General features: G+C 35.7%; 2 protein-coding genes across 2 annotated transcripts; both read left to right on the top strand.

The window, feature by feature from the left end:
- Positions 1–57,288: 57,288 nt before the first annotated feature.
- LOC145685114 (uncharacterized) lies at positions 57,289–119,674 on the top strand. The gene is made up of 2 exons (XM_081757461.1): positions 57,289–57,427; positions 118,146–119,674. Exons 1-2 carry the CDS (start codon positions 57,289–57,291, stop codon positions 119,672–119,674), a joined length of 1,668 nt encoding a protein of 555 aa, XP_081613587.1.
- A 33-nt stretch (positions 119,675–119,707) lies between these two features.
- LOC145685113 (uncharacterized) lies at positions 119,708–123,384 on the top strand. Its single transcript, XM_081757460.1, has 2 exons — positions 119,708–120,944; positions 123,260–123,384. The coding sequence occupies exons 1-2, from the start codon at positions 119,708–119,710 to the stop codon at positions 123,382–123,384; spliced, it is 1,362 nt and encodes a 453-aa protein (XP_081613586.1).
- The last annotated feature ends 20,795 nt before the right edge of the window (positions 123,385–144,179 follow it).

Genomic DNA, 144,179 nt, shown 5'->3' with positions numbered 1-144,179 from the left:
ATCCTCATTTTATTATCCTAACAAACCAATATGAATATGTTGCCAGTAAAATAGTTTAGATTGATTGATCCCCTGGTGTGATAACCACAGTATTTCGTCCAGACCCCCCCCCTATTGCGAAATCCTGGCTACGTGTCTGCAGATTAGCTGCTCATAATGTTAACGTTAGTGACCCCAGTGGAAGTTGGAAATCTCGGCGCCGCCGATGGAACTGAAGTTATACCTCATCGAGCCTTTCATTAGACGACACTACCTAGATAACAGTATAGCTAATGAGATATATCCTAAAATTATGGTTAAAAGTACTCAGAATTAATTTTTATTTAGTTATGATATAATGCTGAAATAAACACATGTATGAACCAATAGATTGTATTAAACTGAATACAATAAGATGTTTGAGGGTAAATTATAATGCGTAGTCTTCTCAGAAAATCAAGAAAAGAAAACAAATTTTTGTGGCCTTAAAAAGAACGTCGTTTGGTACTAATAATGTAATTCATAGTGTTATTTCTGCTGAAGCGGATTGTTTATTTATTTATTTACTAGCAGCGTTCACCCCGCTTCGCTGCGGTCACCCCGGAACGCAATAAACTTTGTTACTTAGATAATTTTTACTTTTTCGCTTTCAAGTGATATGATAAAAACCATAGTAGATTGCAGTAAATGTTAACATTATATCGCCTGTCATTTATGTTAACCCGCCCCGCTTCGCTGCGGTCACCCCGGAACGCAATAAACTTTGTTACTTAGATAATTTTTACTTTTTCGCTTTCAAATTGCAGTAAATGTTAACATTATAGCGCCTGTCATTTATGTTAACCCGCCGAGTCACACGGTCATGCGGGTTGCATATAAATACGTTTATTTTTACCTATGATGAACTAATAACAAAGGATTTGTACGTATGGACACCTGAATGGTCAATTATCTCAAGACACTGGTAATTGAAAATTAAAGTGATATGATAAAAACCATCTAGGGTCCAAATCCTAACAACCCCCCAAAAATGAAAGAAATTGGTTCAGCCGTATTAGCGTGATGAGCGGACAAAGGATTTTGTACGTTCTCTTTTATATATATATAGATGTAGCGTATATTTAAAAATACACTGTTAATTTAATACAAATTGTGAATATTTTGTTATTTTTCTTCTCTTAGCGATGACATACATACCCCTAACATTAAAACATATACTTCTAACAGTGTCACATGTGCTCCTAACAGTGACGCATATACTCCTAACAGTGACACACCTATTCTCTTAACACTAACAAATATACTACTAACAATGACATACATACTTCTAGCAGTGACACTTACATCCATAACAGTGACGAAAATACTCCAAACAGAGACACACATACTTCTAACAGTATCACATATAGCCCTAACAGTGACACACATAATTCTAAGAGTGTCACACATAATTTTAGCAGTGACATACATATACTCCTTTCAATGACATACATACTTCTAACAATGACACATATACCCCTAACAGTTGCACACATAGTACTAAGAGTGATACAGACTCCTAACAGCGACACATATAGTACTCCTAGCAGTGGCAAAATACTCCTAATAGTGACACATACACCCTTAATAGTGACATACATACTCCTAACAGTGACACATGCCCTAACAGTGACACACATATTTCTAACAGTGATATATATATACCCCTAACAGTGACATACATAATCCTAACAGTGACAAAAATACTCCTAACAGTGACACATATACCCTTAACAGTGGCATATATATTTCTAAGAGTGACACACATAGTCCTAACAGTGACAAAAATACTCTTAATAGTGGCATGTATATTTCTAACAGTGACAAAAATACTCCTAACGGTAATACATATACCCCTAATAGTAACACATATACCCCTAACAGTGACACACATACTCCTAACAGTGACACACACAGCACCCCTAATAGTGACACACAAGATGGTCTAAATAGTGACACACATTTACTATTCATAAGATTTCTTAATACAAGTGAATGAGACAAGAGTAATTTGTTTGCCTCTGTAAGTAATCTGTGATTTTCTATTATTGGTTTAGTGAGGATTGTAACTGTCTCGTAAGTTGACTCCAGATACAAAGAAAAGGACTCATGAAGTAGTTTATTTCATATTATTTAAAAGAGAGAAAGAACTTATTCATTTGTATCTGTCATGAATAACATATAACCATGTTCTCCCATAATTGCTCTCTTGCATTTATTTCCGCTCTATTTTTTTAAACCAAAAGAATACAAGAAAAAGTAGAGAAAGTAAAGCTACCACACATTAGAAGAAAGGGGTAACAACAAGGGAAAAAGCTTAGAGTAGAAAAAAAAGTAAAGTTTTATAAAGATCTATCTTTATGAGACCGTGGGACATTTTACCATTTGTCAACCATACATTTTCCTTACTTCCTACTACAACATTAACTTTAGGAGGGGAAAAAGGGATACTTTTTTTTTAAACTTTTGGTGTAGCTTTATTTTTGGCGATTATGCAAGTTTATTTTACTGTTATGTACAAGAGCACAAACACACACACATACTACTTGCAACTCTTCGCGTAAATTTATGAAGAAAGGTAGAGAGTGGAATAGCCATATTTTCTTGTTACAAGGCTCGAGGCCGAGTTCTGTTTCACGAGAAAATTAACTTCTGGTTCGGAACGGAAGAGAAAAGTTTTAGGTTCAAGCACTTCAGTAAACTAAGATATGTGTGCGTTACACCATATAGTTTTCATTTACATGTGTGGATAATCATCTTCTAATGTAAAGACGACATTAAGTGCATAAGCTTTAGAAGTTGTATTATAAATTCCACTTTCGGGCTTCACAACTATGTTAATATCAATATTTTATTTATATATTTCGACTTGTTTTGCATGCGAATTTAAAACTACAATATAAGGGGATGTATCTAACACCTGAATATGACCAAAAAATCTAAAACATTTCAGTAGAAAAAAATAGTTAATTAAAAGCAAAAATAAATTTTGGTATTCGTTTTGTTTTCTTATATAATCAAGTTACGTAAGACATTCGTTACACGTCACGTACATCCAGTTAAATATAATGGCATTTCCCAACATATATGGTATTAAGGGTTGACCACACATCCCGCTTAATCAAGTGCTTACTGTTCTGAGAACACAAAATATTTTCACCAGTTTGGAGAAGGAATTCCATTATCGACGTTGCCGGGTCCTGATGACTACTTCAGTGTCCATTGTGGTTTCTTATAAACAATACTAAACAGCAATTATTATCATTTTGAAACCAAAGGATCAAAATATGTTTACCTCAAATTTCATTATTATATTGTAACTAATAAAAATATACCAAACAGTGCCCCAAACGCGACTTAGTTGTTAGATACTCTAAGTACCATAGTGTGATGATATGTATCACGATCGTCCCCGGACTTTGTGTCACCACCTAAGCCAATCCGAAACGGGCCGCAATGACGATGACACCAGTGATGTGCGAAATTGAGACGACACGGCTCACTATGGTCGTCAGACCCGTACGCTGTAAACAACTATCCACTATACCATTCGCAAAAAGTTACTTTTTAAGGTGGTACAATATAAGGGAAATTTTTAGATGCCGAAAGACAGCTATTTCTTGCAACAAAAAGTCAACTGTAAAAATCTGTAAGAGTGCCATCTGACGGAAGATCGGTGAAAGTTTGTATACACTTTAAACGAGGCATGGATACATCTGGCCGATTGTGAACAGTTTCGAACAATTTTGTACAGAAGTGTAAATTTAAAAAAGATGAAATAATTTCGTTCGTCAGTGCACCTAACGTTATTCACTTAGCGTGATGGATGTCGCAAGATTTTGTACAGTGGAACATTAAAGCTAAGTCGGTGTTACCTCACATGCATCAGATAGCATTTAACTAGAAGGCAACTTCATTACGCATAACGACCAACAGGTTATCTTATGACTTTATGCAAATATATATAATGATGTAATTCATCTTGTATATATATTACAGACCAGGACAGATATTTGATCATAATTGTAAAATATCAACATGTTTCATACATTTCTAAAAGATCACATAATATCTCAAATTATATTAAAACAAAACTGTAATGTTCTATATAACCTTCCCAACACTCTTCCCGCTGCTATAACCAAGAATTATTTTTTAAAATTAATATCTCCAACATTTGGGTGGTTTCCAAAAACTGTTCCTTAACTGTTCCTTCTCTTTAACAACAACAATGGGCATTGCCCAATTGGGATATTTCATTTTCTGTTAAACACCTAAAGTATAAGTCACCAGTTGCGCACCCCGAACTTTTTGTTGTTAGCGGTCCAAACTTTGAGGGGAGTTCAATACTACTAGCTACTAAGTTTATGTAGTATTGAACGGGTATTATTCTACACCCAAAAATCCGATAAGTAATTCTAAAATACTTCCACCTATATTTTCAAAAAAAGTGAAAGAATTAGATTTTTTTTATAAGGTAAAGAATAGATGAAGTGTAAGATAAAATTTTCATGCTACATCAATCATTTCCCTGTTAATTAAGTATAGTTTTATTTTAGAAAGTGTACAAACGTATGTTGAGTTGAGAAGTTTGGCGGTCTGGACCCGCTGGACCCCCATAGATGTGTCCCTGAAGCTGCTGTAACTCATTTTTGACTGAATATGGTATATCACACGCTTTTCTGAATATTCACTTTTTGTTTAATTGCAATCTACATTTTAGAGGGCACGGTGGCTCAGTGGTAGAGTGTTCACCTCCGGTGCTTGGGGTCTCTGGTTCGATCCCAGCTCGCGCTGTGTGGACTTTGTGGTGGACAAACACCGTGTGAGTGAGTTTTCTCGGGGTTCTCCCGTTTCCTCCCACTTTCTTCATTCCACCATCTCACTCATTTCTCATTATCACCGTCCCCTTTAGCCTAACCGGCATAACCGTGTGACGTAAAACTTAAAGATTTCATTTCATTTCATTTTGCAATCTACACTTTGTACCCTTTCATTGATAAATTAATTGATTGCGAAACCACCGGATGAAACTTGAAACCAGTTGACAATGTTCGAAGAGCATTGCCAGAACGATCTTAAAAAGAATCAGTTTTTTTTCCGAAATTTATATGTAATTGCATATTAAATTCATTTGATTAAATTCAATAGATAATACAGTTACATATTTGGAACCTGCGTATTAGGAGATTAATTGAATTAGCTATATTGGACTGAGAAAAATCAATTATCCGAACAGTGGTATATTGTACAAATATAGGCCTACGGTATCCTTATGTTAACTACAGAAATCAGTACCGGTACGGAGCATGTACTACCCTTTTTTCCTCTTAGATGTTACAACATGTCGTTGCAGGATTTCTGACATCTAACAGTCTTCCATATATTACATATGTATGCATATCTTACATACGTCAGCTATATGTTACATCCGTCCATCTGTATGTGAGATCCTGACCGCCTATATACAATTCTTTCGTTCTTACGGAAAGTACGTTTATTCGGAACACTTATACGAAAAGTACGTATAAAATATACATTTTCAGTTATACGTTTGCTGGGTGTTAAGTCCAAAACTACAGCATTTACACATGTAACCTATGTTTTTGCGTACGCCACATACGAGTTTTTTCTCAGTGTAAGCTGGCACTTTTTATCACTGTATACATACTGAAAATACAGATATAACCAGTGGCCACCGGTTACTATTTAGTACCAAAATGCTTACCATACTCTTAGGTATTGATCAACACCAACATGATCTCCCTATGACTTACGGTTCACGAGATATAGCTCCTTAAATCTTCCGAAATCAGAACCTTTTGACCAATATATCTCGGGGACGGTAAGAGTGATGCAAAAAATTCACTTCTCTATCAAATGATGAGCTCAAAGTTGAAAAATTCGCAAATAACACACACACACACACAGACATAGAGAATTCAGTAACGAACTTTTTAAGTTCATTAAATATGTTGAAGATACATGTTCATTTGTTCATCTTCGCTTATGTGACTCTCTTCCAATGCCACCTGTGGTTGAAAAATCTTACTCATAAAGTTCTTCCATTCTCGTTTATCTAAGAGCTCCCTAGCGTCTAACCTGTTGACATACGCGCATTTGGCGTGGGAGGTCCGGGTTTGATTCTTGGTTGGAGCTATTGTGGTTCGGATCCCACGTTAAGCTATAGGTCCACGTTTCATATAGCCTCGCTGCTGAAAGAGACGTCAAACTTAAAATCAAATCGTTTATCTAATGCTATTAAAAGTAAGATCCACTTCGAACTCCTTAACTGAAAGTTACATTTGACTTGATCGAATGTAACCTGAATATTTGACCTGTGTATATAATCGGGTTCCCATTGCGATTCAACGAAATAAGTTCAGGCTCAACCATCCTCAACTAACATAGAAAACGCAGATTCTTATATATAACTGCACCATTGTTAAACATTCAAAATCCCATATCGTAATCAATTATATTTTGGTATTAAAACAACAACATAATCCTCACATTGTAAGAGAAGACACCGAAAATCATCGTTCACATTCTACAGATGCATGGAAGCAAGATACGGCATTCGTACAATTCCCTTCACCGTCATCTCAGTTAAGACTTCCAATGCAATTCCAATGGACTACTTTGTCTTTGGACTTCTGGAACACTACCTTTCTTGTCGTAAGTTGCGTACAATTTCTGTCTATATAGAACGTTCCAACACAAGTGGAAAAAAATATCCTTTGTACATCCCTAGTGAAAGCAAGCTATTAGGAAATTTTTACGAGTGATGGTCGTCATTTACAGCAATGACATTCAACCGCTGGTCCGCGAAATTAGTTTTTATTGGTATCACTAAGAGTGTAGTGTTTATATATTTTGTATATAGTCTCCTGCATATATATTGCAAGGATCTCCACATCACAATTGACGCACGTGTCAGCCCAACACGCGCTATTATTTATAAACATCCTAGCAGACAGCAAGCCAACACGGAAGACACCGAGGAACACCGAAAGCAGACGGACCTCACGGAAGGACCCGAAGAGGACAAATAAAAGGAGGACCAACGAGGGACCCAGTATCAGTCGACCAACTGATCGCCTAACCTTTACCTTCCTATGTCGCTGTGGACTAGGAACACCTCTTCCTTATCCCATGTCGCACTGGACTAGGGATCCATCTTAAACTTATAATCCAAGTCTAACCTACAACCTGTCAAAGTGTTCCGGAAACCGCCATGAGTGGAAGGGGCACCCGGCAAAACATTAGTATTCCTTCACTTGGTAATTGAGGAAGAGACATTGAATTGGAGATACTTGTATTTATTGTATTATATTTTGTAATAAAACTTGATGAAGGGGAAAATACACCCGGTCTATCATTTGACTCTACCAAACATTACAATATATATTTCCGCCTTTCCGTCTTTTACCGGTCGTTGAGTACCGAAAGATTGAAAACCACTGCTATAGAGCAAAACCGATGGTGGGAAATCGGACTGTCATAGGTGAATGAACAGTTCAACAAATTCTTTTTTACGAAAGCCTCTGTATCCTTGTGTCTGATTAATGAAATAGATAATAATGAGTATAATAACCATATGATTTAAAGATAGAAAAACCTTTAGCTATCGGAAGTACTGCAAAAGTGAATAAGTAAAATTCGAAGCGTAGATAATATGCTTTCCAGCATCTTCAATTTCTAAAATTCATTTAACTTTTTTTTATTATTATTATTAAAATGCTGAAAAGTACTTGTCAGTAATTCAGATCAATATGGCTTGTTATGGGGGTTCACTTTTATCACGTAACTGCCGAAACTCGTACATAACGCAGTTTATCAAATACGTAATGTTACACTGTTAAAAATACTTTCTTAAATCTGAGAAACCGTTTCTTATCTGTGCACCGAGAATATCTTTTCTTAGAAACAAGACTTTGAAACTCTCATTAATGAGAACTGAAGAAAAGTAGATGATATTGTATAAAGAGAAATGAGAAAATATACTGTTATTTTCCTTATGAATGAGAATTGCCAAATCTCATTTCTAAGAAAATATTGTCTCGGTGCACAGATAAGAAACGGTTTCTCAAATTTAAGAAATTATTTTTAACAGTGTATATTTCTTTATATTTTATTCCAGAGGTAAAAAATTTATGAAAGTCTTTACTCGAATTAATTTATGTAAAGCGAAAATCAACCATTATAATGAACTTCTAACAAAAACGTTGCTGTTTATTCAATACGTTGGACTCCCAGCAAAGTTTGTACTTACATGAGTACATGAGGACCTATGTCAAGCTTCCTGCTCAAGAACTACACGAGAGATATCTCAAACACTTGAGGAACCCATATATCTTACCGACTAAAGGAAACTATACAATTCGTACTTCACAACTGACAGCTGCCCTTGCTATAATTTGTCCGTAATTAACTGCAGATTCAATTAATTTTCGAAATACCCATTACCATTATTCGCAGCAGGTACACTTTAAGTCGGGATAGTTAAACGTATATTTCTGTGGGGGATTGCATTGGAGAACTTTTAACGATAAGTCCTTGTTTGAGGAATGGTTGTAGGGATTATATCTTGCGGTCTCTTCTTTCCCTTACCTCCTTCCTCGTACAAGGTTCTGTCTCATTTTGGCGTCGGCCGTTTTTTTGCTCAACAAACGGCCCAATGAGTCGTCTCCTCTTCCTTGTTCTCCCAATATCTCCTTCTGGCTTCCCTTGGTAGCCCTCCCTCCTCCGTAATTCGCCCTCTTCTGCTAATTATTTTGCTGGATTTCCACAGAGTCGAGAAGGGAAGAAAACACCACAATGCCTTAGGGGTTGATTCATGGTCGTGTGCGACAGACGCGTGCGGCTAGTTTTCGATTGTACGTGGGCTGGAGGGTGGCCAATATTATACCATCTTTTACGTTCCTACGCCCACCATTTTCTCAGCCTATATATTTGCGGGATCTGGACTTCGGCCAATCACAACTTTATATATATATATATATATATATATATATATATATATATATATATATATATATATATATATATATATATATGTTATTTCATTACCAAATAATAATAATAAAAAAAGAAGTTTGGAATTAGGAAAGACAAATAGCATCTATATAAATGATTTCTAAATTAAAATAAAAATGTTTTTACTATGGTATGAATTAATGAAATAAATACATACACTAAGTATATATTTCATTGCAATTATTTTGCTATGAATGACAGGTCACTTGCCAGAAACTAAGAAGCTTTCAAATCTGATGGTCACGGCAAATCTATTCATCATGAGATAATAATGTTCTGCTTCAACATCTTCCATCAATTGTCTACTTTTCCCCTCCCTCTTTCTCCCTCCACCGTATCTTGTATGGCTCCCAGCTACAGAAAACAGTTTCTTTTAAGCCAATTTTGCGATCACTTTTTCGTTCTCTTTCTATTTGCATCAAATATTGTCTTTTCCTTCCTACGATTGTTCTTAGTCCTTCTTTAATATGTTGCTAACTTGTTATATTCTTCTCCACTCGCACATTTTGAAGCCGCCAGCCTATTTTGCTTTGGCTTTGCTTGCCTATGTTTCTACCCGTAGAGTACAATAGTCCTCATAACATTTTATGAATCTTTTTTTGCTAAAAGAACAGGGTGATCCAAAATTAATATTACTATTTTCTAAATGCCCTACTGGTGAAAGTATATATTTTAAAGACACAGCGTTACTTGCACCGCGTTACTTGAATTTTTACCCCTGGCACTTCGTTGGATAAATAATTTTGAAATCTGAGGTAAATATTCACAGCATATTTTAATGCAATTATTAGAAGTGTCTTTAGGATAAGTTATAGTAATAGGATTATCATTAGATTTAGACACTGAGAAACAGTATACGATAATAGATTGTTGAAGATGTGAAACGTCTAAAAGTATAGAGTTGCTCGAGAGAAGAGACAGACAGAGTTCTTTCAACAGAGAGAGAGAGAGAGAGAGAGAGACATTATTTGAGATTAGATCAATTTTGTCGACATATTTTCAAGAGAAGACAGCTTGAACTCTGGTTTCGTGATCACCCAACCCTAATTTACCTCACAAACTTACTCACTTTAATTTGTCTTTGATTGCCTGGTGATCTGTATAAAATGAGGCAAGTCGGTCATTTTGTCTTTTTCTTTCTATTTTTCTTTTTTCTTTTCTTTTCTTTTGTGTTCTTGTTTTTAATGTAGAAAAACAGTTTAGCTATGTCTTGACTTTCGGAAATTCGTTAAGCACACTTTTGGGAATTGAGTCCACGAACTCCAGTTAGTTTGTAATTGCTGCAAGTTTAATAAGAAAGAAAAAAGATGATTGTATGGTTGAAATAAATATATAATACTCTACAATGTTATAAAAAAAACATCCAAAGATGATCTCGATCAATAGGTCTCATTGAGCTAAACAAAACAGCCTAAGTTAATGTTCAAACCTCATGCGCAGTTTTCGAGAGAAACGAATTTCTCTTCTAAGCCTAAAAATTTATGCTGCTCAGAACCACGGAATTGTTTAAGGTGAAACTCATACTAAAGCAAATCCTCGTTGATTTCTTCATTATACAAGCGTGTTATTTTGTTATGACTTTCCAAGGTTTACATTTTTACCTTTGCATAAAACTTATAACATTAGGTTGTCATTGTAGCAATTGGCACGATAAAGTTGTAATTTTGTTTTGAGTTATTAAAGCGATGTATTCGATTGTTATTTCTTTATTTATTTCTTTTTTTTATGTATTTATGCAAGAGAATGACTCAATAAATTGTTCGGACTTCCAACTCCGGGGTCACGTCGGTATTTTAGGTGGGTTTACTATTTGGGAAGGTACTTTACCTGGTTTTCTAGGAGGTACCATCTCTGCCTTCGCCTAGTGGGAGTGAAGAAAACTAGGGAAAATCTAGTCAAACCAGTAACAGCATGCAGACGTACCACCATCACAGGATGTCCGTGTTCAACTCTGAGCGACCAAAATGATAATTATTTTATTTGCAATGAGCATGGAGTATTACTACTTGCTTTCTAGTCAAAGGATACCACAATTACCAGGATATATTATGACTCACTGCTGCGTGCGTTGCGGGATTCTGTGAAATCCCAGAGCATGGCATGGTGACAAAAGGAGTCCGCCTCCTGGAAAGCAACGCATCCATTCACTGCTCGAATGTTGGCCAGACAGATGTACGACCCTGGGTATGAAATCCATCATAGTTTTCTATTGACCGCACACCATCTGCGTTCCACCTTTTCCCAACCATGCACTCATTTCCTATGGACAAGTATTTCTGGAATGTTATCACGCTGTTTTCTGAGGTGCAGTAATAGATTTTGGACCACTACACTTTATTTCACTTTCGGACCTATAACACAGCAACGGTACGGCGTTACGAACTGTACATTACCACATGTCCTACATAGGTATTCAAAATTACACATGTAAAATTTCATTACTCTACAATGTGCTGAAGTGGGTTAGGTTGAAAGTTTCTCTCGCACCTCTCGTTAGCCGGCAAACTTCAAAGAAATCACACATGTGCTAATTACTCACAAACTATTGATTTGCGACCCTATGTTCATATAGGTGAAAATGCTCCAAAGTACTTGTAGGATATCCCCTTGCAAGGAATGCATCAAATTACCAGTCACCCTGTATATACTTTATTTGGGAAATATACGTTTATTAAGTAGCAATTTGCATACTGTTTTTTCTTGTTTCTTGTAACAGTGTGCCACATCTTACTTGTAAGATTTTATGTCATATACAGTAAGTGTAAATAAATATGTTTATTACACATCTAAGTGTTTCCCTTCCTTCCGATTCACAGATATATACTTGAAAACTTTTCTGGCTATCCTTCCCTCTCAATATTTCTTCCTTTCGTATATATATATATACACGCATATGCACGTTATTAGTTCTATTTCCTTCTTTCTACGGTTTCTATTCGTTTGTTAGTTTGTTTGTTTGCTTGTTCGTTCCGTTCGTTTTCGTTTTTCGTCGCATCCTAGTCACGCAAATTTTGAGAAGCGAGGAAAGGTTTTTATTGCTAGCTTAAGGCTCGTTTATGGTCTGGCAGATCCTTAAAAAATTATTTACGACACTTGCATTAGAAGCTACAGCAGAGAGATTACTGGGGAGGGGCAGAAGGGGGGAGGATACGGAGAAAAGATGGCCTAGAGACAGTCAGCGTTTTTTCTTTCGTTCTCTCTATCTTCTTTTCCAGAAGAATCTCTTCGTTAGTAAAGCAAGCACAAGATCTCCAGGGGTGACTCTCTAGCTACAAAGCTTTTTCTCTTTACTGTTCATCTTTTCATCTTTTTTTTTTTTTACCCGGTACTTAGGGTAGTGGCTTTACAAATCCCCCCTTGCGACAGTTTGACCTGAAATAGAGAGTTCTTTGACAATTACATACTCACTTCGAATAGTTCTAAGACTTTTTTCTTTTACGTGCCACCAGCAAATCTTTCAACTTATAAATTGTTGCCAGTGTAGTGGGCATAAGATTTATGTCTATCAATATCTCATAAACATAGATATTTCTCTCGTGGGGACCATAAATTGGTCGAAAACTTGCCCTACTTTTTTTCTTTCTTTCCTTATCTTAGTTGTTTTGGTAGGGAATAAACTTTGTCAAGGAATGGAATCCCCATGGAAAAGGATATGTCCAGTGAGGTGTTTCGGTGACGAAACGTTTCCTATAAAGAAGAAATATGATTCTGTATTTGAAGTAAAGAAATTCTGCGTTTAAGCTATCGGAAAACGTATTTTCGTGAAATGATAATAACAGGACGTGTTAAGAGGCTTCATCCCGGCGAAATTAATATATCGCTAATTTTACAGTAATTAAGTGATATCTTCCAATAGATAAAAGATAATTGAAATGTGGAACAAAAGCGCCCTAGCAAATATCATTTTACATGAGATAAAGTTATCACGACTCACTTATTTGCTTTCGATTTCGAGCCATTTGATAATCGGCATTTATTTTCGCGTTTCTAAACGGCTGAAAACAGAAAGCCACTAGGTGACTTGTGATAACGGTACCTCACGCAAAATAATATTGTCTAGGGCGCTCTTGTTTCACATTTCAATTATCTTTTATCTATTTGGGGATATCACTTAATTACTGTAAAATTAGCGGTATTTTAATTTCGCCGGCATGAGGCCTCTTAAGGGTATGTTTATCATTTTTAGGAATTTGTGTTTCACTGTTAGGAGTATTTGTGTCACTGTTTGGAGTATAGATGTCATTGTTTGGAATATGTGTGTGACTGTTAGGAATATGTGTGTCAGTGTTAGGAGTATATGTGTCACTGTTAGGAGTGTTTATGTCACTGTTAGGAGTATGTGTGTCACTGTTATGAGTACTTGTGTCACTGTTTAGAGTATATGTGTCACTGTTGGGAGTATGTGTGCCACTGTTAGGAGTATTTGTGTCACTACTAGGAGAATGTGTGTCACTTTTAGGAATGTGTGTGTCACTGTTAGGAATATGTGTGTCAGTGTTAGGAATGTAAGTGTCACTGTTAGAAGTATTTGTGTTACTGTTAAAAGTACTTGTGTCACTATTAGGAGGATATATGTCACTTTTAGGAGTGTGTGTGTGCCACTGTTAAGAGTATTTTTGTCACTGTTAGAAAAAAGTCAAACAACAATAGAAACAATATCGTACTTAATATTGTATATTTGTTATATATATAGTACAGTAATTAATCTAATCCGCCGAAACGAAAACTACCAATAGCATCAATTGGCCATGAAGGACATATTTTCTAATCCGAAAAAGTTTGATTTTCTCGATTCTTTTTTTCTACTTTCTTTTGACTAATTTTTGATATCTGGGTAGTATTATTAGCGATGATATGAAGTGTGAACGTGAAATTAAAACCAAGATAGGAATGACAAAAGAAGCCTTTAGAAGGAAGAAAAGTTTGTTTTGTGGAACCTTTCTTCGTATGAAATATTGTAGAAACAGGGACATTACGCAAGGTTGATGGAAAACGACTGGACGCTTTCGAATGTTTGTGTGAAGAACGATGGAGAGAATTATTTGGATCGAACGAAAAACGATTGTGAGAGTGTTAGAAATAGTGTGGAAGAAAAGAACAGTTTTAGATATTATTGAGGAGAGGGAGAGAAACTGGCTGGGGCATTAACTAAGAATAAAGCTAAAAGGGACGTGCTAGATCGTATGGTGGCAGGAAAGAGAGGGAGGGGCGAAGAAGGCTACAATTAATGGACAATATCAAAGAGAAATAATACGTGAAAACGAAGAGGTTGGTTGAAGACCGTGGAGCACGGAAGTTTCTTAGTTGCGACAAGAGACCTGTCAATAATGACAGGATACCTATGATGTTGATGATGATTTTTCTTTTGAAAACTACCCATGAAAATTTATACTGAAAGTAGTCATTTTCTTTAGCACAAAATAACTTATCGATTCATATGTCTTATCTTTGAACAACATTATACTAAAAGAAATGAAAACTTGAGAGTTAATGATAATAATTGGTCTACATCTGATTAAGCATACTGCCTACTATCCTACTGTCTACTGTGTTTTCCAGCGTCATCACGAAAAGCTTGATTAATGTGTATACGTTAGATCAGCTTCATTTTAATAAGTTTCGTGTTTATCGTGGAACATTTAAAGTTTGCAACAACAAAAATTTCAATTTTCTTATAAACTATTCATAAGAGTTTACACTTCTCCGTACTATTTTATTTCAGTTTAATGAAATCTACCTACTGCTGTAGTTCTTGCTTTTGGCCATTTTTTTCATTAAATGCTAATATACTATTGCAGAATTTTGTAAGGGGAAAATGAAGCGTTCGATATAAATTTTCCCTCACTAACATTCACATACATTCATGAAAATAGATTCTTCAAAAAAATACTGTTCAATATACGTACGTACATTTTACGAATCGCTTCAGGTACTGAAAATCAAATAAATGTCATCAAATCCCACATAACAAACAGTAACAAGCTAATAAAACGTGGTTTCAGCCAATGCTTACCAAGACACAAACGCTCGGAACGAAACGGTGGAGACTATTATCATTAAATATCTTTCTGTCACCACGAACAAAGAAAGCAACATACTAAGTTTCAGAAAGAAAAAAGGTCAAAAATTTTATTGTTAATTAAAAGTAGCTACAGTATAAGTGAACGCTCAAAAGATAAAATTATATAAATAGTTTGGCTCAACTTTTTTAATTATGAAAATGCTCTTCTACATAGCACAATCTACACGAAGAATGTTTTTTTTTACTCGATCCCATACCTGTACCAGATGTATTCAAGCTCGCAGGAGCAACTTAAAAGAATAATAGAAATGCTATGTCCATGGATTTCAATCGGCTTTGCCTATCACACTAGGAAATTTAAAGATAATGGAAATATCTACAGGATTTCCTTTGGGATGTACTTGCCGCAGTAGAAACTTTACGTATTTCAAAAATAATCATGGTGTTTCCCTTGGATTCAATTAGGTTTGCCTGCACATTAGAAACTTTAAGGATAATGAAAATACAGAATTTCCTTCGGATTTTAATGTGATGTGCCTGTCACATTATAAACTTTAAGGATAATGAAAATATCTACAGAATTTCCTTTAGATTTGAATGTGATGTCCCTGTTACATTAGAAACTTTAAGGATAATGGAAATTTCTACAGAATTTCCTTTGGATTTTAATGTGATGTACCTGTCACATTAGAAACTTTACGGTTTATAAAATTATGCACGGGACTACTCTTTATTTCAATGGCCTTTGGTTATCATACTAGAAACTTTAAGAATAATAGAAATATCTACAGAATTCACTTTGGATTTCAATCGGCTTTTTCTTTCACAGTAGAAACGTTAGGATAATGAACATACTCACAGAATTTCCTTTGAATTTCATTGCCTGTTACAGTAAAAACTTTACAGATTACGAAAATATTCACGTGACTTCCTTTGTTTTCCAATGGATTTGCCTATCACACTAGAAATTTTAAGGATAATGGAAACATCTAGAGAATTTCCCTTGAATTTCAATGGGATATGCTTGTCAGAGTAGAAACTTTACGTATTATGAAAATATCCACGTGATTTTCCTTGTATTTCAATGGGTTTTGCCTGTCACAGTAGAAACAAGAATAATAGAAATATTTACTTGATTTCCGTTAGATTTCAATGGGCTTTCCTTGTCAAAGGGGAACTTTAAGAATCATGGAAATATCTACAGAATTTCCTTTGGATTTCAGTGAAATTTGCCTGTCACAGTAGACACTTTACGGATTATGAAATTATACACGGAATTTCTCATCGATTTCAATGGGATTTGCCTGTCATAGTACAAACTTTAAGGGTAATGTAAATATCTACAGATATCTTTTCGATTTCAATAGGATGTGCCTGTCACAATAGAAACTTTACAGATTATGCAAATATCCATGGAATTTCTCATCGATTTCAATGGGATTTGCCTGTCATAGTACAAACTTTAAGGGTAATGTAAATATCTACAGATGTCTTTTCGATTTCAATGGGATGTGCCTGTCACAATAGAAATTTTACAGATTATGAAAATATCCATGGAATTTCTCATCGATTTCAATGGGATTTGCCTGTCATAGTACAAACTTTAAGGGTAATGTAAATATCTACAGATATCTTTTCGATTTCAATGGGATGTGCCTGTCCCGATGGAAACTTTACGGATTATGAAAATATCCACGGGATTTCTCTTGTATTTTAATGAGCTTTCTCTGTCGCATTAGAAACTTCAAGGGTAATGGAAATATTTGCTGAACTTCTTTTGGATTTGAATGGGATGTGCCTATCAGAGAAGAAACTTTACTGATTATGAAAATATTCACGAGATTTTGGTTAGATTTGCATGCACTTTGCCTGTCACACTACAAACTTTAAGAATAATGGGAATATCTACAGAATTTCTTTTGCATTGGAATGAGATGTACCTGTCACAATAAAAGTTTTACGGATTATGAAAATGTCCACGGGATCTCCCTTGTATTTTAATGGACTTTGCTTGTTAAAGTGAAAACTTGAAGGATAATTAAAATATGTACAGAATTTCTTTTGGATTTGAATTAGATGTGTCTATCACAGTAAAAATAAGGATAATGCAAATATTCAAGGATTTTTTGTTAGATTTCAATTATCTTTGCCTGTCACAGTAGTAATTTCAAGGATAATGAGAATATCTACAGAATTTCCCTGAACTTCTGTTGGATGTGCCAGTCACGGGACAATAGGTATATGTCCAAAAGTCGTCTTATGATTATCCCGCAAGCAACCAAAATTAACCCGCAGGAAGTCAGTTTTTAGTACATAAAGATTTGTTCCAGAGTTATCGAGTGGAAAACGGACGGACGTACTTACATAAAATTGTTATAAGGATTAGGATTAGGAATTAGATTTCTGGGCTTTCGGCATCTATGGCCACGTTAGCCCGTCACGTATTAGAGAGATAACAGCCCTTATCGATCACACTATCTGGGGAAAGGGATGGAAGAGAGGATTGGAGGAAAAAAGGAAGCGGCCTGGAACCTATATGTCAGGTACTATCCCGGCATTTACCTGGTGTGAATGAGGCAAACCGAAGAAAAACCTCATTCAGGATGGCTGGTCTGAGGAAGCATTTTACACTTGTTCGACCGAGTGCCCCCACCGGGAATTGAACCCGGAACCGCTCGCACCGAAGGCGAGAGTGTTATAAGGATCACACAAACGCTTGCCAACAAAATAATAGCATAACACATACAGAAAACATTTCTTAACTAATAAACAAATAAACCGTAGTGTGTTAACCTTACCAAAATCAGTAAAACAAAGGTGTTTTCTCACATAATTTTTAAAAAATGAAAAATAAAATTGCTATTTAAAAAATCGAAACAAACCGTAATACAAAACAAAAGATTCATAGACAACCTTAAAGTTAATTCAAAATTTATGAAAATATCCACATTAAACATATCAAGTAACATAATTTCTCACTGCTGTTATTAGTACAAAACTCCATTAACTCAGTTATAATACATTAAAAGTAATAAAGTAACAGAAAACAGAGTACCACTACTCTGAATCATATATTAGATTATTATTTCTTACACTCAAATTTCAACAAATAAATAAATAAATAAAACGTAGTGTGTTAACCTTGCCAAAATCAGTAAAACAAAGGTGTTTTCTCACATAATTTTAAAAAAATGAAAAATAAAATTGCTATTTAAAAAATCGGAACAAACCGTAATAAAAAACAAAAGATTCATTTACAACCTTAAAGTTAATTTAAAATTTATGAAAATATCAACATCAAACATATCAAGTAACATCATCTCTCACTGCTGTGATTAGTAAAAACCTCCATTACCTCAGTTATAATACATTAAAAGTAACAAAGTTACAGAAAACAGAGTACCACATATATTTCTGAATCATATATTAGGTTGTTATTTCTTACACTCAAATTTCTACCAACGAAAGTACAGCAAAAGTCGCAACATCTATTTGAAAATAACTGTTGATGAAATGTTTCATTATTTTATACATCACAATTACAGTTAAATCTCTATGTCTTACTGTGTTTAATTAAAGTCAGTATTACATCTCTTAAGAAATCTTCCTAACACAACACTTGTACACTTTCTCAATAAAACTAAATTCATTTAACAAGGAAATGCTTGATGTAGCATGGAAATTTAATCTTACACTTCATTTTAGTCTTTCTCTTATAAAAACAATATAGTTTTATCTTTTTTTGTCTGAAAATATAAGTGGAAGTATTTTACAATTACTTATCGTCTTTTTGAGTGCAGAATAATACCCGTTCAATACTACAGAGACATAGTGGCTTGTAGTATTGGATTTCTCTTCCAAAGCTTGGATCTCTCCCAACAAAAATTTCTGGGTACGAACCTGATTAAGTTTCTCATTATTTTTTTTCGAACAGGTTATAAGCGTTCTGAAACAATTTATATGAATATTTCTCCCGAAATCTGCCCTGTACCTCTTAAGAAAAAGCTGTTAGTGAATGTGCGTTTGCAAAGAGTTCATGTATAGCTTACTTTCGCTAACATACACACACATAAAGAGATAGAGAGTTCTCTTGAAAATTACTTGTTTTGCTAATAATGTAAAAATTAATAATTTGTTGATAGAACGTCGGTTCTCACTCTCTTCAGACTGGCAGCCTTGGAAATTACATGCTCTCTCCTTGGTGTAGTACCATTTACATACCTCTGAAAACAGTGATTCTGTTTCATTTTAGATAACTATTCATTAAATAATTTCAAACTCTAATTTTTACTTCACCATAATACAGTCGTTGCAGGTCTTTCACGTTCCCCAGCAGTTATGCATTTTACGAAGAACCACTGAATTCTTTTTTCGAAAAATCAATAATTTCTTCGGATGTTAGGAGGCAGTAAAATACAGGCAAAAAGACGAGATTAAGACGGAAGATGATAGATAGTACTGTGTGTGATTATATTTCTCTGAATTCAAGATTATGTTTAAAAGCTATAAATCTTGAGAACTTTCAAGTTCAGCTGGTTCCAATTTCCAGCGTTTAACAACCCTCGCAAGAGAACAAATTATGTGATTGATCTTGAAAGTTAAAACATTTCCCCGTCTTTTTTAATGTTCTTTCAAAAGTTTGATCTAATGAGGACATTGACTGTGTAAGAGGATATTTCTTAGAATTATCATTTCTTTCTTAGGTTTGAGTCTCATTTTAGACTCACTAAATCCATGTGATTTATGTATGTTTGTCTTTATTTATCTAAAAAAAAAAAAAAAAAAATGCTGGACTAATCCTTATTATAAAGTAGAAAAATTTCTCTGAGTAACGTTAATATGCAACCTTCAAAACATTTAAAACTTTCGGGTTGCATAAACATCTAGGCGAAAATGTTTATATATATTACGAGGAATCCTTATTAATATTACGAGGTATCTTATATAAACATAAAATGCCCGAGACTCTCATGTCAGTCATATTAATTCCCAATAGTTCACTGACAAATTGTTGTCGCCAGCTGGGCTGCCTCGCCTGCCAATATATGTCGCACGGAATTTACAGAGGACTTGAGGAATGGATGGGAAGCAAGTTCTTTTCATTAAATCTTTCACTAATATCTTCACTAGAATCTCAAAATGACATGAAATCTTTCAATTTAACTGTTGTTAGATTAAATTACTTACTCGGAAATCTTTATGTTGTATCTAGATCACTTTGTTGGTATCTAACTTACTACAACAGTAATCTAATCAAAATCAATACTTCGTATATCCTCTTTGATTTATTCACTATCTGTACCTTTATCTTAGCTTCATATAAATCTCTTAAATCACATTTCTCATCATGATCATATCTTCTTGTAATCTTGAAATCCTGAATAATATCTTTCATAACATCAATGATCTAAATCTTCATCATATCTTATTCCGTACTATTTGTACATATTACTCTCTTAACTGCGTAACGGTCTAGTATCATCTTTGTAAGCACTTTGTGGCATTCTCCATTATCCAATATCCAACATTAACGTCCAACGTTTAATTGAATGTTAGTCTAAGAGATACAGATGATTAAGGCAAGCGAATGCTAATGGATGAATTAGTGGAATGAAATTGTGGGAGGAAACGGGAGTACGCCGAGCAAAACCTACGTTCACGATGTTGTAACACTAGAATCTCAGAATGTCATTAGGTGAGTATCAGCTCAATTATGTATGATCAAGGGAACTAACCAGCGATGTAAAAGGTGGAGGAAAGTGTGGAGAAAAATTGCATAACAATAATTTGGTTTTCGTACATTTTTATTGTTCTATTTATTTTACTTATTCACTATCGCTCTTTAATACTTTCTACGAAATGTAAACTACGATTTTCAGAAGTGTAAAAATACTGTGAAAATCTAGGAAAAATCATTTACGGTGAACGTTGAGAAGAAATGGTTTAGAAATTTGCACACCGAATTTCAGGTTATACTTTATTTTACGTACATACAACTCATTTCAATATACATATGTATACATATGAACTGTAAAATTTGTACAGTAATTGTTTCAGGAGCGAGGCTCTATGAAACGTATAACTACAGCTTAATGTATCATCTGAGCAACATGAACTACCATCGGAATCGAATCCGAGTCTCGGGTGCCAAAGGCGAGTACGATATCTATATATCCATTCGGGAGCGCTTGTGTAAACTATACTTGTGTTCCTCAAATATTTCTGCGTTTAAAAGTGTAAAAACTTGAAATTTTATTTCATTTTAGCGCCTCAAGATTATGCCCATTTAGGCTAAGAGAAACGATGATTAATGCAAGTGAATGACGATCAAAGTATTGGTGGAATGCGAATGTGGAAGGAAACTGCAGTACCCCGAGAAAATCCACGGACACGATGTTGTTGACCACAAACTTATTAGTGTGGAAATCAAACCAGTTTAAAAACTTCTGATATTACGACTTACTAGGTATTAATAAATAGTCTGCTACATTCATTAATTCTTTACGTATAAGCTATCAGTTAAATTGCTTGACTCAGAATAGAATCCGATGGAGAAGTTATGTTTATGAAGCGATATATCTTCAAGTTATTTAAACCATTAAAATGTTTAATATCAATGAATAAAATAGATATGGTTGGTACTTTGCTTTTTTTTTTTTTTTTTTTTAGATTATTTTGTTTTGTATCATGGTTATTCTCATTTTCAACCATGCATACTTTATATTTGCCTAAAGTTTTTCACACATAACTACTTTAAGGAATATTAAGTAAATGTTCTTCTCAATCTGGTCAGCTATTCCTTCACCAATTATATTTTGGTACTTATCTTTAAGATATAATCTACTGTTTATTAGTTTTTTTTTTTTTAAATAATTTTATATATTTTTTAAGAAAGCTCACTGTTTCCTGTTTCAGAATTCCTCTTGTAACGCGAGTTTCGATTTTAAAAAACATATAGATCTATAAATAAATAACAAATGGACGTTGATTTTTTATTTATGGCGAAACCAAAGGTATAAGAATGTGATTGTAGATGTAAACACTAACAAAATCGAATATTTGTTTCCAACAGACTACACAAGAAAGGAGGGAAAGATTCAATGTAAGAGTCACTGGCAGAAAATAGTACAATAATCACATAAGTCAGAATGATAACACAAGTGACGCTTGTCATCATGCAATTAAAGACATTGAAGTGGCGGTAGGAAGAAGTGGACCTAGAAAACTTCCTTATACAATTGAAGTGCCGAAATCAAGAAACGCTGACGAATACATGCGAAAATTTACCCAAAATGAAAGGTTATGAAAAAATAATTTTTAAGGAAGAACTTCATCCAGATTGCTTGAAGGGAGAGGTTCTAGTTCACATTTCTTTTCAGCAGTGATGCTATATGAGACGTACACCAGAAGTTGAAGGTGGAATTCAAAGTACGGTAATAGCGGGAATTGAAAACATGAGCTTGTGCAAAAAATCGTATAAATATATATATATATATATATATATATATATATATATATATATATATATATATATATATATATATATATATATATATATATATATATATATATATATATAATATCCTGGAATTACATTATGTAGCGGAGCGGACAATCTTATTAAATGATAAGAATTGTTAGTTTTAGAACTTAATCTTTCTACGCTTGCTAGGGATTTGAACGAAATCGTGGTCTTTCTCGTTGGGGACCCTGGTAACCCCCTAATTATCACAGAGTCATTGTTGATACATCGTTGGAAAGATTATGGATCTCAGATTCCAACAAGGTAATATTTATGCAATTCCCGCTTTATTCGTAGAAGAAGAAACAAAAAAATGTAATTTACGCCCAAAAGCTGAGACATGAAATTGACAAACTTTGCTCCTTTTTCCTTCCCGCATATAAGCAACAATTAAATATATAGGGTATTACCATGTACTTCATTGCTTCACTGACCATTTTTTTAAGAGTGTACCCTCAAGAGGAGGATTGGCCCCCAAAAAAACCTGATGCAGAAAACAATAACACGAACTTTACCTCCTTCCGCTGTGGAAAATTTTCACTTACATGAAATGCACATCAGCGGAACGTTTCATTATTCAAGAATACATTGATACCAAAATTGTCTGCCTAGCTTAATTAGGGACTGAGATAGTGAGGTTTAATTTTAGGACGCAGCAGTTGCGTCAATGGGCGTTTAAATTTAATAAACTCAAAAGGGAGTTAACTCTCTGAAGAATGCAGTTTTTAAAATGGAATTTTCCTTTGGCTGTTTTTTACCACAGGTATGTTTTTATTAGTTTTATGTCCCTTATAATACGTACTCCTTGTTTTCTTTCTGTCTTTCTTGTAAATGTAGAAATTATGAGAAATATTATTCTTTCGAAATTGCACAGACTATCAAAGTAAATTGTTTTCCAAGCAAGAAAGCAATTACAAAAAGAAGAAGAAAAAGAAAAGACGAAAAGATATGAAAAGAAAATAATATATATATTTTTTATCTTGTTGCAATAATAACATCCTTTAGCTTTTAACAGATTGGCATTGTTGTTCTGTTTCTCTTTGGGCTTATATAAGACACTTTAATTGGAAAGATATTGTCAATTTGTGGTACTCCTTATTTTGTACATTTTGTACACACACACTGGAAGACTTGAATACTAAGCAGAGGACATAGGTTTCAATCACCATTATTGTTACGTTTGCATTAGCATGACCACCCGTCCCGATGTCGGAGAAAATGTTCCGCATTCCGATGTGATTCTGTCGGGATTTCAACATGTCTCGACCTTCATGTTTATTGATGAAATTGGTGACTACATTATTATTATTATTATTATTATGATTATTATTATCATTATTATTATTATTATTATTATTTGAATTTATAGTACGGAAGGTATAGCGTCGTTGGCTGCCAGTGAAAAGTTGTAGTGACGTTTATGGGGAGTGGCCAGCTTGGTTACTCATGGTTCGCTGAGCTCAGTAAACGGTTGGTGCTGATTGGCTACTCTCTTGCTCCACCCCCTGTGACGAGCAGGTCCAAGCGCGGGAAGCCAAAGACGTTATATCTTCTGGACTATACCTTCGCATTATTATGCTGAACCTTCAAATTAAGAGAAAACTTCACAACAGCAACCAGCAGACAGATATGTAACATTTAATCTTATACACAGGCGACATACTAATAGGATTAGGATTAGGAATTAGTATATTTCTGGGCTTTCGACACCTATGGTCATATTAGCCCGTCACATATTATGAAGGGTGAGATCCCTCGGCGATCACACTATCAGTGGAAAGAGAAGGAAGCAGACTAGAACCTGTATGCTCGTTAGCATGTTGGCATTTGCGTGGTGTGAATGAGGTAAACCTCACTTAAGAGGCCGGCCTGATAAAGTTTTATTTTCTAATTGTGTCCTCACTGGGAATCGAACCCGGCACTGCTCGTAAATACTATTTAACTTGGCTACCAATTTTATCATATGGTAGTAGAAATGTCCGTTTTTCGCACGGGAAGAATAATGTTTACGCAAAATCTTAAAAAGCAAAGAAATACGTGGAATATAAAACGAGAATTAAGGTCCTTGGTTTTGCCCATACCAATTCTTGGACCAATAACCTGGAACAGTATTACATTATTACAGAAGAAAGCATCAGTGGTGAATTTTATTTTATTTTGCAATTCTGCATCCAATTAGCAAATTTTATTTTGGAAAGATGGTAACCCTACTTTCTATATAGAATCTCACTACTGCATCTTAATTATCTCCACATTTACCTCAGGATTTAGATCAATACAGTGCACTATAAAATCTCACCTGGGTGTGAAGCTGAGACCACGCCCATCAAAGGTTTGATCGCTAACCTTAATGTCATACAATAAAATAGGTAATCAAAACCAAAAGTTATTAACGTGTTTACTCGCGTATAGGTCGCACTTTTTATACCAACTTTTAAGGCGAAAATTCAACTGCTACTATTGAGCGAGGAAACCTGCCATTCAATTATCGCTACGATCAAAATAATTTCTAATTTTAATACATATAGCTTATGTCAATATCAGTAATAAAATGTAGCCTAAATACGGTAAAATATTAACTTGTAAAAATTAAACTTGTAACTTACCGATTGGTGGGAGGGTGGAAGTAGGTTGCCTGATCTCTATTGGCAGATGGAAAACGATATTACGTGTCAGTAAACACGAAAAGTTCTTTTGCTTGGACTCGCGCAACAGAAGCAAATTCGAGGAAAGTCTCGTTTACAAAGACAAAAATTCTATAGACTGCGACTTTAATCTGAGAATTTTTTTGGTGAATGTTTTTACTTCAAACTTAAGGTGCGACTATCACTCCAGGGCGACTATATATATATCCAGTAAACACTATATATATATATATATATATATATATATATATATATATATATATATATATATATATATATATATATATATATATATATATATATATATTGAGAGAGAGAGAGAGAGGGAGATAAAATATCAGCTAAGACTTATATTACCATCAGTCTGAACAAAATATTCTACAATATATTACATTTCAAGAATGCAGGATAAGATTGTGGAATTTACTAGGGAAGTTCCGCAATATGTTTCAAATTATTCAGACACTTATAGTTCATGTCATAGAAACATACACTAAATAGTTAGAAACTAGTAGGAATCGAAATCATTGAAGGTAATGATCATCCATGTTTGATGGACTACCGTCAGTGTTGTTGTGATTAGTGTGTTACCATAATGCTCAGGATGCAATATTACGAATCACTCCGTGTAATCCAACGCTAAAATGAAAGTAAATTACTTCGAACCAAACACCTTCACGTAATATACACTGTGCCACTGTTATTTATCCTTAAAAGGGTTAACATAATTAAACAAAGTAATTGGTGGTAGTTGGAAGAAACTTTAAAAAGGATCGGTATATATATATATATATATATATATATATATATAATGTCAATAATATGTCAATATCGATAAAAGAATAGACATAACTAAACACGGCAGCAAAACAGTATTGGATTAATTTCGTCAATTGTTGATTTCTTAAATATGCATACCTTAAATGTTTACTCATTAAGTTAAAAGTAAATAAAGTAACAAAACATAACTAACTCTATTTGGATTACTAATGGATAATGTTTTGGAGAAGTAAATAACTGAAAAAATAACTGAACAGTGTTATCTCAGTCTGGTATCAGTTTAAAAAAACTTTTTTCTTAGTTTACCGGCCCAAATCTAAGGGAGACGGTGAGTGGCGGGAAACAGGAAAACATCGAAAAATCTACAAACATGGTATTTGTCCACCACAAAGGCGAATTAGGACTAGCTGGTATCGAACCAAAGACCTTACCCAGCAGAGGTGAGTACTCTGCCAGAGAGGCAGGAGGACCCCAAAAACATTTTTATGAATATAACCATTAATGAACAATGCAAAACAAAAAAGAAAAACAATGTTATTTCAATTTCAGTAGTGTCTCGAGTAAAATATGTTTCCAGTGAGTCAAACTGTATGTAAACAGGGAAAAAGAACGTGGCACATCATCACCAAATTGTCTAAAACTTTAGGCCCATACTAGTATAATTAAAATTTTTATTCTAAGGAATGATTATTTAAATAAAAAACTAAGTTCTGAATCATAGGACAAAATAATATACGCAAAGATCTGTAGGAAGATTATAAAGACAAAGTACTACAAAATATTTTCGAAGTTCAATATCACCAGTCAAATAACGCTTATTTGTTGTACGAAGGGTCGATGTTTGACTTCTTCACTTTTATAAAGCTTCTTCTCTGGGTTGTTATTCCAAGCCTTCACTGGCTGTTTATTTATTATTGAAAATAAATTGAAATTAAGTCTTTCAATTTTACGTCCCATGATTATGCCAGTTAGGCTAAAGTTAACGGTGATGATTGGAAATGAATGAAATTATGGAAATGAAGAAAATGACAGGAAACGGGAGAACCAAGAGAGATCACACACACGCTGTATTTGTCCACCACAAAGTTCACTTGGCCCGAGCTGAGATCGACCCAAGAACCCCATACACAAGAGGTGACCTCTCTACCATGGAGCCACCGCGGCCCCCTTATTTATTTTTAGTATGTCTACGTATTTTTGATTTTAAGAAATTCTAACCAAATTATATTAAGCTAGAGATGTTATTGTTCACCTGCCTACTTACAACATTTTTCGTTGCGAGAGCCTTGACTAGGCTTTATTTAAATATACAGTATAGCTAATTACACTCTTTCATTTAAAAATATATGGCAAGTATAATTAAATGATAAAACAACGCTGTTTGAAATCAAATATACAGAATTCGGACATTCACAAATATTTAACAGTTTTTTTCCTTAGGCTAAATAAACTCTGTGAGAGTGTATAGCGGCAGGAAAGAGAGGGACAGGGCGAAGATGACTACAATTAATGGACTACATCAACACAGAAAAATCATGCATGAAAACGAAGAGGTTAGAGGCGGACCATGGACCATGGAAGATTCTCAGATGTGGCAAGTCACTTGCCAATAATGACAGAATACCTATGATTCTGAGAATATCATTACGAAGGTCTAAAGCCAATCTTAAACACCTTCAAATTTTGATAGGAACCACAGGAGTTTAATTTAATTTCTCTTGTAGCATTGTTTTTTTTGGGGGGGATAAGCAGCTTAATGTATAAAAAATGGAGTCTAGGAAAAAATCGGATAATAATACGAAATACAATCAAACCGAAATAGACATTACTAGTGGGAGTAAAAGGAAAAGTTAATTTAGATAGCAGCATTTGATCGTTATTATTGTTGTCTTTAAGAATGATCTTACTGGGAGCTTCAAAGATTGATTGAATGATTACCACAGAAGTTGGAAAGACATCACAAAAGAAGGAGAGAAAGAAGGTAATTGTTGTTGTGAAGAAGGCTCAATTGGCCGCTGGAAATATCTGGAATGACGTAGATGAAGAGAGAGAGAGAGAGAGAGAGAGCACTTTTATTGGATGTCCCAGTTGCCATGGCTGCCGAGGGAAGAGCAGGAGGGTCTCCATCGCAGATCACTCATCGCTAGGAAAATTGTGTTTTCACCGTTAGACAACAAACACCAGAATTCATTTAGTGGACGACAAATAGAACCGCAGCCAATTAGTGGCTGGCCTCCACTCCCAAAAGCCCATCAAAAGGGGTCGAGAATTTAATGTTAAGAGTCGGAGAGAATGCAGGAGCAAGCGACTTGACGCCTGTTGAGCGTCGGTTGACACGAACGATAGCTTCGTTTTTGGCACTTCTATAGAAGTGTTCTTAAGACCACCCAGCAAAACATTATCACTAGAGAAGTATTTACGTTAATTAGCGTAATTGAGCAATAGCCTTTTAAAGTATAAATTATTTATAAGAAGTGAAATATCTATTGTTAACAAAAAGATCTTAAATTTTAGAATATTTGTACTGGTAACTGAACACAATATTATTTACATGTAAGATACTAACCCTAACTACGTATGTGTATTTGAAATCACACGAGTTTATGGTGAATGCATGTAGGTACGAGTTTATTTCTTTATTCTCACATTATAAGAGCCTCAAAAGCTCTAAATTGAATAAGTTTAAACTGCATATCTCATTCTATATAGTCTTTCTTCTTATGAAGAATATAAATACAAATCAGTCAGTCAGTAACTAGTTATTTTGCGATTTCGGAAAACGTTCTTACATTTGGTTCAAGCATCCTAGGTTTGATTCTCAATGTGGACACTCAATCGAAATAGGAAAGGTGTAAGAGCCTTCTCAGTTCGTTTATCTTGGGTGAAGTTTTCCTTGGGTACCCTAATTCATAGCAGGCATATGCCAGGATGATTCCTAACTTATAAGTCCCAGGCTGCTTCATTCCTTCCCCACTTCTCCGCGTAGTGTGATCGAGCCGGGGACGTCATCCCTCATACGTAACGGGCTAAAATGGCCATAGATGCCGAAAACCCTGTAATATAATTTCTAATTTGCTAATTCTGATTATTATTATTAGTGATAATGCGAAGGACGAACATGAAATAAAAAAGAACTATAGAAATGATGGAAGAAGCTCTTTTAATCAAAAGGCTCACAAAATGTTACATGTGAAATGTTGTACTGTAACTGTCACAAACATGAACATTACGCAAGAATGATGAAAAACGACTGGCAGCTTTCCAAAGGTAGGTGTGAAGAAAATTGGAGAGAATTGACAGTTTGGAATGAGAAACGGATGAAAGGATGTCAGAAATGGCGGGGAAGAAAAAAACATTTTAGATATTATTGGAAAGAGGAAGAGAAAAACTAGTCGACGCATTGGCTAAGAAGAAACTGTATTATGAATGATGTGGTAGAGGGTATGGTAGCAGGAAAGAGAGGGAGGGGGTGAAGCAAGCTACTAATTGATGAACGATATCAAAACAGAAAAATTAGTACGTGAAGACGTACAGAGGTTAACTGAAGACCGTGAATCATGAAAATTTCTTAGTTATGGTAAGTGACCTACGAATAGTGGCAGAATATTTATGATGATGATAATTCCGATTGCGTAAAATATCTACCTTTATTAGCTTAAACAGATCTTTACTATACAAGTAAATACATTATTGGAAATATTAAACCTTTTAGCCAAAATTTGACTAAGCTTATATCCCATATTTGATGAACCATCGTACAAAGCACACACACTCTCATTGAAAAATGTTTTATGTGCTAAGTAAGCAAGTAAACTTCTACCTCCTTGATAATAATCTAATTAATTAATATCGGATTAGTCCTGCAGATTACAATTGACATACATATATTCTGTCCTAATTTAATGAAGATTAAATCTCAATCTTCAAGCTCTGTAAGTTCGGAACCAGAGGTCAGCACAGAATAATATTTTACAACGTAATTAAGAAATCAAAATCTACCTGTCAAATCAAATCATATCAAAATCTATCTATCTATGAAACAAAACCAGAATCTGCCTAAAAAGCCAGAATCTGCCAAGTTTCGTCAAGATCAAATCAAACATTTAGATCGCATATAACATATATATATCTATATTGTCTTTATGATTGATTTTTCTGAAGAAAGAAAAAAACACTAAGGACGGAAATTTAATGGCTTCTTTTAATTTGATTTAAAAATATGCCTATAATTCCATTATACTATCTGGAGAACACTGGGTGTATATATATATATATGCCACTACATAAAAGTAAATGTAATAGACGCAGACGGTAAAACCTTTGTGTTGTTAAAACATATATATCAAAGCTGAGAGTAGCTTAGTGTGCGGTAGGTATCAAATGGAACTCGACGTTAGGATTTCGGGAAAAAAAATGTATGGTTTATGACACTTTTTAATACATATACATTGTAAAAGCAATAAGTTAATAAAATCATTCCATTAAACAATTATAAAATATTTGCCAAATATGCTTATGAAACAATAAGAGTTAACACAGCTAGTTTCTATGCTTCCAAATTATGCTTCATAAATACATTAAGTTGGTTATAGAGTGACTAAATTTTCCAGCTTGTCGATCTGCCTGTCAATAGTTATCAAAGCAAAAACTAAATGATAAAAGTAAGATGTAGTATTTTTGATATGTACAGGGAGGGCGAAAAGTACATTTACGTAGAAAAGTATTACGAGTTACAGCCCCTCATAATATCTGACATTAATTTGTTGTGTTGTTATGTTCGTGACATATAAACCACCAAACGCTCCTCAACACACTGAAATCGCTTGTATCCATCATTATGTTACTCTATTGACGTTGCTTCCCTCAGTATCGCTTTCAACGTGGAGATATCTTAACTAAAACAAGACAATTAAAAATTTGTTATATTTTACTATGTAAAATGACTTTTCGCCCACCCTGTTCGAAGTGTTCCAGAATAGACTCCATACCCAAAGAAACCATTTCTGGTTTCAATATTGATTGGCATAGAGCAAAAAAATATGAATTTTGCCCCCAAAAAATATGATCCATTTTCGTCCTTGGAACACTTCCGGTTTTAGTAATGTTCCCTTTGTCGCAGAAACATTTGAAGATAGCGAGAAATTGTTTTTGATATGAATGTGGATGGAAAGTCCTGAAACTAAATGCAATCTTCGATTTGATCTACTTCTTCCACTTTCAATACTAGGTCCGTACAGTGTGGATGTCTACTGCAATTTAATAAGGTGAAACTAAACTAACATTTTTGGATATTAATAATACAGTTTGCTTCTTTACTTTAGCCAGGAAGGAAGCAAACGAGTAGTCCCCCCAAGTTCTTATGTAATTCCGCTTATTATGTGACCAAATTGACACAAGTGAGAAGCTGGTTGCATAAGGTGGGAGGGGATAGATGGGATTTCAGGTTGGAAAGTTTCATGTAGTTCAGCCATTCTCAAGTTCACAAGTCACGATTCATTGTTGGTTGGATCCTGAGGAAACGTTTTATACGTCGCGTAGTTCTTGTGTCACATCCATCTCTTGAAGATTATTGTGCAATTAGGAAGTGTATATCCTGAAATTTGAGTCGAAAGGATTAACTGACTCGTTTCCCTTTGGCCATGGTAGGATGAAAGATTAAGTAGATACAGAATTTGGCCTGATCTACTTTCAGATTGTTTGTACGGGAAAAATAGAAACAGAAACAAGTTCAAAGGTTACACTCTTTCCATAAATATAAAAATGTTCGATTTTCAATTTCAGTATCTGTTTAATTTAGGGATTTCATTTCTATAGAAACGATTTTCTTTATAAAGATTTGATTTCAAAAGTTAAGGATATCAAGAAAAGAAGTGAATAACGCTGTGTACAATTGTTATGTAGTCTCTGAAATATATGTATGTATGTGCGTATGTATGTATGTATGCATGTATTATTATCATTATTATTATTATTATTATTATTATTATTATTATTATTATTATTATTATTATTATTATTATTAACGTAACAATATTATGCTGTGAGGCTAAAGGAGGCAGTGACTATGATAGGGAATGAAAGGTGGAATGAGCAAGTGGAAGGAAACGGGAGAACGCCGAAAAATCCCTCGCACACATTGTTTTTTACCAGAAAACTCACTTGGCGCAAGCTGGGATCGAACTAGAGACTCCACGCAGAAGAGGTGAGACCTCTACCGCTAATTCACCCCGGTATTAAACACATGCACACGAACTAACCATTACAAAGTATCAATACGATCTCTTCATGTAATACTGCGAATTAATATAGTGGTTCTGTATTTCAAATTGCTTCTTTGGTCATTTATATAATTCCTTCATGTCTTATCCTTGATCACGGAAACACCCTGTATATCACTGTAGGTTTTGAAATTTACACATCGCCATTATTATTGTAGACATAAATGAGTAGAAAAAGGGAATTGGATCGAAAAAAATTGAGAAGTTATCGCATATACACTTTCTGAAAATCAAAATTTTTCACAGTAATATTCCTAAATATTATCCAATACTTATTAATTATATCTAATGACTGGAGTTGACATCGGTCTAGGACAATGAGACACACTCAACCATTATCCAACTAAAAACATTACTCCGATCGCTGCTATTGTGTACTGTACAAGTCGTTTAATTATTCACATAAAGCGAACAGATAGCTTGGCATAGTAATGAACTTCATATCTCAATTTGAAATTACTTATGTTACATTCATGCATGAAAAGTGGATTTTACTTCTGCTATTACAAAGCGAAAATATGCATTTTGTAATTTAAAAAACAGCCCCCATTGAAGCAGTTGAATGCAATGAAAACATTTCCAGCAAAAAATGTGAAGACAAGGATTTTATATTCCCTCAATACTGTTTTATTCAGGAAGAGATTTGTATCTGAATCTTGCAGACAATGGCTGAGACAACGTTTTTCCTCCACTGTTCCTCCACGTTCGTTTTCGTGGAAATGAAAGTAATTCATTAAGTGTGTTTCCATAGTGACCGTACTTCGTGAAATCAACAAGTAAATCGTGCAAGTTCTCATTTTTTCTTCAAATATTGTTTAAGAGGATTATACGACCTGGTAGCGCGAAATAGAAAATTCGATTTAGATTTAGTACGCGTATATTGGTCTTTGTAGTTCAAGATATAAATAGAATAAATTTAGAGTTTATAATAAATAATTACGCAGATTGCGCAGGTTATAGATACAGATTAGAGAAATGAAATGTTTTAAACTAGTTGTTTAAGTCCGAATTGGTTAAACTGGAATTTAATGTTCCTTTCAGTATCGAGGCCAAATGAAACATGAAACTACAGTTTAAGGTGGAACACGGAGTTTCACGTCCCGAAGCACGGATTGGTTGAACTAGATTTTAACGTCCTTTTCAGCATCTAGGCAACATAAGACATTAAACCACAGTTGTTTAAGTCCATCCGAAGTGTTTAAGTCCAGATTAATTGAACTGGAGTTTAGCGTCCCTTTCAAGATCGAGGCTATACGAGACTTTAAACTACAGTTTTTAAGGAGGAATCAGAACCATCGTAATGTGTTCAAGTTTTTAAAAGCTACTCTACCGGGAATAGAAACCACGACCTTGTGCATCAAAGGAGCAAGCTATATCCACCAAACCAGGGGACAAGGATTCCACAGTTATGTCCTTTAAGATAAATCAGACCTATGATTAATGTATGTAAATAATTATGGAATAATTGGTGGAAAGATAGTATAAATAGTAAATAGTAAATAGGATACTAAATAGGATAGATAGTATAAATAGTATTCCGAGAAATTATTTGCATATGATGCGGTCCGCACAAATTCATATAGCTTAGAATCGAACAAGGAAATTTTTGATTCAGAGATAAGCGGTTTACCACTCAGCCACCGTACACAAGGAAAAGCAGTTGGTTGGTATAAGTTATGCAATGGCGACTTTCATAAAATCTACAAGACAAGAAGCATTATATGGATCATTACATTCGAGTAGTTTGAACCTTACTTTAATAATAATTTAGATACTTTCTGGACTTTACTGAATCTCACTACGTCAGTGCTGTAGTACTAAATATTGTGCTATATTTATTTCTGGAAGTCCTTATATTTTACTGTTTATTGTTTTCTGTGTAAATTAAACCTTAGAATAAGGACGTTTCAAGTCTCAACATACACAGAACTGGAAACATGTATTTGAAATGTAAGTGATAACTCAGGTATCTAGACCAAGGTCAGTAAATTACAAAGTGATGGGGGTAGATGACTGTAATCTTAGGGGTATTCCTCCACATCGCATTCCTTAATTTTCTGTCTCCGTCGTGTATGCCACCGATATGCCACTTAGAAGTGTTCCGAAAACGGGTTTGGGTTCCGTTTCAGATTGGTTAATTGTTAATTGTTTAAGGCCGAATTTGTCGGTTAATTTCAGAATCCGAATCGTAATTTGGTTTGGTTCGGTTTAAACACAGACACTTTTCAGAATATTCTTGAATGTTTTGAAATGGTTCCGAAAGATTATGATTTCTTTTTATGTTATGCAATTGTAGATCTAGTTTTTCATTTTGAACGAAATTACGATTCCATGTTTTTCTCTTAATATTTTTGGAGTACACGTTAATGATCAATAGAAAATAGAACCTTTTTTTAATTCGGTTTGGTTTCGGTTAACCATTTGAAACCGGTTCATATTACAAACCGAAAGTCTGGTTTACAATTCCTCGAACCGTCCTGTTCTAGTGCCACTGACATGTTACTACTTAATGGAGTGATAATTTTGGGGCACGACAAGTTGGTCTCTTGCAGCTGCACTATACAGCCAAATTTGATGTCTTTAAACTGCATATTAGGTATTGCCTGGCGTAGTTCTGCCATTACAGATATCATACATACAACACACAACAACATTCGCCGCGTTGTCTAACGACCTACAAATTATTAGCATTACCCATTACCTCCTCCCCGCTGGTTTAGTGGCTAGTGTGCGTGTTTTTGGCACATATAGCCCCGGGTTCGAGTCCATATGACAATTAATAAAATTTGAACATACTATGGTCATTTAGATTCCATCTTAAACTGTAGATGAGACTGAAAATATCTTACACAGCATCAGTCCTAGAAACAAACAATGAACTTTAACATATAATGAACGTAGACGATAATCGATTTTATGGCACTGTACAAACACATATTCTATCATGCGAATTCCGAATGAATGGGATGATATCTATGTGTTATTGTAAAATTTTTAATTATTTTAAATTAAAAGTCAAAATACCAAATTTTATATCGCTAAACTTAAGACATTTCGCGATATGGACATATTATAATAATACCATCCTTACCCTTTTCTTTGTACCTCTTCTTTACTTCTAGATCAAATATCAAAAAGCGCTAAACCACGTGTTTAATAATTATCCTTATCTCTAATGAATATATATAAATTTAAATTTGTTTGGTATTAATTGTGTACACAAGTAGTAGTCGCGAATCTAGAAGGTAAAAACTGGGGAGGTCAACCAAAACCCAGACCATGATAGGTATATAATGAGTTTACAGAAATCATTTTAATTCGAAATCCGTTTTTGGTACTTCATTAACAGGAACTAGGAATATAAAATGAATCAACCGTTGCACCAGTTATAGTTAAACATGAAGTACGAATTAGCAATTAATAAATTGTAGACATTTAGAGTTATGGTAACTAAACAGATTGGTCTGGGCATTGTGCTTTGTATGACAACAGAAAATTGTAATTAACATTCAACTTACAAATTGTCGGAGAAAATAAATGCTGAATGTAAATATACAACTCGCCACTATTAATTTCAGTCAAAAGTATGGAATAAAGGATAAAAGAAAGCATAAGCATAACTATAAACTTTTTAAAAATATATAAATAAGAATTTTAATTATTTTTGTCACTCTGAAAACTGACGGGCCTAGCCCACTGGCTCCGGGCAAGATCCACCACTGACTGGTAGGCACTGTTTAAAGATGGACTGGTCACGTTGCTCATATGGGATTTAAGTGCTTGGTTTAAGTAGGAGGAAACTTCTAAGGACAAATCATTAAAATAGGCCTGGATGAAAACAGGAGGATAGTGCAATTGTAGATCCTTCTGAGATGGAAGCAACTCTAATGAACGATTTAACTCGGAACAGAACAGTTATCTAATAAATAAACAAAACTCGAACGATTGATATTGCCCTACATTCTTAGTCAAGTTCCATGATATAAAAGACGAGGCTTAATGTATAACGTATCTTGCCATAATAATTAATGGGTTTCTTTGTTTTTCTGTTACAAGATGGGCACAGTGGCTCATTGATAAAGAGCTTTCTTTTCGTGCACGGGATCCCTGATTCTATTCCCGGGCAAGTAAGCTTGTGGTGGACAACATCGTGTTCGTGATCGTGGATTTTATCGGGGTACTTCCGTTCCCTCCTACACTATCATTCCACCTGTTTCCCCATCCAATATTCTTTTCCATTAATCATTCGTTTCTTTTAGCTCAAAGGACATAAAAGTGGGATTTTCAGTTAATTTCATACAAATTTATTTATTTACAAGTAGAGTGCACGTTACTCTTAAAGATGTGTCTGTGTGTGTGTCACTGTTAAAATTGAGTATGTCACTGTTAGGATTTTGTGTGTCACTATTAGGGGAAATGAAATGACAATAGATAGAACTTGCTAGCTAACAGTGTAAATATCGACCGACTTTGGTGCGAGCGGTCCCAAGTTCGTTTCACGGTGGAAACACTCGGTGAAAAAATGTAAAAAGCTTTTTTCATTCCAACTAAAATGAGTGAGGTTTTCCTGGGCTTTTCTCATTCGCCAGGATGCGTGGATGGTATCTGAACATAATGGCTTCAGGTCGCTTCCTCCCTTCCTTATTCCTTTTATTCTCCCAAATTCCCGGACAGTGTAGTCCCTCATTTGTAAAAAGCTAAGATAGTCATAGATATTGAACGCTTAGAAACCTAATTTCTAATCCTAATCCTAACGATGCGTATTTTCATATGCAGTACATAAGCAGATAAAAGTCTATTCTAGCAGAAAGAAAATGATTGACTATATCAGATTGTCTTTAACGCCATTAAATTTCATGTTTTCTTGATTTTGTCGAAAACAACACGTCAGAATTTATCCTTGTGCTTGTTATTTATTGATTCATGTATGCATGAACTTTATTCAATGTCATAATTAAATGAAAATTAAAGTTAAAAATTAATCATAATGTTTGGGTTGTACTATATCGTTAACGATGCAATATGTACTATGGCCTAGCTAGCTTAATGACAGTGTATATTTTAGTATTCGTTCGCCGTGATTTCGAAAACTACGCATGAGAATGTACAGTCCACATATACAGTGACGTTTGTACTTCTAATTATGATGTCATGGTGGCTCAGTGGTAGAACTTTACTTCCGTAGGTGTGGTCCCTAATTTGATCACCGGTCAAAAAATTTGTGGTGGACAATATCGTATTTGGGTTTTTTCTCAGGGCACTCCCATTCCCCCATACATTTTCTTTCCACTAAATCTTCCCTCATTTTTCAATTGCCTTAAGGCTGATTCACACATACTGTACCATGCCCATGTAGTTCCCATGCCATGCTTCGTCCGCGGAACGGTCGTGACCCTTCACAAGTAAAGTACCATGCTGTCTCTCTACTGCTTTCTACAGAACTTCCCATGATGGATTGCGAGGAGAGACAACTTCGTGTCACTTCGAGTACTCCGAGGAAAGCTGAATGATTGCGTCCGTCTAGTCACGACCAGGGTGATTTCTCTCCAGAAAATGAAAGGAAATGAAATCTTTGAGTTTTATGTCCCACGGTATTGCCGGCTAGGCTAAAGAAGACTGTGATGATGAAAATTGTGGGATGAAGGAAGTGGGAGGAAACGGAAGAACCCCGAGAAAACTCACGCACGCGGTGTTTGTCCACCACAAAGTCCATTTGGAGTGAGCTGGAATCGAACGAGGAATCCCTGCACTAGAGGAGTACGCTCTACCACTGAGCCACCGCAGCCCCGATTTTTCTCCAAAGCGATCTGTCGGGGCAAGGTATGGGAACGACACAAGTACAGCACGACATGTGTGAATGGAAAACAACAACTCTATGAATTCTCAATGTCAAAATCTGAAAAGAAATTTCGTGGACTACGACATGGAAACGGCAAGCTCACGTGTGAATTAACCTTTAATCATCCGATTTCCTTAGCTTAAAAGGGAATAATTGTGGGACGTTTAACTAACAGATTTTGTAATGTTAACATCCATACTCCAAGCAGTGACGCATTATGATTCATGTAAAGATTTTTAAAAGTTTTAAAACAAATACGTTATCCAACTAACCTACTGCAGTATATCTTCAATATCTGTCTACTATCCCACTTTAACTTCCCTTGTTTTAAGTTGTTAGAAGTCACCACGATCAATTTTTGAGACCGCTTGCTCTACGAGAAAGTGTGCACATGGTTTGCCCCGGTGCTTTTAGTGTATTACTGCTTTAATTAGGGAACAGAAATGCTCTGAGAGATGTGAGTTTTGGTTGCTCGCTACCCAGAAGCTTTCAACTACTTTTTTTACGGTCTCAGCAGAGTGGCAACGGGCTAAAAGGTAAATGCAGCATATCTCAGCAATGTTTTCATCTCTGAATTTCGGTTACTAATTGTGGATATTTTAATTACTGATTTGTCGCCTTATAACTTCGCGAGTCTTAACGGAATGACCGAGAGAAAGAGAGAGAGACGAGGGTAAGTCAATAAGTATCTGCAATCAATTTTTATTATTTATTACCACAGGAGTACAATGTTTTTGTTTATATCATTTTTCAACATAGTCACCCTGCTTTTCAATATACCTGATCCACTGTTGCACAAGTTTTCCGATACCTTATGAAAAAAAGACTTTTGGTTGCGCAGTTGCACAAATGCATTGCTTGATTCACCTGTTGATCGGAGCTGAATCGAGGACCTCTGAGAGCATCTTTAAATGGACCAAATAGATAGTAATCGGGGGTTTATATATACGGAGAGCGAGGTCGGGACGGTATATGGGATGCACCAATGTCTTGAAACCCAACGTCTGAAGAGTTTGAGAGGTGTTGGTATGTTCACACGCATTGTCAGGCAACACAAGAATGTCTTCCGACAACCGACTTGTGCGTTTATTACGAATTGCAGGCTCCAACTTGTTTATCAGCATATCACTGTACCTTTTACTGTTTATTGTTGACCCCGTTTCCAGGTAATGCTTTAGGATTGATCCTTGTGAGTCTCAAAACACTGTGAGCATCACTTTCCCTGCAGAAGATTGCCTCTTGAATTTTTTCGTGATGGGAGATCCAGGGTGTTTCCATTCCATGCTCTGCCATTTACTCTCTGGTTCAAAGTGATGAATCCACGCCTCCAGTGATGATTCGCGTGATAACCCAGGAAAATGAAAGGAAAAAATCCATGATTGTCGGGAAAAATTTGAGAAAAGTTGAAGTTTTGCCAGTTGTTGAAGTTGAAGACCCAACTAGGGTTGCAATTTCCCAAAAGTCCCCACCCCTCCCCTTGTGCTTTTCCCTCCACCCCTTTAACATCCAATTTGCAAGGCTTTTTTGATTATATCGATCATATCTCCGTTATTATTAATCCCAACTTCAAATTACTTTTAGTTTTTTTCCCTTGAAACCACAATCTAAAAAGAAAGCAATTCTTCACAATTCGCTAGCTCTAGTGCTTCAAGAGATATTCATAGAAATATGTAAAATTTTACATTTTTATATGTACTTATTTCCGTTTTTTTTATATTTTGTGTGTTCCATGATTTATAAAAACACTTCAAATAAAAGATGTAGAGCACTCCCTTTGCTTTAAAACGGTATGGCAAGGTGTAAAAGGTACCTGAAGACAGTGAAGGGCGTGCTCACCACACACAGTCTGGTGCCAGACAACTGCTCCTTGCGAATTTTTTGTCGACTTTAATATGCCAACATAATAGTGGAGTATTGCGTATAGTTTGCGTCGTAAGTAATGATGTTATGTTATTTTGATCCCGTTTGTGCTCATTAGGACAACCCAATTTTAACTATAATTTTTACTGAAATAGAATTTTTGACAACTACGTATAGATTTTGGATGTAAGAAGAATTCTTGCCGGAAATTAAGTAGTAATATTGCTGTAAAAGACTATAATGAATTGAAAGTTGAGATACATATTTCAGTCTTCACAGCAACAACCATGATTCCCCTAAACTTCATCTGTCTTTCAGGAATGAACGACCGACAAGAACGAAATTGTTTTATGAACATTATTAGTAATAGAAAGGAGAAACTCGACTCAATGTATGTATGTTATGGCTTCAATCAGAAGTTATTGAAGCTTGAAGAAAGGAGTGAAAGGAGAGACGTGCTGGTAGAACAAGAAGTCGTCGCCAAAATTGAAACTGAAAAATTCTTCAGACATAGTATATCGATTCAAGAAACGAAATAAGTCAACTGCTAAATTTAATATTTTAAATGTATTTCTTTTGATGGTTGTTCAATATCGGACTTCCCAAGATTAAACGGATTAAACTTATTGACCGCGGATATGGGGACAATTTCTAGTCACACACACACACACACACACACACACATATATATATATATATATATATATATATATAGGAAAGTTCAGAGAATGTAAAGGAAGTAGTAGTAGTAGAAGAATAAGAAGAGGAAAATGAAATGAAATTTTTGAGGTTTACGTCCCACAGTTATGCCGGTTAGGCTAAAGGAAACGGTGATAATGAGAAATGAGTGAAAATGGTGGAATGAAGAAAGTGGAAGGAAACGGGAGAACCCCGAGAAAACCCACGCACACGGTGTTCGTCCACCACAAAGTTCACTTGGCGGGAGCAGGATTTGAATCCGAGACTCCAAGCGCCAGAGGTGAACGCTCTACCACTGAGCCACCGCGGCCCTCAGAAGAAGAAGAGGGAGAGTGGGAGAGACAGTTAGGAAGGTCTTCTGATGGAAATATATTACGACGAAGATAGTAAAAGAAGAAACAAAATGTTACAGAAAAGGGATATTGGATAGTCCATGGTGAAGATAGAAGAAGATGAAAGAAGGAGGAAAAGAAGAAATAGAAATCACACAAAAAAAGTTCGCGATAAATGTCGAAATACAGTAAAGAAACTTAAATAGGTACCGAAGACTCTTTACATTCCCGTTTTATTTCTCGAGAATCGAGTTTGAACTGTTCATGGTAAGACACATATTCCCTTATACAACTCTGACCTGGCTCCAAGTACTCCACAAGTTGGAGCTACCCTGACCCAGTCCAGAAGTGTTAAATTAACTGTCTTATTCGTCATCTGTGATTATTAAATAATTTTCATCTTGGGCAGTGAACCAAAAACGTGTTTGAGTTAGCTGGGAAAAAATTTAGATGACAAGCATATCTTCCATAAATCGGAATTCTTGAAGTTTTGGACAAAACTGTTATTATCCCTAGTTTCATTCCGCTGCTTCGGCTTGCTTTATACCTAGATAGAGCCGATTCGAATTAATCAGAGATTAGTAACCTTCATGACCTAGGTCATGACTCATATGTAAACACATTTCCAATTAAAATATACACATAACAAAGACCATTAACTTGCACTAAACTTTAGAATTCACTACTTAAAACTAGAATTACCATTCATTCAATCACACATTCATACCATATTTGACAATGTATTAATACAGTTTAATGGGTTAAATATTGTTTTGGAAAGGAAACTATTACCTAACTACAGTTTCATAACATTTATTACATCTACGGATGATACAAACACAAGAAAAATATATTAGTTAGATACAGTTATATGTATATGATCAAAAGTATCCGGACATCTGGCTGAAAATGACTTACAAGTTCGTGGCACCCTCTATCGGTACTGCTGGAATTCAATATGGTGTTGGCCCACCCTTAGCCTTGATGACATCTTCCACTCTCGCAGGCATACTTTCAATCAGGTGCTGGAAGGTTTCTTGGGGAATGGCAGCCCATTATTCATGGACTGGTGAACTGAGGAGAGGTATCGATGTAGGTCGATGAGGCCTGGCATGAAGTCGGCATTCCAAATCATCCCAAAGGTGTTCTATAAGATGCAAGTCAGGACTCTGTGCAGGCCAGTCCATTACAGGGATGTTATGGTTGTGTAACCACTCCGCCACAGGCCGTGCAGTATGAGCAGGTGCTCGATCGTGTTGAAAGGTACAATCGCCATCCACAAATTGCTCTTCAGTGGGAAGCAAGAAGGTGCTTAAAATATCAATGTAGGCCTGCGCTGTGAGAGTGCCACGCAAAACAACAAGGGGTGAAAGCCCCTCCAAGAAAAACACGACGACACCATAACACTACCATCTCCGAATTTTACTGTTGGCACTACACAGGCCGACAGATGACGTTCACCGGGCATTCGCTATACCCACACCCTACCATCGGATCTACACATTGTGTACCGTGATGCGTCACTCCACACAACGATTTTCCACTGTTGAATCGTCCAAAGTTTACGCTCCTTACACCAAATGAGGCGTCCTTTGGCATTTACCTGCGTGATGGCTTATGAGCAGCTGCTCACTCCACACAACGATTTTCCACTGTTCAATCGTCCAAAGTTTACGCTCCTTACACCAAATGAGGCGTCCTTTGGCATTTACCTGCGTGATGGCTTATGAGCAGCTGCTCACTCCACACAACGATTTTCCACTGTTCAATCGTCCAAAGTTTACGCTCCTTACACCAAATGAGGCGTCCTTTGGCATTTACCTGCGTGATGGCTTATGAGCAGCTGCTCGACCATGAAATCCAAGTTTTCTCACCTCACTCCTAACTGTCAAAGTACTTGGAATGGATCCTGATGCAGTTTGGAAGTCCTGTGTGATGGTCTGGATAGATGTCAGCCTATTACACTTTACGACCCTCTTGAACTGTCGGCGGTCTCTGTCAGTCAACAGACGAGGTCGGCCTTTACGCTTTTGTGCTGTGCGTGTCCCTTCACGTTTCCACTTGGACCTAGGGATATTTAGGAGTATGGAAATATCGCGTTCAGACTTCTGACACAAGTGATACCCAATTACCTGACCACGTTCAAAGTCCGTGATTTCCGTGGAGCGCCCCATTCTGCTTTCTCACGATGTCTAATGACTACTGAGGTCGCTGATAATGAGTACCTGGCAGTAGGTGGCAGCATAATGCACCTAATATGAAAAACGTATGTTTTTGGGGCTGTCCGGATACTTTTGATCACATAGTGTATATTGCGTATAGTATATATGTTAGTATACATAAAACGTTAAAACATATCTATCAATATTTAGATTGTCGAATTTAACAGAGGTTACTACAGAATCGAAAATTCGTGACAACAGATCAAATATCCTTCGTTGTAGTAAAAAAAAAAAAAAAAAGGATAAAAGGAGAAGATTTCACTGAACGAGTCTATTTTCTCGTCGTTTTAGATAATATCGCTTATATAGAGTGTCCATATTTCACTTGTTAAGTATCCATACACTCTGTATCCTTTCTCAACATACACATACTGTGATACTTATTTTTTCGAACTAACACATATTAGGTTTGCATCGTTATTAGACTATATTATATTAGCTTTAGAACCACTTAAATTTCTACTATCCAGTTCTGAATAGACTGAACCTTTATTCTCATCACTTAGTTGCGTGCATAGTCAAAATCGAGATCTCTTAAAGATTTCAAAATCAGAGTTACATTATTATAATTTAAAGCACGACGAGTTAATAGGATTATTCATTATGAAAGATGTCCTGGGTTGGACTTGTCACAGAAACTTTAAACTATATTGCGAACATTGCTTATCAGTGCTACGAAGGGATCATGGTCACTTAGATGAATGACACTATTTGATTTTGAAGATTCATCAGTCGCGGAAAGAGAATAAAGATAATTATTATCGAAGAATTTGGTTTCACAATGTTTATGGATACATTCAATGTTAACCGTGAGCTACGATAACCCGCCTCTTTACTACATAAGTACAAGGCGGTATATTCTACATTTAAATTTTATATCTGTCGAATTTATGAAAACTATAGCAACGAAGGTATTCATTATATCGCAACCGATCGGAGAAGGCAACGAAACCCTTCATTTACATCAACACGACGTATCTCAACATCATACTGTACTCTTCAGCATAAAACGTACATCTATCTCATATTTATATTTCAAAATACATATATTTAATCATCTTCTATAATTCGCAGTTAACTACCCCGTTCACTATAATCTCAAGGTTGCGTAAATATATCACATAAAACAAAAAACTCGACAAATCGATGATTAACAACACGAAACAACAAAATAGCATATTTTCATCTTACTTAATCATTAGTGATTCGAAAATCGTAGATACTAAGAGTGGCAGGCAGGTCTGACCACGAAATACAGGGTGAGTCAAAAGTCCTTGGACACCTGCATAAGTTTGAAAATCGACGGGAAAAGTTAAAAAGCGATGATGGGAACAGAGGTTTGATATGGGGCCGCAACGTTTGGAGTGTATGTCATTCGTGGCCGCCATCTTGAAATCCGCCATTTTGGATTCAAGTCATTTTTTTAAATGGGAAGGGGGTGTATGACACATCAAATAACACTAGCTTCAGCTCAGGAATTTAGTGGCGTAATTTGTTTTTTTTTCCTATCTTGTACAGTTTAGAAGTTATTAATGTTCAAATATAGGAAATTACCTTGATACTGAATGCTACAAAACATGTTCTACGTGTTGTCCATCCCGTGCAATGTACAACTGTAGTCGCCACAACCACTCTGACTGCACACAGAGAAGAAGGTCTCTGAAACTTTGTCACAGGCTTGTTGGATGCGTTCCTCCAGGTGTATCAAATCACGGATTGTCTCAGCATACACTATCTGCTTAAGATGTCCCCATAGATAAAAATCAAGGGGCGTTAAGTCAGGGGATCTGGGCGGCCACTCCACGGGACCACGGAGACCAATCCTCTTCCCTGGCAGTTGTTCATCCAACCATTCACGGACACCAAGTCCATAGTGTGGAGGGGATCCATCGTCCTGAAAATAAGATGGGAAAATGACGTCAGCGTTCAGTGTGGCAGGGAACACAAGGTCCTGCAGCAGCATCAGATACTATGGTGCAGTTAAGGTGTTGTAAATGAACAATGGCCCAATAATGCGGATGTCCCATATGCCACACCACAGCATTATCTTCGCTGGATTATGTTCTCGACTCGGGTCAACCCAGCTCGGATTTGCGTCACACCAGTATCGACAATTATATCGATTAACCTCCCCGTTCAAAGTGAAATACGCCTCGTCGCTGAACAGTATGCTCTTGGCAAACGCAGGATCCAGTTCGTGTTGTTCAGTAGCCCACATGCAGAACTCCAACCGGCGATCAGGGTCATCCTCGTTTAGTTTATGTTGCATGTGCAGCTTGCAAGGATGCCACTGATTGGCATGCAATATCCGGACAACGGAGGATTGGCTTATTGCACATGCTAGGGACACACGACGGGTATTTTGTTTAGGACTTTTCACAAACGACGCAACAACCGCCGTTGCAGTTTCCTCATTGGGGCAGTCTTTGGTCGCCCACTACGTGCTCTATCGGTGCTTGGGGTCCCGGGTTCGATCCCAGCCCCCGCCAAGTGAACTTTGTGGTGGACAAACACCGTGTGCGTGGGTTTTCTCGGGGATCTCCCGTTTCCAACCACTTTCTTCATTCCACCATTTCATTCATTACTCATCATCACCGTCTCCTTTAGCCTAACCGGCATAACCGTGGGACGTAAAACTCAAAGATTTCATTTCATTTTTACGTGCTCTATCTTGAACAGAGCCCGTCTCCCGGAATTTGGTGATCACGTGAACCACCGTGCTGTGCGATACCGGTTCTCTGTCTGGTTGCCGTCTGTTGTAGTCAGCTGCTATTGTTCGCTAGTTGCGTTCCCCTGATATAAGGATGATTTCCATCTTCTGTTCCCGTGTCAGACCCATTTTAGATCACCTGGAACAAAGAGAGAACTGGGTCAGTATCAAGGTAATTTCCCACCTTTGAACATTAATAACTTCTAAACTGTACAAGATAGAAAAAGCATATTTCACCACTAAATTCCTGAGCTCAAGCTAGTGTTATTTGATGTGTCATACACCCCCTTCCTATTTAAAAAATGACTTGAATCCAAAATGGCGGATTTCAAGATGGCGGCCATGAATGACATACACTCCAGAAGTTGCGGCCCCTCAACAAACCTCTGTTCCCATCATCACTTTTTACTTTTCCCGTCGATTTTCAAATTTATGCAGGTGTCCAAGGACTTTTGATACACTGTGCAAGATTACATTTTTTTTTCATTTACAGATATATGCAATTTGTTTTCTCACCAATTATGCCTTTTCGTTACAGATATGCAATTTGTTCTTTCACCAATTACGCTTTTATTTATAGGTATGCAATTTGTTTTCTCACCAATTAAGCTTTTTCATTTACAGGTATGCAATTTGTTCTTATATCAATTACACTTTTTCATTTACAAATATGCAATTTATTTTCTCATCAATTACGCTTTTTCATTTATAGCTATGCAATTTATTTTCTCACCAATTATGCTTTTCCATTTACAGATATGCAATTCTTTCCTTCATCGATTACGCTTTTTCATTTAAGGCATGCAATTTGCTTTCTCACTAAATGTGCCTTTTTATTTACAGATATTCAATTTGTTCTTTCACCAGTTACACTTTTTCATATACAAGTTTGCTATCTGCACAATTATCACAAGACTCTGCAATCGTTCGTAGCATTTTTGCAATATATCTACCTGTCTTCAGCTTTAGCATTGAAATATTTATAACGTATAAAACTGATCTCCTCTACTTATTGCTTAAAACTCATGGCGTTTTTATTGATTTGTATGCACATATACGACACTGATTGTGAAACATTAAGTTTCGCTTTTTGGATATCCACAGGCTAGCAATTGCTTGTATATCAGCCGAGTGAAAACGGGCTAAAAAGGTAAATACTGAGCATCTAAGTAATAATTCCCATATTCGAATATCAATCACTAAGTGTGGTTATTGTAAGTAATGTCTTGCTGCCTCACAGTTTGGCGAATCGTTCCAATTCTAATGCATCAACTTAGAAACAAATTACCGTATTAGGCCAAAATATAAGCCATACATTTTATTCAAATTTCAGGTATTTGTCCACCTCAAGGATCATTTGGTGCAAGCTTTATAGCTGTAGGAACCCCATGCACTAGAGAAGGGCGCTCTGAAACTGAGCTATCAGAAAAATAATCTGACTGGGGTAGAGGAAGAATGTGGTCTACTTGCTACTACGAATATTTGTTTGATTGGATGAATTGGAATTTAGTGCCCCGCTCACTACTGCGGACATGAGACATAGACCTACAGCTTAACATTGAATCCGATTCACATGAGCCGAAAGCGCATATGCTAAATATATCCACGAGAATGTTCGCTGCGGATTATTTGTTTGCGTACTAATTGATGTGTGGACAAGAAATGTAAATCCTTAGAATTACAGTCAACGAAACACTGTTTAAGTAAAGTAGAAATAAAATCACCGTACAACTTCCACCAGGAATTGAACGCAGAACAATGCACATTAGTCACTCACCTACAAGGAAAAGTGGATATATATATATATAATTATAAATTTAATTTTAATGTTTTGACATAATGTGGATTATCTACTATTCATCTGTTTCGAACTTACTGCTTTGTGAAGTTGACACCAGCAAAATTTTTCCGAACGTTTCCGAACAAACCGTTTCTCTCCTTGTTAGAATGTACTCTTACTATAATTGTTATCCGAATGTAACCTTTGAAAAATTTCACTAGGTGTTGCCCGAATATATAACATGTATAATTGTCTTGTTTTATTATTATTATTACTATTATCAGTATTATTATTTGCAATGTTTAAAACTTGTTCCTGGTAACTTATTTAGTTATGGGCTAGACAGTAGTTTAACATTACAGATTATCCCCAAATAAACATTTTTAAAGATATACTCGAACATAAATGCGAAAATCAAATATCCACTGATTTTTCATTTTACTCGTTTATACTTTTATATTTTATATTTGTTTATATATTTTTATTTTTTATTTTATTATTGATTTTTTAAAATTTTTTGGCGTGTCTATATTTATGATATTCGTGGGCTCAACGTAAACATGATTCACATTTTATCTTTGTTTTGATATATGAAATCGTACGTTAAAAAGTATAAATAGAAATATTTCAAATTTAAATGTGTATATTTGTTCTTCAGCTATGCTATAAATAAACATGTTCATGTATACAATCTGAAAGAAAGTCTTCTCTTGTATTTAAATAACACATTGACTGTAACACATTACGCGCTCTGGTAGAGAAATGTAAATATTGAAATGTAACTTTTTTCCCCTTCATGTCTAAAAGTAGTGAGTCCTCAAACAAATTTTAATTTTTTGTATGTAGTATGGTCAAATTACATATGAGTGGCTCGGTGAAACATAATGGTATGTCACATGTTCTAACTTCCGACTAAACTGGGAAAGAAGGTTCAACATTTCAATGCAATTTTGTGCAATAATACATAACAAACAAGCTTCCACTGTCTTATACAGTTACATTTTCGAAATTAAACTATCTCTATGATGTTCTAAGGTTCAATTCCAACTCATTCTACCTAAAAGCTCAATTTCACCGGAACTGGAGCTTATCATTATGTTCGCCCGAGCACTTCAGATGAGATTAAGTTATTAGGTGGAATGAGTTGGGACTAAGTATATATAAAGTAAACTGCAGTTCACAATGAAAATCTTTAAGTTTTACGTCCCACGGTTATGCCGGCTAGGCTAAAAAGACGGTGATGACGATAAATGAATGATATAGCGGAATGAAGAAAGTGGGATGAAACGGGAGAACCAGGAGAAAACCCACACACACGGTGTTTGTCCACCACAAAGCTCACTTGGAGCGAGATACGATCGAAACAAGGTCCTCAGGTACCAGAGAGGAACGCTCTACCACTGAGCCACCGTGGACCCTATTGCAGTTCACATTGTTTATGAAGCATGATAACTAAACTACCCATTTCACATAGACAGTTTCCAACATTATTACCATGATTAATTCTGTAAATTGAATTACTAGTATCAGGTGCTATCAGGAATGAATGTACATTGAGCAATGGTAGCTATTTATTAAGTTAATACACTGTAAACGCAATTCCCTGGCGGTCCAGTCATTGAAAGAAAGCTATTCTGATCAATTTTATTGGGTAGGCATAGTTAGCGCTCAGTTTCCGCCAACGTTAATTCTTGCCTTTTATATTGGAATTGAATTTAAACTAGGTTTATAATTGCTACCACTCTATTAACACCCTAAACACGAAAATCCAAACGTTAGAGTAACCACACTACATAAGCATTCGTTAATTCTTTCACAACATGGAATCCAAGTTAACAATGCGTGAAATACTTTAAAATCTCAGTATTGCATACGGATGTAGAACACATACTGTGATGTAAATGGAACTTTTGTATATTAAATTTTATATTTTGTGGTAAAAGTACTATTTTGCATTTGAAAAGAAAAAACAGCCAAACTTGTTTCCTAGAAAGCCAGAAAACAGAAAGTAATAAATAAAAGTAAAAGTATCGAAATAAAATATGAAGATAGGAACACAAGCAGATAAAAACAGAACCGATGTGTGTATATAAACTGTCTTCGACTTAAACAAAAGGTCTTGTCTTGTTCAGAAGATCAGATGATCATTTAGTCTTCCCTCATCTCGCGATAGGCTTGAAATGAGCAAAATGTAATTCAGGTATCAGCGATCAGCATCCTCAATTCTATAAGTATTACCTCTGTCTAATATTATTATGTTAAAATAAGAAGTACCAAGAATGTGGAGATCTTCTGTTGACAGTACTATTCTCTTTATCTAATCTCAAATTCCATAAGTTTCATGTTTACATTTCATACAACTATTGTAATATTACATTAATCCAAATCATGTAGGTTTTATTTATTTATTTTGTATTTGCTGCATGAAAATCCATAAAAGATGCATTTAAATTCGTTTATTTCTCTATTCTACCGTCAATAATAGTTTGTATTTGAATTTTTCATATAGCTCAATTAAATATACATCTAAACACCTCCTTTATATTCATTTATCTTAATATATATCTACCAAGTATTAATCTAATTTAATTAACTTACCACACAATACCGTATAATTTACACTCAAATTAATGGGGAAAGTGTGGGAAATATTAATATAGCTTAGCTTTTTGTCAGATATTAATATAATAATTCTTATAAAAACAAGAACCCTAAGTCTGTCAGTAACACTAATATGCAAACCTCAATACACTTAAGAGTTACAGATTACATAAACATCCAGGTGAAAATATTTAGATCCTCTTAATTCCTTATTAGAAAGACATCTCAGTCTATTAGTCACTCTAATTTCTAGTAGGTTATAATCAGGCTCTAGTTGTCACTATCTAAGTTGCTTGCTACCTGACGCAAAGAAATATCCATAGCGGACATGTAATTATCAGAAAAACCAAAGGTTTGGGGTAATAACTAATAATACAAACCGTTCTCTGTTCATTTTCTTCCAACGTGTCGGTGCCTCTTAAGTATTTTTTTCACTTCCTCAATTTGGCCACTTTATTTACACAATATCAATAATGAACTGACTGACTCACTGATATGAAATTGTGAGTACTTTCAGTGTGAAAGTTGATATTTACCATTCGTGTAGCCTCAGGAGAGAAACCAACAGGATTTTTTTTAACATTTCCAGGAGGTTCATCTTATTTAAATGGATGGTTTTTTTTTTTTTTTTTACATAAAATCTTATGCTTTAGATACCTAGAATTGGAACAAAAATTTGAAATTCGGTATATTTGTAAAAATTTCAAACTTTAGTGGGATATTTATGGGATTTGAGAAATCTTTCCCATGTTATTTTAATAGAACACCTTCTACACCCCACAGTTATCAGGCACTTCTGATAGACAACATGATGATCTTTGGCATATTAGAAATTTCACAGAAAAATGGGCAAAAATGAAAATGTTGAATTTTTAGGGTATCTAAGGCGGAGAAAAATTGTCCGCGTTATTTAAATGAAGTTATTTTTTCAATGAAAAGCTTAAAAATTTAAAATAGTATAAACTAAAAACTTGCCATGTTCGAGGGTTTTCAAAGAAAATCAAACAAGGAAATCGGCAAAAATTAAAGAAAAAATGTTTTGTGGACATTCAATTTAGTTTCTAAAATTCGACCCCATGTATTTTAAATAGGACTATCTTTCACATCACAAAATGCTTACAAGGGAACCTTCCGAAAATGATAGTTGCAGTGAAAGTTGTGACTTATGCCAATTGAAAGAGCTGTAACAGAGATGAGCATTCTCAAAAAATTAGCTGCCCATAGCAATAGGCTCAAGAAATATAAGAGGTGGAAGTTCGGGAAACAGCAAGGTTGGACAAGGGGGAAAAGTGCAAATTCCGCAAAAAAGGGAGGCACGGCAAAACACAATGCTGACAAGTGAGGTATAAAAAGAGACTTGCCACAATAGGGAACAAATGAAGGCCATTAGTGGGATTAACAGTGTTGCCAACTGCAATGAAAAGTACATGTTTTGCAAAGAGCACTATATGCAGTGAGTGCAATATTCAGTGTCAACCTGTCATGTAGAACATAAGATATGACGTGTGTAATCAGTGGTACAATCTAACAAAAGAAAATAGAAAAACAGAAGTACGAAAAATACGGAAAAGACGGAATTGGCCATAATGCGCCACACTTGATCACGGGCTGTGCATATTAGGATGAACAAAACAATAAGCACCGAATATGCACGAAACCGACGTACCTAGAGTCGAAAAGAAAAACGAGTTGGCAACACTGGCCATGTAAATCCAGATAATTCTAATATAGTTAGGCCACTCGCTTCACAAAAAGGAAATTCCGGCAACAGGCATCACTCGGAATGCAACAATGCTGGAGTGATTGAGGCAATGTGAAGTTGGGGAACATGAAATGGTTGGGTTGAGCCAACAACTGATAATAGAAGTAGTGAACATTATGACATGGTTGGGTTGTATGTGGGAATATGCAGGGTACCCCACCAAACTTTGTGACCTGAAAGATTTGCGAAACGAACAAAAATGTGACGGATCCAGTTGTGCAGGAATGTACCAATGTCAGGGGGTGATAAAAGTCTGTGAGAAGCAAGTGCCCCCAGGATCCCCATCATAGGGCCCCATGAGCCAACTTCAAATTTTCAAATGGCAACAGGGACCGAGTGGTACCTCTCTCGATAGATCATGGAATGTGCAACAACATCTATAAGAAACATTTGCTATATGAAGCATGTTTTTCAAAATGGCCGCCACAAATATATGTTGTGTCTTAACATGGCATCGAACATTGTGATCTCAAATTGCTGCGAAGCGAAAAGAGATGTTGCAAATCCAATTGCACAGGAATGTACTCATGTCGAGGGCCAAGAGAACTTTGTAAGAAGCAAGTCCCCCAGGGCCCCCATCATAACGCTCGAGGGGTCAACCGCAACATTTCAAATGGGAACAGGGGGCGGATGATATTTCTCTGGATAGATACAACACCGCCTATAAGAAACATTTGCTATATCAAGCACGGGTTTCAAAATGCACGTTGTTCTTGTCACCGAGCAGATATTTTGGCGGCCATTTTGAAATCCCATATAGTAAATATTTCTGATATGCGTTGTTGCATATTCCAAGATTTATCGAAAGAAATATAACTCGACCGATGGTGCTATTTGAAATTTTGAAGTTGGCCCCTGGAACCCTATGATGGGGGACTTGGGGGCACTTGCGTCTCATAGAAGTTTGTCGCCCGCTGACATGGGTACATTCATGCACAACTGGATGTGTCACATTTTTTTCGCTTTGAAACTATTTCAGTCGCAGAGTTAGGTGGGATACTCTGGATATATCATATAGGCGGTGATAGTATTGCAGACAGCAACACACAGCAGATCAAGCCTTTGATTATGTTTGCTTTCTACAGTTGTGGATATGTGATAGAAAGACCACCAAAGGTTCCGACACCTCTAGAGTACTGTTTCGAGACATTCACAGGAGATCATTGTACCATGTGTGACGGATTGGCAGTATTCCGCTGTGCTCACAGCAAATGTATCTTCTGTTTGGACCATTGTCTCATCAAACAATTGCACATACAATCTTGACGAGCATGCACAAATAATACGAAGGATAATGCCTGTTGCCGGAATTTTCTTTTTGTGAAGCGAGTGGCCTAACTATATTAGAATTGTCTGGATTTTCATGGCCAGTGTTGCCAACATTGTAACTCGATTTTCTTTTTGACTCTAGGTACGTCGGTTTAATGCATAGTTGGTGCTTTCGTGTTTTGTTCATTCTAATATGCATAGCTCGTGATCAAATATGACGAATTATGGCCAACTTCGTCTTTTCCGTATTTTTCGTACTTCTGTTTTTTTTCTATTCTCTTTTGTTAGATTGTACCACTGATTATACACGTCATATCTTATGTTCTACATGACAGGTGGACACTGAATATTGCACCCACTTCATATAGTGCTCTTTGCAAAACATGTACTTTTCCTTGCAGTTGGCAACACTGTTACCCTACTAATGGCCTTCATTTGTTCCCTATTGTGGCAAGTCTCTTTCTATACCTCACTTGTCAGCATTTTATTTTGCCGTGCCCCCCCTTTTTTTTTTTTTTTTTTTTTGCGGAATTTGCACTTTTTCCCCTTGTCCAACCTTGCTGTTTCCCGAACTTCCACCTCTTATATTTCTCGAACCTATTGCTATGGGCAGCTAATTTTTTGGAATGAACATCTCTGTTACAGCTCTTTCAATTGGCATAGGTCACATCTTTCACTGCAACTATCATTTTCGGAAGGTTCCCTTGTTAGATATTTCTAGCAGATGCAGGATTATGAAATTTTATGAGGTTTTAATGATTGTGGTGTAATTAACAAGATAAGTCCACAGTGTTAGATTTTGGTTTATAAGGGAGGTTGGACAATATGTGGCGAATTTTGTTGACAATAGCGTTCCAAATTTGGACAGTATTAAGATGATACATGGAATGTGCATTTGCTTGGTAGAGTATATGGTTTCGTTTTTTGATCAGCTGCATCCTCCATCTTGATTCAAAATGGCGGCCGTTTGAAAATACAAAACTTTCTTGACTCTGTAGATTATTAAAAGTTTTTAAATTTATATAGTGTATTTTCTATAGCGGTCTATTATTTTCTCTATAGCGGTATGGTAGGCAATTTTGTATTAAAGTATTTATTTAAAAGTTTTTTTTTAAATCAAAAAATTTACATTGGACCGCATCAAAAAAATCTTATTTTGCCAAGAAAACATTTAATGCAAAATTTACTTTTTACGATATCTCACATCTCACATATAATTTTTATATATTATTGCACACTTATTACGTTAAAAACCTTTATATAGTATCTTTATTATGTTTTCAATAGTATTGTATGCAATTTTGGATTAAAGTATTTATTTAGATTTTTTAAATTCTTTCCAAAAACTTGACATTGGAAAGCATTAAAAGAAAAAAAATATTTTGTCAAGAAGACATTAATGTAAAATTTACTTTTTACGATAAAAATATGTCATAAGAACTATATTATCTTACAGATTCGTCACATATTGAAAATCTTAGCTTTTTCCAAAATTATGCATCAAAAAATTATATGGGTGGAAATTCACCCATGTTAGTATCTATAGAGTAATAAAACATATTAGTTCACTACGGTTAATATTGATACTAGATGAAAAATAAAAGAGTATTTTCCACTCCTCATAAGGATCTCTGCAACTCTTGCTTCGGCCAAAATGATTATTCTATGTTTAACACTGCAGTATTCAATCATTAAGCAAAACTAAAGTACAGAAACTAAACACAGAATAACTAGTTCTGAATACGAGGCATTCCACGACAGTCGTCCTCATTTCTTTAAGCTTTCTTCCATTTCTTCGATTGTTAAATTCCCTTTGCTCTCTTCTTTCTTTACTTTTAGTTTTGCTCACTTTTATTTGTAGAAGGCGTATATTCTCCTAAATCTTCCTGTTAAAAAAGCGATATTTCCCAAATGTCCAGAACAAAAGTCTTGTTTATGTTACGTAAAGGACATATTTATTTCAGAAGTCCAGTGGCTAAAACGCCAGAAGGATCGATTTGTAGAATCTACTGAGACGTCTGTGGGTGATAAATGTTACAGCGATAACAGATATACTTCATATCCTGTACGCTTCCTGTATACCTCATCCCTCTACAGGGTTGCCAACACATACACATAGTTCACTGCTGAAAATTCAAGAGTATGATACATAGCGAGACAGAGGCAGAAATCTAGGTTATCGTGAGAGTCAATCTTTCGTTGTACAGCGGTGGACACTTCTAAATGGTACAGCCATATGGAGATTTACGGCTAAGGTGTACCATTTAGAAGTGTCCCCCGCTGTACCAAAATGGCTATTATGGGTAGTATTGTAATGTTACTTACATTGACAGATAGTTATCATACAGAATGTTATTTCTGTGACTTCCTATTTGTTACAGTCGATTTAATATGGAAAGTATGGTTAGAGATCACGATTCAATCCAAACATACAACAGACGCTCATAAAGAAACAGAACTAAAAAGAAAACATATAAACGCCCTTAAAATGCTAGCATTATGGCATAACTGGAAAGAGCTTTATATACGGACCTCCCATAAGCGCTAGTTCAAACAGGTATTATGCAGTTGGTCTGTGTTACTCTGCGAAAGATGTAAGTAGTGTGAACTGTGAATAAAATAGAACAATCAGTGGCGCATCTAGCCTAGGGCTGAGGGCTTAGATCCCCCCCCCCAGTTTTTTGAGTGACAAAAATAATTTAAGCTATTATTTATATATTTTTGAAAGTTTATAGTATACTTATAATATATCTATCATAGCCTAGATTCTTGCTGGCCCCCCAGGTTTTAGCTTCTAGATCCGCCACTGAGAACAATGTAGAAACATCTAGTCACAATTAGATAAAACTTTTCCCGAAACGTTGTAGATGATATTGTTCATTGAATGGTGACGCAGCACAACTGTTTCAAATGTGAAAGAAAAAAAATTGCGAACGATCCAAGAAAATGTGGAGAAACTTTGTACAGTGCTGGAAATTGGTATAAAGGCAGAGGGACATTTGATAATAGAAGGAGGCAAGGATGCCGAGGATGAATAAAGATGATATATTTACAAAGTAATATTGTAGACTGTACAAAATCAAAAGCATATAGTTTGCTAATATGTCACTGGCACGCATATTTACACAACAAGCGAAATGAGACGATTGTCGGGTGGAAATTGGTATAAAGGCACCCACGGTTACTTGTTGTTTGGCGCCCTCTACACGTTCAGCATTACTCTGATGTCACTTTGAGAATCAGCTGACATAGTGCGATAAGAGAAGTGCGGGTGCGAACGTCTTTGAACTGTTTTGTGGGCCATGCCTCGTGGAAAATTGTTGTCGAGTGAGGAACAAGCACGTGTCTGTGCGTACAAGGACATGGGCCTGTCAAATCGGCAAATTGCAAAACAGCTAAATCGTTCAAGTTGTGTAATTGATAATTACGTTCGATTGGGCTCACAATACGGAAAGAACGGGAAGTATGGTAGAACAAGAAAACTTTCGGAGGCTGCGAAACGATTAATTGTGCGCAAGGCAAGGGCCGGAAATATGTCATCTTCCCAAATTGTTGCTCCTTGCAACTTACCTGTCACATCCAGAAGAGTGCGTCAAATTTTGAATCAAGATCCACATCTTATATTCAAGAAACGGAAGTGTAACCCCCCCCCCTTAGTGCGACGCATAAGCAGGCGCGACTCCAGTTTGCGGAAACACATATGTCGTGGACATCCGAATGGAATCGCATTGTGTTTAGTGATTAGAAGAAGTTCAATTTAGATGGTCCGGATGGCTTTCAATACTATTGACATGACCTTAAGAAAGAGGAGCAAGTGCAAATGAGCAGAAATTTTGGCGGAGGAAGTGTTATGATTTGGGCAGCGTTTTGTGTTAAAGGTACATCCAACATTGCATGGCTCAACAGCAAAATGAATTCATCTACGTACATAAAGATGTTAGAAATAGAATTGGTGCGAATGTATGAGGAGTTAGACGATCAGAACCTGATTCTCCAGCAGGACAACGCTGCTATCCACAGGGCAGCAGCAACCCGACTGTGGTTTGAAGGTAAGGGCATCAAGGTTATGGAGTGGCCAGCGAGAAGCCCGGATCTTAACCCGATAGAAAACCTCTGGGGAATCCTTGCGCGCAATGTTTATCGCAATGGTGGGCAATTTGGGACGGTTGCTGAGTTGAAAAACGCGATACAAGAAGAGTGGTTGCTATTCCACTGCAACAAATAAGATATCTCATAAACACAATGCCAAAGCGTATATTCCAACTCATTCAGAAGAAAGGAGGGTCAATCAAGTACTGAACACCTATTTTCCTTTCTGTAACGTACACTGTATTTTTATTTTTTGCCAAAGACAATGGGTGCCTTTATATTAATTTCCAACCGAAAATGGTCTAATTTATATTTTTGTATAAACTACGCGTGGCAGTGACGTATTAGCAAACGATATGCCTTTGATTTTGTGCAGTCTACAATGTTACTTTGTAAATATATAATCTTTATCCATCCTCGGCAATCTTGCCTTCTTCTATTTTCAAATATCCCTCTGCCTTTATAGCAATTTCCAGCACTGTACACTGGCAAGAGCTGACAGACATGAAAATACACAGAAACTGTGAGCCATTAACAAGACTTATTAAATACTGGTTTTATCCCTTTTTCCCGAGTTCAAGATAACAATGAAAGCGAAGTTTGTAAAGCGTCAAAAGAACTAAATCAAATAACACTCGTATTCTCCGAATACTTACTGTCAATGACCATTAACAGTGTTTGAAAAACTTGCACAAATGCTGGACAAAATATGTTGCTTTTTCTGGTGATTATCTGAAAGAATATAAATTCATTTGAAGGTAAATACTGGTCTGCTTTCGAATAAAAGTAAGTTCGATTTCTTTATGGGAGCATCTTGTAGTCAGAACACAATTAATATAAACTTACGGAGTTATGCAAATATGTTCTTAACTTGGATTCCTATCACCATGGCATGCACATCCGCAGGTTGCTGATCAACGATAAGGTCTCTACATATAGAGGTTAGCTGCGAATATATTGAATAAGCATTCTCGAATAGACGACAAAAGATCACTGTACAACCTGGTGGTATGGTGCAAGGCTAACAATCTTATCCTGTTTAAAAGATACTTGTTCAGAAACATTTACAGAAGCCTTACACCAGGACTGATAACTTGACACAATCTCAACACAGTAAAATGAGCATGAGATCCTGAACGTGGAGTATAAGAAGTGTTTCTAGATCAGGCACATTCAAATCCGTCACGAATGAGTTAGAAAAATGTAGGATGGGCCTTATAGGAGTCCAGGAAGTTAAATAGGAGAAGTGGGTGCGTTGCAGTCTTTCTATGTGAAAGGAAATAAAAATCACCAATTATGAACATGATTCTTCATTCACAAACGAATAATATCAGCAATGTGTTGAATTTGTTAATGATGGACTTTCTTTCATTAGTCTTTTGGGTTGATAGTGAGATGTTGTTAAGATTTTAAAAGTCCCAACAGAAGATAAGAAATGACGATATAAAGGACAGTGTTTACGTAGAAGCAGAACGTGAATTGGACCAACGCCCTTGATACAATATGAAAATTCTGTTACGGGATTTCAATGCGATGGTAGGACGAGGGGATATTTTCAATCTGATTATAGTGAACGAAAGTCTGCAGAAGGAATGTAATGACAACGGCGTTACACTGGTAAACTCTACAATATCCAAAAACCATATCACGAGGAGTAATAAATTCCCATATCGTGATATTCATAAGTATAATTGCATCTCATCGGATGGAAAAGTATATAATATAATTTATCACGTTTTAGTAGATAGTAGAGAACAGTCGGGCATAATTCATATTTATTTGGTCCTTTAGAGACGCTGACTTTAAAACTAACCACTACATCGTAACGGTCATTAAGAGAAATATTATATTTGAAAAAAATGAAATATTCAACATTTGAAAACGAAGAGGATTAATTTAAAGAAATTAGAGGAGAATCATGCGAGAGATAAATACCAGATTGAAGTGTCGAATAGATTCTTGGTTCTAGAAGATTCGAAATGCACTAGCATTGAAGATACTTGGGCTGAAATTAGGGATAGCATAAGCATTTCAGCAAAAAAAAAAGAAAAAAAAAGAATTTGGAGCATGCAGAAATACATAGGAATAAACAATGGTTCTACCAATAAAGTACTATAGTAGCAGAGAAGAGGAAACAAGTGAAGCTGCGTTTACTACAAAGTCCGAACGATAGAAAAGCACAAGATGTTGTTGATATCCATTAGGCGAGAGACTTTCAACACTTTTAGAGTAAAAAACTAAGAAATGTTGTTTTTTGAAAGCTAAACTTACTGAACTTGAACATAATACATAGTAAAAGCAAAATTCTTCGGAACATGTAAAAGAGTATAAACAAAAAAAAAATTCTTTAACATCAAAAAATCTTCAAATTTTCTTCGTGAATTTTGTCAAAGAATTTGATGCTTAAAATATATAGAACGATAATTGTGCCTATTGTACTATACAGTTGCCAAAAATAATCGATTACCTTGAAGGGAAAGAAAGGCAAACTGAAAATATTTAAAAATAGAATCCTGAGGCAAATATTCGGACCTAACAGTGGCAGGAATGGTGAAAACTTCATAACGAGGAACTGCATAATTTATACCATTTACCTAAAATTGTTAATATCATTAAGCCTATTAGGCTTAGGTGGGGAGACCATGTAGCCAGAATGGAAAAAAAATAGGAACACTTTCAAAATTTTAACTGGAAAATCTACCGGGAAAAGACCACAGAAAGAAACTAGGCGCAGAAGGGAGGATAATAATGTTTCGTCTATTTAAAAAATATTAATTTGGTTTAACTTACAAATTATATGTTAAATGAAAAGGTTGAATACCTGTTAGGTAACATTTTGCTTAATAATCATTATTTATGCTACATTGAGGTACAGCTAGGCAAATTCTTTGTATAACTTTTTACATTGGTACAAAGGGAAATATGCATTCCTAATGCAATTATGTGCTTTTGAGTATTTCAACAGAAATCTGATTCTATTTTTTTTTTTTTTTTACAATAAATTCATATCAAAACAATTAAAGAACAAATACACTTATCATAAACTAAAAGAGCCAATAAGATTGTAACTATGAAGCAAGTGAAGAATTTCGGTAGTGTTAGTGGTGTATCTACATCAATGATTAACAAAACAACACCATTCAATTATTTTGCCTATCGGAGAGACCAATACATTCTAATATAGCTATTAGGGGGCGCGGTGGCTCAGCGGTAGAGCGTTCACCTCTGTTGCTTGTGGTCCCGGGTCCAAACCCTGCTCCCGCCAAGTGAACTTTGTGGTGGACAAAGACGTGGGTGCTCGTGGGTTTTCTCGGAGTTCTCCTGTTTCCTCCCACTTTCTTTATTCCACCATTCCACTCAACTCTCATCATCACTGTCTCATCATTAACCTAACCGGCATAACCGTGGGACGTAAAACTTAAAGATTTCATTTTCTAATATAGCTATTGTCATCTTAACAAGTATTTGTACTTTAAAGGAAAACTTACGTATCCGGGAGGGTGCTCTGCCATCGATAAAAGCCTTGCTGTTCAAAACGCAGACAGGATGCCAACTTGTGGGAAAACCCCATTTCGTGGGATTTTTGACATTAATTATTCAGAATGGGATAAAGGGAATTTTCGTCGAAATTGACAACATATATGGGATTTTTCACATGTATAATCAAGTAAAAAAAAAAATACCTACGAGCGAGAACCTAGAATAATGAGCCATCAATGAGCATGTTAATGTTGTCAACTTTTAGTTTGAAGCTTTTTTCTTTGTTATCGGCAAAGTCCATAGTAGTGAGGAGTGACTTCTTAAAAAATCAAGTATCAAGAAACGATATTTTTGCTCTGGTATTTGTAGAAAGAAGAAAACAAGACAATGAACTAATGAAACAAAACAATGAACGTATGGTGTCACTGCTGTCGATAATAAAACGTAAATTGGATCATAATTATTGTTCACGTTTAACTCCAATAGAATTTATGGATGCTATGCATTTTGAGTCAAATGATCCTCTCCCTCATTAATTTCAACCAAAACTATTGAAGTAAGTCTCTAATCTCAGGCAAAACATCCACAATATTGTATAAACATCTGAGGATGTTTAATAAATATCCAAGAAAATGTGTTATATAAAATTACGGAGAAAGCGTAACCTCATTATTGGTATATTTCAATTGCAAGCAGTGGGTCTTCACTACAGCGAAATTAAACTACCGATAATTTTAGAATTTTTGTGTAATATCTTCAAAACAAATAAAAAATATTCGAAAATGAAATCTATCTGTTTTTGGTACGCCGCTAAAAACACTCTAAATCTATCTACATTTGCAAATCGAAAGCAGATATATGAGTAGTGATAACGATATCACATACAAAATCGTATTGTCTAGTTCACTACGTTTCTGATTTTCGAATATTTTTATTTCATTTTATGCAGTTTAATTTTGCTGTAGGGAGACCCTTTAGTGAGTTCTGATATTCGATTAACTTCAAGTGCAAGAACGTGAATAATGTGCAAATCTCAAACACACATATATCTTATTGTGTTAAAATTGAATAATATTTATGTAAGTTATCATAAAACATTTTTAAACTTGAAGGGGTGCGGAGGCGAGGCTCACTCTCTAGTCCTCGATTGATTTAAAGTCCAAGTAGTGAGAATGATTGTAAAGCCTCAAAAGGCATACAACGTAATCCATGAAAATCTAATATCTTTACGAAGATCCCTTAACATGTTTTTTGATCTAAGCGGGGATAATTCATCATTCTTGAATTATTTTAATCCCAAGCACAGGGGATTACCTACAAGAATCAAAGGAAACTACATATTATATAAAAATGGATTGAATTTTTTATAAGTTACCGTGAAACTCTTACAAAAATCGAGGTAAGGGGAAAACCACTACTTAATTCTCTACTTATTTCAAATCCATGCAGGTTGAATGGTTGTAAAACTTTGTAGAAAATGTACGATATATTACACCAAATTGGAACAGTTGTAACAAAAATTATTGTTGAACTTTTTTTTAAAATGTGGAGTGTAGTCCATCCAACATGAGGGATTACACTTACCGCTAAATCTTGGGTGTTTTCAATTCCAAATACTTGAGATTACGGAAAAGTATAAAAGTAAATGTACACTCATGTCCAAAATTATTCTCGCAATCTATAACTGTCTTCTTGTAAGAATATAATTTGATATTGATTTTGCAGGGTACTTTTAATACTGATATTACGTGTATAATCGGAAAATTTATATTTGTGGTAAATTTCATAAGAAAAGAATTATAAATACGAAAATTAGAATGAGCAAACCAAAATGTTGCTAACACCTCTGGTGCTTGGGGTCCCGGGGTCATAATCGAAAAATATTACATGGTTTATATTGGACAGTTGTCTGGAATGTGCATTTGTAAACTTGTAACATGGGATGGGTTTCATACTCTTTTACTCCCTTATGTTTGATGGATTGCAACACCAAACGATATGGTTATTTTTGCAAATTGAAGGAAGGCATATGCCAAGATTCATCAAAATCGAATACGTTTTATGAGAGTATTCGTAGATCAAACGAACATATATATAGGTACACATTTTTATCTTCAATTAATATACAGAGTGTTTGAAAAATAACTCCCTAGTTTTAAGTATAAATTTAATTGGGAAATGAATGAAAACTTACATCAATGAGTACATACCATGAAAGAGAAATCCTTCTAGTTTTGTTTAATGTTGGTAGACTTCAACGTGGGATCCATTTGTGGCCCTCCACACGTCGAGACGATATTCCACTTGAAAGAATTATTTCCTTGAAAGGCTTTAGCCAATGGCGGATAGTTTTTGAAAATTACGTTGCACTGTTATAACTGACTCAGTTTTCACAAACCAAATAACACACTGCGCATTTTGTTACGGAGTACACATTGTTGCTGAGTTGCTCTGCACTGCACGCCTACCTGGACTGAACTAAGGAAACAGGAAAAAAACAGCACTGGTGTCGTCTCAAGGTCAAGCAGACCTGCTAACTTCGAAAGTTGATGAATCAAACACCACAAACTAGAATAGTGTATGTCACTTTGTACAGATTCTAGGACACATTAAAACTAGGGAGTTCTTTTTCAAACACACTGTATATTAAAATGATGCAACACATAGCAAGGGTGATAAAAGATCAGAAGACACTTTAAACCTCTCTCACAAAAGTTTCTGCAACCTCTCTTCCCCGTCTGCTTTTTCTTATGAGTTTCTCGGTCAGTCTTTATGATAACTCTGGCCTCTTGTATAATTTGGATAATGTAGTTTAATATGAATGCATTTTCTGAATTTTTATCAAATATTATTTAGTTATACTTCTTCCACTTATTTGCTTCTATAACTGTCATTAGTGCAAATACCGATAAACGATAACAATCCATGTTTATCATTGAATGGAGTTGAAATTATTTCTAAACACAAATGCCAACGCTCTGCGGTCTAAATGCCCACACTACCACAAGAATTCGAGATATTGTTAGCAATCGTTACAGTGTTTGTGACTGAGGTCTGGTAAAGTATTTCATGCAATGTTTGCTCTCATATGTATGCCAAGTGGAAGCAAAAGACGGAGGGAAACTAAACAAGTATTATATATAATGGCTTGTTTCTCATACCTGTTAGTAATACTTGTTAGGAAATATTCAATTATTAATATGAGTAAGTTAACACAGTGTAATTTATTTCTCAATATTGTTATATGTCAGCTTGTTTTATTTTGAAATAAATAGTTTTAAAGTTATAAAGTTATTATCTATTTAATTAATGTTACTCTTAACATAAAGGAAATAATTATGCTGTCTTTTGTTACAGAATAAAATTCAACCCTTCCCATGTAGAAAAGGATCGTTGAGAGACGCCTGTGCACCATTTTAAAATGAATTATTATTATTATTATTATTATTATTATTATTATTATTATTATTATTATTATTATTATTATTATTATTATTATTATTATTATTATTTTTGATAATATCATTCCATAAATATAGTTTCTAAAAGAAATCCATAAACGGCAAAATTTTATATTTTGGATACAGCTCTTGGGGCCATAGATTAAAATAAATTCACAGGTTAATACTCTAAAGGAAAATAAAAAAAATACTACATATTATTAGCTATAACTTAGTTTAATTGACATAGGTTAGTAGTTAACGAAGATTTTTCTTTGGAACCAGGGATAACATACCTTTAGGAGGCAGGGAGACTAAGAGAGGTTGAAAGGTCATTCATATTTTCGTGTGTGAATGGTAGTGCAAAATCGTTTGAGTAAAATATGTAGCTTGATTAATACTTACAACGCAATTAAATACAAATTAATGATCATTAATCATTCTCGACCATCATATGATTCAAGAATATTAAAAGATAATGAAAGTTCAGGAACAACTACCAAAGTCATATTAAAACCAGAAAAGGAAAGTGAAAAATTGGGAAGATTCTTTTTTTCATGTGAGACCAATGTACACAAATGAATCATACCAGCATTCACTTTTCACTACTGAGAAAGATCTTGGAAAACTCGATATGGGATGTAACAACAATGATTATAATTTGTACGTTCTCGATTACGATGAAACATTGTTAGCGGTTCTAATAAAGTAATCACAACATTAGTGCTTTTCAAAATTAATTTTTGCATAATTCAATTAAACACAAAAATGATCTAGAATGAACTCTGCACCACAATCAACTTTTCCTAGAAAATTAATTTGTTCTATCTACATTACAACTGAATTAAAAAAAAAGTTCACCATACCAACGCAAATGTGTGTGCTTAATTTCAAAATTGCAATTTATATTTTACCATTATTGTCTATTACGCACTGTATATGTTATTAGCTTAAAGCACTGAGTAGAGCTCTTGACATCTGTGGACTCCAGCGTTACGATAATTACTTCCCTATTTCCAGTACAAATTGGCAACTGACCCATGGCATCCATCACGGACCTCTGTACTTTGTCACTGACTCGAATACCAAACTTGTAGGAATAGTTAGTTATTTGTAGTGTGCCTCAGGAAAATCATGCTTGAACGTGGTATCTGACAAACTAACAGTCAATTTGCAGATCCCTTCAAATACCTAAAATTCCTCCTTGGTAATTGTCAGCAAATGGAGAGCATAATGAACACAATTCAGAAGATAGTATTATTTTAAACTTTGAAAAAGGATACTATAACGGATTTTATATAGAAAGTAAAATTTAATCATGTTTATTGATGTTTTTAATCTTATTTATTCAATTTAGGCTTTCTTTAAAAGGAAAATTGCAATATTTTGTATTATTTTTTCCCCTCTACAATATTACTTTAGTGCAATGTAGCAAACGAAATGTGGGCAATGCTCCCCCTACTCTACAAGCTCTGACTTTAAAGACAAATGTGAGGGCAACGGTAGCTCAGTGGTAGAGTGCTTACCATTGCTGCGTGGATCCTTTGTTTGATCCCCGAACAAGTAAGTTTGTGGTGGGCAACATCGTATCCGTGGGATTTCTCGGGGTATTCATGTTTCCTCCCACATTCTCATTCCACCCATTCTCCCATCATCATTCACTTGCCTTAAACATCCGCCTCCCTTAGCCTAAAGGATATAGAGGGACGTTAAACTGAAAGATTTCAAGATTTCATTTCAAAGAGAGATAAGGACTTCCTTCAAAAGACCCGGGTTTAATTCTTAGTAGGAGTGCAAGTGGTAAAAAAAATGAAAATGAAATCTTTAAGTTTCACGTACCACGTATACAACCAGTTAGGCTAAAGGAGGCGGTGATGATGAGAGATGAGTGAAATAGTGGAATGAAGAAAGTGGGAGGAAACGGGAGAACCCCAAGGAAACCCACGAGCACGGTGTTTGTCCACCACAAAGTCCACACGACGCGAGCTGGGATCGAACCAGGGACCCCAAGCACCGGAGGTGAACGCTCTACCACTGAGTCATCGCACCCCAAGTGCAAGTGGTAGTCTTTCGATTTATTACCGTACAATAACGTTCTGTAAATTTCACACTCAAAACATTGGCGTCAGAAAGGAAGGAATATAGGGGTATGCCGGGCAACTACCGTGGAGTTAAAGAGGAAACATATGTATTATACTTTAAAGTCACTGTAAAAGAAATAAACAAAAACATTAACTTCTTTTTAAGAAAACAACCTAGCTTAGTTGATGTACTGGTTCGAGTAACTCAGAAGACAGAAGTCAGCAAGCTGCATTTGATCAGTATCTGGATTGACAACTTTTCGTTATATTCAGATCATGTTGGCTGTATTCGTTCAGTGTACTGAGCACTACTGAGGAGTTACTTAATTCAAAGAGATAGCATACCCGATCCAAGAAACTAGCAGTAACAGTGTAACAATATCCGTCAAGACTCTGGAACTCCACTAAAGAAATAATTAACACTTCTGCCCAGAGAATATACACTTATTTATTAAAACTAAAATATAGTGTAACGGTTTCGATAACTTAACGTTATCTTCATCAGATAGAGTTAGCAACCTTTCTTTTAATCGATTCAGTGCCTGAAAAAGAAAATTTATATTTCATTCACATTTCTACTAAAAAGGGGAACTGAAAAGAAGTTACTACACTTTCCGATTTCAAGATTGATCTCCATAAACCAAAAATGGTAAGAAATAGCGACAATTGATTTTCTGGAATCGATTCAGCATCCCAAGAATAGGCTCCATCTCCTCTGTAATCTATTCAATCCGGAAGTGGTAGAAATTAATATTTCCGGTTTCAGTGTTAATCGCCATAAAACAGAAACTGTAATAGATAGTGATAAGCGGCTTCTTGGAGTCGATTCAGAATTGGACATATATGTTTCATCTTTGAATTTCTTCTACTATTCCAACCGGAAGTTGAGAAATCTAGTACCACTTCCGGTTTGAATATTAATCTTCATATTAATACAGTGACAGATAGCAAAAATGGCTTTTCTTAATTTGGCTTCAGCGGCTAAAGAATAAGTTACCATCTCTTATCTTATTTCGGTATTGGAACTTGAAGTTATATATCTACTACAACCAGTTTCTGTATTTACATTCAGTTACTTATTTGCCTTGTACAATATGTCTTAAAAGTATCCGCTATCAAAACCAAGTGTTAGTTTGTCGCAATTACGGAGCGAAAATTCTCAAGCTCTAGGTTGTTCAAAAACTAATGATCATTACATTCTTATATATGCTGATCTGGCTATAGAAAATTTGTTACATATCCTGTAGATTGACCAAAGATAAGATGCGGGGCCACGGTGGCTCAGTGGTAGAGCGTTCACCCTTGGTGCGCGGTGTCCCTTGTTCCATCCCATCCTGCGCCATGTGGACTTTGTGGTGGACAAACACCGTATGTGTGGGTTTTCTCTTGAATTCTTCCATTTCCCTATCATGTTTCTCAAGAGAAAAATTGTGAGGGAACCCGGAATTTTTCTGAATTTTTCCTTTTAAAATTTTGATCCCCTCTGGGCCCATCCTGTGTTAACGCACAAATCTCAAGATCGCCTAGAAATATTAATTGGTATACTAAACGTGTGTACAAAATTTGAAGGTAAGGAAAGAAAAAAATATTTATCAATGAGAACCACAATACCCCAGTCTTAAAGACCCGGATGTAGTATAAAAATTTTCTGAGACATTCCTATTTATTCTAGGATCATGGTTCGTACATTATTCTCTTCAGAATAGAAAAGACTTTCAAGCGGTACCATTCACTTATCTCCATAATGTATCTGAGGCGGGAAAATCGCAAAAAATGGATTTTTTGTTAAAAAAATATCACTTTTGTATTTTGCCCCTCAGGACCCCCTTGTTTCAACGCAGAGATCCGAAAAAAATCCAAAACATAGTAAGGGTTTCATTGAATGTGTGTGCAAAATTTCAATCTTCTAGCTGCAAAAGTAAGCCCACCAAAAATAATATTCCCACAATACTCCAGAGTCCCTTATAAAACAGGATCTCAGGTAAAAGTTTCCTGAGACATTCCGATTTATCCTAGGATCATGGTTCGTACATTATAACAACCTTTCAAACGGTACCATTCTGTCTCATCATGTAGTATATCCGAAGCGGGGAAATAACGAAAAAGGATTTTTTTTGTTTAAAATATCCCATTTCTTTTGTCTTTTTCCCCTCTGGACCCTCCTGTATTAACGCAGAGATCTGAAACAAATCTGAAAAATACTACAAAGTATGCTGAACGTGTTGGAAAAATTTCAATCTTTTAAGTGCAAAAATAAGCCCGCCAAAAATTATAAAAATAGACCTAACAATTTTTTCGTAAGTTATGACGTCATTACCTCCTATGTCTCGACGCAGAAAGGCGTGAAACTATACGTAACGTACTCTACAATGCCTCCATTTTTAAAAAAACGAAGTAAAATGCTTTATGGGTTCTCCTTTAATCGAATAATGAAGAGACTACCGAATATATTAAAAATAGTATATACACCTATCATTTAAATCTCTCTTTTATAATTTTTGTGTATCATTTATAAATACATAAATAAATAAAAAAAATAGGTGTATCATTTAAAAGGGTTAAATTAAAGTAGACCTGAGGCCCCAATAAATTGCTCATACTTCATAGTTCAATACAATTGTGACAGAAAATCGTGGAATAAGGTAAAGAACATAAACAGTTATATTGAAGATGTTATTAGATGTAATCTACATCTTACAATAGAAGAACTGAACCTCAGACGTTTCTGAGCTCATGAAGGTTTCCTTGGAACTGAAAGAGGTGTTGCAAGAAGTAATAGAGGTGATAGTTGCAAAGGTGATAATTTCAGGTAAATATTGGCATCATTTTGACTTTAGGAGTAAAAAACAGAGCTCTAAGAAGAAATTCTGCCATCATCATACGAAACAAGTCAGGAGTGGAAACTTTTGCAGGGAATGTTATGGTTATCATATTCTTTTAATATATTCAGAGTGCTGTATCCATATATGCATATTACTATAACTGAGCAATATTAAACTGATATACTGAAAACCTTAGAAGACCGTATTAGGTGAGAAAAATCATATCACCATGCAAGAACGTGGATGCCGGGCCATGATAACGCAAACTGCACATAGTTAGTGTGACTAATATTTCCCGAAAGAAACGTGAAATTTGTTCACAGCTCTTCCTATGTCCCAGACTTGGTCTTGTAAAACATTTCTCTATTTTCACTTTGTAGAACCACCTTTATGATAAACATTTTTCGTCATCAGAACAAGAGGTCAAGACTTCGGAGAGGGTACTTAAGAACTTTTTAAATACTACAATTATGTTTTTCGGTATTTTAAAAAAAAAATCATTGTGACAAGTACTTCCATCGAATGGGTATTACTTCGAGAAAAGCCGTTGTAGATGAAAATATTTCTAAATGTAAATAGCAGTAACATCACATATGTGTACAGATCATCATGCATGTAAAGATGTATGAGTGAGACACTGGAAATGTAAAAAATGTACAGATATTGTTATATGGCTACAGTGAAATCCCTATGTGAGGCCCATGAATTTATTATCTTTGGGCAATTCGTAAAAGTCAAAGAGGTTGAAAACGAGTCCTGTTACTTGACAATATTCGCGAAAGAATGAGGCCAAGCGAAGAAGCAATTGATATAGAAATGTTCACCAAAGTGCAGACTGAGTTCAATTATTGATTGGACGTCTATGGTGCCTAAATATAAACTTACATAAATGTGCTTCATACATTTATGCTAAATTTAGTTAAAATCCTTACAGTTCTTAACAGACACATTATACCACTTATTTTAATAGTAATGATCAAGTATTCAAGTAGTCAGTAAGTATCGGGTGCCCCACTCAAAGGTATCCCTAATAATATTCATTTGCAGTTGTAAAGCAACTTCTACATTTTTACAGAATGATAGTTAGTCTGTGAAAAAGTAGAGGCGACAACACGCAAAGGGACCTGGGTAAGCTTGCTTTCACGTTGTACTGAAGGTGTACCCATATTCTGTGACAGACCGGATGTTCACTGTGAAAAGCTATTGGATACGGCTCCATTAAAAATTATCATCTGAGTTTTTCGTATGGTGGTTATCTAAAAAGGTTTGTGAAAATGAGTCTAAAATGGTATAACTCCATGAACAAATCACGCACACTGGATAAGACACAGGAGAACATCCAGTACGTGAACCAGGCAGTGACCAGAAGTTTTAGCAGCCACCTTCAAATACATACAACGTTGTGTTCAGTTGTAAATGGACCCTCAGGGAGAAAATTTAGACCACTTCCTGTAATAATTTAATTTCTTATATAGATAGATATGATACACAAATGTCTTGCTTTATTTCCTCTTTATCTTTCCAAAGAAAAACAAACTAGGCTACCATCAATGAGACACCCTGTATATGTACCATTTGTTCTTTTTACTCTCCAAGGTATAGCAGCCCTAGCTTAATTGCTGTTTCATAGTGAATAATATCTTAACTTCCTAGAAACGTCTAGTGTGATCATCAAACTTACATAGTATAACATTTACTTCTTAGAAAGAGAGTTGAGTTGAGTTGATTTAGAATTTAACGCCCCTTTTAGCAGCGAGGCTGTATGAGACGGGACCTACTGATTAACGAGGAATCCGAACCATATGATCTGCAGACGGAATCCTACCCAGATCTCCCACGCTAAAGGCGTGTACGCTAACCGCTTAGCCGCGAAAGAGATCTATTAGAAAGAGAAATCATTACAATAACAAACCACTATAAAGATTCACGGAAGAAGTAAACACTATACTTCGAAGCTGCTACACTCAATTAATTTAGAATCCAAGAAAGCAAGAAGACGGCACAAACACTATAATTGTCTCTATAGAGCAAATGGAGGAATATAATAAGGATATGACTTGGCCATTTCTCGGCAGAAGATAAGATGGAGTGATTAATTTGGCAGGAAGTCTCGAACGAGAAAGGCGGCCATCAATGTAGTGTTATGATGATGGTGACACAAGAGGATCATTTAGGTCACAATATGACGTCATAACAAGCTTGCCACGAAAGGGAGTTGAAATGGTAGGGAATTTTGTAATGCAAAGGCTGACAATGTGTTGTTTTCCTCTGTGTTCTGCACGCTTTTCTTCTAGCTTTCATGTTGCTATCCAGAAAACAGAAGGTTTGTCTTCATTACTTCTTTATGTTATATTCTTATTTTTTCTTCAGTATGATGTGCAAAATGAGTTTTAAGAAGCATCTAAAAGAAGAAAGGTATGAACACCAAATGTATATTGATAAATATACATTTATATACACGCGGTGGCTCAGTGGTAGAGCGTTCACCTCCGGTGCTTGGGGTCTCTGGTTCGATCCCAGCTCGCGCCGTGTGGAATTTGTGATGTACAAACACCGTGCTCGTGGGTTTTCTCGGGGTCCTCCCGTTTCCTCCCACTCTCTTCATTTCACTCATCTCTCACCGTCTCCTTTAGCCTAACTGGCATAACCGTGAGACGTAAAACTTAAAAGATTTCATTTCATTTTCAAACCTAGGGTCCATAGTAGAAAGAGAAAAACTGATTAATTTCCCATCCACCCAATTTTAATTTAAAATTAGAAATAATTGCATCCCAAAGAAAATAACGAACTCCGTTCGTCAATGTATGACAAAATGTTTTCCACTGACCTTTCCTATGTACTTTTCCATTGGCTAAACTACTACCATATTAACTATGTATGTAATGAATGACTAAGAAAATTTACTCCCTTAATTTCCTAAAGAATCAAGTCATTTCCTTTCCCCTCTGTCATTGCTCGTAACTTGACAATCGTTTGGTACTCCTCTTAAGAACAAAATTACAGCTAGTTTAGGACATAACTGTCAAATAACATCATAAGTATAAAATTACTCTGTAATTTTCTTTGTTATACTGAAAACACTTTGAAAGAATAAATATACGAACTTCCGCCGAAACCATTACAATAGAACACACTTCTTTGAAAGCATAAATGCAAGAATAGAACGAGAAATGATCTCATTGTTTATTTATTAGGTTCATTTATTAAGTAGAACTGCAAATTCTTGAGCAAATGAGTAGAATTAATAGTAACGTTAGCAAGATTTTCAATTTACCTTTTTTTAATTTTTTAAAAAGTAATCTAATTTAAGAATTTACAACATATAAAATATCAACAAACAATAATAATTACATACAATAATGTAAAGTGCAATAATTTCAATATAATCAGTAAGATAGCAGAAAAATGTTCGTTACGTCGAAGAACGTTACCGGTAGAAATAAAATCTATTTCTTGTGAATGAACAAACCACAAACAATACAACACCTCAAGGACAATATTCGTGCAGAAATATGAGCACTCGAACCAGAAGTGTTGACCCCTGTCATGAATCTTGTGCTACACATGACCCATGCCTGTGAGACCCATAATGGCAGGCACCTATCTGAGATTATATTCTACATCTATTGTAAACAATCTCTCACGTCTTTAAGTCGATGAAATATCAAGGGAAACTATTGGTAAACAAAAGTTATTCACCACTTCGTGACTTTTTACCCACCCTGTGGAAGGTGATATGAGAAACTTCATAATTGTATAGAGATCAGATAGAGCGCTTTAATTATGACGGTTTCTAAGACGAATATCACTTGGTGTAGAGCTGCAACTTATTTGTCCTATTTCACTTCTAGATTATTATTATTATTATTATTATTATTATTATTATTATTATTATTATTATTATTATTATTATTATTATTATTATTATTATTATTATTATTATACTTAATTTGTTGTATGTTAAAAATATATTGTAAAGTTCTAGGTAAAGTATAGATCAATTACGCACGTAAATCGTTTTCTCCCACTACCAATGTTATTAGAAAACTTTCACGTATAACACAGTATGATACAATTTCATTAAATAAGTATAAAAGTTCTCTAATGATTAAGATAAATAGATGTCCCAAGACCAAATGGCCAAGGAAAGGATTCCTCACAAAGCAAGCTAAGAGAGGTTAGAGTCCCGTAAAGCTCCACGACAAGTTAGTCTGGAAAGGAAAACCACAGAGCACCATTGCAAGCTAGGACAGAGGATTTGACTCACGTTCTGTCGTCTGCATCCCATGGTGGCTTGTAGTAAATGAACGTAGTGTTGTTTGTAAATAAAAAGACGCGTTAATGTTTACAAATAGAACCATGTGTGGGATATTACAATATATTCTCAGTAAAAGTGCTCTTGAAGTCCATTCACAATATTATCTAAAAATACCGGTAATGGAAATCAAACTTTAGTAAGATCAATTCAAAATAATGTTTCATGATTAAAGACACAATGTTAGTTCATAAATTTGTCAATACGAACTGAAAAAAAAATGAATAATGTAATATCATAGCCAGTGGATCGGAAATAGTTGAAAAAAAAATGTGATACACCTAAAGGTATCCTTAATGATGCAAATTTAGAGGAAACTAAATAGTTCCAGTTTCTTCAGTGAAAAAAAAAATAAAAAAAATAAATGCATTCTTTGAGTTTTACGCTCCATGGTTATGCCGGCTAGGCTAAAGGAGACGGTGGTGGTGAGAAATGGGACGAAATGGTGGAATGAAGAAAGATGGAGGAAACGGGAAGAACCCCGAGGAAACCCATGCACATGCTGTTGGTCTACCACAAAATTTACTTGGCACAAAATGGGATCAAACCAGGGAGTCCATGCACCATAGGTGAACTCTTTACCTCTGAGCCACTGCGGTCATTTTCCTTCAGTGAAGTCCATAATTTTGTGAAAATATTGTGAAGTGAAAAAAAAAAAATCATTTCTTGCTACCCGAGTATCTGGCGAAAAGATACCTATTCCGTGAAAAGAAAATAAAACGTTCTTAGATTTACAATAACACATAATAAGTAGTAAGGTTGAAATAGGTTCGAAGAAAATTAATTATTTAAAATTCTTGACTATTTGTGTTTAGAAGTGTTGTTGATTAAATAACGATTAGTCATACGGAGAGAAGCTGATTGCGTTATTGAGCAAATCGGAGGTCGCGTATTCAGATTCGGATTAAAATTCTGCTACCAGACATCTTGAATGAATTTTCCTGTCGCTCACTTTACGAATGTCAACATCCAACAACATAAAACACATTACAACAACTCACGAGAAAGAAAATAACCAAAACGAAATAATTGAAGACCTAAATGAAACAGAGAAATGCATAGAAACGTCACTGAGTAGCAAGAGATAAATGTGTAAAAAATATATACGTAGCATGAAACAGGGCATAAAATTTGTCCAGAAAATAAACTTCAAAATAAGGTGAAGGCAACCCCATTACACAATAGTTAAGTTTTATTTATAAACTTATGAAAAGGAATAAAGAAGAAGGTCAAGGCTATAGTGTTATCAAAGAGAGAAACTGGACTCAAGTTTAACATTTTCTTTAACAGTAGTACCACCTCATACAACCTTGTTGCTTAAAAATGATGTTAAACTCCAATTAAACGGTCAACCATTGTTATAGTATATTATAGTGAACACAGTCTTATATTAAAAGGGAAAATGTTTACCTTCCATTAAATATGAGAATTTAATGTAACAAACTTCGAGAGGTGATTCCTGACAGCGAAATATTTTAAAAAAAAAAAAAAGAAAGAAAGAAAGAAAGTCCTACGAACGTATAGCATAATGGCCATATTGGCAGAGTTAGCAGGGTTTGTTCAATGATTTTTTTTTTCATATCTTGGCGTCAGGAATTGTTTCCCGGCATTTGTTCATTTATTAAGTTACTCTCTATATAGAACATTAAATACAATATGTGGAACCACGCAGCGTAATTCTGTACTCTCTTGTCTTTAGCTCAAGCGGTCCCGAGTTAGATTCCCAGTGCGGACACTCGGTCCAAAATGTGTAAAAGCCTTTCCAGGCCGAGTGAGGTTTTCCTCATTCATATCAGGCAAATGCCGGGATGGTATATCATATAATGATCCCAGGTCGCTTCCTTCTTTCCCAATCCCCCAAGCAGAGTGACTTTGATGGACGTCATCTTTAATACATGGCAGACTCACATCGCCATGGATGCCGGAAGCTCAGAAATTTGATTCCTAATTTTAATCCTGATGACGTAAAATATAATTGTTTTTCAGAGAAAACACTAAATCTCCCCTTTCTCTTCCCGTGCATCCTGGGATTAATCTCTGGTCTAAAAAAGGGTGTTCAAATTTCAATGTTGGTTTTAATTTATTGAATAAATGCACAAACGAATTGAAGAACTTTACTATTGGAAGAAGAAGAAGAATGCGTGTTCCTGTTAACAATGGAAGATGATGTCAAACAAGTGTCCCCACTGTGGAATTTTACCAAGCAAGCAATGTTTTGTTAAAGTGCTTAAACGCACATCAATTGCTGCGGTAACAATGATAATACTGTTGTAAGGTCCAGAATTATTTGTGGGTTGTTGCCATAAACTTTGTTTTTTTAAATAACCGCCCCCAGAAAAAATCTAAAGGTATGCCAATAACCCATAAATAATTCAGGCAGGACTTTAAGGACAGAATTATTGCTGCTACCGCAGCAATTGATGTACACTCATGTCCAAAATTATTGTCGCATATCTATAACTGTCTTCTTTTAAGAATATAATTTGATAACGATTTTGCAGGGTACTTTTAATACTGATACTATGTGTATAATCGGGAAACATATATTTGTGGCAGTAGCGTAGCCAGGATGTGTGTTTTGGGGGGGCAAGTGCTGTTATAGGTACATATAGAAAAATTACAAACAAAAAAAATATATAATCATAAAAATATATAAAACATTGCAAACATCAAAGTACCAAAGTACATTGTCGGACCTCTTTGGGGGGGGGGCCGGCCCCTCCGGGACCCCTTCCCTACGCCACTGATTTGTGGTAACTTTCATAGAGAAAGAATTATAAAATGTTGCTAAATGGACAATAAAGGTTTTATTTTCGTTTTATTGTTCTTGTTTACTGCTCTTTTGACATGAAATTTGCCACATGCATGTCTTTGTCGATTATACACATACTAACATTGTAAGAAAAACAGGGCGAATTCGTTATCAAATTATATTTCTAAACAACATATTTATAGACATGCTACAATAATTTTGGACATGAGTGTACATTTAAGCGCAAATATCATTGAAAATTTTAACAGAAAACTGATTGCTTGTCGTAATTCCAGAGGAAACCGTTTGTCTGACATCATCTTCCATTGTTAACTGGAGCATGTTCTTTTCATTCTAATATTAGTTTTCACTTTTTCATTTTTCATTTTCTTTTTTCAAATTAAAAGTAACACTGAATTTTAAGCATCTTTTCAGAGAGCTTGCGAAGAGAAATATGTATTAATAGAATCGAGATTCTTCTGATGACTGTAGGTTCTGCAGATTTTAAAATACATAGTACTAATCCTCTAGAATTACATAATGATTCAAACAAGATGAAGGAAGCAATTTTATTTAATAAGCTCGAGAATAACGTTGAATACAAAATAAACTAACAAACTCTTCAAATCAGACTCTATCAGAGAAAAATTGCTTTCCTTCGTGTCCACGTTCCTTTAAAATACTACCCAAGTAGCACTTAAACAGAATTATACTTTTCGATATTATTAAGTTAATTGGATTATATGAAGTCTCATGTTAAACGTTTTTTTTTTAAATAAAGGAATTAGGTAGAAATATTATTCCCACAAGCAGATCTACAATGGAATGATACATGTTATGCACTGATCAGTACATAATTCAATACTGTCTTACAAGAGGAGAATGTATCCATATAATTGCACATTCAATTGAAGAGTGCTTAAAAATAGTATACACATAAGGAGAAAAAGAAAACGGTTATAGGACAACAGAGTTTATTTGAGTACATACCTAATGAATACTTGAGGACTCCATTTTAGATTTTCCAACTGTGTTAAGCGTATGGAAAGAATCGTGCTGTTCTGCCCATCCACCTGTCGACAGGCGTCAAAGCAAAAGTAGTAAATTATAGCTACAAATACTTTATGTTTTATGAATATTGTAAAGTTACAGGAGTATGTAGAAAATGAATTTTTTAGTTTTACGTCCCACGGTTATGCCGGCTAGGTTAAAGGAGACAGTGATGATGAGAAATGAATGAAATGGTGGAATGAAAAAAGTGGAAAGAAACGGGAGAACCTCGAGGAAACCCATGCACACGGTTTTTGCCCACCACAAAGTTCACTTTGTGAGGGCTGAGATCAAGCTAGGTGGAGTGAGTTAGAAATCTTCAATGCTCCGAAGCAAGCAGAGAGGGTTAAAAAGCTACTGAACTCCAAAGCAAGTTAGTTGACTGAGATTAGGAATCCCGACAGAGTTCCGAAGCAAGCTAAGCGGGAGGACGGAAAATCGAGGGTTCCGAAGCAAACTAGAGGCTTGGGTTGGGTATCTCCTAGAGCTTCGAGCAAGCTAAAGGAGAGGTAAACAATCGCAAACTGTGAGCTGTCCAGATAATTTTCTCGGTCATATAAGCGCTCCAGAGAAGGCTATTAAAACTGCTGTTGCCTTGTTATCATGTGGCTGATATCTCCTTCGCCTCCAATTATAGTGCTCCATATAGTAAAATGCACTTATTTTTTGTTTATAAATAGGAACACACGTGTAGAATGTTTGTAGACACAAGCACATGTTGGGTGTTGGTAAATACAAGCACGCGGTACATATATATTAACAAGTTCCATCTCGGCCCATTAGAGGGATTAAATCACAAACGGACGATTTTATAAATGATTAGCATCGCGGTAAGTGTATTTACTAACGCGTGATTATATTTCCGTTCTGGACAACATTTTGACTATCTTATCTACAACTTATATCAAAAGCACAAAACAACCTGTGCTAAGTGACCACTAAAAAGCACGAATGCTATCTAATCGAGTCAAGATAGAGTGAAACTGGTGGGCCCGTGCGGTAGCGCGTCAGCGATGGTGCATATACATAAGCGAGGACAGTGAAAAAGGAGTAGATTTTGGCAAATATGCTAGTTTCAATAGCACTTGTCATGGCTTTACAATAACGTTCCAGGGGGCCGCAGGGGCTCAGTGCTTGAGCGTTCACCATTGGTGCTTGGAGTCCCGGGTTCGATCCCAGCCCCCGCCAAGTGAACTTTGTGGTGGACAAACACCATGTGCGTTGGTTTTCTCGGGGTTCTCCCGTTTCCTCCCACTTTCTTCATTCCACCATTTCATTCATTACTCATCATCACCGTCTCCTTTAGCCTAACCGGCAAAAACGTGGGACGTAAAACTCAAAGATTTCATTTCATTACATTTTAGTAACGTTCTACTTGTAAACATAAAATACAGCTTCTGTACACTGTGCAGAAATACACCGCCGGCGGAAAATAACATGTAATAGAGTCATCTTTCATATGCACTCATTTATTTTATCGACCGTGAAGCACTTGTAATGATTTTACAATTGTAACCCTACACTTGTAAACCTGAAATACAGCTGTATTACTTTGTATAAAATTTTGTCGCCTGCAGAAATATGTTCCTTATGAATATATCTTTCATTCAAAGTATTCATCTGTAAATATTCCAAAATGTGGTGCGTCAAAACTACACCAGCACCTATGATTTTGCATTATGTATGGTTGACAATATAGTGTAGAACAACTACAAACATCGCCTTCAGGAAATAACATATTATGAAGTTTAGATTTTATTTATCAAAGGAAAGTCTTGAAACAAATTGAACTTTTATAACAAATATACAGTTAATTATCTATTTTAGACCTGTGCAATTTACGATTACTTACATTTACGTGGTTAGGCTAAACTAGGCATTATGAACGATCGATTCTATACATAATACAAGTAGCAATGTCACATGTAGAGGAAATTTGTTTTTGTTATAATGTGATATTTTCTTAATCATTATTGTAATCGGAAATGGTAGCATATTTCTACTACTTAAAGTTTTAGCATAGATATTAGAATCAGAGGTGCCAACCGTCCCGATTCTGTCGGGACTGTACCGATATCTGACTTATTTGTCCCGCGTCCCGACCAAACATTCGTCGGGACGCATATTGTCCCGATTTATCGATTTTCAAAGTTAATTAATATTTTACTGGGCTATTTTTACAAAGATATAACTTATTCTTTTACGCTCACAATTTTTTGTATAGAATCGATTTAAGAAATTTATTATTTGGCTCATGAAAAACTAGATATCAGCTCGTCTTTAATTTATAGTTATTCCCTAATGTTTTGAGTTAATATTCCAGCCGATTATGATAATAGTATATTCCATGCAGTGCTAGAAATATTCTTTTTGCAACCTCTACATAAAAGCGACTTCTATCTCAGTGGCAATAATACTAGTGCTCACTTCAGCGAACTCGATTCCTAACTTCTGACCTTTTACATTCACTAAAAAAAAAAAAAAAAAAAAAAAAAAAAACAGAAACTAGTTTTAGACACAATAAGATATTGTACACATTACCAACACTCTTTGAACACCTCCAAGATTGACGCATATTCTTGTAGATACTGTGTTGTCCAAGTATGTCTCAGATGAATGTACAAAATGTGCAAAATGTATGTCATCACTTTGTTTTCGAACTGTTTGCCGAGAAGAAGTGTTTTAAATATGTCATATTAGATACTGTTTTCTTAGAATGAACGGTTTTGAACACGCGAAGCATACTTTACAAACACATACTTGATATATTTCCCCCCTCAATATCTGTACTAAAAGTGTTTAAATGCTGTTTTGTCTTTTTACATTGTTCTCGCCAAATTTAGTGATGATAATTCAGTAGATAGTTCTGGAAAATTTGTTGTCTCCCAGTCGGATGGACAGAGAGTATATATATATATATATATATATATATATATATATATATATATATATATATATATATATATATGAAGGAAATTAAATTCCTTAACAAAGTATTTCTGTCTGTCTCTTACGCTTCTAATGATTCACATTCAAGCTAATAGTTATCATAGTTATCATCAGATGTGCTGGTTCCACACTGAAAACTTATTACAAATGTGTTGAGCACTCCATTCCTACCCGTACAGAAGACAGGTGAGGATCATGCGCTATTCGGCGCTTCGTGACTATTGTTCTGCCAAAATGTCTTGAGCCGTGGCAAAAATGCGAACTAAAGCTCACACTTTTACACACCCACGCGTTGAGCCAATAAGGGTTCAGCTGTTGCTAAGCGAGAGAAAGCGAGTGGAATTCCTTCAGCCGATACCAGCGCTTGCAACGGAAGACTAGGGATCAAGTCAATGTGGTATATTAAATACCAACCATAAAGATAACAAATGAAAATCGTGTAACGTTCAGTGCTGCCAACTTACAAGAACAGAAATGGCGGGGATTTCAAAACTTTTGTTCTTTATGGAACACTCCATACAACAAGTTTCTTGGAACGCAGCAATCCATCTGTATCTGTAATGGTACAGTATGTTTTAAGTAACGTTGAATAAAAAATGGCACCTAATGCATTTTGTTTCTATAGGAATGCAATATTATGTTCTATTATTGTAGAATACAGAATATGTCATATCACTACTTAAATAAATGCAGTTTGTTTCTATAAGAAAGGATATTTTTTTCTATTGTTGCATAAAGAACGTTAATGTCAATGTTTTGCACTTAAATAAATAAATTTTATCGCCATCTTTCTTTCAATCTTTTTGAATACCTTTTCAGTAATGTTCTGTACCTTTTTCCAATAATTTGCACCTTAAAATCCCATCCTGATTAATAACATAAGTTGATTTCATCTGTAATTTGTTAAGATTCTTCGTAGTTTGACAACGTAAAATCACACTTATATGGCTTTGATTACGCCTTCATGTAATTAATTTATTGAAACTTTTAGAAGGTTCAATGTTGTAGAAGTACACACAACTGTATTGAGTTGTCAAAAAAAAAAAAAAAACTTAAGTTTCAGATAATTTACATACTTTTAAACTTCAAGCTAGACTTGAATAAATGTTATATTTTCTCTGAATGTAAACAGCAATGTAAAATATAATGAAAATTAAGTTTTTATAGGTGGATGAAAAATTGGATTGAAAAGATTCGAGTAAAACAAAAGAAGTACGTTATTTAAAATCGTGTGAAAGTCTTGTTTTTTTTTTTTTTTTTTTAATGTGCGTACAATGAGCAAACTCTTCATTTTCTGCTAACCGCTTTGTACGCTCCGACAATGTCATTTACAATATATATATATATATATATATATATATATATATATATATATATATATATATATATATATATATATATATATATATATATATATATAAGAAAAATGTTGCAGCAATATGACGCTTCAACACACACTTGTTCATTTTCTGCCTTTACCCGTTGTCTCTCACCATGTTATTCTTCGTCATTTTTTTCTTCCTCGACACAGCTGACACTTGCAAAAAACGAAAATAAAAAAAACAAACATGAAAGACAACGCTTTAAAAAGAAACACGATGCTAGAATAGCCATAGAGAAATCGTTGAACGATTGTCACTGTTACCTTTTTTTTTTTTTTAATGTTTATTCATTTTGTAGAATAGCTTTAGTCTTCACACAAGGAAGTTCACTTCCTTGCTTGCTAAATATTTGTTGTGGTCCTTTTGTTTTCACTCACTCTTTGATAAACTCTTCTTCCGCTTTGCACAAGGAAAATCGCAGAGAAAAATTATGATCACCTAGCTCAAAGAAAGCGTAAAAACATATACTTCAGAAACAAGTTGCGGAAAGTAGCATTGTTTTATCTAACTTGTAGGCTAAAACGGAAATTTCAAACTTGTGTGGAAATTTTCTCTTAACATAGGATAGTATCAATGTCTTAACGTAGATTTATAGACTAGTGAGAGTACAATAGATACATATAAGACTGAAAACCAGAAAGTGTGTTTATAGGGTCTATATAAATAGTACTGTTAAGTTAATTTGACATTACTGCTCTGCTATTTGGTGAATCGTAAGCAAAAATTAATTTGTTGAGTTTCACCTGTAATATATTTCATCTCTAGGATTTGCATATTTGTGTCAACTTATTCTAAACATGTGCGACTTCTTTAACCCTTTTGCTGCGGAATTAAATTTTCGGATGATTCCTGAGAAAAGACGAAAAAATGGAAATTCCAGCAAAAAATGAAAATTCTTGATCACTTTCATCTATTGACAGATCTGAATCAGAATCTAACCAAAATTACGCAATCTGAGTGTATTACTTTTTTTTACGGTGTTGTTTTCTGCTCTAATTACCTTGCGTCAAATCCGAAAACACACGAATCAACAGAATGTACCAAGGATTCCGTAATCATTTGGTTTTTTCTGCTTTAGTTCAAAGAATTTGCAGCCAGTTGGCAACATGATCAAATGTATTATTATTATTATTATTATTATTATTAAATATTCTGTCTGTTTTCAGTTTCTGAGACTAATGAGTTTTTTTTAACGCATTATCACTATCAAATGTTCTACCTCCAATGAGTGAATTAAGACGAGTATCACAGCGAAGTACAGAGCGTACAAAAAGTCTCTATACACCTGAATCGTGGCAATTCAAAGTCACATGAAATAAAATTTTATGCGAGGGTTTGTAACACTGCTATATTATCGCCTTGCGTGAAGTTCCTTTCTTAGATTCCAGTCGGCAAAGTGACGTTGAAGTGATTGTTGCATCTAGTTAGCGGTCTCTGAAACAATGGTGTTAACTTTCGAACAACGAATATTCCTCGTTGAACATGTGTTCCGTGAACAAGGTGAGTACAAACAGACAGTCAAAGATAAGTTTGCAGCTAGGTTTCCGGATACACCTCTTCCGAATCGTCACACTGTAAGGTCACTGATCGATAAATTTAGAGACATTGGAACGGTAATGGACTATGATCGAAGTGGTAGACCGTCAGTGCTCGATGAAGAAAAAATGCTACACATATCGGATGCATTGCAACGTAGCTCCCATAAACCACTTCGAAAACTCACCCAGGAAAAAGCAAAAAGTGTTGATACGGTACAAAAGGCGGTTCGTAAGAAACTGCGTCTTATCCCTTATAAGGTGAGAGCGGTGCAGCAGTTACTTCCTCCCGACAGTGTAAAACGAGTGCAGTATTATGAATGGTTTACACGGTTTGTTATGGAAAAGTCTGACGATGTTTTGGATAATGTTTTTTTTTTTAACTGATGAGGTCTGGTTCCATTTATCAGGTTACATCAATGCCCAGAACTCACGTTTGTGGTGTGCAGAAAACCCACATGTCATACATGAAGTTCCTCTGCGTGACCAGAAGGTAGGGATGTGAATTGCAATATCCAGAAAAAGAATAGTCGGTCCCATATTTTTCAGACAAACAATAGATTCAACTCGTTATTGTGAAATTATTCACCAGTACATGGGAGAACTAACGGAAGACGAAATTCGCAATGCTTGGATACAACAAGATGACGCTACAGCACATACAGCTCGCCAATCCATGAGATTACTGCAAGAGGTTTTTGGAGATCGAATAATTTCAAAGGGATTGTGGCCACCTCGGTCTCCCGACTTGTCTCCTCCGGATTTTTACTTCTGGGGTTATGCAAAGAATTCTGTTTATAAAGGGAACCCCCACACGTTACAAGAACTCGAAACAGCTATTCGAGATTTTGCTCATAGCATTCCACATGAGCAACTTGTGAGAGTATTTGAGAACAAGGAGAAACGTGTCCAAGCATGTTTGGAGGCTCATGGGGGACATTTCCAACATTTGCTGTGAAAATGTGTTTTAAAATGTGTGTGTATAATGCTACGCCCTGTACATAGTGCTTTTATGCCATAAAATATAATAAATTTTGAGGAAATTAACTTTTTCGTTGCTTTGAATATGTGACAATTCAGGTGTATAGAGACATTTTTCATACCTCTAAGATTTGCAAATTTCTGCCAACTAAAGTTAAATTGTGCGAACTTTTTAAACAAAACGTTCCATAGACCTAATAACTCTTTACTTTCACTATTTTCAATGAACACTTTCATTCCTCTAAGATTTGAAAATTTATGGCAACTTATTGTTAATTTGTGCGAGTTCTTCAAACTCTTGATAATAACTCTTTACTTTCACTATTTTCAACGAAGAACACTTCTATACTTCTAAGATTTGCAAATTCATGCCAATTTATTGTTAATTGTGCTAATTTTTTAAACAAAACATTTGATAATAGCTCTTTACTTCCACTATCTTCAATGAAGAACATTCCATACTTCTAAGATTTGCAAATTTTTGCCAACTTATTCTTAAATTGTGCGAATTCTTTAAATAAAGTATATGATAAAAACCTATTATTTGTAATGTCTTCAATGAAGAACATTTCAATAGGCATTCACTTTCATTTAACATCAGCAATCTTTAGTTTAGAGCAGTGGTAGGTGTAGAATACTCGATAGCGCCTGTATTAGTTTGTTGAATTCATACTGTTAGCCTGTATTAGTTTGTTGAATAAAGATAAATTTAAAAATGCTTCTAATCCCCGGTTATAACAACTTGTGTATTTTTTCGCTCACTAGCTTCACTTTTGTCATGACTCATACGTAAGGTTATCGTACTGTATTCTGTGCGCATGTGTGCGCAGAGTTAGTACGATTGCGGTATGCGAAATTTAGTCTCGATTGCATCATTTACCTTCCGGCTATTACAGTATAAAGATATCCGCTCCACTATCAGTTTGCACCAAGGACGAAGAACAAACAGTGATTCGATTTTTCTGATCGAAGGTAATAGTAGACTTTTATCACAGTATGTGAACACTATTTTGTCACGTAAAATTGATTTTTCGTGGATCAAGAAGTTTCAAACCGATCAGAAGACTCATTGCGCACTTAGAAAGAGTCGAACGCCCGTGAACTGCACCACAGACAAGTTTCAGCAAGATCAAGAGATAATTCTGAAGAACAGGTAAGTTACCATCGATAAGATAGCGTCTTCTTCGAACATCAGTTATGTTCTTCCCACAAACTTAGAACGAAGGAAGCGGTGCAAAAATGGTTTCGGAATCAATTGAAAGCTATCTTTTTGGAAGGAGTACGCAAACAACCGGTGAGTCAAGTGGATTGACAAGGAAGGTGACCATGTAAAAAAAAATGATATTCATTTTGAACTCTACTTTCGTGTACAGAAATTGAAGATCTAAAACTGAAGGTCATTTTTGGCCCATCCTTGTATATACTACAATTATCATTTATTTCATCAATAGTATCTACATACAAATCGTATGAATTGGGTTCGAATACTGGTGGAGATCGAATTTGTCTTCCAATTTACACTTGTTCCCAAACGACTCAGGAGCTCTACGATTCTTTACAGAACGGGCAAATGGAAAAATTTGGGAATAAGGCCTGTCAGAGAAGGCTCTTTACGCTAAATAGTGCGGATGATTAATGAAATTCTTATAAAACATTTGGTGGAATGAGAATGTTGGAGGAAACGGGATAGTCTAAAGCCCTAAGAAAATCCACTGACACGTTGGCGTCCACAACAAACATATAGTCCTGATTCGAACCAAGAACCCGTCTTGAATTTGTGGTGACCACTTTGCCACTAAGCCATTGTGCCACACTGAAACTAAAATTCTTTCACCTATATGATACTGAACGTATCTTCGGAGATTATTCTTGATTTCAAATGTTGGATTTATTAAAGATCGAAGATAAGCACTTAAAATTAAAAAAAAAAAAAAAGAAAAAAACAGGCACTACACCTTAACTCAAGGCTAACCAATGTAGGTATGCATTCAACGACATACTAAGACAAAAAAATAAATCGTGAATACTGTTCATCTAGAAATATCTTGATCATTGTGTGCACAAAGCAGCTATTTAAGAAAGAAATATAACTTTCTTCAATGTTCATCTAATTACTAAATTATTTATGAACATACGATCACCACACAGTCGTCCAAAGTTTTACAGTATTTTACATATATAAGAAAGAAATCAGTGTTGGCTTTGAAAATAGTATATAAACTATTAAATACAGAGTGTTTGGAAACAAAAAATAAACCAGCTTTAATGCACGAATGTGTCATTTCGGAGTACTAGCGTACCGAAAATTAGTCGAAACGATAAAATATGAAGGGTCATAACTCGAGAATGAAGGTCTGGTGAAAGAACACAATTCTGCTTTCGAGCCTAGACTCCATTACAGTATAATTGGCGCTGACATCGTCAGCCTCGAAGCATAGGAGGAGTTTCATGACGTCTGCTAGAAACACATATATATAGACCTGGAACTGGAACGGGTACACATTCCATATCCATGATACATGAATGGAATCTAGGCAAAAATTTAATGTTACATTCTTTTACTTGGGCATTATTCGACATTTTGTTCGTCAATTCAAAAATAACTTTATTTTATCCTATAACCAATTTTCTCCGTGTTATAAATCCTAAATAATGCTGATGTGCTCATGTTGCCCTATATTTTTGCTTATGTTTTCGTGTGAAGATTGATTTCCAAAAGTTTTTTGCTGTTGTTTCTGAACACATTGTAAATTTTAATGTAATACACTTTTACAGTCTGTCTCATTGGATTGTTAACTGAGATCCTGTCATATAACAAAATATTTCTTCAAATTATCAATGACAAAGTATGTTTTCCTTTGGTACTATAACAGCCCTCCTCGCTAGTCTAGTGGCTAGCACATGTGCCTTTGGTGCACGTCGTCCCGGGTTCGGTTTCCGGTTGGAGAGGACGAAAAATTAATCTCACAATCATTCACTTACATAGATCATCCGTCTCCTTTAGCCTAAAGAGCATATCCGCTAGATATTAAACTATAATATTTAATTTCATTTTTGGTACTACAACACATCGTATTATTATTAAGTATTCTCCCTGCTAGCAGGTCCTTGGTCTAATGAGAATTTTCTTTTTTTTTTTAATTTTAAGTTTGGTCCTCAAAATGTTTCTTCTCAATCTCCAGCTTCCTCTTTTAACTTCAGTATTTTCTTATATTTTTCAAATCATCAACCAATTGTGCTCTTCTTCCTCCTATTTCCTGATTTACTTCCATCTTTCCTTCTATGGCGGTATGACGAAGACAATTTCTTAGCAAGATATGTTCAATCCAATTAGCCTTCTTATTTAGGACGCTGGCTGAAAACGTTCTCTTCTCTCCTATCCGTTTTAAAACATTTTTGTTTCTTACTCTCTCTCTCTCTCTGTTCATGTTATCCTCTCTATTTCCCTCCAACATCATATTTCAAAGCTCTCTAAATATTTCTTCTTTAACTTCTGTAATGTCCAAGTCTGAACCATACAGTTCAATACACAACATACAGCACTTGACCAACTTCTTATTTAGTGCAATATGAAGCCTGCTAGTTAAGAGTGATTTTTTCTTGTTAAATGCTTCTTTGGCTATTTCAATTCTTGACCTGATCTCTTTGGTGCAGTACGCGTCTTCCGTCAAAATACTTCCCAGATACTTGAAATTATCCACCTCTTCAAGTTCTCTTTCTTCTACTCTGACCCGTAAGGGCGTGTTTTCAAGAGATATTCTCATGACAAATCTATTATGAATATCATATAACAGATCTAAACATTTTTTTTTATTTCCATAATTGTAAAAGGACATATTGAAAGCACACAAGACCATATTGATCAAATTCATTCCGTATATTTTTGATCTTTTGGTACTCTCCAATTGTCTTTAGTTTGTCTTTCCATATATAAGTATTGAACTTAACCTTGACTTCGACAAAAGTTTTTCTTTTTCTAATTCTTAGGTCTTTGAATTCTAATTTTCTAATTAAATGTATGAGCTGACAGAAATATTTCTCGAAATGAGAAATGTATGGTTATTCAAATCAATTTTGAAGAAAATGTAATTAATAGGATTTTGGACATATAACCAAAAATTTAGAGAATATAGAACAAAATAGACAAAATACATTTTACTGAAAATAAAGCAAATTTCTCCCTCTCCTCCAAATGAACTCTAACGAATTTATTTTTATCATATCTTTAACATTAAAAAATAAATAATGTGACTAATATCCTAGCTCTAATTATTTTAGTTTATAATATCAATAGAAATAGAGCAAACACACACCTTGCAAAATATTAAAGGTTTAAATGTGATTAAACACTCGAATAAAATAAGTAAAGTATAGAAATGCTAACTTTCTCGTAAATTGGAAAGAAAGTTCAACATTCCCATGCAATGCTATTACACATACTAAGCAAGCTTCCCAGAGGCGGATCAAGGCAAAATTTTCATTCGTGCAAAGTGGCCTTTTGGCGACCCCTCCCTAGTCCTAGCTTATATTTTACATTTTATTACAGTGATTTTAATATTTAGAACCCTTTTTCATGAAGAAAAATTAATACTCAAATACATGATATAGGTATATTTAGTACTTTAAAATATACATACGTATCAATTACATTGTATTTATTATTATTTATGTACCGATATGTATAAACAAAAACAATATCAAACAGCATTTATTGAATACTACTAAGAGTGACATGATTACTGCTATATGGTAAATTGTTTTGATGTATCAATAACATCAGGAGGCATTCTACCACATATCCGACTATATAACAATCTATTCTAATAACGTGAAATACCAATAAGTATATTTCACATATGTTGAATGTGTTTTACGCACAGCAATATAAACAATCCTTTTTATGTAGGTCCTAGTAGTTGAAGTTCATGGCATTCATAAAACGTATCTCATGAATTTGTACAAAAGCTGAACACTTTTACAAGAATAAAGCTTAATAATAGGTTTTTATCAAGTATTAGAAATCCTCTAAGTTCTGAAAATTTGGTAAGTAAGTAAATCATATCGAAGTCAATTTAGGAAATTTTGTGACAAACCGTCCATATCTTTTTCTTCCATGAAAACAGTACCTTAATATCTAGAAATATTTACACAAATCGGTTTCCTAATTTGCAACCTTTGGCTACAGGCGTGATAATTAATAGCAAAACAAAACTTAAGAGAAACTAAATTCCACTATTACTGAAAATTAGCAACAAATTAAACAATTTTAAATACATTTGTTTTCAGCACCTCGCAACAACTCAAAACCTTCTGAGCTTTTTTGTCTGAAAAATCTCTGACAATGAGATCTGTGTCAATGTCTTGAAGGATGTCGAACTCAATCGACATTATGACGACTTCCACGAGGCGCTCCTCGCACACTGTAGATCTCAAATAATTTTTAATTAATTTTAATTTTGAGAAGTTCCTTTCGCCTGGAGCCACGCTGACAGAAAGAGTGAGGGTAATTCTGACTGCAGTTGATACATTCGGGAAATTTTCAGTCAGCTGGTTACTCGTCAATTATTTTAATAACTACTTCAAGGGGGCTTTTAGTATTTTTATCTGGTAGTAGAGAAAATAAAACTAACAGTTCCTGTTGAAGTTAGAAACCCTCAATATCACAATGCTCTTCATCTTTTAAAGCCACCTGAAGGTCAGCACATTTCTTCATCAGGGAATCCTTGTCTTCATTTTTTATCCTGTTATAAAAACACAAATAGATCATGATGGGGGTTTAGTTGAGGAGGCTGTTCTTCTAGTAAGCTTATGGCATGATGCAAAATATAAAAATAAAAGCTACTTTTAAAGAAATTTTGGGGTCAGCAATACGCTCATCAGGGACCTCATATTCAAATTGACGTTTGACTTTCCGTGGTCGTAATTGTAACTCGCTTTGGAAATAGTGGATCGGTTTCGCAATTTCTCTTGCATCCACTAGTAGCTCTTCAAACTCTCTATCGGTTTGGATTGATTCAAAATGACTTTTCACTTTTGCGATCACTTCAACTGCTTTCAAAATGTCCATTTCTTCTTTTTGAAGAATCCAGTTATAAAAACACAAATAGATCATGATGGGGGTTTAGTTGAGGAGGCTGTTCTTCTAGTAAGTTTATGGCATGATGCAAAATATAAAAATAAAAGCTACTTTTAAAGAAATTTTGGGGTCAGCAATACGCTCATCAGGGACCTCATATTCAAATTGACGTTTGACTTTCCGTGGTCGTAATTGTAACTCGCTTTGGAAATAGTGGATCGGTTTCGCAATTTCTCTTGCATCCACTAGTAGCTCTTCAAACTCTCTATCGGTTTGGATTGATTCAAAATGACTTTTCACTTTTGCGATCACTTCAACTGCTTTCAAAATGTCCATTTCTTCTTTTTGAAGAATTTTGCTTACAAGATTGATTCTGAATAGAACTATATGCCAAAGTACGAGACTGCAAATGAACTAGAAACTTAATCTTGTGATCTAGACTATTAGCTTTACTGTTTCCAAACGTATTACTTCTGGGATCAATACACAGTGCATATAATGCATCGTATATTTTCCCGCTTGATACCGAATAGCAGTCACTGTATCAATATGACTTTCCCACCGAGTTTCACTTAAAAGTTTCACCGTTAGAGAACTGACATATACTGTATCCTCTCCACTCTTTCTTCTACAATGAAATGTCTCCATTTGTCGATAGAGCCCCCGTAGTACTATGAAACTCTTTTCTTCCATGGTGGAATGGAGAAAGATTATGCAATTGACGCTACTTTACAAGAATATAAACCAAAAAAGTAAGTAGAAAATACGTTATAAAATTTACTTTTAGAGGCTCGTTTTGGCGCCCGCTCGACTGTGGCACCCCGGGCAGTTGCCCGGGTTGCCATGCCTCTGAAGCTTCCTCTTCCGTACAGGTGCAATTCCGAACTTAAACTGCTCACATATTGTTCTGTGATCTGATCCCTGATAACTCAATTTCGCTGGAACTGGCGGATACCATTGACTTTCTCCGAGTCTCACAGACATACATATATACTCAAACACACACACACACACACACACACACACATATATATATATATATATATATATATATATATATATATATATATATATATATATAAAGTGTTTTAGAAACGGTGGCCACGGACTACAAAGCACTATTCTACAACTCAAAATAAACCGATAATTGAGGAGTTTGATGTAATAAGGGCGTAAGTGAGATATTACATTGTTTTATGCAAGAAAAAACACTTCTTAAATTTACAACAACGTTTTTCTCCTACTGCATACTTCAGACTTACGCCCTTAATGTATCAAACTCCTCAATTGTATACCTGTCGGGTTCTCGTCTGGAGACGCAAATTACACACTATGTGGCAACGTCGCAGACAAAGAACCACGTATAGTAGATCAACCAATCCATCAAATAGTAACATTGATTATTTCCACATGGCAGTGAAATTCGATAAACATTGGCACTAGCACCACTTATTAGTATAACGAGTAGTGTAATGGCTTAATAGATTTATAGAACAATGCTAACGGTTCCAAGTTAGTATGTGACGTTGCCAGATAATGACACTTCGATTCGCTTTATTTTGACCTGAAGAATAGCGCTATGTTTTCTTGGGTGCCATTTGTAGAACTCTCTCTCTCTCTCTCTATCTATCTATCTATCTATCTATCTATCTATCTATATATATATATATATATATATATATATATATATATATATATATATATATATATATATATATATATCCTACATAACATGTACATAAACAGAACAATCCTAAAGCAAATCACATAGTAGAGATAACTTTATATAAAAATCAAATGTCTTCTTCTTCTAGCATAAATAAAATCAGATAACATAAAGAAAGGTGTTTTAAAGAACAAAAATCTCCTTTAGCTCTTTACCTGGTAGTATGGTTTCTAATATAGAGGTTACATTACCTCTTTGCACTGCCATACTTATTCTCTGAATTAGGTGTGTACGAACAGTTTGTATGTGGAACTGTTTTCTTCAAGCGTAAATATTGTGTGAAAAATGAGATGGATTTGGAAGGTAATCTAGAAATTCCAAAGTGGAAACACATACACACACACTACACAAGCAAAAAATCGAGAACAAGAAAGAGATTGTGTGTGAGGTAAATATCTCCAATAAACCTCAAGAACCAATTGAACCATAAAAGAAAGAATCTTTCTGTCAGATATAAACATTATTGACTGCCTTTTATATACATTCTTATAGGCGAAGACGATGAAGAAATAAGTTTGTTGTACGCCACACAAAAAGCTATCAGACATCTCATGTACAACTTTTCACACATACATGCATACCACTAGAACAACTTATGTCTTTTTCCCACGGTAATCAATGAAACTTGGAGGGTGACTAAAATATGTTTCTTCTGTGTCGTAATGTGCCACTATCTTCTTAATGACAAATACGAGTTTGTCATTAAGAAAACTGTTCATAAAACTTAACCTTAAAATTTATTAGTTCACGTTCTATAGTATATTGAAATTACATTTTAACGCAACTGTAACAACGACTTCCTACTTATTATTACTAAAAAATCAATACTATTCGAACTTCGGTATATTCTTGTAAACATCTCTCTTGCAATACATGACATTATGTTAACTGTCAAACAAACCTATTTCCAGTTTTCCAACTGTTCCCAAGTTACTACATTAAGTACTATTTACTCCATAAAAAGAATAGAGGTGTCTTCTTTCATATTTGAAAATTGACAAATAGTTAGGGACTTAATCAATGGTATTGTGTCACAGTTTAGAGTATATGCTTAATAGTAAGGATTATGTGTGTCATTCTTAGAACTATTTGTGTCACTGTTATGACCATAAGTATCACTGTTAGAACTAGCTGTGTCATGTTACTGTTAGAAATACTTATATCACTTTCAGGAATATGTGTTACTGTTAGAACTATATGTATCATTGTTAGAAATATGCGTGAAACTGTAAGGACTGTAAACTATGTCACTGCCAGGACTATACTGTCACGAATATGTCACTGTCAGGAGAATGTGTATTACTGTTAGAACTGTGTGTTACTGTATGTCATTCTTAGAGCTATGAGCGTCACTGTCAGGAGTATGTGTGTCACTGTTTTGACCATAAGTGCCACTGTTAAGATTAGAAGTGTCACGTTACTGTTACAAGTATATATGTCACTCAGCACTGTGTATGCCACTGTTAGAATTATATGTGTTACTATTAGAAGTATGTATGACATTGTTAGGACTATATATGTCACTGCCAGAACAATTTATGTCACTGTTAGAAGTATGTGTGTCACTGTTAAGATTATATATGTTACTGTCAGAATATGTCACTGTTAGGAGCATGTGTATCATTGTCAGAAGTATGTGTGACTGTTTGTTTTGGACTGTTTGTGTGACTATTATGACTATATGTGTCACTGTTAGAACTATCTATGTCACTGTCAGGACTATGTGTCACTATTAGGAATATGTGTGTCATTGATAGGACTATGTGTGTCACTGCTTGGAATATGTGCATCACTGTTAGGACTGTGAGTGTCCCCTGGCAGAGTATGTGTGTCACTATTAGAAGTATCTGTGTCACTGCTAGAACTATATGTATCAATGTCAGGGGTATGTGTATCACTGTTAGGGCTATGTATTACTGTTAGGAATATGTGCATCACTGATAGTATTGCAGCGGTATGGGACTTTCAATTTAAACTTAAACTTTTTTTTTTATTTTTCACAAATCTATGTTGAAGTTTAAATGAAGGTTGACACCTGATAATATCAAGAGCTCAAGATAGGTGAAAGTATTATCAACATATTAATCGAGGAAGAAAAGTATATTACGATACTTAGGATCTAGTTTGAAGACTTTCATCTTAGATTAGGAATGGAAAAGCAACAGGCATCGATACTATACCAATCGAATTAGTTAAGAATGCGGGGAATAAGGGTAAGAAAGAATTGTTCCTACTCTGTAACGAAACGGAGTAATTGAAGACGATGATGATACCGTTGATTAAGAGATCGAACTGAGAGACACATACATGAGACTACACAGCGATTAGTCTCTTATACCTGATGCAGCAAAATACTGCTTTCAAAACTAAAGAAAAGTAAGTATGAAAGAACAAGTGAGGAAGCTGAGAAGAGACAGTTTGAATTTAGGAATGGAAAGGTTACTATGTATGTTACATGCCTCTTAAGAATAATCGGCCGAAGGATTACACGACAAGGAAATTAAGTATAAGAGGTTTATTGCGAAGATTTAAATGTATATTTGTCAAATTTTGATACGGGTTGATTGTCAAATTATGGAAAGAGAACTCAAATTTGGATGAAACAATTCTATTTTAGATAAACAACCTAGAAATTGTGACAAATATGAACGTAAATGGCATGAAAGGAAGCAATATTGGAGGAAGAAAAGTACGTATGTCAAAATTTGGAAAAGGTTGAAATATTTTTCCTGCACCATACACTCCTAGAAAACCAATAATATGTATTCCTATCAAATTTCAGTGGGGTAAAAAGAAGTGATTCTCAAACTGGGCCTCTTTCAAATTTCAGAGGGTCATGTGGATCAATTGCATAATTTGGAGTTACTCGATGTTATTTGTGAAAGGGTGAGTCAATTATACAAACTCTCTCATCCACAAATAAGAATTATTTTCACTTATTATTATTATATGTGAATTAACTAAGCAAAACTACCAATTCAACCTCTCAACAAAAATTACGTGCAATTTCAACTTCAAAAAATATTATAGTAGTAGTAATGTCAAACTGAACTATGGCAGCCAATTCTCACGCCTACAAGTATAGTTTATACAAGTCATTCCTTTTTCCCTTAGAAAATGCAGTTTCAAGATAAATGGACATTTATTTTGGTCATTAAGAATGCATTTCCAGGAAACGAGCCTATACATATCGTGTTCGCGCTTACTACTCGGAACGCTTTAAATGTTCCGTAACTCATTTCTAATCAGAACACAATACAACCAAATTCACTGCCATTTTCCTTTGTATCTTCCACAAAAAGAATTATTTCCATTATTTCGTCTTAATTCTGTGCGAAAGCTAATCTCTATAATCAAAATACAATACATTGTTTTCACACGTCATTGCTACTACATGTTGCATCTTTTTCTCTCGTCCACAAACAAGAATTATCTTCACTACGTCTTTTATCTTTGTACTATTGCTCATTTATAGTGAGAGAACTATACAGCCATTGGTTCCACATTGTATTACCGGACCATAATCTAATTCAGAATAACGTGGTTTAACCGTATTGCCTTAGATACCAGTTCGTCACATAAATTTTACTTATTCTTACTATCCATATCTAATTTCTTAAGAGCGCTCAATTTCGTACAGTGGACGACCAAGTATTCTAAATCCATTAATTTCATCGCGCAAAAATATCTGTGAAACTAGTAGTTAATTAAACCCATCAATTTTTATTGTTTCCCGTCTTCTATTTCTTATGTCCACAAAACGTAGTTACATGTTATATATCTTTAAAGATTCGTGCCGTACATCACAGTTTATTGAAGAGAGTGTTCAAGATTCTAATCTTCAATATGGCGTATATTTGTATCTGTATGGTCTACAAGAGTAGTTCTCAACCTAATTCCTATCACGATCCCCACTTTATCACATCCTCTTGCCAGCGACCACCTTATAATTTCTGGTTTGCAATAAGTTTGTGTGGGATATTTAATGTACCTATTGAGAAGATGTCACGATATCCATCTATTTCTATATCCATGGGTAGATACAGAATCCATGTCTTGTATAAAGTGGAAACAGTAATTTCTCCACAAGCGAATGGGTTAAAACCAAATTTTGTTAGTTCATTCATATTACAAATATCGAAACTGATCCGTCATACTGCTTCAAAATGGAGGCCGTTTGAAAATTTTTAAAATTCATAACTCCCTTAATTTTGTGTCATATGATAAAAAAATAAAGTGATTTCTAATTTTGTTTTTAAAAAATTTGCACGGTTGTTAAGAAAGTTATCGAGTATTTTAAATGACTTGATAATGTGCATCACGAAGATTAAACCGGACATTGCATCACTAGTAAAATCACAAAATGCTCAGGTATCTAATTAGCTTTCAATTTTAATTGTATTTCAATATGTAGGTTTGTTACATTTGCATTTTCCTGGTATTCAATATGCAGTTCTCATTAGTTTAATCTCGTTCCTCTTTCATTTAAATTTAGACAACTTTGAACCTATTGAAAACGTTTAGTAGACCTATTTTTTGTTGTTCTTAACAGTATGTATAAAAAGAGAAATATGCATAGCCCTTATCACAACAAATTTCAAAATGATATTTTAAAGTATTTTCCGGTATTAGATTATAATTATATTTATCTCTTTCGCTTATCTTCGCGGCCCCCAGGTTGAGAAACCCTGCTCTACAATAACCTTGGTAAACATTTATCCGATTTAAATAAAATGGTTAGTATATGCCTTCTCGTAGCCTACTCAGATAGAGTATTTATGGGTTGGAGTCGGTTAAGAATAAGGGTATTTTGAACTTATTTCATCCCTAAAAGAAGTATGTTTTTCAATAAATATTCAGATCATCAATCTTCATGTAACGAAGTGTCCCTTTTTCAAAACATTCGCTGAAATCAGTAATGGTTTCGGGCTGAAATTCTCTCAATCACTAAAAATTATGCGATTTTAATAAAAGTAGGTAAGTTCATGATTTGGGGTTGGAGTCGTTTAAGAATTCTGTATTGAAAATTCTCAACTTCTTTTGGTCGACGATTTCAAGTTATATTCTAAATATAAGTTAGTTCAACTGGTAACTGTGTGAAATTTCAACATGATCTACAGAGAATTCGAATCTTATATAAAAGAAACTGGCGTTAAACGTATCCAAAAGTAAATCCGTATCATTCACGAGAAAAAAAAATCTTATTAAATTTATCTACACAATAAATAAAATTTCTTGTCTAAATTAGATACCACCAAAACCCTAGAAATTACTTTTAACAGCAGACTAGCCTTCACTGAACATGTTAATTAACGAATTAGAAATCTAGGCTTTATTTATAGGACTGGACAAGATATCCATAAAAAAAATTTACAATCATAATATTATTTTTCTCATATGTGAGGTTAAAATTACAATATTGATGTACGGTTTGGGCACCAAATGTCACTCAATACTCTGAAGGAATATAAAAGATCCAGATTAAATTCTTCGAAAATTCTTGCATATAAGAAAACTGTTTTCTACCTAAAATATATCCTATAATTATGTAGGCTTAGTAACCAATCTTAATTTTTTTACATGTGAAAAATGGAAATGGTTATTAGATATGTTGTCGTATTACATACTCGTAAATTATTGAATAGTAAAGTTGGCTGTCCAGAATTAGTTGCTCCCACATCCTAATTCCACTAATTCTTCCATCATCATTCACTTGCCTTAATCATCGTCTCCTTTAGCCTAAAGGGCACACATGTAGGACATTAAACTAAAAAAAATTCATTTGAGAATTAGTTTCAAAATTCTTTCCGCGGGTGTAACTAGAAGACCAAACATTAACATTCTACTGCAAAAGAGCAAGAACTAACGTATCACATAAGCCTCCTTTGTGGAGAATGTGTGATTCATACAACGAAAGAATTTCATGTTACATATATATATATATATATATATATATATATATATATATATATACAAAATCAGTATATCGGAAAAGAGGTTTAAATCAATTGTTAAAAAAGAATTTCAGCACACTTACAGAATTAGATGTTTGTTATTTATGCTCACAACCAGGGCCGGATCCAGGATTGTCTGAGAGGGGTGCACCAATAACTACCAAAATAACCAATCACAATGATACTCTTCAAAGTGACATGTGACAATATTCTTTACACCTGATAACGCTGATACATAGAACGGGGCCAGGGGAGTATTTTAAAGAGGGTCACAAGTGTTATGCAGGTTAAAAAAAAAGTTTCTCTTTTCTTCCCTACTTGACAAATGCAATATTGTTTTGCTTGGTGAATCCATTTCCTTCAACCTTTTGGAAATCAACTTACACTATTGTTTTTGCAAAGCTCTGTTTTCTTTCAAGCACTTGCACCTTTGCACACACACCTTCCTAAATCCGGCCCTGCTCACAACACTATAACTGATCATTAAGTTTGCTGTGTTATCCCATATGAAATAAATTTCTGGCTTCTTAACTACTATGAACATAATTCGCAGTAATACGCTTGCATCCTTAACATATATATATATATATATATATAATAAGCGTGATTTCTCTAGTTCTCCAGAAGAGATACAAGTAATCCCTTCACTTTCTGGGCTGAAGTAAGATGAAGTATAAGATCAAATTTTCATGATACATCAATCATTTCCCTGTTAAACAAATATGATTTTATTGAGAAAGTGTACAAATGTATGTTCAGATACGAAGTTTTTAGGGGGAGGCGGACCCGGTGGATTCCCCGTGGGTGCGGTCCTCGGTATAATCCTCGACGTGTCCTTAAACGAAGGACTTCTACGTCACAATTAAGATAATATGAAAGCCCTCCATTCGTATTTTATAGGCATCGGTCCAAGAGACGTATTTTTCTCTCTCTAACCAAAATTACCAAAGAGGAACCTTCGTGGCAGGAAAACAAGAACTTTTCTATCCTTTCCTTCCTACAAACTATATTTGAAAAGTATAAGGTTTTTTAAAAGTCGAAATAGCTACAAGAATGAAGGAGAAATTTTTCATTAATACAATTAAATGTACTAAGTGAAGTCTAGAATATACAAAAATACAATTAAAATATACACAACACAACAATAGTAAATTATATACATGTATAACCACAAATTAAATATTACGAATTAAACTGTATCCAGGCCTGGAATTTACCTTTAATTTATAGTAATTGACATGTATATATTTAACAATTATTATATTATATTACAAGCAGATGGCACAAAATGTCACTTTTAAAATGTAAATAAATTTCCAATATTCTTAAGTTTATTATTTTCCATTGATGTTCATTATTCAGATGTTTCACTGTATCATTTTCAATTAAAAATTATGTACTTCTTATATATGTTAAAATAATCCAAATCTGTATATTTATGTCCTTTCTTGATATAAAATATCTTTAGTAAATTAATAAATAGTAACAGTATGAATTTATTTCATTTCCAGAATAAGTATATTTCTCGATAAATTTCATAGAAGTTCTAGGATTTTCATTACACGTAGTGTTCTTTTTTCGAGACTTATTATTACCTCTTTCGCTGAAATCAGTAAAATGATTAAAGGGGAAAATTCACTATATCTTGTAAACATGTTTAGTAGTATAGTTTTCTAACATATTACATGTACCCAACGGAGTCTATTGTTTGAGTTGATTCAGTCAGGGAGAGAGAGAAACAAATGACTCCATCTTTAAACTATTTGACAATAACTTCCTGAAATATTGAGAGCAATTTTCATTTAAGCCTTTCATTGGGTGAATTGACTTTATGTCGACTGAAGAAAATTTCCCTAGTCAGCGCATGTTGACTTTAGTCCATGTAGGTTTTCCGTTTTACCCTGTATCTTAGGTTTGTCAAGAAATATCGTCCAATTTGCCACTAACCTAGCCTGAGATGGGCAAAAAGCTTTAGAAAAATGGAGTATGAGATGGGTTCAATTCATAATAGACAAAAAATTACATTAATTAGCATTTTTATTTTTCATTTTTTTGGGGGAAAGTTTGCAATTCATAAGCTAATTTGTGTCAGATCAAATATGAAGCGAAAGGGTTAATTTATACTTTTGTATTCTTCTATTACCACAATAAAGTGGATCTAACTAAGTAACTCTATGTTCTGTGGAACCCGAAGGTTCAACGCTGCACTTACAAAATTTATCCTTTGACTTTTGTCCTTAGCCAACAAAATCCAGTTTTTACTTGTACTTTGCATCCCTATTTCTGGGAGATTCATCTTACTGTTGCCCTCTCATCTGCGTCTAGATCTTCCTAGTAGTCTCTTTTTTTTTTTCGATTAGGTGTGAAGTTAAAATTTGAAAGCGTTTTTACTTTATTTCGTTTTTGGCTACGTGAACTGCCCGCCTGAGCCTCCTAGGTTTAACGACTCTATAACAATGTTGGATAAATGGTATACATTATGAAGTTTCTGCTATTCCCCATTCCCGTTCCTCTTGGATCTGAGTACGTGTTTCAGGATTTCATTCTCCAATACTTTCAGTCTGTGTTCTTCCCTCAAAGTAAGGGGCCAGCTTTCGCAGCTATACAAAAGAATAAGCATACTAAAAATTATCGCTTTATATGAACTTTAACAATTCTTCGACACGGTTCCCATTTATTTGTTACTGTAAGACTCTCGGGCTTTCCAACGGAATTTTTGGCTTCGACTTGAAATTGGTCAAAATGAAAAGGAGAAAACATTCTTCTTAAATTAAGAAAATTACTTCAAGTGTTCACAATATCACTACACAAAATTTATTTATTTCTTTTTGGACAAATGACTAACAACAGTTAGAAAGGCAATAAAAGTAAAGCGGAAAGACTTTCATTTAAAAGTTCCGTCTTTATACTCGTCTGGCGTGGAACAAAGGAAAACTTCCAAGAATCTCAATCAGATTGATATGTCTCTAGAGTTTGAAACAATAGTCTCTCCCGTCAATTTCTTCATTTGGAGGAAAAGTTTAGACATAATCCTCAATCCCAAATGAATTGAAATTTCTTGAATTATACGTAATGTGTTAGATAAGTAATAAGACTGGGAATATTGTGAACAACAACAAACCGACAACACTGTTGCATCCATGTTCACACGGTAAGTAAGTTAACCCTTACTGTTAACTCAGTACAAATTTGAACTTGCTCCAGTTGCTACATGATTTTTGAGAGCATCTGAAGCCAAGTTGTGTTTGTGAGGTGCATTACAAAAACAGGACATCAATGGAGTTCGAGCAGCATTTTGTCATCGAATTTTGTTTAATGCTTGGCGAATCCGCAACCGTGATGTATGCAAAGTTACAGAGAGCTTGTGGAGAGCATTCCGTACCCAGAGCACAAGTATTGAGATGGCACAAATCCATATTATAAGATCTTGAACAAGCGAAGACAAACCTTGTTAACCTCAAAAACGGATGGCAAGGTGGAAAGAGTAAAAGTCTTCTGAGAGGTCAGATCGTTGATTGACGGTGTGAATGACCAGTAGTGAGTTAAATTTGAATGTGTTTGTTTATCGTCCACTACAATTTGAACATGAGAAAAGTGTGCTCCAAGATTATTACAAAAAGCCGTATCACACACAAGTCTCCATCAATGATTTTTTGGCAAAAAGGAAGTGTTTATGTAGTCCCTCTATCTCGTATTCGCCAGACCTCAGTCCCTGTGACTTTTCTGTTTCCCTTGCTATTAAAACCAACTGAAAGGGTGCCATTTTGGTACCTTGAATAATATTCAAAAGAGCGTAGATAACTAGCTGAAAGATATTCCAGCACTGGTACAAAGAATAGAAATAACGCCACCCTGAGTATGTAGGTACCTATGGGGACTATTTTAAAAATTTTAATCCTGATTTGTACAAATATTAAAATTCATCGTTTAAAGAAAATCAGACTCATTTATTTCCTAACAAACCTCTTTCAAACTTTATTTCTTTCTCTTGATTAAAGAAAATCAACAAATCAACTTGGCTATAAAAACGAATAAATCAAATAACTATCATTTATTCCTATCAAACGTCATTTTATTCGAAAAGAGTTCTTCGACAAATTAATACAAAGACGTCAACATGATAAATGAAAACTCAGACATACGTAGTGCTCATAAAAAAAATAAAAAGTTAAGAAAAAACGAAGAGCAAAGTTTAAGAACTTACTTCATTAACTTATTACTTTCAAATGATGTTTTACAACCTAGGTTTTTTTTTTTTTAAAAAAAGATAAGACCCTAAAACGAAAAAAACAGTATGATTAGGGATTTTTTTTATTATTCCTCTGAAGAAGAAGTTGGATTTCTATTAATTTTAATAGGCTCATAACGGAACAATTATTATATCTTGACTTAGAATTCTCATTTCTTCTCAGAATAAAAAAAAGAAGAAAAGTCGATATTCAATTCCGTCTGTCGTACTGTGTAATATTTTTTTCTTTCTTCGTTTCCATAATCAGATTTGTTTGTTTTTTTATCTAGTTTTTTTTTTCCCTAGTTTCCTTTTCTTCTTGCTGTTTGTGAAACAAAAGTCGCATGACCCGGAGAAGTTGTTGAATCCACGGAAGCGAAAACTTAGTACAAGAGCGGGAGACAAAGGGAGGATGGTTGAAAAAGACTTTCTTTTCCAAAAAGGGGGAGGGGGAGGGGGAGGGAAGATTTTTGCTTGGGACTAAATTGAGAATGGAACAGGGGGAGGATTAAGAATGAAAGAGAGAGAGAGGAGGAAAGGGAAGCCCTATTCTGCGGTCATTCAATGTAATTACGACTCTGTGCTCATTCTTCCCTTAAGAAAGAGAGACAGACACCAGCACAAAACCAAACTTGAGTTCTCGATACGCCATTGTTCCATCTTATGCATCTTGATGTTGGTAGATAAGTTTCTTTGTTTTAGTTTTTAAGCCCCATGAGTTGATTTTGAGCTTAACGTCCCTTTCAGCAGCGAGGCTATATGAGACCTGACCTAGTGATTAACTGAACTCCCTTGGAAAATCCAGGGGTTGGATGACTGTCCTCTTGCCCCACTCTGCAGATAACAATATTTGTACTTGTATTTATTGAAATAGAAATACAACATATTTTATGCCCAATTATTGCACTTACCTTTCAAAACATAATATATGTAAAATTTCACTTTTAAATTCTCTATCTTTGAAAAAAAATAAAATCTTTGAATTTTACGCCCCACGATTATGCCGCCTAAGCTAAATGAGATGGTAATGATGAGAAACGAATGCAATGGTGGAACGTCGAGAAAACCCATCAACATGGTGCTTGTCCACCACAAAAATCACTTGACGCGAGCTGGGATTGAACCCGGAGGGCCCCCACACACTAAACATGAACGCTCTACTACTGAGCCACCTTACCCGCCAGCAGTACTCTAACCTCTTATCTGATCTCACCTAAAATAATATATCTTGTAGGAAATATTTTGAGAACACGTATCTCAGCAATTGTCTACAGTGAGAAAAAAAAATGTAGGTGGCGTACATCAAAAGATAGGTTACATGCGTAATTCCTGTAGTTTTTCAACTTAACTTACAGCAGACGTATAACTGAAAACTCATGTTTTATAATACTTTCTGTATAAGTTTTCCATCTATACTTTCCGCATGAAACAATATAGACGGACAGGATCTCACATACAAATGGACGTATATAACATATAGTTGACGAACGTAACATAAGTATATGCATGTGATATACTGAAAACTGTTAGATGTCAGACATCCTAGAACGGCATGATGTAACATCTAAGGGCAGTGCGTATGTAGCATATGGATAACATATGATCCGTACTGATTTCTATAGAAGCAAGAGGATACCGTATATTTGTACAATATACCGCTGTCTGGAGAACGGATTTTTCTCTGTGTATATAGATAGATAGTAAAGTTAAAGTTTTAGGAACTTTGGGGATTTTTATTACGCTAGTCATTTTGATTTTCGTTTCTTAATTGAACCTCAAATACGAAACTAAAGTGGTATCATAACAATATTCAATTCAAAATCAATGGTACGATAAGAGAAAGTTATTCGTGATATAGTAAATTTATAAGGGAAATACTCATGAAATATATAAGATAGGAGCCCTCCTCGCTGATCTAATGGCTAACGCGCTTTCCTTTGGTGCATGTTTTCCGGGTTCATTCTCAGTGGAGAAGGATTGAACTTATTACAATAGCTTGGATTCCACCTTAAACGGTCCACATTGCATAGAGTTTCAATTTTGGTGAACCCGCTAAACTTCAATAAATAACAACATCAATTACTGTAAAGGCAAATTCTTTAAGTTTTATGTAACAATAGTCTAGAACTTGTCACTGCTAAAATTATCCACTGGTATGCAAAATGGCAGCATCAGCTACAGAGACGGCTTACGATGTGCTTCAATGCTTATCAATTCGTGTTACACCTAATGACATCTATACTATTATATTCCTACCTGCCTTCAGTCGTTATGATGCTTGACAACGCATGCTGGCAGATTGCACCCATTGCAATAGTATCGAATGAGTATGGGGTTCCCAGAGGTGAAAACGGAACCTGTCTCAAAACAAGACTGTGCATTTCTTGAAGCACAAATTATGGCCTGAAGCTTCCATTGTGCCATAAGGTGTTATAGTTCTGAGTAAATGAAATATGAAGGGTGTGAGGCAAGAACCTTTCCCACCCTTCTATGCCTCGCGCTAAAGCGTGAATGATTCCATGTCAGAATGGCTAAGTAAAAGAGGCGAGGACAAAAAGGCTAAAGTCAAAAACGGGCCCGTGTCAAAAGGACCCCGCGAGAAAAGGCCCAAGTCCAAAGGATACCTCAACAAAAGAGCCCGAATCGAAAGACCCCGACGTCAAAAGAGCTCGGCGTCAGAAAAGCCCGGGTCAAAAGGGCCCCGCGAAAAAAAGGTTCCAAGCCAAGAGGACCATGCGACTAAAGAGCTCGAGTCAAACGGCCTCGGGTCCAAAACAATCCGTACCATAATGCTTCGGAGAAAAAGGGGTCCGTAAAACGGACCCACGGACTAGAAGGTTGAAATCAAAGCAAAAGTAGAAATGAGAAGGACTTCATAGTAAGCTCAATGTTTGTCCGAAAGAAGAAAGACTATTAGTGGTCATTGGTAACAAATGGGAGACTTGAATGGTGATCTTGATTTTGTTCGGTTGTTCTTTGTTCTGTAACAAACGCTGTCTCTTACGTCTGTTCCCCATGAGAACTTCCTTGCACCCCATCCCCCTGGGTTTGTATTCTCGTGACGTAGTCCGCTCAGATTATATCTATTAACGACTGTCTCCTTTATTCTGGAAGTTCATTTTCAGCCCTGGATTAAAGTATAAAAGTGCTTATTAGTATGAAAAATGTTCTGGGGGGAACACCTGTTTAATTTTGTTATAAGAATATATGTATATGTGGATCTGTATATACGGTTAGTCAAAAGTATTGGTGCAGGCCAGTAATATTCATTAGGTGTGAACGGAGGAAAAAAATGAAATGAAATCTTTTAGTTTTTCGTCCCACGGTTATGCCGGCTAGGCTAAAGGAGACGATGATGATGAGAAATGAATGCAATGGTAAAATGAGGAAAGTAGGAGAAAACAGGAAAATCTAGAGAAAACCCATGCCCAAGGTGTTTGTCCAGCACGAAGGTGGGGACGGAGGAAAAGCAAATGTTGGTTGGTATTGGTTCGAAAACTGCATTGACTGGGAGTGAGCCATCATGGAAGCTATCTTGAAATCCGCCATAATGCATATCTCGTTTTTTCTTTTTTTCTTAATGGAAAGGGATATGTCTTTACACTTCATTATAGACGAATATTTCCACAAAAGAGAATGTAGACTCATTTTTTATCTATCGCCATTAATTTATCAAATAGAATATGATATGTTTGACATTTGCAACTAATAGAAAAAAGTGCCAGGACAGGACAGTAACAAGGATACACGTGGACAGAGGAAAAGCTAATGTTGCAGGTTAGTATTAGTGCAAAAACTGCGTTGAAAGCTTGTGCGTATATCGTGGCAGCCATCTTGAATTCCGCATATTGGATGTCACGTATTTTTTTGTAAAAAAAAAAAAAAAAAAAAAATAGGAAGATGTATGTGTCACACCAATTTAGACTAGAATTTTCCTACAAACGAGAATCTGAAGTGATTTTTGACTCATTGCCATTCATTTACGAGATAGCGTGTGCTGCGTTTGACGTTTGTTTCTAGTAGTAAAATTAGACGTGTTCATCACGTTCCTGTTGGTGTGCTTGCGTTTGTAAAATATTGCAGAATGAGTTACCGACACCAACGTATTTTAATAGTAAATATATTTGTTGTTATTTATGGTTACTTTACGAGGGTAAGTCAACTGAAAACCATAAAAGTAGAAATAAAAATCCGCATATGGCGCCAGTGAGCTGTAAGTTGACAAGCCTGTTTACGATAGTATGCCGGATGTCTCCTAGGTGGCAGCAGCCGGCAGATGCACAAACACCGGCGCAACAACAGTTCCAAAATGGCAGCCCCACTAGCCACATGCTCCAGCGAGGAGCAGCGTTCTGTGATTAGGTTTTTGCGAAGTGAAGGTGTGAATCCGATTGACATTTTTAGGCGAATGAAGGTTCAGTATGAAGATGCGTGTTTGTCACAGCCACAAATCTATGAATGGTGCCGGAAATTTGCAAATGGTGTTACGTCTGTGGCCGATGCTCCACTCCCCGGCCAGGCTCGGCGCGTAGTGACTCCAGAGACCATTGCAGCCGTTGAAGCCATCGTTTTGGAAAACCGCCGTGTGACAATAGACGAAATTGCAGCATGTGTACACATGAGTCATGGATCGACACATCATATTGTGAATGATGTTCTCCAGTTTCATAAGGTGTCTGCAAGATGGGTGCCCCGACAACTGACGCTTGAACTGAAACAGCGACGTGTTGATGCGTCCGAAGACCTTTTGTGGCGAGCTGAACGTGACGGTAATGCCTTCCTGTCACGAATCGTCACTGGTGACGAAACATGGGTGCATTACCATCAGCCTGAAACAAAGCGAGCGAGCAAGGAGTGGCGCCACTCCTCATCACCGAAACCCAAAAAGTTTCGGACACAGCCGGCTGCAGGGAAGGTTATGCTGACCCTCTTTTGGGACGAAAAGGGCATCATCTTGGAACACTACACGCCACGAGGAACCTCTGTGACGAGTGCTACGTACTCGGACCTCCTAAAAGATCATCTCCGGCCTGCCATCAAAACGAAACGACGTGGATTGCTGTCAGCCGGTGTGCTGCTGCAACACGAAAATGCACGGCCTTATACGGCGCGTGCAACGGTTGCGACCATCACAGACCTGAAATTTGAATGCCTCCCATATCCCCCTTACTCGCCAGACCTCGCACCGAGCGATTTCCATCTGTTTGGTCCGCTCAAAGAAGCAATGGGCGGCAGGAAGTTCCACTCCGATGAAGAGGTACGCAACGCGGTGCACGAGTGGTTGCGCCGTCGCCCAAAAGACTTTTTTTCTGCAGGTATTCAGGCTGTTCCGAAGCGCTGGCGGACTGCATTGAACGAGGAGGGGACTATGTTGAAGAGTGATTTACTTCTGTATCCTGTGTGACCAACAAATAATATTTTAAAAAATAATTATGGTTTTCATTTGACTCCCCCTCGTACAATAAATTAATAGAATATTCTTAACGTGTAAAGTTTCGAACATTAAATAGAGTTCAACGAATTTGTTTAAATAGTAGTGGAGGTAACGTTTAGTCTGGTCAGTGTATTGTGCTGTGTTGGGTTAATATGGGAAGGGTATAATAATAGAATAGCTAGAAAGAAACCAGATATTATCCAAATTTAAAAACATAAGATAATTAAATTTACTAGAGCTTTTGAAGATAAGCCTAAATATTGGAGAGAATATATATTATGTCCAGATGAATCTAAATTTGAATAATACAGAACAAAATATCAAGAACCTACTGTAAAACATGGAGAAGGAAGTGTAATAGTTTGGGTTATATATGCTCGTCAGGTGTTGAGAGTTACTGTATGTTGACAAGATTATGACAAAAGAAATATATTTTAACGTTCTTAGGAGAAATCTTCACCAAAATACAGAGAATTGGAAATGAGGGGGAGTTCTAATTTTACCCCACCTCAAAGTTTGAACTAACTTCAATGTAAGGTCAAGAAGTATGAGTTACGATGAAATAAGATTTGAAAAAAGTATTATGCACAGTGTGGAATGATTTTCCGCACGCTACACGAAGAAAATTTACAACAACTATGTCGGAACACTTAATGAGAGTTATAAATCATTTTGTCCAACGTAAGGTTACGTGGACAAAATCTATTTCATCATAAAGGGTCTTATGAATAAAGTTGAGCAAGGTGAGTTTACTCCAATTTTGGAGAATTTACTCCTTTCAGTATGAATAAAGATGAGAAAGATGAGCAAGATCTTCGAGAGGTCACTCAGCGTCTGAGAAAGGAGTCACCACTATTGAGATAGCTCAAATTTCGTAAGAATAAAACTGAGATCTCTCTTACATTTCGGAGTGCTCTCTCCAAAAACCTTGAGTCATATTATTTGCTGACTCAAGCCGGGAAGTGAAGACGTTTTGTGGAAATGACTGCATTCATGAATTTACGACAGCGACAGAAAATATACAAGGAGCACAGAGACACCTTCGAAGTTGACTATAACACTCTGTACTGCCTTGATAAAGAAGACATGGAGTGGTTAACTAATTATCTCCTAGGGGAATGAAACGAAACTAGAGCTGGTACTAGGGAACAGAGAATGCGACTTTTTATTTATTTATTTATTTATTTATTTATTTTAGATATTTAAGTGTGGACCAGACTACTGTTTCTGTCACATTTTCAAAGCTTCTATGGAAAACAGTAGAGAAGGCCCTCCTGTGGATAAAATTCTCATCAATTCTTGCTGAACAGCAGGCAGCAATAAATAAGTGGCACCAGCAATATATTTTTCCGTTCGTTATAGGAGCCATCGATTACACACATGTGGAAGTTAAATGGCCTTATGAAAAAGGGGATAAGTACATAAATCGTAAAGGACGTTACACCTTGAATGTTCAATCCACTTGTAATTGTGACGAGGAATTCACGAGTGTGGATGCTTCCTGGTCAGATTCTGTGCACGATTCGCGAATATGGATGAACTCAGCTGTTCGCATGGTTATGACAGAAAACAGAAGCCTTGCTTCTGGGAGACTCTGGATACACTATTGCTTCTTGTCTCATGACTTCTTTCCGCAATCCAGTTACGACAGCAGAAAGAAAATTGAACAACTTCTTCACCAGGGAACGAGTTGTGATAGAAAGATACTTCAAGCAATGATACTTCAAGAAATTTACTATTAAAATGAGGTGTCACATGCTATGGTTTTCATTTTTTAAACTTCACTTTAATTCAAACTGGCGGATTTCAAGATGGCTGCCGTCAAGGATACCCTTGCCGTATCACTTCCCTCTAGGTATAAGGTGTATTATCGAATCTTTTATCCACTCATTACACTAGTTAACAAATTTAAACTTTTTGTTTGTTACATGAGAAAAATCACCTGATCTTAAAGGAACTTTTTGCGCTGAATTCGAATATGCACTCGGTTTCTCTCCATCACGTACAGTTTTCCCGTAACAGAGGGATTTTCGGGAAATTCCCTCAAAAATTTCCCTTTTTCAGATATTTTATTCCCCTAGCTCCTGTCCCCTTACATATAGTAACATAGAAATTATACATAAGTAGGGCTATACCTTGATATATATTTAATAAACCCTAAAAGTTTCGTAAAAATCGCTTTGTTCTTTCTAGAGAAATAAATATATTTTTAGGTATACTGTGTGCACTGTTTATTGCACCTGATAGTAATGCTTTCAGATCTCCTGAGTTGGGGTAAAAACGATTTGCTTTATTACTACAAACACAGACATAAAAATGAATATTTACAATAGTCAACAACACACTTGTATTGCTCTCTGTAAATTAGAAACGTGTATAAAAATAGAATGTACTTCCAACGTATATTTTTTTGAAACGTACAGTATATGTATATCTTAATACATATATATACAATTCTCCAAGTTTTTTCGTTTTGTTCATGAAATGGTTATCAATATTTGTTATCAAATGTAACAGAATGCAAAAGAAAGAAAGAATGGAATACAGACTCATTGTTGACAACAATGAACTAATGCAGTCTGAATTTTCCACTACGGTATCGTTTCCCCCCTCCCCCCGCGCATTTCTTTCTTTCTTGTGTTCTTGACACCTGGTGAGGGAGTTTTGTACATTTTTATATTGACGTGTGGTTTAACACTACTTCACTTTCAAAGTTGTCTTTGCTGCTAAGAGTGCTTTCATGTTTGATCTTAACGGCATTATACCCAACTAAGACCAGAAGTTTAGTTTGTGATCAGTACAATGGCGTCAAGAGGACGGCGTTCATGTGTTAACTCACCAAATAGTTTTTGTTACGTGTGTGGCCAGTTTGTAGTTAAAGGACAGTGTAGATCCATTACGCCATCGGTGAAACTAGCATATTATATATATTTCGGATGTCGTGTGGGAGATCAGGACAAAACTTGGGCACCCAACATAATTTGTGCGTCGTGCTACGTCACTTTACTTGCATGGGCCAAAGGGAAACGGAGGTTCATGAAATTTTCTGTACCAATGGTGTGGAGAGAACCCACCAACCATCTGGATGATTGTTATTTTTGTCTCACAGTAGTTAAGGGACATTCTAAAAAAAAGCAAATACACAATAAGTTATCCCAACGTTAAATCCGCAATTAGACCTATTCCGCACGGGGATGAACTTCCACTTCCCGAGCCCCCTACCAACTGGGAAGAGATATGGCCAAAAGACTCTGATGATGATCATGACCTTGATGAAACATCGACATCAATATGTACATCCAAGGATCCAACGTTCATCCCTGACTGTGTTCGCGAGCCACATTTCATCCGGCAATGTGAACTTAATGACCTAGTCCGTGATTTGCACCTGACAAAACAAGAGGCGGAACTTCTGGGATCAAGGCTCCAGCAGTGGAACTTACTGGATGCAGAAACGAACATATCAGTGTACAGGAAAAGGCATGTTCAATTTTCAAGCTATTTCTCAATGCAAGATAATGTGTGCGTATGTACGGATATAAATGGGTTGATGGCGGAGCTAGGAATTCCTTACGTTCCAGAAGAATGGAGGTTATTTATCGACGCGTCAAAGGTCAGCCTTAAAGCTGTCCTTTTACATAATGGAAATAAAAAGCCTTCTATGCCACTTGCGCACTCAGTGAAGATTAAGGAATCCTATGACACCATGTCAACTTTGCTAAATCTTATAAATTACAAGGACCATTGTTGGCAAATATGTTGTGATCTCAAGGTAGTTGGTATTTTATTAGGACTGCAGTGCGGTTACACGAAGTACCAATGTTTTTTATGTTTATGGGATAGCCGAGCTGATGACAAACATTATGAAGTGAAGGAATGGGAACCTAGAGTGAATTACGTACCTGGAGAATGCAACGTCAAATACGCTCCTTTGGTAGATCCTAATAAGATATTACTACCGCCACTTCATATCAAGTTAGGACTTATGAAAAACTTTGTCAAAGCCATGGACACATCTGGTGAAGGTTTCAAGTATTTGCAAGATAAGTTCCCTAACCTGAGTGATGCTAAGATTTCAGCTCGAGTGTTTATTGGTCCCCAAATTAGGAAATTAATGCTTGATGATAGCTTTGACAGCAAGTTAAACAGTGCTGAGCTAGCTGCCTGGACAGCATTTAAGTGTGTTGTGCGCAACTTTCTGGGCAATAACAAAGCTGAGAGTTACACAGAAATTGTACAGGACATGATACAGAAATACAAAGAGTTGGGTTGTAGGATGTCTTTAAAAATCCACTTTTTGCACTCCCACCTCAGCTTCTTTCCTGCTAACCTAGGTACTCTCAGCGACGAACAGGGGGAAAGATTCCACCAAGATATAATGGCAATGGAGAAAAGGTACCAGGGACGATGGGATCCTTCAATGATGGGAGACTATTGTTGGGGTCTTGTTAGAGAATGCAACATTTCTTACAAAAGAAGGAAGTAGTGTACGTTTTTGTAACCCAATGGAAGTTTCATATATTGTGATAGTTTTGATTGTCTTTTCATGACCTTTTGGTACATTTGTATTATTGTTTATTGTAAATTGTCACACTTGTAAATTATATTGTATTATATTTTATATATGTGTTTGTGGTAATAAAGCAAAACGTTTTACCTCAACTTAAGAGATCTGAAAGCATTACTATAAAATGCAATAAACAGTACACACAGTATACACACAAACATATTTATTTCTCTAGAAAGAATAAAGCGATTATTACGAAACTTGGAGGGTTTGTTAAATATGAATCAAAGTATACTTAGGTATAATTTCTATGTTAGTATATGCAAGGGGACAAGATCTTGGGTTGTAAAATAAACGAAAACTGAAATTTTTGAGGGATTTTCCCGAAAATCCCTCTGTTACGGGAAAATCGTACGTGATGGAGAAAAACCGAGTGCATATTCGAATTCAGCGCAAAAAGTTCCTTTAAGAACAGGTATTTCCTTTTATGTAACAAAACCTTTGTTAACTAGTGTTATCATTAATACGCGGGTTAGAAGCGGAGGTAAGGGACTTTCGCACGTAGTAAGTGAACAATTAAATGCCTGTTACTTTTCCCTAAATGGTTGTATATCAAAACTAGCTTCACCATTGTCTTCCTGATTAAATTCTAGCCCAAAGTTATGTATCATATTACCATATTCCCATTTAAAAAGCTTGACCTTAATTCAAAATGGCGGATTTCAATATGGCTGCAGTCAAGGTCATACCTACCATACAACTTCCCCGTAGGGCTTATATGTATTTACATGATTGTTCTTTCATTAACGCTCCGTTTACGAATTTTAGTAAGGGACTTCTGCAGTAATCTCTAATAACCACATCTCAACTCTTAAAAATTATATAAAAAAATAGAAAGCATGCACCATGGCAAAAATTTCTGTCACCACAATTAATACATACATGTCCTCTACCAGCTAGAGAAAAATCATTGAAATGGGAGCCGGATAATTGGGTGATCTCCCTTGTAAGTATAAAACCTTTACGTACCCTAGTACAGAAAATCTTGTGTGTGATATAGAATCCAGCTAAATTTTACCTCTGCGGATTTTCTTGACCAAAAATCAGCTTTTTCTCAGTATACCTGTACAAGAAATAATGTACTTTTAATAGATAAAATAAATAAATCTCGTGATTTAATAAAACTTTTCAGTGAATGTTATATTCTTGGTTGATTGGATACAGAGATGTACACAGCGGGTAACTTTTCTGTAAAGGACACTGTTAGTATTTTCTTATTTCCCTTCCAAATAGTGTGTTTTCTTGGCCCAAAGATGGCACTGGAATGTATTTTTTGTAAATAGTCCCAGTTTCCAACTTTCACCCCAAAGACACAAAAATCAGTCTTCAGATCATGGCGCATCAAGAGCAAATACACACACACAAATAAAGTTGCCCGCGATTGAGATTCCTCACTTTGGCGGGGATTCCCTATGAAAACACATTCAGATCACTCATACACAATAATAAAGATATTGCCGCTATTCAAAAACTGCAGTATTTGAGATCATCTTTGAAAGGGGAAGCGCTAAAATTGGTACAAAATCTGCCCATCACAGAAGCAAATTACACTGTAGTATGGAAATTACTGTCAGACAGGTACTCAAATAAACCACTAATAGCTGTATCGTACATTGAAGAGATCCTTAACATTCGTCATGTGCAAAAAGAAAACGCAGCAGAACACAGGGAGTTTATAAACACCGCGGCAAGCAACATGAACGCATTACAAGCACTCAAAACAGATGGTCAACTATTAGACATCATTCTTATCCAATATTTTGTGTCACGATTAGACAGTAGCAGTAGAAAAGCATGCGAACTACGCAAAACGGAAACGCCATTTCCCACGCTTGACGAATTCCTGTCCTTTTTGGAGAAAAGATGCCAAGGGTTGGAAACAATGAATGCGAACACAAGTGAAGTAAAGGGGGCAAGAATACATCAATCGCAAACAAAGGGTGTTAAGGGCAATCATACGAAGGCGTATATGTCCACGCCAGTTTTGCATGCAGTTTTTCTAGTGCATGCCAGTTTTGCAAGGAAGCTCATCCTATATTTGCATGCCAATCATCATTAACCCACCGTGTAACGTGGGTTCCTATCACCACAGCATGGCGCGTCCTCAGGTTGCGGATCGAGGAGAAGGCCTCTAGATATAGAGGTTAGCTGCGAATATACTGAATAAGCAGTCGCGGACAGCCGACTAGGAGTGGTCCTCCAGCTTGGGGGTTTGGGTAGGGCTAACAACCTTATCCTGTAAAAAAAAGCACTTGTTCAGAAATATTCACAAAAGCCTCGGACAAGGACTGATAACTTGGCACGACCTCAGCAAAAGAAAATGGACATGAGATTTGGAACATGGAATATTAGGAGTCTTTATAGGGTAGGCGCGTTAAAATCCGTAACGAGGGAGTTAGAGAAATACAGGATGGACGTAGTAGGAGTTCAGGAAGTTAGGTGGGAAGGAAATGGATCTGAGAATTCCGGAAATTTTACGTTCTTTTACGGGGAAGGAAATAAAAATCACCAGTTAGGAACAGGGTTTTTCGTTCATAAACGTATATTACCAGCAATTAAACGGGTTGAATTTGTTACTGACAGACTTTCTTTTATTACTCTTAAGGGACGGTGGTGTGATATTATTGTTTTAAATGTACATGCCCCAACAGAAGATAAGGATGACGATATAAAAGACAGTTTTTACGAAGAAGTGGAACGGATATTTGACCAACTCCCGCGATACCATATGAAAATTCTATTAGGGGATTTCAATGCGAAGGTAGGACGAGAGGATATTTTCAAACCGATTATAGGGAACGAAAGTCTGCATAAGGAAAGTAATGACAACGGTGTTAGACTCGTGAACTTTGCAACATCCAAAAACCTAATCGTGAAGAGTACAAAATTCCCACATCGCGACGTTCATAAATACACTTGGACATCACCAGACGGGAAAACACATAATCAAATTGATCACGTTTTAGTAGATAGAAGAAGGCAATCTAGCATAATTGATGTCCGGTCATTTAGAGGGGCTGATTGTGACACTGACCACTACCTGGTAGCAGCGATAATACGAGAGAGGTTATCGTTGAATAAAGGTAATATTCATTGTCCGAAAACGGAGAGATTCAATTTAAAGAAATTAGAAGAGAGCCAGGTAAGAGAGGAATATCAGAGTGAAGTTTCGAATACATTTTCGGCTTTAGAAGATTCGGAGTGCACTAGTGTTGAGGATAACTGGATTGAAATTAGAGATAGCATTAAAATTTCAGCAAAAGAAAAATTGGGACACGCGGAAATACGTAGGAACAAACCATGGTTCGACCAGGAATGCATAAAACTAGCAGAGAAGAGAAAACAGGCAAAATTACGCTGGCTACAAAATCCGAATGAAATGACTACACAAAATTTCGCAGATATCAGGCGGGAAACTTCCAAAACTTTTAGAACAAAGAAACGCGATTTTCTGAAAGCTAAAATTAAGGAACTTGAAGATAATAGTAAAAATAAAAACATACGGGACATGTATAAGGGAATCAACGAATTTAAGAAAGGCTATCAACCTCGTGCTTATATATTAAAGAAATCTGACGGTACAGTTCTCACTGACACGGATAGCATCTTAAATAGATGGAAAGATTTCTTTGACGATTTGCTTAACACGCAACCAAAAACTAGTGTTCGTGGAGAAAAGGAGATACACACCGCAGAACCGTATATTCCAGAACCCAACCGAATAGAAGTAGAAACCGCTATAAAGAAATTAAAGAAACACAAATCTCCGGGTGTAGATGAAATTCCGGCTGAGTTAATTTTAGCTGGAGGCGAAAAATTGTGGAACAAGATACACAAACTCATTCTCCTTATCTGGAACAAGGAAGAATTGCCACAAGAGTGGAAAGAATCAATCATTGTTCCAATCCACAAGAAAGGCGACAAAACTGACTGTAATAATTATCGAGGCATTTCTCTTCTGTCAACATCCTATAAAATCCTTTCAAATATTCTGTTAGCAAGACTGACCCCATATGCAGATGAAATTATTGGAGATTATCAGTGCGGATTTAGACGAAATCGATCAACTATCGACCAAATATTTACCATTCGCCAAATACTCGAAAAAAAGTGGGAATACAATACCCCGGTACATCAACTATTTATTGATTTTAGAAAGGCGTACGACTCGGTTAGGAGAGAAACATTATACAACGTTCTTGCAGAACTTGGAATACCGAGAAAGCTAATTAGATTAATTAAGATATGTTTAAATGAATCCCAAAGTAAAGTCCGGGTAGGAAATTTTCTGTCCACGAGCTTTCACGTCGAAAATGGCCTGAAACAAGGAGATGCGTTGTCGCCATTATTATTTAACTTCGTTTTGGAATACGCTATAAGGAAAATCAAAGATAGCAAACAGGGCTTACAGTTGAACGGTATTCACCAGGTTATGGCATATGCTGATGATGTAAATTTAATAGGAGATGATAGGAGAACAATAGAAAGAAATGCAGAGATCTTATTAAACGCTTGCAGGGACATGGGTTTAGAAGTAAATGCAGAGAAAACTAAATACATGGAAGTGCGTCGGGACCGGAATACAGCAAATTATGGATGCGTTAAACTACTAAATAATACTTTTGATAAAGTGGATACTTTCAAATATCTAGGATCAATATTAACAGAGGAAAATCATATTCACGGAGAAATTAAATGTCGACTAAAAGCAGGGAATTCGTGTTACTATTCGGTTCAAAATCTCTTGTCGTCGCGAATTCTGTCGAGGAATTTGAAACTTAAAATATACAAAACGATAATCATGCCTGTTGTTCTGTATGGCTGCGAAACATGGTCACTTACTCTGAGGGAAGAACATAGACTGAAAGTATTTGAGAACAAGATCCTGAGACGAATATTCGGACCCAAGAGGAACGGGAATGGGGAATGGCGGAAACTTCATAACGAGGAACTACATAATTTATATGGTTTACCCAACATTGTTAGGGTCGTCAAGTCTAGGAGGCTTAGATGGGCGGGTCATGTAGCTAGAATGGAAGAAAGTAGAGACGCTTTCAAAGTTTTGATTGGAAGACCAATCGGAAAACGACCATTAGGAAGACCTAGGCGCAGATGGGAGGACAATATTAAGATGGATCTCGCAGAGATTGGAATACAGAGTAGAAACTGGATGCAGTTAGCTAAGGATAGAAGTCAGTGGAGAGCTTTTGTGAACGCGGCATTGAACCTCCGGGTTCCATAGGCCATAGAGTTAGTTAGTTTTTAGTTATCATTTATTAAAGCGGGTGACAAACAAAAGAATGAGTGCGTTTGCAAGAATAATCTCTGTATTAACTGTCTGCGGGAAAATCATCGAGCAAGCGAATGCAAATCAAGTTCATGCAAAAAATGCGGCAAGAAGCATAATACATTGTTGCATTATAATAAACAATCAAGCGAGTCGTCGTCTTCAGAGGGAAGAAAGAGAGAGAATAACAGAAGCAGCAACACGCCCAATGGATCCCAAGAGGAGCAAGATAATGTCCAGGGTTCATATTGTACACTAAAAGGGTTGCATACGTCACAGGTGTTACTCTCCACGGCCATGGTGAAGGTGAAGGACAGCAATGGACAATGGATTACATGTCGGGGCCTTCTGGACAGCGCATCCCAAAGCCACTTCATTTCAGAAACATTGGTCCAGCGTCTGCGTCTCAAGAAGCACAGAAGACATAAACGATGCTGCGTCAGAAGCACGGTTTTGTGTTGACATCGTACTACAGTCATTGGTGACGTCATATCAGGCAAACATCAGTTGTTCAGTGTTGCCACGCATCACTGGAAATTTACCGGCGGAAAGAGTGGACTGTAAAAATTGGAAATCCCGAAGAATATAGCACTGGCGGATCCCACTTTCAACGTTCCAGGGAAGATCGACTTGTTGTTGGGTGCGGAAGTATGCTTCAGGATACTCAAAGCGGAACGGAAGTTGCTGGGAGAAGAGCTTCCGGTACTACAAGACACACAGCTGGGTTGTGTCATCGCAGGAAGCATCCCATCAGCATGCCACAGAAACAGTCCAGTGACGTCATTCTTCACCAGAACCGAAGAAAATCTTCACGATCAACTTCGTCGTTTTTGGGAGCTGGAAGAAGTGTTCACCAACCCTCGGACCGCCGAAGAGTCAGCATGTGAAACGCATTTCCAGAAAAATTTTGTGCGAGACGAGACAGGCAAATTTATGGTTCGTTTACCATTACGTGAAGACAGATCTGTACTTGGTGACTCATTTCAACAAGCAACAGTTAGACTACAACAACTGGAGCGGAAACTGAAGTGTCAACCAGAGCTACAAACGTCATATGTAAATTTTCTTGAGGAATATGAGCAATTGGGACACATGAAAGAAATTCAAGAATTGCAGTTAAGAGAAGAAAACAAAGGAGCAGCCTTTTACCTACCGCACCACGCTGTGTTCAAACCCAGCAGTACCACAACGAAGGTCCGTGTAGTGTTCGATGCATCAGCTAAATCTACAAGTAGCAAGTCACTAAATGATATTCTCATGGTGAGGCCTACGTTGCAGCAAGATCTGTTCTCCATCATATTGCGATTTCGTGCCCATCCTATAGTGTTTACGGCTGACGTAGAGAAAATGTATCGCGCCATTAGAGTACATAACGATGACACATCATTGCAACGTAGTCTATGGAGAAGATCACCTGAAGAACCAATTCGAACATTCGAGCTTCAGACCGTAACCTATGGCATGGCTTCATCATCATTCTTAGCCACAAAATGCTTACAACAGCTGACGGAAGAGAAATCACATCTGTTCCCTCAGGCATCGAAACTATTAAAAGATTTTTTCATGGACGATCTCGCAAGTGGTGCGAGCAGCATAGAGAAGGCCTTAAGGCTACAAGCAGAACTCATTTCTTTGCTTCAAGGGGGAGGATTCAACTTACGAAAATGGTGTTCAAATAGTGCAGCTTTGTTGGAAGCCATTCCGCCAGAAAATCGAGAAATTGAATTTCCCATCCATTTTCAAGATGTGGAGGGCGTCAACACATTAGGTCTATCCTGGCATCCAGGCAAGGACAAATTTTTCATTAAACATCGGCCAGCAGACATCATTGCAAATTCAAGTAGCATCACCAAGCGACAGGTGGCATCTGTGGTAGCGACTATCTTTGATCCACTAGGCTTGATAAGCCCAGTAGTAATCACATACAAGTGTTTTCTGCAAAGATTGTGGTTAGAACCAATCACATGGGATGATGAACTACCGCCGGGACTTCACGCAAGATGGCAACACTTACAGCAGCAATTAGCATTCATTAAAGATATTCAAGTAGATCGTTTCGTTTTAGTGGAAGGAGAACCAGATAGTATTGAACTATGTGGGTTTGCGGACAGCAGCGAAGCAGCTTATGGAGCATGTATCTACGTATGATCAACGAATCAAAATGTTCAAACAAAAACACAAATGCTGTGTGCGAAATCACGAGTAGCACCGCTAAAGAAAATCACATTAGCCCGTCTAGAGTTGTGTGCAGAATTGGTACTCGCAACTTTACTTCACAAAATTCTACCTGTTCTACAGTTCAAGATAGACAACATTTATTTGTGGTCTGATTCCCAAATTGTGCTTGCTTGGTTATCGTCACCGCCCACAAGATGGAAACCATTTGTTGCGAACAGAGTTGCCCAAATACAGGACATGACTCAAATCAGCGACTGGCTACATTGCAGATCAGCAGACAACCCTGCGGATATGATCTCTCGTGGTGTCGAACCTGCTTCCTTTCAGGACCGAAAGATCTGGTGGGAGGGGCCTCCATGGTTGTCACAGCCCAAAGACACATGGCCTTCTTCAAGAAAGGAATCCAGCATTCAGGACGTTCCCGAAGCAAGAGAAAAAACAGTTTTAGCGTTGACTACACAAGAACCTCAGGATGACGTCATCAGCAAGTTTTCTGGACTAACGAAGCTAGTACGAGTGATAGCTTATTGTCGCCGTTTCATGCACAATGCAAGAAGAGGAAGCGAGCGAAAGAGAGGCAGTCTATCAACGAGTGAACTAAACAATTCGCTACAGCTGTGTATCAGATTAGTGCAACAAAAGGAGTATAAACAAGAAATCAAGGATATCAGTGCAGGTCGTCAAATCTCAGAACGTAGCCCTCTCAAAAATTTGTGCCCTCTACTGGATAAGAACCAAGTGCTACGAGTGGGTGGAATGTTAGAGAAAAGTAATCTTCCCTATGAAGGAAAGCATCCAGCCATTATTCCTTCAAATTCGCATCTGGCACCAATCATTTGGGAAAATGAGTATAAAAGGCATCTTCACGCTGGGTTACAATTATTAGTATTCGCTGTACGTCAACGATACTGGATCCCTAAGTGTCGTCAATTAGCAAAGAAAATTATTCACCATTGTGTGACATGTGTTCTTCTCAAGGCATCACCTATAACTCAACAAATGGGACAATTGCCATCTCATAGAGTACGGCCAGCACCAGCGTTTTCAAATTGTGCGATCGATTATGCAGGGCCCATAAACATCAAATCAACTCTCAGAGGCAAATCGCTCAAAAAATGTTATATAGCAGTATTTGTTTGTATGTCTACAAGAGCCATACATTTGGAAGCGGTCAGCGACCTCACAACCGAATCTTTCCTTGCAGCCATGAGAAGATTCATAGCAAGAAGAGGCAAATGCAGTAATATTTACAGCGATAATGGCAAAACATTTGTAGGTGCAAATAATGCGCTTAAAGAACTTTTTTTTTTTTTTTTTTATTTTTGGCTCAGGCCCGTCTTTCAGATCCGGCATCTGAAACTTTTGACCGGAACGGGTTATCATCATTGCCATTTATTTATTTTCTTATCTTTATTGGGTATCCATGTTTGAAAGAAAAAAGGTGAAAAGGAAAAGGGAAAAAGGAAAGAACAAAAAAAAACACAGCACAAGAACAAAACAAACAAAAAACAAAGAACAACAAGAATAAACTATGGCTAAAAAAATAACAACAATTTTCTTGCAAAGTGCTACTCAGTTTAAATCTATCTGCACCTATCCTGAACTATACTACTTAGTATTTCAATTCCTGATCCAACAACTGTAATAGTATGGAATACGATATAAAATACTTAAATAATACATTCTATTGTTATTAATTCTTATCTACTTATCTATCTATATTATCTAACTAATCTACTCTTCTATTTTGCTGTTATTTGTTTATTTTTATATATTATTTCCCTATAGTTCTTAACCATTTAATTCCTACTGATTGATTTATTTTCTTAATTATTAAGATTTTTTTTAAAGATTATAGTCTTATTATGTTTTTTAGTTACCTAGTTTCTAATTTTTATTTTAAAAAAATGTAATTATGGTTTCCTATTCTTGTTTAATGGTTTATTATATTATTTATTATCATGTATTAATACATTTATTAATTAGGCTACTATTTATCCTTTTTCCCTCTTGTTATTCCACATGAGTGTTTAATGATGTTGATTAATTAATTTTATATTTATTTTATTAATTATTTAATTTTTTATATTATTTAGTTAAGTTTTATTTAATAATATGTTGCTTCATCTTCTTTCTTCGGTTTTCACCGTATGACAATGGTTCCTCTCCCGTATGCTGTATGATTATTTATCAAACTGCACTCCTCTTCACTTTTCACAGCAAAACAGATCACTATGGTTTTTCACTGTATGATTGGTTCTCTCCTGTGGTCACGGAACACATTTACACTAACATTTCACTTCACTAATAACTTCCACTCTTATATGACATAAATTTAATAGTTATTCATGTAGTGTTCTGTGAGTGTTCTCAGTTTCGTGTCCATGCCATATCACAGTCCTGTATGTGCTGACTTGAGGTCCAGGACCCACTCAGAGCACTTAGTGTGGATCCTGGTCCGTTGTGTCCTTCCGCCCTCATACCCAGGCTGGGACCGTCATTTCGGCCGAGATCGACTGAAGCGGTCACTAAGTTCACTATCTCTGAGACACTCCTCTTCACTTATCGTCCATGACGCAATGAGGTACACCCAAAAACCCGAAAACCGAAAACCCGGAGACCACGAACACAAAAGCACACATGCGACGCACACACACAAGACCATACGCGTCCGGAGTTCCATCCGGTGTAAACCGGGGATGCGATGATCCACTCGCTCCTCTCCACTCGCTCCTTGCCAAGAAGATCTATTAGCTTTTCGTTTTCTTTCTTTTTTAGCCAGTAGAATGCTGCTCTTTGTAGTATTACCAGATGTAGTGGTTTTATATATAGTAGTATACATAATGCTTCATTTGGCACTGTGTTAAAGGCTCCACTTAGTCTTATAAGTAAATTTCTTTGAGGTCTATTTATGGAATCTCTAATTTTTTTGTTCTCGAAAATTCGATGTACCCATAGACTTGAAGCGTATGCCATAGTCGCACATAGTATTGTATCATGGTATAGCTTTAATATTTTATTTGGTAACTTGTATGTATTTTTGCCAGTTGTCATTAGTTTGTTGGCAATTTTATTACTTTTTTCAACTATATATTGTACATGTTTCTCAAAGTTTAAATTTTCATCTATTGTTACGCCTAAGTATTTAAATTCTGGTACTCTTTTTATTTTTTGATTTAATATTTTTATTTGTGGTTCCCTAGTTAATTTGGTTCCAAAAAGCATAAACTTAGTTTTTTTCGCTGATAGCTTTAATTTATTTTCAGAGCACCAGTTATATAGACTTTCCACTACTTGGTTAGTTTTTGTTTCTATTTCTCTTCTGGAATTTGCCGAGGTTATTATTACAATATCATCAGCAAAGGCTATGATTTTATCTATTGACTCATTCTTTGCCATTTTCTCCAGGCAAGGCTGTAGTTGTATATCCCACATCAGGGGTCCCAAGATTGAACCTTGTGGACAGCCCTTTTCATTTTGTATTTCTTTATCTCCCATTTCTGTTTGTATAACTATTTTTCTGTGTTGGAAATAATCTTTTATTACGTTTTGCAGATATTGTGGAAGCCTTAAAGAACTATACAAGAACTATACAAGAACAAGAACTATACAAGATGTTACGAGAGGACACATTTCGTAAAGGGGTGGAGGAGTTCACATCTTCGGAAGGTATACAATAGCATTTCATCCCGGCGCAATCTCCGCACTTCGGGGGATTGTGGGAGGCAGGAGTGAAATCTATGAAGCATCATCTCGTCAGAACTACAAAGGGCTCGACATTGACCTTTGAAGAACTTTGTTCGCTCTTAGCGCAAATTGAGGCGTGTCTCAACTCTCGTCCTATAACAAAAATGAACGACGACCCAAGCGATACAAACATTTTAATCCCCGGTCATTTCCTAATAGGCCAACCCCTCACCTCTATCCCTGAGCCAGACATAACTGACCTCCCTAAAAACAGACTAGACCGTTGGCAGCAAACACAAAAATATTTTCAAGTGATCTGGAAGCGGTGGTCGAAGGAATACCTGAACGGACTCCAGCAGAGAAACAAGTGGTATTTCCAAAAGAACAATATAACCCCAGGTACTATCGTGTTGTTGAAGGAAGCAAACATTCCTCCTTTGTCATGGCGCCTAGGTGTAATTGAAGAAGTGCATCTGGGTAAAGACTCGCTAGTGAGAGCTGTTACTGTACGAACTGCAAGCGGCATTTACAAACGTGCAGTGAATAAGCTGGTTCCATTACCTTCCCCAGTTTCTTTCCATCAGTGACAATTATGTGTGAAAGTGTCTCATTGTTTGTTGGTCGCTATCCGACCAAGAAGGGGGAGTATGAAAGCATTTTCTTATTTCCCTTCCAAATAGTGTTTTTTCTTGGCCCAAAGATGGCATTGGAATGCATTTTTTTGTAAATAGTCCCAGTTTCCAACTTTCACCCCAAAGACAACCGTTAAGAAAGGGAGAAGGGGGAAGAAGTGCCCTCGCCGAACGAAGAGGGTTCGTCGCGAGGAACAGAAGTGAGCAAAGATGGACAGTGCGCGGGTGTAGTGCGTAAACTTAGCATTTTAACATAAACAATCCAATTTCTCATAAAACACATTGCAATACAACAATTATGTATCAAGAACAATCAGCGTATATGCACAGTAATCAAGTGCAGTGGTACAAGACAATGTGTTTTTATCACGTCTATTTCGGGTTTCGTTTATAAATGAACAAAAATAATCGATCAAGTGAAACAATAGATGCAATTATATATTGGTTTAACTTTATTAATCTACAATAATATATTTCTTTAATTGATTTATATCTTTATTTAACTATATATATATATGATAAATTAAATTGCTATTGAATGCAAATGCAATCATTATTCAACTCGCGTATCCGTGGATGAACCTCCTATGGAAATACAGTTCTGTTTATAAAATAACAGTGGTACTCCAACTATTGCGCATCAATCACACATAACAAACATAACAAACAGACACTGTATAAAAAGCATTGCGTTTCCTCGTCTGTCCGATTTGGGTGATTTTAAAATATGTTGTAGCTGAGGAGCCCCCGGTCAATTGTTTATATGGGGCCAATTCCCTATAGCCAACCTTGTGACCTCTAGAGGTGACCAACAGCCACATCGTTCAAAAAGCATTGCATTTCTTTGTCTATCCGATTTTTGTGATTTTTGGATATGTTCTAGTACCCTCTGGTCAATTGTTTATATGGGGCCAACTCCCTATGAACAACCATGTGACCTCCAGAGGTCACGAAAAGTCACACCGTTACGTGGACTATCCTCATTTGCCGTAGCCCAGTATAATACATAACTATTTTTTGTATTCCAAGTTTGAAACAGCTCTACCAACACCTGTTGTGTGACCTTTGGTGACCTCTGGAGGGCACAGAGTTGGTCATGGGAAGTTGGCCCCATATAAACAATTTCCCGGAAGGTCCTCAGCTACAACATATCCAAAAATCTTCCAAATCGGACAGACGAGGAAATGCAATGCTGTTTGTACGGTGACCTTTTGGTGACCTCTGGAGGTCACACGATTGGGAATTGGTCCCATATAAACAATTGACCAGGGGGTCCTCAGCTACAGCATATCCAAAAATCACCAAAATCGGACAGACGAAGAAACGCAATGCTTTTTGAAATAGATTCCTGTGTACATTCCTGATTGAATAAATTAATGAAAAGTTGATACTTCTTCCTAATTGATTCTCAGCAATGTTGAGTAATATTGAATGACTGGTCAAAATCATTTATTTTACGACATATGATACTTTAATTGAATTCGTTCATCCGAAAAGGGTCTCAGTCACCAACTGGCAAAATTGAGTTAACATGGGATTTTTGTTCCAATTGGATATACCTATGTTTCTAGGAATAAATACTTTCAGTTTCATTGGCCTATCATTTTACAAAGAGATGTCAACTTCGACTATTCTAGGTAGCATGGGCTTCCGTCGATGAACATGGAGAATTATATTTGTCTTATATGTTAAAGGCAATAGCTATTTATTTCGTCCCATTCAGTTAGTAAACTTGCAAAAAAAAAAAAAAAAAAAAAAAGTCTTAACACAGTTTTGTATTTTAAAAAGAGCAAAAAATAATAATTAAATAAAATTACATGCATGTAGGGCTTTGTCTATAAAGAGAATGAACATAAAAATGGTTATCCTATACAGTTTTCGATTAATGTCATTTGTATTTACATAAAAAATGGTTCATTTTTTATTTTATATTTTCAAAACTGCAATGTTTTCTGATTTTTCTCAAAACTAAGTTTGTTTGACTGAAGTTCCTCTCGCATCAACTAATTCAATTAAGTGACTAAGTTGTGTCAATTTTGTTACATGATCAATAACCAACTTTAATATAACGAAAAAGCTATATATATACCATGCTTCGTGCAATGCATTATGGATGAAAATACACAATTTTCCAACTTTTAGCAAGGACAGATTATCAATTATATATAATCTTCCCTCTACAGCCTCCCCTCTCAATTCCTGTTTCATATCAAGTTTACTTTCACTTGTATTACGTTCGGTTTAGTGTGTTACAAATACATATGAAAAACATATTATTAACTTCACACATCACTGAAACCGAAAACAAAGGAATTCTCGTAAAATTACCTTCTGATTAATCTGTATGTTTAAAATTAACAATTACAGAGCATATTTAACCGCTCACATTCTCATATGTATACTAATATGCATATATACAGAACATTTAATGTAAAATTTATCTAATACATCACTCATCACTATGATATTCAATTATCAGGCATTTCATTAACAAAGCAATATTGCTGTACATGTTACGAGCGTTATTTCATTTTGACGAAGGTTTAAATATTTCAATCACGCATTATTGGATAATCGAACTCTATTGCAGTCCCTTGTTTTTATCGTAAATACATGGATTCACCATAAATGTTGGTCTTTCTTCTCTTTTATGTCTATTTTTTTAACATTATCTGTTCTATTCATGCATGGAATCCGTGGAATTCTGTGACATTCAGAACGAAACTCAACTTCATATGAATGCTATGTGTGTATAAACCAAATCAAGAAATAAAGTAAAATATATATATGCATAGCAAAATCTGGGACAACCAGAAAGAAACGTTATTTTAAAGCAAAAACATACTAGTATCAGTAAGTAATACTAAATACCTATGTATAAACTTCAAAACATTTGGGAGCTCCAGGTTGCATACACTTCTAGGCAAATATATATATACTTTTGATCGGGGATAAAAGTGAGGGGAACGCGGGGGGATGCCCGCCCCGCTTATAGAAAATATCCTCGGCGTCCTCCCACTTTCTAAAAAAATTACAATGAGCACAGATAGGCAGCATGACGTCTCCTACCTTTTCAGATCCAGTTTTACCCCTGCTTTTGATCCTTATTATAATACTAAGACGCCCCTGTCTCTTAGTCACGCTAAGGCATTTATTCCGAAGTTGGGCGTCCGCTTTCGTCAAGTTTCTTCGCTGTTATTTCCTTTCCACACTTTCTGCAATTTGTTATTAGGTTCATTAATCCGTGCTCTTCACAAACTTTTAAAATATTTTGCTCGTTATCAACATATTGCTTCACAAATGTTAAAACTGCTAGTTCATTGCCCTTGTACATTCGCCATGTTGATAACATAAATGCTAGTTTCTTTCCCACAATGCAACTGTTCGGTTACCTTGCGCCAAGTAGTTCCCTCCGCTCGCCGTATAGTCCCATGTTTATAACCGCTTATATATAACAAATAAACAGATTTTTCGAGGTTCTTATATATTATCAAGCACACAAACGATCAAATTATCCATATCTTTCCTGTAAATTTTAAAAATTTCGCTGCAAACGGACGCCCAACTTTGGAATTTAACCCCACGCTAATGTCAAATATTTCACAATCAGGCTTAATAGTTGTCGCTACCCGTGCTTCCTCCTACCTGACACCAAGAGATGTAGCTAGCAATTCGCAGACGAAGCTAAGACTAGATATCGTAAGCTAGAGAAACAACTCTAGACGAGCTAGAGAATTCTGCAATGAACGAGCTAGAGAAACTAGCATGGACGAGCTAGAGAAACAACTAGCTATCGTAATTCAACTAAATATTTAGATGATATTGGGATTGTAAAAAAGATAAGAATTATCGGGCAAGATGTGGTCGAGATAATAATTTTATTATTTTCCTATTTTGTTGTCAGGTTCGTTTTAGATCCCATTAGTTGAATGCAAGTTAAGATTAACAATGGTCTATTGTTGTAGAAAGATTTGCAGCTATAAAAATGGAAGCACCCAAAACATCACACTGCTATCAGGCACAATTCTAGTACATTTTAATAACTTACATGATCCTATTTATAATATGAAACCATGACAGTTTGAGAATAGCGCTAATTCTTAATATACTAGTACATAGTTAAGCTAATAGGTGTCGCCACCTGTACTATCTGCCTACTTGACGTCAATAGATAACCCTAGTGTTCAAACACATTGCAGATTTAAAACTCTGTGACAATTTAATTTATTTCGACGACTTAAGAGTTGTATTGTTTAAATTTAATTCTTTCAGATTAGGACAAGATCTGTAAAAATAGTTAATGTTTGGGTTAATTATGTTTAATGTTTGTGTCCTTCCACAGTAATAGCACATGACTATTTAATTCCAACTTCAACTATATTACTTCAATTTAATAATTTTCATAATAGAAAATGATTTTATTTTTGAATATGAACATGGTTTGCTATTTATTATTAGCTGAAGTAAAGAATTAGAGCTTTTAATAGAGCATAATAATTTCAATTTATAGTGTACAGACGGCTGGAGTTGGTCGCAACAACTAATCTTTATAACTCCAAATCTCTTTGTAATAATCGATCACCTTTTACTGCTGGACAGTATTAAATTCAATCAGTTAACTATACAGGGCTAACCACTTATGAGGGCCACTTCACTTGGTAACATATCACATTGACTAAACCAACGACCACTCACAAGAAGTCTTCCCTCAAGCACTGGCACAAATCCCGGGGGGATGAGGGAGACATGTTCCCTCCAATCTTGGAACTGAGGGGGACTGTCCCCCCAATAATACGATTTGAAATGTGTTTTTCGAGGGGAAATGTGATGATTTGTGTCCAATTGCCAAAAAAGAAAGTGAGATGAAGTGATCAACTTCACAAATATTTTGAGCATCGCGTAACCAAAAAAAAAAAAAAATACCTGAAGACAGATTGAAGACAATGTTGAAGACAGATTTGCCCTCAAGATAATGTCTAGCAACTTGGATCTTTTTCTTCGATAGTAGGCAGTGCTCGTTCTACAACTCAAAATCAAAGGAAACAACATATTCTATATGAGTCGGTGACGGGTCTCCGATCATACTTCACGTCACAGCATTGGAATGACTGCATTATGAGCTTCCAATATCGATAAGAGGCAAGGGGCTCTCGTCCCGAAACTTAACTCAACAAACCCAGCAATCAGACCCAGCAAACTCAACAAGTCCATAAGCAAATAGACACCCGCAAGGCAATATGATTTCATGGAAGTACTTCTAACGGCCGATGAGTAACTTAGATGTTAGTGTCAACATGTAGGTAAGCAAATGACACAATGGTGTGCGGATGTGGTTGTAAAGAGCAGACGTTATTTACCCGAATAGCTCAATTTAGAAATCAGCACACCATCAGTGTTGTGTTGCTTGCACTGTTACAAATTGTTAACATGATGATAAAGTACAACTGAAATAGAATTTCACCTTTCTAAATCTGCTAATAACATCGTACCCGAATTTGATGTTTCAGCATAAATCATTCAATAGTATTTGCATACTGAAGAAATGTATCAACGCTTTGCCAACAAGAAGAGTTTGCTTATGAAATCACAAATGACATCGTCATCGTCATATGAAAATTCCCACAACACTTCCGGAAGCATGCATTCTTTGATAATTGGATTGATCTACTCCGAGTTAATTGGATTCGGAGCTGTCCGCAGATCCGGTCTCTTGGGCCAATTTCCAGGATGAATATAAATGAAGCAGAAATTTCGGGGCAACAATGAACGCCTTCTTCTTATGAAAACGTTGAGGAAAAGGAAAACGTTGAGTGATGAGAACAGATCTAGCTTTGATTGAATTATTTAGTGAATCACATAAGATTACAGAGGAGATTATGACAAGCTCTCCACGTTTCATCTCTGGCAAGTTTAGGCCATTCCGTTGAGACCAGCAATCAAAGCTACCTGTAACAAACCATAGATATCATGACTCTTCATAGTATTAACAAGAAATTAAATTTTGTGGGAAGATTAGAGTAAATCGGGGGAATATGAGCACCGGGGTGAAATGAGCATTGTTAATCTTTATCGTTGCTACTGGTACGCACAATTACTGAAAAAAACATTCAGATAATTCGTTACGTTGGTGGAGTTTATGCTACTTAGAGAAGAAATGCTTGCGTCGTAGTCCTGTATTTAAATTGTTTAACGCTGTTTTTAAGGTAAGTATCGTTTCGAATATTTGTTAATTTAGTGCCTCAAGTAATATTGTTTATAAAGAAAATGAAGTTTTGTTACTTAAGAAAAGAAATTTAATTCAAACACTGTATATATGCACAAGGGAGACCTTCTAACAATGCAAGTCATCGCATGTGCGGGAGTCGCTTTTAGACAGTGTTACTAACTACTTTAAAATGTTGCATTTCCGGGAAACATAGGCGTAGCTTTCTGGAGTAAAATGGGCACCACACATTGCATGTTAGATTATAATAGATAACGCTCGTAGCTGATGAAATCTAATAGGAGGTGTGTTATATACACTGAAACGTCCAAGGGGGCACGGTGGCTCAGTGGTAGAGCGTTCACCTCCGGTGCTTGGGGTCCCTGGTTCGATCCCAGCTCGTGCCGTGTGAACTTTGTGGTGGACAAACACCGTACTCGTGGGTTTTCTCGGGGTTCTCCCGTTTCCTCACACTTTCTTCATTCACTCATCTGTCATCATCACTGTCTCCTTTAGCCTACCCGTCATAACCGTGGGACTAGGCTAAAGAAGACGGTGAAACCTTTAGCAACACAAATAGAATACATACTGTTTTTTTATATATATATATAACTTACGTTAGATGGAAAATATCGCCATCATTTATTTGAGTGGCATTTAACACTCAGAAGAAAATGTGTCCATATTGTACAATGAATTGCCCATTTTACCCCTACAAGTTAGGATAATATGAGTCTTACAATAGTTGTGTTTAGAGCAGCATTACTAAAAGCTAAATATTATGTTTTCATTCACGCGATGTGTGATGAAAGTTAAAAATCTAGCCTATGTGTTATTTATTGCTTTTTCTTTCGTAAGTTATAAGCTGTTTTTTGTTTAAGGTGCCCATTTTTTCGCCGATTTACTCTATAGTAATAAAATTTCGAAAATTCAATGCGAATAATAAAGGTTGGATATGAAGTGTCTGGAACCAAGTAATGAAAATCAAATTCATTTGATGGAAAGAGTTGCATATGTCTCCTAAAATTCTCAATACTTTTATTCACAAGTTTCACCAAGACTCTGGTTCTAGACTAAATGCTATAGTAGTTATTCTCTCCGTGAGATGTCGACATTCCGGATTTTACAGCATATACGTTGAGATGAGATGGTTTTGTTGTCCTTCAAGAGATTCAGGCAGGGGGTGGGTCCGGGAGTCCGGGGGTAGTCAAGAGGTGGGTCCGGGGTGTACGGACCCCCCTTCGAAACCATAAATAAAAAATTAAGGAATGATGAAACAAAAAGAAACGATAAAAAGAAAAATCAGCGTTAAAAATATAAAACTATAGCAAACGTTTGGTTACTCTTTTTTATGAGGAGCTTTGTGTGGAGGAAACGGAAGGGGTTCAAGTTTAGAATGGACATTATTGGAACAGAGTATTCCGAATTCCATCTAACTCCATGCTAATCCTAATTACTACAAATGACGATCGATAAACCGGTTCGATCAGATAGACTCTCAGGTAGAACTTAAGAAATGCCCACAATCACCAATAATATGAGCCTGGCAACATACAGTAGATTCCAGTTACATGTGTTAGAAAAGTTTTCAATTTCGCAGCAATACTAATACATTTTATGAGATGTCTTTACTGCCGAAAGAGATCTCGTTGCTATCCTTGACGGCATTAAACGAAGATAAGAGAAAGAAGAAAGAAGAGAAGACGAACCGAGTTCGAGTGACCTCGAAAGACTATCTTTTTCAATATTTTAAAAAAATATTCTTTTACCGGAGATTTCTTTATAGTTTGTTATTAAAAATACTAACATATCCTCATTTTATTGTCCTAATAAACCAATATGGGTGTTGCCAGTAAAATAGTTGAGATTGATCGAGCTCCTGGTGTGTAACAACAATATTTCATGTCATGACTCCCCCCCCCTCCCCATTACGAAATCCTGGCTAAATGAACTAATATGTGTTGCCAGTAAAATAGCTGGAGACGATCCAGCCCCTGGTGTGATAACCACAGCGTTTTGTCACGCCCCCCCCCCTATTACGAAATCCTGGCTACGTGCCTGAGAGATTTCACCTTTCAATGTCTCGTAAACATGTCTACCAGTGATATACTATTTCTACATTATGTAGTGGTGGCATAAGCTCTATACTTTACGGTGACTCGGTAGTAAAGTAATCACTTCTGATGTGATTTCTGCTTCGATCCTAGTCGATAAAAATGACGGGGGCAATATCGCGGTTCTCTTAGAGTTCTCTCAGTTTTTCCATTTTCATATAATTCTTCCAAAAACATTTACTTCCATTTACCATTCAATTTTACGGTAAGTTTAGTCGATACTTTTAAAGATATTTGGTAACTTTTGTTACCGTGACGCAGTATCGTCTTTGACAGCTTATTTAGGTTCTATAACAGGTATTCAATCCTGATTTTTTTTTTATTAGTTAAGTCAAAGATGGATCAAAGAACACTCCAGAGCTGTTTTGGAACTGGATGGTCAACTTGGCGGCGCCAAGTGGGGGCGGAGGAGCCTGACTTTTTTATGTTTTCTTAAGGAAAATTTCAAAAAAATTTCATGCCTTTAGTTTTCACGATATCAGATTGAAACTTTGCATACGGATTATATATACTTTCGGATATTTCTCAATTTTTTTGAGATCCCTACATGAAACCGGGTCTGGGAAGGTGAGACGCAAGTGTTCCAAGAAGGTGATTTTTTCAGAAAAATTTCCGGTTTTTTTCGATCTTTTCGGTTCAGATGTATTATACGCACATTGAGTAATACCATTGGAAAGGGCTCGTTATATTTAAAAAAATAACGTTTGAACCATGACTCTAGGCTAAATACTAATGACGCAGTAAATTATATATATATATATATATATATATATATATATATATATATATATATATGCGTGTGTGTGTGTGTGTAGAGAGAGAGCCTAAATTTAGACTTTCAATAACTTATTTTCAAGATGCAAGATTGAAATTTTGCACACGGATCATGTGCATAACAAAGTATTTTTAGAAAAAAAATCAGATCCCTACATCAACCCAGGCTTAGACCAGAGAGGCAAAATATTATGGTTGGATCTTCAAAAATAGTTCCTCGTTTTCCCCTAATTTTCCGGTTCAAGTGTATGACATGGACATGTGAGTAATACTGTTGAAAAGGGCTTGTTATACTGAAGAAAATGGCGTTTGAACCATGACTCTAGGTCAAATAGGAATGACGCAGTACATTTTTGAAGTATTATGAAAAATGGGTCACCTTCAGATTTTCAAAAAATTTTCTCGACCTCAGTTTTGAAGATACAGGAACAAAATTTTTCACATATATTATGTACATAACAACGTTTTTTTTTTAAATTCAGATCCCCACGTGAACCTAGGCCCGAGCTAGAGGCACAAAAATTTCAAAAAAAAAAAAAAAAATCGAAAAATCTCCTTTCTTTTTTAATTTTCTTGTTTCTGGTGTATAATACGGACAAGAGAGTGGTTTCGTTGGAAAGTATGATCTATCCTGAAAAAAACGAGGTATGAACCATGATCCTACGGTAAATAGTAAGGAAGCAGTAGCTGTTTGAGTGTAAGTCTAAAATTTTCCTCGAAAAGTGGAAATCCTAAAAGGGTTAAACAAAAGATTCGAGGAGTTTTGCCATTGCTTCTAGTTTTTGTAACCAATGTATATTAAGATCCCGAAGATATTATAAGGAAAATCACAACTACTTCATCGAAAATAACTAGTATCTCGATTGTTTCAGAATTTTACAAGGATACTGATAAAAGAATACCATAATTTCTTTGGAGAATTCATGGACATTCCCGGACGGATCTCCAAAACAATCAGAATACGCAATGTCCTAATAAAGAAAAATTATATTATACGAGGGTGGTTCAGTAATTATTGTCCCTGACCTATAAGCAGTATTATTTTACCAAAAAGTCTCCTTTCATAGTAATGCACTTCTTCCACCTATGCTGTAAAGCCACTATGCCAGCTTCAAAGAAAGTCTCTGGCTGAGCCGTGAGCCATTCCTCCACAGCTTCAATAACAGCTGCATTTGAGTGAAACTTCTTCCCCTTGAGTGCTCCTTCAACTTTGGGAAGAAATGAAAGTCACTAGGGGGTGAGGTCCGGTGAGTAGGGAGGATGTTCCAACACATCAAAACCAGCAGCATGGATTGCGGCACCAGTAATATGCCTTTTGTGGGCCGGAACATTTTATTGGTGGAACAGCACTGTTCGCTGCAACATCCCGCGCCGTTTTTCCTTGATTGCTTCGCGTAACTTTGGGATTAGGGCTGCATAATAGGCCCCCGTGATAGTGTATCCAACCTCCACGCAGTCAATAAGGAGCACACCTTTCACATCACAAAAAATTGTGACCATAACCTTGCGTGTTGATGCATGCACCTTGAACTTGCGTGGGAGAGGCGAACTGCTGTGCCGCCACTCCCTGCTCAGTCGTTTGGACTTGGGATCATAGTGGTGGAGCCACGTCTCATCCACTGTCACAAAGCTATCACAGAACTGTTTCAGGTCTGCTCCATAACCTAAAACCCAGCCCTTGAACATCGAACTCTGTCCTGCTGATGTCGAGATAACATTTTGGGTACCAATCGCGCTGACACCTTTCTGAATCCCAAGTGTTCATGCACAATGGTTTCCACTGAACATACAGAGATGTGCATGATGTCTGCTAACTGTTTCACTGTAATTCGTCTGTCTGCTATAATCGTATCATGCACAGCATCAATGTTTTCTGGGGCGCATGCTGTTGCTGGAGGACCAGCACCAGGGGCCTGTTGACAGCTTTCCCTGCCGCAACGGAAGTCGCAGCACCAGTTCTTTACCACCTGGTAGGAAAAAGCCCCATCACACAACACACTGATCATGTCCTCATGAATCTCCTTTGGGCTTAACCCCTTTTTCTGGAGATACTTGATGACAGCTCATTGTTCGTTTTTCTCCATTTTTCAAGCTAGGTGCCACCTCTCATACCTGAAACGACAAAAAAGAATATTAATATAGCAGCTATGGTTTTGAAATTTAGCATATAGACATCTAAGACATTAGGCTACAATATCCCCCATCAGTCATCCCAGCTCAAGTATTTTAAATATGTATAAGTAGTTCAAATACTATTTTTATACTTACACATTAAACTCGTGTGTTAAATAACGTGTATTATATTTTGTATTGCTCTGTTGATCGTACTAACTTTACAACTATTGGACATTGCAGTATAACTTGATTCGTGACCTTGAGCAGCCTGTTGTATCTTCCAATAGAAGACGAAATCATGTCTCAAGTTTATCTTCTTCTCAGTGCACAGTGTTGCCACATTTTCGCCATACTTGTATTCGCTGTGTTACCCTTCTCATGAAATATTTATTACAAATTTCTTGTGTTGTTGTTATAAAGGTATTTTAGTTAATGTTTCTAGTAACATTATTGCTAGATTTTCATTCGGTAATTCATTATTGTGTTTATATTGGAATCCTAATGTACTCTTGTTCCTAATGTTGTTAAGGAAAAAAAAACATGAGTTCTAACAATATTATCCCATATAAAAATGTAAAATGTTTTTGGGGTAGCTTACACCCCGATGCGTTATAGTATTTACATGATTGCTTCAGTTCACTTTCCTTTTTAAGTGACTTACTTGAAATAGCATGTTCTCGTACACAGTTGAGACTTTCGTGTACACGAAAATCTAATGTTATATTTAATAAGGTATGTGGGTGTGTGCACTACATATATAAGGATGAGCTGGTGCAAACATCATACGCACAAACGCAACTACACATTCAATGGTACAGCAGTATAGGCTTAACTCATATGTGTAAAAAATATGCACAATTTCATGCTCACTTATAATAATAGCATGCTCCATAACACACATAGAGACCTTAGTAGACAATGTATATATATATATATATATATATATATATATATATATATATATATATATATATATATATATATAACATGTAAGCCTGCATGTGTCTGACTGACAGACATACAAACGCATATAATTTGTGCATGTTCCACCTTGTTACGACTGGAATGCATTTAATTGGTCCTGTACATTCATTAGTTCCAAAACTCATCGCCAGGAGGAGACAGAGATAAAGAGGAGTGGAGTGAGTGAGCCCAAACACTGCAAGAATTCAAGAGAAAGACGGCGATGACGACGCAGCTAGTAGAAACGCCTTTCACCCCCTCCTCCCCGTCTCTGTCGTTCTCTCTCTCTCTCTCTCCTACTCACTCTCACGTAATGGATGCGGTAGAGCACCATTACAAAGTTATTTTTATCACGGAGTGGTCATAAACGCCCAGATTCACGTCCATAAAACAGTAATTACTGAAAATGTCACTAGCTGTCGCTGCACGGCTCATCATCAACCGTAGAATAAGCAAATGAGAAGCATTCTACAGGGCTCACGCTTCACCCTTTGCTCGTGTCGGTACCTGTTACGACATATTCCCGGAAGAATGTGTCATTTAGTTGAGAGTTCAGCCAAGTGAAAGGATATTTCTCTGAATGTGGCAATTAATAAACAGTTAGCAGAGAAATGTAGATAAAGTTTTCTGCTATTTAGGAATTTTGTATTAAACGAGTAAAAAAAAGTTGCATGTATTGTACTGTTCTCAATGTTGCTGCAGTTTAAATAAAATCCGGAGAATATTCCTTTTTTTCTTTATTTGTTTATTATAAATTCTCCATTATTAATAGCCTACAACTGAAAAGAAGTGTCCAAAAATTAGACAAACACAAAATCCCATTGACAAACAAAATTATATTAATGAGTATAATCTTCATGCATAATTTTTGAGAAAATTAAAAACAAACACACATTTCTTGGTCTAAAACTCGATGCTGTACTATAATCACTGCAATTCGGATTTTTAGCGTTTCACCAAATCATAAAATTTGGTGTGCGGAGGGGAGTTACTTCAAGATTCGTTTCAAGTAGGGATGTGCACGAGACAGAATTTTTCTGACAAAATTCAAGTCGAGACACCGCTCTTTCAATAGAGAAATATACATTTTTCGAGTCGAGACATCACTTTTACAGCACATTTTCGGGACAAGACAACCTGAAATCTTGTCATGTGCGCATCACTAGTTTCAAGTTAGAATCTTCTTACGACATTTGGAATTAAAAATTCGAAATTTATGTCCACCAAATTTCACCCAATCAAGAAATTCTCAACAAATTTCGAGTTTTCATTTATTATCTGCACATATTGCACCGATATAGGTCTCATTTGTTTCTCATTCCCCACTAGTGTTAACACTGATTTATTGCGCCTATATGTTGTTTACAACAATGTACGTAGTTTTGTTTAAATATGTAACAACATACTAAGGGCGGCGGTGGTTCAGTGATAGAGCGTTCACCTCTGGTGGATGAAGTCCCTGGTTCGGTCCCAGTACAAGTCAAGTGAACTTTGTAGTGGACAAACACCGTGTGCGTGGGTTTTCTCGTGCTTCTCTCGTTTCCCCCTACTTTCTTCATTCCACCATTTCCTTCATTTGTTACCATCACCGTTAGCGTTAGCCTAGCCGGCATAGTCGTGGAACATAAAGATTTCATTTGTAATAACATAGTAGAAAAGATATCGATAGTTCTGAGGAAGGCATCAGATGAGGAAATGGAAAAGTTCCCGGCCTCTCTTAGATTACGGAGAAAGTAAATAGTAACCCGACTATTTAAAAACTATGAATATTTGCTACCGACTAAAGGAATAAAATTGCAAATAAAGGAGCTTGAGTCATTGTTAGATCAAAATCTTACGCTCCTTCCCAGAGAATAAAGTATTCTTGGCATGCTGATAAATGTTTGTTATTTCCCAACGTTGAGATGATGATTATGATCATCATAGGTATTCTGCCATTACTATCAGACTGAGCAACTGGGAAACTTCCATGCTTCACGATCTTCAGCTAATCTCTTCGTCTTCAAGTACGACTTTTCTGTTTTGATATCGACCAACAACTAAAGCATCCTTCGTCCTCTCCCTTTCTTTTCTGACACCAGACCCTCTAGCACGTTTCTCATGAAACAGTTCTTCTCAGCCAATGTCCCAACCAGTTTCTCTTTCTTTTTTCAATAATACGAGTATTTAAAATTGTTCTTTTCTCTCCCACCATTTCTAACACCTTCTCATTCGTTTTCCGCTAGACCCAGCTAAATTCTTTTCATTCTTCTGCATACCCACATTTTGAAAGCTTTCATACGTTTTTCGTAACTCACGTAATGTCCATGTTTCTTCCACACAGAGTACAATATTCCATACCATACCATGCTCTACACGAAGTATTTTAAGTCTTTTTCTCAACTCTTTATTCAAGAACCCATATCACAGAGTTTTCCTCCCCAAAATGCTTCTTTCGCTATTCCTATCCTTGCTTTTATTTCACGTTGAAATGATAAATGTTGTCAAATTCAATACATTTCTATTTCACTCTTCCATGCGTTCAAGTGTTAACAAATAGAAGGGCAGATTGTGATATTCATTTACATGTTATCGATAACAATTTAAAGACATTTTCCTCCTCAAATTTATAGACGTATAGAATTCTGAACAAAAATATTAAAATCGTGTCTGCAATGTATTGTAATATCCTCTGCATATGACGACGCTGCACGTTGTCAGTTACAACATTAGCACGCAGCAGACGACGGATATTATCATTCAAGATATGACCCAAAAGAGGACGAACCTCATCACCACCAACGAGGATTTACGAGGTCTCACGAATAGGATATATTGATAAGTATACTCTCAATGAAGCTTACTATTATGGCACTACCAAGTCAATAGCTTGGAGTATGGATAATGAGTTATAACTTAAAAGGATAACTAATACTTAATTTTTGTTTAACAGTACTATTGTCTATAACGACATTGTGTATTTTTAATATCATTACTTGTATTTACGGGCAATATGTGCTATTAAAATATGCACAAGCTGGTTAAAAGAAGAAAAAGAAAATATAAAAAGAAATAGAATTAATTTCTTTTCTGATATTATTATTGATGTTATGTCGACATGGTAATTTAACAATATGTGTTATTGGTCGTCATAGAAACGAGAGCTTTAATATATAACAGAGGATCCATCTTTTGAAAATTTACATAATATATATAAAAATATTTGGCAATTTTATATAGATTCTCTTCCAAAAGAATATATACTTATATTCACTGATGCACCAAAACAAAAAAATAAACAAGTCGGCGCAGTCTTATTGATACCCAGTTATGTATACAGAAACAATACAAACTACCTGGTAACATGTCTGTATTTGAAGGTGAAGACAAGCATTTTTACTTATCAAAAAACTCAATCTTAAACATGCATGTATATGTACGGATGCTTTGAGTGTTATTACAGCACTGAATAATACAAGATGGAATATTCAAACTTCTTGGAATATTTTATTAATTAAAAAATTATTTCAATCATTACAATCCAATGACTTCAATACTATTTTATTGTACACAAAAGCTCATGTAAACATAGAATTTAATGAATCAGTGGACCAATTAAGTAAAGCTGCAGCTAATTCAGGCATCAAAACTAACATACAAATTCCTTACTATAATTTCGAAAATATTATCACAAACAAAATAGAAACATTAATTACCCAATGGAGAAAGAAAAATAGAGAAGGTCCTGGCAAGTACTACTGGAGATTAGCGGATAATTTGGAATTTAACAATTGGAAAGTATTAAGTATGTGGTCCAGATCAAAAATTGTGCTATTTTACCGAATAATATTCAACACAGCTTTAACTCCAAAAAAACTGTTCTGTATAAGGAAAAAAGATACAAATATTTGTTGGTGCGGAAAAGAAATTGGCAATCTAAATCATCTAATATTCTACTGTGAACTATTACAGAACAAAAGAAAAGAGTTTATAATACATGTATTGAATAGCTTCTACACGTTCCCAATTACAGTTGAAATGATAATCACTTCAAGAAATTGGATACTTATAAAAAGACTCTTACAGTTTATACAGGATAATAACTTAAATCTATAAATATAAATAAATAAATAAAATGAAATGACGTATAAGGTGTTACATAGATATATCTAAATCACTTCAAATACTTGGAAAGTCTGGGAAATAACTATTGCCACTATAATTCATTTGTAACAGCATGATCATGAGAAATTGAAGAACTAACTTGCACATTTCAACAAAAGGGGGAAAAAAAACGTTTAAACCTCCCAGTTTTTTCCTCCAGCATTCAAATATGATACAGTACTATTAATACAATATTATTTTGGACAATTACAGGGAACAGGCCATTTGAATCTATGTTTGGGCCAAACTACACGGCATTTTGCAGATGCCGAATGGAATGGATCCATCTTGTAAGAATCAACATGTATGTTATTTAAAGAGTGTAAATGTTTACTTCATTATGTATTATAATAAAAGGTAATATCAAGATGGAGTATTTAAGTGGATTTTGGTAAAGTAGTAGACTAGATTTTAAATATATTCGAACTGAGGGCTAAAGTGTAACACTAAAAATATACTAAATAAGTATAGTGATCGTTACATGTCCACAGATGGGACACATTTTAGTTGATAGGTACAGATGTCTAGATGATATCGACATGATTAGAATTGCTTGCGATAACAATCTGATGCGACAAAAAAACTGTGAAGAACAGAATTCATTTTTGTACTATTATTGCCGGCCAGTGCTTCCCAATTTTCGGTGTCCACCTAGCGTTGTGAGGCAAATTGGGGAGTCACGCGAATGAAAGACGTGACGGTTTATTAGGTCTACCCCGATTATTGACGTGCTCGTCTTTAGGCTGGGAGTAGTTCTACCAGACTGTGACAGATGGCGTTGGAGCGGCTCAGGTCCTCAAATGGGCTGTTACGCCGAGTAGTGGTAGTGGTTATTATTTTAGTTTTGTGCATCGAATAACGAACGCTGAATTATTGGAAAATTTGAAGTGCTATATGGAATAAAAGAAAAATGTTTAAGCTTAATATATCGTTTTTTAATACTTTTGATACTTGGGGGTCATGTGTCATGGCCTGACACATGATCTGCCAGCCGACTTACGATCATAACTTTTGAGTGACGTGTGCGCACATTCATCGTTAATGCTGGCTTTCTAGACTGTAGTTTATTACTTCTCTCTTCGAAGCAATTCCCCAATCGTCCTGACGACGCAGGGAGAACACCGCGATACCAACACCATCTGGTAGATACAATCTTTCTCATACTCATCCATTTTGTCTGTCGTCTGACCAGATTCAGTACTGCTTGACTCACGAGATATGGTATTGTAGGGCAGTTAGGACGGTGGCAAAATTAACTTTAAGTTCCTTCAAAAGTGAAATTGTATAAGTAATTTTGCTTCTATCGGTGCAGATTTACTTTAGAAAATCATAATTATATGTAGCTATAAATTCAACATTCTCTGGACAAATTTCGGGACATTGTATCCTAATTATTTGGAAAATGTTTTTGGTATTTCAGATGCTACCTCTCTATATCTAGCTAAAGTTTAATATCTATAGAAACTGTCCACTCCAGTACTACATTATGCAAAGCATTACTTTTCTCTTCTTCTGGGTTTAATTCCAAGCATTGCTAATGTATGTTATATCTACCAAGATAGTATAATAAAACCACACCAAATAGAATGTTTCAAGAACATTTTTTTAACTCCCAAAATGTATGCTTTTCTAGACGAAAAAGTATCTTCATTCCCTCTGCCATATGCATGTTCAATAAACGACTACAAACTGAAAAAGAAGAATACAGATTTTTTAAATAAAAATGGATGAGAAATCTCTTTCTCTTGGACAGTAAATGGAATTGTTCCCATATGAAACGAAAGTAGAACACACATACACACACGCACTTCAGAGTCTGTTTGCTGATAAAAGTTGTACTTGTTAAAAATAAATCTCCATGACATTTCATTATTTTTATCTTTCTTTTTTTTCTGGTTCTTATTCCTTCATTTAGTTGATTAATATTTTTTTTGTTATTTTTTTTTCATTTTTGTTAATTTGACAAGTACATGGTTTCCATTAAAAATGTGGTTGTAGAAATTACATCCTCAATTTGTTATTCTTTATGTGGCTTCTTGAATTGTGTGACATATTCAACACATCGCAGTATTATAGTAAAAATAAAACTAACAATACTATACTATATTATTCACCTAATACTATTCATTATTTTATTTATTTCAAACAGCATTGTAAATTATGTAACACAGTGGCGGTTCAAGACTTCTACAAGAAGTTACATTGGCAGTGGCTGCTGAAAAGAATAGTTTTGCTTCTTTTCCACCGGTTTGAGATCTTCAGTGATCTGCCACTTTAAAGGAAATCTTAAGCTTAAAATGTGAGGCCCAAATGGTGTTACAGGAACAAGAACTTTAGAAATGATTCAAAAGAATGGATTAAAAGATCGCGATCTTGGTTAAGAATTTTAGGAATGATCACAAAAATGCATAAAAAGATCGTTCTCTTGACCAATAAATAGTTTTTGGATCAGGGTTCACAAAATTTTTGAGCGGTCCCTAAATCCAGTTTTTTACGGAATAAGAACATCATACTGAGTTAAGTGATAGTTTGGATTTGACTACACTATATGTAGTTCTCCAGATATAAAGCCTACAAGAAAATTTTAATGGAAATATACTGGATCTTTTTAATGCATTTTTGGATCAGGGTCCACAAAATTTTTAACTGCCCCTAAATCGAGTTTTTTTTTTTTTTTTTTTTTTTTTTTTGCGGAAGAAGCACATCATACTGAGTTAAGTGAGAAAATTGGGTTTGGCTACATTGTATATAATTCTCTAGATATAAGGCCTACAAGAACATTTTTGACTCGAATATAATGGTTCTTTTGATCCAAAAATAACGATGAATTTTTTTCATTGTATTGTAACGTTTCACTCTTATTTTTAACTTACCGTTAAAAATATTTTACCTTTCTGTTACAATTATTGCGCACAGTTCAATTAAGTCAACACGATCTAGCACCTTTTTACTCATAATTACAAGAGAAATTAGGCACATCAAATGCATATCATAATTAAATTTTATTCTTAAAACTCCATGAATAATCTTTCTTCTGTAGTCATAGCAACGCGAAACAATAACTATATCTTGTTACAGCAACTCTCATTACATGATTATTTTATCTATCTCCACATATATTCCAAGGATGTTATAAATAGAGGATCTGCCCATATGTATTCTCATCTTATTAATTCGGTGAAGCCAAAAAGCAACCAAGCATCGGCACGTCTTATTGGCTATTCTCGTTTCTACCATCGTCTGATTGGCTACTTTCACAATCCCGCCATGATTCTTGACTCAAAACATTGCGATCCTATTGGGCAGAGTGGGCAGAGTAAGGGTGGCTAAACTGTGACGTATGGCTTCAAGATTTTGTTGTAATGGCAGATCCTCTATTTTATAAGATCCTTTATATATTCTACCTTTTTCTTCTTCTTCTTGACAACAGATTGTGCACTTTTAAGCACCGTTGCCCAAAATAGCTACAATTAGAAATGGATGTAATTCACAGGTGTCAGATACACAATAACGTTGTAGTACAGTAACCATATATGCAGATGACTCACACACGGAGTTATTGAACGTAATTTTAAGTACTTCACTCAACAGTCCTCTATGTTATTGCAGTAATTTGTGAATGTCTTTGTTGTACAGAATCCCAGGCTGAAGTTCGGGTGAGAGATTCTTGAAATTTTGAATCCATTACGGTCTTTCAAATTTCAACTTAAACTATAGGCTCACGTCTCATATAGCCTCGGTGCTGAAAAGGACAATTAACTCCAATCCAGTCACCAAATTTACTCAGCACAAAGAATTCAAGCTATTTAAGAAGTGAAGATTACTTGGTGTTGCTAACACTGTTT

This window comes from Thermobia domestica, chromosome 5 (assembly GCF_964235325.1).
Source record: "Thermobia domestica chromosome 5, izTheDome1.hap1.1, whole genome shotgun sequence".
Taxonomy (NCBI): Eukaryota; Metazoa; Arthropoda; class Insecta; order Zygentoma; family Lepismatidae; genus Thermobia; species Thermobia domestica.
This window is presented reverse-complemented; position numbering and strand designations above follow the sequence as displayed.

Excerpts from the sequence above, each read along its gene's own strand:
- LOC145685113 (XM_081757460.1), top strand. The coding sequence starts at position 119,708 with ATGCTGTGTGCGAAATCACGAGTAGCACCGCTAAAGAAAATCACATTA. Across the intron at positions 120,945-123,259 it reads AGCAAGAAGAGGCAAATGCA|ATATTGTGGAAGCCTTAAAG; the intron begins GTAATATTTACA and ends TACGTTTTGCAG.
- LOC145685114 (XM_081757461.1), top strand. The coding sequence starts at position 57,289 with ATGAATTCATCTACGTACATAAAGATGTTAGAAATAGAATTGGTGCGA. Across the intron at positions 57,428-118,145 it reads AACCCGACTGTGGTTTGAAG|GGAAGATCGACTTGTTGTTG; the intron begins GTAAGGGCATCA and ends TCAACGTTCCAG.